Raw genomic sequence first — 142,313 nt, 5'->3', positions numbered from 1 at the left:
GCTGCATGAATGTTGAGTCATGAATAGACAGGGGCTGGATGCAGGAAGGAACAAATCAAAGCATGAAGGAATGAATGAATGAATTTCATGGTGACAACTCCGAGGAGAGTGATATGAGGATGTTAGGGAAAAGGAGTGGAGAGCATAAGGGATACTCCTTTTCCCTATCTGCCCATCCTCAAAAAGTTGGAAAGTTCTTTGTGCTGGTTCTTTCTGGTGCCGGGGAGACGGCAGCAGTGAGTGGGCAGAATGCTTGCCTGGCTGTGGGGCGCAGCAGCCTGGAGGGCTGCTCTGAGCAGGACCAAGATCTGCCCATGCACCTTGATTCAACCGGCTCTTTTTATCAACCAGGGTCACAGGGCATGGGAGTCTCCTTCCTCTGGACTACTAATTTTTTTGTTTTAAGAGACAAATAGAAATCCCTCTTTGTACATGATATCCTCTGTGCTTCTTATATAAACCATTACTGAGACACTATGTCACTTTTATGGTTGTGTCTCTGTCTTGTCACACATCTGGACATTCTCTGTCAGTGATCCTGATCTGCATAGACTGAGGCTTTTGTTGTGTGTAACAGACACTGTTTGAGCGTGGGGAAATTGCAGTCAGGTCTGTACTATCTTCTTCTCTGAATAAGCAGAAAACAAAGGAGAAGAAAACTCCAGAATTGGATGTGGCCTTTACTAGCACAAACCCCTACTTGTTTCGCTGAATTGTTCCCCCGATTATCTAGCTTTAAAGTCTCCCCCTTTAGGAGAGACCAGACAGCAGAGGGGTCAAGTACTGCTATCCCTGCTCTGCTAATCATTGGCTGTGTGGCCTTGGGCAAGTTACTGAATCTGTCTGAGCTTCAGCCTTCGAATCTGTCAGATGAGGTACTTTTAGTAGCTACACAAAGACAGTGCATAAAGCGCTTAGCAGAGTGCTTCACAGCGCTCAGAGCCAGAGCTGTTCTTACCTCGTTTCTGAACCACCCTTTCTGGTGCCTGCGTCTGAACATTTGGTCTCTGTTCCACAGCTGAGATGAGGCTATCCTGGGTGCTGCAGACTAATGACTGAAAAGAACTGTGCCTTACAAAATCTCGGTCACCTCAGAACGAAACTGCTTATGCGGAACACAATGAGATCTTTAAGCAGACCTGCAAAGCAGTTTCTCTTTTAGTATAATCAAACGTGAGTCATGGTGTTTGAGATTCTCTTGCAGTGACTCCAGCTTTCCTCCCTCCAGCTGAAGGCCCCTCTAAGGGCACGAAAGACCTCTCTGCTGGGGTGGTGCCTCCCAAATCCACATCTTCCCATGAGAGACATCTCGTTCACCCCAGTCCTCCTAAATCCCACAAACCTGATGTGGGGTTTCAGGCAGCACCATATGAAGAAGAGTGGCGCCCGGTCCCAGATGCACACACAGCACCCCCAGACACATACAGCACCCCAGACGCACACACAGCACCCCCAGACACACACAGCACCCCAGACACACACACACAGCACCCCCAGACGCACACACAGCACCCCCAGACGCACACACAGCACGCCACTGGCTCGGGTGCATCGAGAACACTTGAGGCCTGAGGACTCTCCGTAAATATTTATTGAATGCATTGCACTGCAGGCACAGTCCTTGACTATAGCCCTCTCTGGAAAAATAGTAACGATTTCCCCAAACACTAAGTCCAAACACTAAATCAGCTTGTGTTTATCCTCCGTATTATTTTTTTTGTAAACCAAGACATGCTATGGTTTCCCTTTATGGCAGCTAAGGCTCAGCAATCCCATTACTTTGGATTTATTCCATTTGGCATAATCTTTTAAATTGGATTTTTGCCTCTTTGCCTCCTGATAACTCAGCCAAGCGTCAATTTTATTGCTTCTGTTTGTAATACCTGAAGCCTTGAGCTTATTACTCAACTCATTCCTTTGCCTCCCTGTTTCTATGCACAGGAGGAACCTGGCGCAGGCTTTTCCAGGCCTGAGAGTTGAAAGCTCTGTCTTGCTTTCTTTACTACAACGTTCTCTCCTTTGACTGAGACTTTGCCCAAAGGATGCAATGCCAGGGCAATGCCACAGCATCTGCTTTCACAAAACAAATGTCATGGACTGGGCAAGGCTGGGTTTCTGTTCCAGGGCGTGACCTCCATGGGTATGGCTGCCTCCATCACGGAGAGGCAGCCTGTGCGTGAGGCTCAGCTCCCCGCTCACCAGCCTTGCGACCAGGGCAAGCAACCCGAGCTTCTCAGACTTCAGTTCCTCATAGCAAATTGAGGGTGACAAAGGGCACCTACCTTGCAAGGTGGTTTTACAAATTAGAGATAATTGCCAGGCACAGTGGCTCATGCCTATAATTCCAACACTTTGGGAGGCCAAGGCAGGATGATCACTTGAGGTCAGGAGTTTGAGACCAGCCTGGGCAACATAGAGAGACCCTGTATCTACAAAAACTATAAAAAATTAGCCCTACATGGTGGCTTTTGCCCCTAGTCCCAGCTACTTCGGAGGCTGAGGTGGGAGGATTGATTGAGCCCAGGAGGTGGGGGCTGAAATGAGTTCAATGAGTTGTGGTTATGCCACTGCACTCTAGCCTGGGAGAGACAGAGCAATACCCTGTCTCAAAAAAAAAAGAAAGAGAAGGAGGGAAGGAAGAAAAGAAGGAAGGAAGGAAGGAAGGAAGGAAGGAAGGAAGGAAGGAAGGAAGGAAGGAAAAGAAAGAGAGAGAGAAAGAAAGAAACAAAGAAATCAGATATTATTATGTTTGAACTGTGTTCCCAGGCCATGCCCCCACTGGACTTTATTTGAAGCTCCCCAGAACAATAACTCTCAGCATTTCCTTATTGGTCAATGTGGGCCTTCTTTCCTCATCAAATTCTTCTCCAGTCGCTGGTCATCCCCTGGCAGGGACCCTCACATCCTCATGAACAGCACCCCAGCTTTGGCCCAGGGTTTGCTATTTCCTCCCCTTCTGCCCAGCTTACTTTTGTGGGATGGGAAGACAAGGCCAGTAATACTTGCCCAAAGCCTCCGGGGTTCACAAAACTGAAGCCATGGGAGAAACCCAAAGATCCAGTGCTGTTGAGGACATGGGTGCCACCTCCCACACTGTGGAACCTGCTGACCCCCCAGGAGCTGTTCTTTCCATTCCCATTGGCCATATCATTGTGCCCTCCCCTGCTCAGGCTGGGTTCAGGATGGCAGTAGAGTGACAAAGGTGCCAGTGAGAGGTGAAGCCACCTGGACTTCCTGGGTCTAGTGGGTACTTGGAGAACTTTTCTGTCTAGTAGAGGATTGTAAATGCACCAATCAGTGCTCTGTGTCTAGCTAAAGGATTGTAAATGCACCAATCAGCACTCTGTAAAAACGCACCAATCAGCGCTCTGTGTCTAGCTAGAAGATTGTAAATGCACCAATCAGCACTCTGTAAAATGGACCAATCAGCACTCTGTAAAATGGACCAATCAGCAGGATGTGGGCGGGGACAAATAAGGGAATAAAAGCTGGCCACCGCAGCCAGCATTGCAAACTGCTCCAGTTCCGTTTCAGGCTGTGAAGTCTTTGTTCTTTTGCTCTTCACAATAAATCTTGCTGCTGCTTATTCTGGGTTTGTACCACCTTTAAGGGTTTAACACTCACCGCGAAGGGTTCATGGCTTCATTCTTGAAGTCACCGAGACCAAGAACCCACCAGAAGGAACAAACTCTAGATACACCAGCGGCTCTTAGAACGCTGCCTCTTCCGTCACCCAGCACATTCATCCGCTTGTCCAGCCCAGCAGCTCTTAGAATGCTGCCTCTTCTGTCACCCAGCCCATTCATCCACTTGTCCAGCCCATGCGTGTTCAGCACCCACTCTTTGAGGCTTTGTGCTTCATGCCAGGGGTACAGCAGTGAGCACAGTGAGGGACTTGAGCTCACAGGCTAGGAGGGGACGGTTACAACCCAACGTCTAAGTGCCCTGATAGGGAGCATGGAGTGCTCTGTCTTCAGTACCAGGCACCCCCTAGGTCAGCTTCGCAGAAGCTCTGAGCCCTGGCACCAAACTTCAACAGCTCTCTTTCCTTTAGGGAGCCCTTTCTCCAGTGTCTCCCACAAAGAGAGTCTATGCAGGGTGCTTCAGTACTCCTGCAGGCCAGCCTGGAAGCCCTCCGTGCTGTGGAGGCTCGAGCTGGCACTTAGACAAATGGAAGGTGCCCAGCCAGTGCCTGGCCAGGGAAGGCAGTGAAAGGGAACTACTTATGAGCTTTAAGCCAAAGAGGAGTGGATTGCAATTGTTTGCTAACTGGTCCTACGCTCAGATTAGGAGAAGTGCATGGAGACAGAGGGAGAAGGCCACACTCTGGGGACCTAGGAGACTGGGCTCTCACTGAGGCACAGGCACAGACACGCTTCCCTTGTGACACTGGGGTTCCCAAAAGGATTATGAATCTATCTTCACCCATTCCTCAAAATTTACATGTTGATTTTGGTGATTTCTTTCCATTTTATTTTTCTGATAGAATAGCAGTAACTTGCCTTTTCTATAGAAACATGATTTCATTCTTTTCCTCTTTTCGCTCTTGTTCCCCTGTTTATTTTTCCCATCCCCTAATAACTTCTCTTTTCTACTCACTCAGGAGGAGTAGAAAAGCAAATTAAACAGGAAGAAAATCCTCTCAGTAAAGAGGCATCTTGATCCGCCAGCTTTGAGCAAAGAGAAAATTGCATCTCTTCAATTCCTCCTAATTATTCATTTCCTTTTTCCCTTCTGCTTCTTGAAAATAATTACTGCAGTAGCTTTTCCCTAGATAAGAACTTCAAGCAGCTAGGAGCCAACACTGACTCAGCCTTATTTTTCAGAATTTTCAGTGCCGGTTACTTGTGACCAAGCAATCCAGCATTCCTGAGAAGCTATGTTGGCCAGGCTGGTCTTGAACTCCTGGGCTCAAGGGATCCTCCCACCTTGGCCTCCCAAAGTGTTGAGATTACAAGCGTGAGCTACCACACCTGGCCTGTTTGTAATTTTTGTTGTTGTTTAGAGATAGGGTCTTGTTCTGTCACCCAAGCTGGAGTGCGGTGGTACCATCACGGCTCACTACAACCTCCAACTCTTGGGTTCAAGTGATCCTCCCACCTCAGCCTCCCAAGTAGCTGGGACTATGGGTGCATGCTACCACATCTGGCGAATTGTTTTTTTGTTTTAGCTTTTTTTTTTTTTTTTTGGTAGGGACAGGTGTCTCCCTATCTCCCTATGTTGCCCAGGCTGGTCTTGAACTCCTAGTCTCAAGTGATCCTCCCACCTTGGCCTCCCAAAGTGTTGAGATTACAGGCATGAGCCATGGCACCTGGATGTAATTTTTAAAATTAATTTAATTTTGCATCTTATTTTATTTTGGATACAGGGTCTCAGTCACCCTGACTGGAGTGCAGTGGTACAATCTCGGCTCACTGCTACCTCCGCCACCCAGGCTCAAGCGATCCTCCCACCTCAGCCTCCAGAGTAGCTAGGACTCCAGGTTCACACCACCATGCTCGGCTAATTTTTTAATTAATTTTTTATACTTAATATGTATTACCCACTTCTAGTACATTTGGTGTTAGATAGAACTATATATGTCCAAAGTCAGTAACAATAGTCATCCCTTGTCTTTGCATTGCTTACAATTTGGCCTCACATACACTTTACAGGCTGTGAAGGTACGTGGCTCAATCAAGTGGCAAAGCCGAGATTAGAGCTCACTTCCCCAGAAGGTAGCCATCAAATGGAACTCACGGACTTGCCCTGCCTCACCCTCCATCCCCAAAACGAGCTCAACTGCCTGTTGCCATGGTAACATTGTGATCCACTTCATCCTTTCTAAAAACCAGAACCTTACTGCTAGTGACTCCCCATCACTGTACCTAACTCAGACCTGTCTCAAGTTGCAGGCTTGTAGGTATCATTGTTCCTGGGCATGTCCCCTAGTCACCTCACACACGATCTGTTTAAAGCTAAACTAGACTCTGCCCCACTAAAACCTGCTCGTCTGCCAGTCTCCCAAACTACATGCCTGAGTGTCATCCTCAGCTGCCACCTCCCCTCACCGCTCAGGGAATGAAGGAGCTCAACAGCAGTTCTTTCACAGGGCACTATCCATGCCCCATTGACCCCCACCCCAAACCACTGAAGGCTATGGTTAGAGGAACTTCAAAAGAATAAGCCAGCTGGGTGTGGTGACATGCACTTGTAGTCCCAGATACTTGGGAGGCTGAGGTGAGGTGGGAGGGTGGCTTGAGCCCAGGAGTTCAAGGCTACAGTGAGCTATGATCACACCACTGCACTCCAGCCTGGGCAACAGAGCGAGACCCTGACAGACATACATACACACACACACACACACACACACACGGAAAGAAAGAAAATGGTGAGTATTGAGGACTGTGCCGAAATGGAGCTGTGGGCGGCTGCCAATGGACAGCTGTAGTCTACATGGTCGGTATGGATCTCTTTCTCACTGACACTCAGGCAAATGATGCGGTGTGGCTCGCTGACTGGTGAAAAGTGGAAGAGGTAGCCGGGTGTGGCAACAGGTGCCTGTAACCCCAGCTACTCAGGAGGCTGAGGCAGGAGAATCACTTGAACCTGGGAGGCAGAGGTTGCAGTGAGCCAAGATTGTGCCACTGTACTCCAGCCTGGGCGACAGAGTGAGACTCTGTCTCAGGAAAAAAAAAAAAAGAAGAGGAAGAAAGAAGAAGAGGAAGAGAAAGAAGAAGGAAGAAGAAGAAAGAAGAAGAAAGAAGAAGAAAGCAGGTGCCTTGGTGATTTGTTGGCGGTGGCTTTCGTGCCCGCTCCCTGCCTGGTCCATTGGTCCCCTCTTGCCCCCACAACTCCCACGGTTTTGAGCGGTCTATTCCAGTGCCCCAGAAACGCCTCTGCAGCTGTGACCCATCCCCAACGCTGACTTTGATTCTGAGCCAAATGCCGCCCACCCTCCTTGGCTCTATCTTTGATTGCACTGTAACTGCTAGCCCACTGAGTCAGCATCATTCTCTAAAGAGATGTTTCAGCAACTGACCACAGTAATTGGTTTTCCTATTAGCTTTATGCTCCAAACAATATGTTTATAGAGGGGCACAGAATCGAAAGCTATGCGTGGAGATCCAGAGTGAAGCAGCCCCTCGAGTCTTAGCTGTAGCGTGGATGGTCTCAAAGCCAGCTGTCCTCTGATATGCAGCATTTTCACTACAAAAGAGAAGCCTTCTTTGGTTTGCTTGAGGGGAAGAGAGTGTGGGACGGGGGAGTGTCTGAATTCTTAGGAGGATTGCTGCTTCATTGTAGGAAGCCTGGGGAGGCAAGGTGGATGGGATGGGTCAGCCCTCAACACCCACTCCGCCTTCCTCCGAGTGTCCCTCCCAGGACAGCACAAGCTGGAACCAACAGACTGCAGTTCCTAGACCCAGCGCAGCCAGGGCTGTGAGAGTGATCTCGGTTTGGTAGTGGTTAGGTGGAGGCTGCCCTTCTGTACCTGCTCTGCCCGCAGGCCAGTTTGCCCCTGGGGGTCTTGAGCTTTTTCTGTGGCAGATGAGCAGAGGCTGCCTCATGCCCAGCATCTGGTCACTAGCCTCCTGAGTGTCCATGTGGACTGTAGCAGGTACAGTGTGATCCAGCAACCAGTTGAGGTTCGTGGCACCTTCTATTTATTTGTTTATTTATTTATTTATTTAAAGATAGGGTCTTGCTCTGCTGCCTAGGCTGGAGTGCAGTGGGGCAATCATAGCTCTCTGCAGCCTCAACCTCCCAGACTCAAGCAACCCTCCCACCTCAGCCTCCTGAGTAGCTAAAACTACAGGCATGTGCCATTACACCTGGGTAGCTTTCAAAATTTCTCATAGAGACAGGGTCTCGCTATGTTGCCGAGGCTGATCTCAAACTCCTGGCCTCAAGCAATCCTCCCACCTCGGCCTCCCAAAGAACTGGGATTATAGATGTGAGCCACCATGCCAGGCGGGGGCCTGGCAGCTTCTTGATTATAACCTAAATTTATGATTCTGAAGTTGGAGGCTGCCTGCTCTTAGAAGATTGGAAAACCAACTCTAAGGCATGACTTAGCTTATAATCAATTTCTTCAAATGGCATAGTGTTTTTATACGTACATTAATATCCTAAATCCCCTCGTAATGAAACCTATTTGAGAGGATTCTGTCCTCGGAAAGCCAGCACTGCCCATGTAGAATTTGAAGACCTCAGAGTTCATGCGTGTGTGGCACTGCAAAGAAGAAACTTTATTGGAAGATGAAATTGTGTGTGTGTGTGTGTGTGTGTGTATGGTTGTGTGTGTGTGCTTGGGAAATTACTTGTTACACCACAAATATATGAACATTCAAAAAGACATTTTGGCCAGGTGCCGTGGCTCACACTTGTAATTCCAACACTTTGGGAGACTGAGGCAGGAGGATTGCTTGAATCCAGGAGTTCCAGAGCAGCCTGGCCAACAAAACAAGACCTTGTCTCTACAAAAAGTAAAAAAATTGTCTGGGCATGGTGGTGCATACCTGTAGTCTCAGCTACTTGGGAGGCTGAGGCAGGAAGATCACTTGAACCTGGGAGATCAAGGCTGCAGAGAGCTATGATTGTCCCACTGCACTCCAGCCTGGACAATAGAGCGAGGCTGTCTCAAAGAAAAAAAAAAGACATTTTGTTTTAAAATAGTCATTATACAGTGGATAAGTCAGGCAACACAGTGTCTAGATGATGAAAATGACCACCATCGAGGGTCGCATGGATATCATGTGCCTCCGGACGTGGTGGCTTGAGGACACCAGCGTCACCTATGCAGTCTCCCATGGCGAATGCACAGCCTCAATCTAATCACGAGAAAACATCGAACAAACACAAAATAAGCAACATTCCATTAAACAGGAACTGGGGGATGGAACTCTTCAAAAACATTGATTTCCTGAAAGGCAAAAGGTGACACAAATGTTACAGATTAAAGGAAGCTCAGGAGACATGGTAACTAAATGCAGTATCTGATCCTAGACTGGATCCTATTCTGCAGTGGGAGAAATGCTATAAAGGACATTATTGGGCCAACTGGCAAAATTGGAACATTAACATGAATTTAACATTCAGCTAAAAGCATCGTGACCAGGCATGGTGGTACACGCCTATAGTCCCATCTACTCCAGAGGCTGAGGCCAGAGGATCACTTGAGCCCAGGAGTTCAGATCCAGCCTGGGCAGCACAGCAAGACCTCATCTCAAAAAGAAAGCATCATAGCAATGTACATTCATGAAGTTAATAACCTCAGTTATGGAAGAGAATATCCCTGTTGATATGGTTTGGCTCTGTGTTCCCACCCAAATATCATGTTGAATTGTAATGCCCAGTGTTGGGGAGGGTGCTGGTGGGAGGTGACTGGATCATGAGGGCCGATTTCCCCCATGCTGTTCTTGTGATAGTGAGTGAGTTCTCTTGAGATCTGATGGTTTCAAAGTGTTTGGCAGGTCCCCACTTGCTCTCTCTCTCTCCTGCTTGCTTCCACTTCACCTTGCTCCACGATTGTAAGTTTCCTGAGGCCTCCAGGCATGCTTCCTGTTAAACCTGCAGAACTGTGAGTCAAACCTCTTTTCTTCATAAATTACCCAGTCTCAGCAACCTCTGCCTCCTGAGTTCAAGTGATTCTCCTGCCTCAGCCTCCAGAGTAGCTGGGATTACAGGTGTGCGCCACCACGCCTGGCTAATTTTTGTATTTTTAGTAGAGACGGGGTTTCACCACGTTGGCCAGGCTGGCCTCAAACTCTTGACCTTAAGTGATCCTCCTGCCTCTGCCTCCCGAAGTGTTGGGATTATAAGCGTGAGCCACCATGCCCAACTCTGGTAGTTCTTTATAGGAATGTGAGAACAGACTAATACGCCAGTTCTTAGAAAATACCCATTGAAGTATTTAGGAGTAAACAGCCATGACACATGTAACTGACTTCCAAATAATGTTTAAAAAAATTATGAGAGAGGAGTGGGGAGCACATGATCAACCAGTAAAGCTGACGGGTTAAAATGTTAATAATCAGTGAATCTAGGTAAAGAGTTTATAAATGTTCCTTGTACATTTTTTTGTAAACTTGAAACTACATCCGAATGAAAAGCTAAAACAAAAGCCATTTCTTTATCGCCGTGTTTTGGGTTCTGCCATAATCAGAATGTCTGCCCCCTAAGCCAACTCCATTCCCACTGCGATGGGATGAAAACTGGGGACACCAAGAGGCAGAGCCCAGGGTTGCCCAGGCTTACTCTCCTTTTATTTCCCATCTGTGCTTTGCTGAGCAATGTCCAGGAATTTTTTGCATTGCTCTTGCCCTCTGTCTGAAGGTGGGATTCTTCAGGTGCCCAAAGTCTCCTGGACCCCAAAGCAGGTACTGCTCCCTCTGTGTCTGAAGAGGACACAGCAAAGCTGCCTCTCCCTTTTAGCACAATGGGTTTGGCATGTTTCCACCCATGTTTTTTAACTGTGGGCCTTTGGGACTCATCATCATCTCTGATTACCTTTTCCAGGAGACTGAGGGACATGCTTCATCTTAATTTTTAAAGAAACTTAAGACCCAAACAAACAGGTAGTAATATTTCTTAGGACTTGGTGAGGCTTCGTCCCCAGGATTCACTTCATCATCAGGACCACAGGAGAGACTCAGGAAAGGAACGCTTGGGGAAACAGATCCAAATACAGATGCTGAAAGTAGGCTCCAAGGCAGTAAAGCTGCACCTGCTTCGGCAGCACATATACTAAAATTGGAACGATACAGAGAAGATTAGCGTGGCCCCTTAAATAAATACATAGAAACAAAAGCAGTAAAGCTGTGATAAACACGCCAGTGCCGATGTCTGGTGGAACTACTCACAATAGCAAAGACATGGAACCAACCTAGGTGCACACCAATGGTGCATTGGATAAAGGTAATGTGGTGCATATACACTATGAAATTCTACACAGCTATTAAAAAGAATGAAATCGTGTCCTTTTGTTTGTTTGTTGAGACGAAGTCACCTAGGCGGGAGTCTAGTGGCATGATCTTGGCTCACTGCAACCTCCACCTCCTGGGTTCGAGCAATTCTCCTGCCTCAGCCTCCTGAGTAGCTGGGATTATAGGCACATGCCACCACACTCAGCTACTTTTTTTCATTGTTGTTGTATTTTTAGTAGAAATGGGGTTTCACCACATTGGCCAGGCTGGTCTCAAACTCCTGAGCTCAGGTGATCTGCCCACCTCAGCCTCCTAAAGTGCTGGGATTACAGGCGTGAGCCACCGTGCCCGGCCTTGAAATCATGTCCTTTGCAACGGCATGGATGCAGCTGGAGGCCATTTTCCTAAATAACACAGAAACAGAAAATCAAATACTACATGTTCTCACTTATAAATAGGAGCTAAACAAAGAGTATACAAGAACATAAAGATGGAAACAGTAGACACCAGGGACTCCAAAAGAGAGGAGGGAGGGAGGGGGCGAGGGTTGAAAATCTACCTTTCAGGTACTATTCTCACTATTTGGGTGGCGGGCTCAACAGAAGCTTGAACCCCAGCATTATGCAACATATCCACGTAACAAACTTGCACATGTACCCCTTGAATCTAAAAATCCTAGAAAAAGCAGTAAAGTATGAGTTTTATGGGGCACAGCAGTAGATGATGTAAGTCAGCTTCACCTGCTTCCTTGCTGGGCACCTGCAGTGCTCAGAACCACCTGGGCCCTCCTGGAAGAGAGCTGTCGGGGAACATCCCCTCTCTGTGATGGAAATGGCCTGAGAGGCAGATGGTGGGCCAGGTACCAGGATTGGAAAGAGAACACTGAAGTGGAGTAAGGAAAAGGGGAGAGCAGCCGAGCACGGGACTCAGTGGCCGGGGCTGCACTCAGGAAAGCCTCCTCCCCACTAAAGTTGAGTCCTGAGAAGGGTCCAGCTCTGAAGACTGGAGGGAGGTCTGCATGTGGGTGGGGAGGAAAGCGCACAAAGAGAGGAAGCATCCGGGGACCCGACCCCTGTGACCAGCTGTGTCCACAGCACATTGTTCCCAGGCCACACCTCTGCATTCTGAACGGCAAATCACAGGGCCATTCATTCATTCATTCACTGTTTAACTAGTATTTATTAAGTGCTTGACATATACTGAGTTCTGTGTTATAAAGACTATCCTGGGATAGAGTTGGGAGAAGAAACAGGCACATAAGACTTAACAGGATCAATACTTTAAGGTAAGTATGAACCAAGTGCCAGGGAAAGGTAGGTGGGGGCAAGAGGCCTCTGGAACCTGTAAATCAAGGGCAGCTTCATGGAAGGGAAATTTGAGCCCAGCTATGAAAGATGAGTTTGAAATAGTCCACAAAGTGTGGTACAGCAAAGAAGAACACAGACTCCAGCATCAAGATACCTGAGATTTTATCCTCAGTCTGTGACCGGGGTCTGGGGTAGGGTGAAGCAAGAAAAGTGTTTAGAGTTCAAGATTTGAAGTGACTCTCAGGGTTGTGCAAGGGCAGACTGAGCAGCTCCTCACATCACGCACCCGGGCGCCTCTGCCCTGGCTCTCTGTACAGCTCCATCAATCACCCCAGCCAGGCACTATCACCTCCCTGGTCTCTGTTTCCTCATATGCTGGGCACTGGGCCAGGGAGGTGATGGGAGGACACCTCTCTCCCCCGCATGTCTTTTCCACTAGCAGACACTAGGGAAGAGTCCCGGAGGTGTGCCCAAAGAGCAGAGGAGCCTCCCTGAAGCTGTGAACTACGCCCCAGGGCCTGGAATAAATATTAGGTTTGTTTTCATTCTCTCTGCCTTTCCTGTTTACTTGTGGCTTTTGATGCCTCTTTCCCCAACTTAGCAGGGGAAGCTGAAGTTATTGCATTGTCATTTTATAGTGGAGGAATTAGATTTCTAATAAGGTTTAAATGGGAAATGAGCTTCTTAAGTATCAGGCTGAGCAGTTCCACATTATAACCGGGGGAAAAGGAGCCTGAAAAAAATCATTAAACTCTGTGCTTCGGTAAAGAAAGATGGACCATGGGAGAAAGGCCATCCACTGACTCAGTCTGCAAAATTACCAGGGTGTGGGGGAGATTCTGGCCCCTCCAGTCAAGTAGAAGAGGAAGTAACTACAGTCATGATGGTGTTTTAGTCAACAGTGGGCCACATATAGGATGCTGGTCCCATAAGATTATCATGGAGCTGAAAAATTCCTGTTGCCTAGTGATTCGTGTTACAGTTCCCTACAGGATTCAGTACAGTAACCTGCCATACAGGATTGTAGCCTAGGAGCAATAGGCCAGACCACATCGCCCAGGTGTGCAGCAGGCTATGCCATCTAGGTTTGTGTACAAGCACTCTGTGATTTGCGCATAATGACTCAATCGCCTAACAATGCGCTTCTCAGAACATATTGCCATCGTTAAGCAATGGATGAGTATACTTGGAGCAATCTTTAGCTGGTGAGCTTTTTTTTTTTTTTTTTTTTTTTTTTGAGATGGAGTCTCGCTCTGTCGCCCAGGCTGGAGTGCAGTGGCGCGATCTCAGCTCACTGCGCTCCGCCTCCCGGGATCATGCCTTTGTCCTGCCTCAGCCTCCCGACTAGCTGGGAATACAGGCGCCCGCCACTACGCCTGGCTAATTTTTTGTATTTTTAGTAGAGACGGGGTTTCACCGCGTTAGCCAGGATGGTCTCAATCTCCCGACCTCGTGATCCGCCTGCCTCGGCCTCCCAAAGTCCTGGAATTACAGGCATGAGCCACCGCGCCCTGCCGCTGTTGAGCATTTTTTGAAGACAGCTGCTCCTGACTCTGCTGAGCTACAGTCCCCTTATTGACTGACTACCGGACACTCCACTTGGATGTTCCCAGAAGCACTCCAAATTCAACTCGCCCTAAACAAAAGGTATCATCCCTTTCAACCCATTCCCCTGCTGCCCCACCCACCACAGACTATGCAGTCTGCTAAAGGAAACCCAGGGGTCATTGGAGTTCTGGACAATTCCCTCGTATGTATTCAGTGCAACGGCAGGTGCCAAAGCACTTCGTTTCCACCACCTTGGGGTGTGAGGATGCCCTCCCCGCTTCTCCATTCTCTCTGCCAGTGCCCAAGTCCAGACCCTCACCACTTCTCACCTGGATCTGACAGGAGCCTCCTAACTCACCTCCTTTTCAGCCCAGCTCTTTTCCAGGCAACCCTCATATTGCTACTTTGGTTTTTCACTTATTAAAAATATTATGAAGTCTATCATCTCTGTATTAGAAAGTCAACACCAGAGTCACCACCACCCAGGATAACAAATAGAACATTGCTTTTTCCTTAGAGCAGTTCATGCAGGAAGGCAGGTGAGACTGGCAGGCAGAAAGCCAATGAGAGACGCCTGTAGGGAGTGAATGAACCTCCAGAGAAACCAGACTGCCCCAAGAAGGATACTTTTTTTTTCCTTTGGGACAGAGTCTCACTCTGTCACCCAGGCTGAAGTGCAGTGGTGAGATCTTGGCTCACTGCAACCTCTGCCTCCCAGGTTCAAGCAATTCTCGTACCTCAGCCTCTGAGTAGCTGGGATTACAGGTGCGCGCCACCATGCCTGGCTAATTTTTGTATTTTTACTAGAGACAGGGTTTCACCATGTTGCCCAGTCTGGTTTCGAACTCCTGGCCTCAAATGATCTGCCTGCCTCGGCCTCCCAAAGTGCTGGGATTACAGGCATGAGCTACTGTGCCCAGCGACTTTTTTTTTTTTCTAGCTGAAGATATCTCCACACTGGTAGAACACTCATGGAGAGGTGATGGGCCAAAAGCTATACATTCATCCTTTAGCCAGTGGGACACACCATCTCCCCAGGACCTGGAGAAGTTGGGGGCCCTGGCCCAAGGGAATGTTGAGAATGGGTGCAGCCCCTGCCACTGGGAGAGGCAGAGCCAGATGAAGACAACTCTATTGCTTGTCTCCTCATTACCATGCACTAAGCACCCACCATGCACCAAACAGAACAGTAGGGGCGCTATGCGGTTGGCCCTTACCTTCACAACAACCCTTTGAGACATATGGAATTCTTCCTATTTCAATCGCATGAGCCCGAGAGGCAGAGGTTACCGTGAGCTGAGATCGCACCACTGCACTCCAGCCTGGGCAACAGAGTGAGACTCTTTCTCAAAAAAAAAAAAAAAAAAAAAAAAAAAAAAAGCATTTAAAAAAATAATAGTCATTCCTATTTCACAGATGAGGAAATCAAGCTGCTTGTCAAAGGTTAACTGACTTGTAAATGGCAGAGCCAGGATAAAAATCCACGTTGTGTTATACTGTACCCTAATGTAATATTAAGTAAAAAATTAAAAAAATTCCAAAGAAAATAAAATTCAGTGTGTTTTAAACACATATGATTTTCTTAATGATTGATGTACTAGCAAACTATGTCTCCAAGCTGGACCCCTTTCTCTAGCCAGGACACCCACAGTGAAGGTGTTGTCTTGCTTATGGCCACTGAATGGCACAGACAGTGGGGAGAGACCCCTGGCGGTTGCTAGAAGTGAGGATTGCACGGGTTTTGGTTTTTTTTTTTTTTTTTTTTTTTTTTTTTTTAGTGACTGAGTCTCGCTTTATCACCCAGGCAGCGGCACAATTTCGGCTCACTGCAACCTCCGCCTCCCAAGTTCAAGCGATTCTCTGGCCTCAGCCTCCCAAGTAGCTGGGATTACAGGCGCCCGCCACCATGCCCAGCTAATTTTTGTATTTTTAGTAGAGACAGGGTTTCTCCGTGTTGGCCAGGCTGGCATTGCACGGGTTTTGGAAAGACCTTACAAAACTCTGCGAATGTAAAGGTGGTGTGGTGTGTGTGTGTGAGGTGTGAGCGTGCTATGTGTATGTGAGGTGTGGTGTGAGAGTATAGGGATGGGTGATGTGAGTTGTGCATAGTGTATGTGTGTATGATGTGTGGTATATGAGTGTGTGGGGTGTGGGGATGTGGAGGGCATGAGGAGTGTGCTGTGTGTGTGGTGTGGGTGTGAGTGTGCATGTGTTGCATGTGTGATATGTGGTATGTGTGTATGTGGTATGGGATGTGGAGGTGTGAGTATATGTGTGACTGTGTGTGTGTGGTGTGTGATGCATGTATGTAAGTGTGTGTGCATGTGGTGTGACGTATGGGGGCTGAGTGTGTGGTGTGTGTGAGTGCATGGTGTGTGTGCACATGTGTGGTTGTATTGTGGTGGGGGTACAGAGTGTAATGTTCTGTGGGGAGTAGATTAGTGGGACCAGAGTGAGTAGGGCATGGCCTTGACTGCTCTTGAGCCTGAGATATCTCCCAACCCAAGGCTCACCTCAAGAACTCCAGGACCAATCATGTGGGCTTAAAGACTTTGAACTGAGGGAGGGCATCTGAGCCGTAGGGAGAAATCAGAAGCCCCTAAAGCAATCCCCCTACTCACAGTTTATTTGAGACACCCAGGGCCTGTAACTACCCACAATATCAATTCTGAGCACCATCAGCATTCGGGGTGCAAGCTGAGGCTCCGTGGGCCCAAGAAGCTGAGCCCATGGGCCTCAGCCAAAAGGAGCCCCCTACGGGGAGCTCCATTCTCTAGGAGAGGGGCAGGGACAGGAGTTCCGCCGCTGCCAGCCACAGGCTGTTTCTCCTGCAGTCGCCACACTCCAGTCACCAAGAAAGACAAATTGGGTCATGGAATGCTTGAAGTGGGACCTTGTGTCAGGTTCCTGGGAAAAAGAGACTGGCCTCGATATAGCAGGATGATCTGTCATCGTTTTCTGAAGGCTAATTATAAGTCTGAAACCAGAGCTTTGCCAATTTTGGAAGCTCCTCAGAGGACAGCAAAAAGCTGACAAAGCCTAGCTTTCCGTTCACTTTGGACAAATGGCCCACCATGCCATGGCCTAGATTCCTGGGCTGTAAAATAAGACTGTCTAATTACTTGCTTAAAACTGGGTCACAATAATATTTTGAAAGGGGCTTGTGGAATGGTGGGATCTCAGACACCTGAAGAGGTCACCAAACTCTAGGTGAGCTCATCCGCATGCAGTCTGTGCAGGCAAAGGGGCTTCTCACCGTGCAGGGTCTGCCAGCGGATTTCAGCTTCTGTTAGGCTCCGTTAATATCCAACAGCTTGTCAGGAAATTCTTCCCACATTGTCTCAATTTCTGCAAGTGGTGTCCCTGGTGCTGTCGCTGGACTCTGTGCTGAGTTATGCTGGGCGCTGCCACTGCCCAGGTAGAGGCCACACCTCCAGGGCAGGAGGGCAGCCTCTCCTCCAGAAAAAAAAGAGGCAATCCCATGACCTCCGACAGGAAAGGAGGACTTGAAGGACGTTGTAGTCACACAGCGGAGGCAACTCTGGCTCAGGGCTGTAATCCTCGGGGCTAGACTTTGAGGGTCTAAACACGCTTCAGGGACTCTTAGGGGGTAGAAGTTACCAAGAGGCAGCCCAGGAGCTCGGCCAGGAGGGGTCCATGGCAGGGACCTCAACACAAACCCGAAGCTGGCTGTAGGAAACCGGGCCATGAATCGCACATCACTAAATGTGCCTTATTGTCCCGAGGGCTCCACTCCAGGCCCCCTAGTCTGAGCGTGCCTTCCGCCCTTCTCTTAGGAGAGCTATTTCGATGGGAACTTTGAGCAGCACTGTATCATAGCATTTCATTTGTGAGAGTATCTTCCACTCTCCCTGTTTATCTTGTTGACTCAAATGTTTCCTTGTCCCTCTCTGATTTCTTTGTCCATTTAGCCAGTATTAACTGAGCACCTGCCATGCGCTCAGTGCTGAGGACCTGTCAGCAGGACACACACGGGCCTGTCCTCATGGCATTGACATGCAGAGATGTGACTTGCAGCCCCGGAGACTGGGCCCTGTGCTCTCCCCACCAAGTGTTTTGCCCTCCTGTGGGGACAGCAGCCGGCTGAGCAGGATGAAACGCCCCTGCCTGGACTGCACCCTGCTGCCCACCACCAGAACTTTCTAAACATATGCATGCTCTCTCACTGTGAGTCCAAACACTGGGGAGCTCCAAGCAAAACAGTCCTGTGCTGGACCTGCCAGGCAATGTCGGGAAGGTACATGGCCCAGGGACCCCAGCATGGTCAGCAACTGTGGATGCTGGGCAGCTGCTGGGCTGGGGATTGGCCTGACTCAGAACAGTCAGAATTAATAAGGGATCGCTTGGCCTGACTCAGAACAGTCAGAATTGATAATTGATTGTCCACTAGGCTGTAGTTAAACTAGCTAGATGCCCTCTTATGCCTTAGCCCTCAACACTGAGTCACAGTTAATTCCCAGACTTGAGTGAAATAACAAATCCTGATGAAACCCTTGGTTCCATGAACAGTGGGTGGGAAGATAAGAGGCTTTAGTCATAATGCACCACCAACTCTTCACCAGGCAGTCTCAGGCCATTGACATGGGTGGGCCATCACCTTCATGCTGTCACTCCAACCCCTGTGCTGATTGTCACCCGGCAGAGGAGGGATGGGAGTTCAACAGACCACATGGGATAAAACAAGGCAATGTCTCAGAGGCAGATCATGGACAGCTTACCCACCCAGGTGCTTCACTTCTCCATTCCTCTCCTTCTTATCCACCTTTAGACCTCACCACCACTGTCTAGTGCATTTTCTAAAAGGGAGGAGGGAAAACATTTATTTTCTATGTCCTATGAAGTGCTCAGAAAAAGATGAAACTCAAAAGTTGCCTAAAATGAGGGCTTGGAATGTTCTCTTCCTGCTGATTACCGAAAGCATTTCCAGAGGAATGGACCTGCAGCCTTTGGCTGCAGCCATTTGCGAGCATACAACCCTGGGTGAACAGACCACTGCCTGGCAGAAGCCTCAGGAACCCCCAGCTCAGGCAACATCATCCGATGAGTGCTGGGCGCATGCCCAGACATATCCCCCAAATCTGTCACATTTGATGTGAGGTAATTATTTACAAGATAAGAAACGATACTTGGGAAGTCAAACTGCCTAAACAGCCATGCTGATTATTTTTCTTTACTCCTAGCTATTTCTTAAAAAAAAAAAAAATTCTCAGACAATTTTAAAATGAATCCACTGCTAAGCCCCAAATAGCTAAGGTTTCGTGGGAACAAGTACATACAGTGTCATAACACTAACAAATGATCGAATTAAACTCTGACCAGCAAGTCTCGGGGCGATAATCCAGGCTCAAGCATCAGAGAGCTTGCCTCTTGACCTGTTGAATCATAACATCTGCTGTGAGTATCTGCTGTTAACTCTGGGGTAAGTCAGCATCACATCAGGTTCTACACCAATCCCATCCATGCCAGGAGAGAAGCAGCTGCTATGGTGCGTAACAGGGCACCGGATGATTATTATTTCAGATGAAATAGACATCTAATATACTGCTTAAACAATTGCATTCCGGCCTGGAAAATCTACCTGCTGATTTCACTGCCAGGCAAGGCGTCCTCAGAGGCAGCTGCCGCTTTCCACAATAGCACTGGTGATTTCATGAAATTGCATCTCCTGATTTTATTCCCACTTAAACTTCACTTGCTCATGCCAGTGACGGTGGAGAGACAATTGTCGCCTCCTACCCCACCTTCAGCTTAGTCATCTCAAGTGATTTACTTGTATATGCGTAATCACCCTCTTCTCAAAATGAAATAAAATAGGAAATCTGGATTCTATTGTTGAAGTGTCTCCTTACTACCTCGCCCTTTCTGGTTTCTTTTCTTTTCAGATGAATGCATTGCTTCTTATTCTTTTCCTCCTACTCAAAAAAGTCCACGCTTGTGTTCCTTTCAGAGTTTCCACTAGAAACCATACTTGTTTTCCAGAGCAACACTTCTCCCATTTTTTTTTTTTTTTTTTGCCCAAATGCCTGAGCATTTGATTAAGCCAGAAGTGGTTCCAGGATTAAAAATGAAAGGTTTCTGGGTTTCAATCAGAGACTAAGTTGTTCACTTTTTTTTTTTTTTTTTTGAGACAGGGTCTCTCTGTCACCCAGGCACGTGCAGTGTCACGGTCATGGCTCACTGCAACCTCTGCCTTGTGGGCTCGGGTGATCCTCTTGCCTCAGCCTCCCCAGTAGCTGGGACCAAAGGTGCATGCCACTATGCCTGGTTAATATTTTTTTAAATTTTTTGTAGAGACAGTGTCTTGCCATGTTGGCCAGGCTAGTCTCGAACTCCTGGCCTCAAGGAATCCTCCCACCTTGGCCTCCCAAAGTGCTGAGATTACAGGTGTGAGCCATTTCACTCGGCCCCTAAATCTTAAGAAAATTCTGAGTTCTTGTTTTAGAGTTACTTGTTTAACTATTTGTGTTGTTTTGTTGCTGCTATAAAGAGTTTTTATAGCAGTTGAAACACAAGTAACTAGAAACAGCTAAGTTTACTAAGCTATTGGAGAGTGGCTTAGTAAAGCAGAGTATAAGTATACCAAAGAGCCAATGACACTAAATAGCCATTAAAAAGTGTGGATGTGAAAGTTGTTAAACATTTTTTTTTTTTTTTTGGACACAGAGTCTTGCTCTGTCGCCCAGGCTGGAGTGCAGTGGTGCAATCTTGGCTCACTGCAAGCTCCGCCTCCCGGGTTTACGCCATTCTCCTGCCTCAGCCTCCCAAGTAGCTGGGACTACAGGCACCCACCACCACGCCCGGCTAATTTTGTTTTTGTGTTTTTAGTAGAGACGGGGTTTCACCATGTTAGCCAGGATGATCTCCATCTCCTGACTTTGTGATATGCCTGCCTCCACCTCCCACTCCCAAAGTGCTGGGATTACAGGCGTGAGCCACCGCGCCCAGCCAACATTTTTAAAAGTCAGATTAGATAACCTGATCTCAGTTTTGTTGATATGTGACTAGATATATATATATGTATGTGTATATATATATATATATATATAAATGTGCTTAAAATGCATAGAAAGGGGACTGGAGAATTGCACATTGAGCAGTCTGTGGGAACAGAAACATTTGTATATCATTGGATCTATTACTAGAAGAATGTATTACTTATGTAATATATGTGTGTATATATGTATACATACATACATGCATATGCATGCAAGAGAGAACAGCAACTTCAAATTGTATAATTGTATTACAGTTCCACAATGCTTATAGGTTATACTTCCACTATTTATATAGTCGTATTATCACTCCTAGAGACTGATAATTGTTATTACCCTTTTTTTTTTCTTTTTTTTTTTTTTTGAGACAGAATCTCACTCTGATGCCCAGGCTGGAGTGCAGTGGCGCGACCTCCACCTCCTGGGTTTGAGCGATTCTCATGCCTCAGCCTCCCGTGTAGCTGGGATTTTAGGCACATGCCACCATACCCCAGTCATTTTTGTATTTTTAGTAGAGATGGGGTTTTACCATGTTGGTCAGCCTCGTCTCGAACTCCTGACTTAAGGTGATCCTCCTGCCTCAGCCTCCCAAAGTGCTGGGATTACAGGCATGAGCCACTGCATCCAGCCTTCTTCTTCTTCTTCTTCCTCTTCTTCTTCTTCTTCCTCTTCCTCCTCCTCTTCCTCTTCTTCTTCATCTTCGTCTTCGTCTTCATCTTCATCTTCTTCTTTTTTTAAACACAGATGGGGTCTCACTATGTCACCCAAGCTGATCTCAAACTTCTGGCATCAAGAGATCCTCCTGTCTCAGCCTCCCAAAGTGCTGGGATTACAGGCATGAGCCACCATGCCCAGCCATTACTACTCTTTAGCTTACAGACTTCTGGGGACTTTGTCTTTCCTTTACTGCAATTGTTCTCAACTTTGGATGCACATTAGAATCACCCAAGAAGTTTCAAATCTCAATGCCTCAGGCCACATCCTGGACCAATTTCATTCAGGATCTCAGTGGGTGAAACTGGCAGCAGCATTGTTTGAAACTCCCTGTGTGATTTCAATGGGTAATCAATGTTGAGAAACACTGCTTTATTCTGTAAACTCAAGAGCAGGATCTATGTCTGGTTGGTCTTTTTGGCTTCAAAGCTCCTAAGTTAGTGATGCATATTAATATATAATATAATGAAGAGATCTAGACTTTCCTATATTCCCAAAGAGACAACCAGGAATTGAGTAACATGTTAGAACTATCAAGAACACGGCACCCAACAGACAGCAGTCACACTCCTACACTCCTGCTGGTGTCTCCAGTGGGCCAATGGACCTCTTGGACATGCATATTTTTTGCAAACACACACACACACACACACACACACACACACACACACACACACACGCTGAGTTCTTCCTCTGTCCCTAAGAATTTGGTGTTGGCTTTCTTGGGTCAGGCGATAACCCAGTAAAGAAAAACAGAAGCCCTCAGCCAGCTGTTCCATTAATTGATGTCAACGAGAAGATCATAAAATTAATCTCTGAATCATCACTGAGCAGAAGGCCACCTGTCAGGAATCCCTCTTCCTCCTCATTCCTGTGTCCCACAGTTGATGACATGATTTTGGAGATAGTTTCAAACTGTAACTGGCCTTTCCTTGGGACTCGTTAAAAAGACCTCATGAAAAGAGAATGCTGAAAAATTGAAGTTCTTCAGATATATAGTCATCCCTCAGTATCCATGGAGGATGGGTTCTAGGACTTCCCTGGGCCACCAAAATCCAAGGATGCTCAAGTCCCTGATAGAAAACAGCATCATATTTGAATATGACTTACACACATCTCCCCAAATACTTTAAATCATCTCTAGATTACTTATATCTAATATAATGTAAATACTATGTAAACTGTTGCTGTACTGTATTTTTTAGGGAACAAATGACAAGAAAAAGAAGTCTATACATGTTCAGCACAGGTGCAATTTTTTTCAAATATTTTTGATCCAGAGCTGGTTGAATGCACAGATATGGAACCCATGGATACCCATGGCCAAGTGTATTCTGAGTTTTTTTGTAAGGATGATGCCAGAGGCTACTTCTTTCCACCTGCACAGCTAATGTTTCTGGCTTCAATGGTCTTATCTAAAACTTGATAGCTTTAAATATTATTGATCCCTGGCCCTACCAAGCTTGTTTTAAAAGGGTCAATGCTGAGGGCACAGGGTCTCTTTTTATCGGGCAGACACTTGGAATTGTCCATGCTTGACATGGCCCTCTGACCAACCCAAGTGGCTATATTAATTGTCTAGCTGTCAATCTCTGGATGACAAGATTTCAAGGGCAGAATGTCTGGCATATGAGTGGATTATAGTTCCATTCAAAATCTGTAATAGATTGATGCTGTAATTTCTAAAATAATCCATGCAACAGTGAATTTACCTCGTTCCTTCTTTAATTGTTATAAGATGCTTAGAATATTGTTCCATTTTCAAATATTCATAGGATGCTGTTGCTGTTGTTTTTCAATCCTGCAGGCCATAGCACCAAAAAAAGATTTTATAAAACTGTATCACTTACTAAACCTCTAAAATGAGTAATCCCATGTATTTTTAAAATCAAGATACTCCCTAATTATTTGGAATAGTATCTGCCTTTTATATCATTTAGGAGTACATGTATTTATGAGCTTACAATTCCAAACACAGAGAAATAATGGTATTAAATTCTAGTATTTTGGAGAAAAAATACATTAAATCAGTTATATTTTATAGATGTGATTTACATATGCAAGTCGATTCTTTCCTCTGTAACAGTATAAAAATTGCAAGCTTTTCATAGAGACAGAAACTGAAATTAAGAAAAAACTGGCCTGCCGCGGTGGCTTACGCCTGTAATCCCAGCACTTTGCAAGGCCAAGTGGGGGCAGATCATCTGAGGTCAGGAGTTCAAGACCAGCCTGACCAACATGGTGAAACCCCATCTCTACTAAAAATACAAAAATTAGCCAGGAGTCCTGGCGGGTGCCTGTAATCCCAGCTACTCAGGAGGCTGAGGCAGGAGAATCTCTTGAACCAGGGAGGCGGAGGTTGCAGTGAGCCAAGATCTTGCCACTGCACTCCAGCCTGGGCAACAGAGCAAGAGTCCGTCTCGAAAGAAAGAAAGAAGGAAAGAAAGAAAGAAAGACAGAAGGAAAGAAAGAAAGAAGGAAAGAAAAAAGAAGGAAAGAAGGAAAGAAAGAAAGACAGACAGAAGGAAAGAAAGAAAGAAGGAAAGAAAAAAGAAGGAAAGAAGGAAAGAAAGAAAGAAGGAAGGAAGGAAAGAAAGAAAGGAAAGAAAGAAAGAAAGAAAGAAAGAAAGAAAGAAAGAGAAAGAAAGAGAGAGAAAGAAAGAAAGGGAAGGAAGGAGGGAAGGAAGGAAAAGAAATTTGGTCCCTTTGGCATGTGTTCTCTTTGGATGGCATTTTCAGAGCCCATTATTACTGGACTGGCGTCTGCTCACCTGCAACACACGTGGCTTTGTTCATGTCAACTCTTGCACAGATTTCTTGCTTTGTTCATTCCTTTGACATTTCATTCATGGTTAGTGTGGTTTCTTTCATAGTAACTGTTTATCGAAGTCTGTGCTAAAACAAAGTTATCTCTCCCCTCTCTAGTTCTCCCAGAGGCTCTGCTTTTCCACTAGCCTCTGTCCGTTTGAGTCCATCCCACTCCTCCCTTCTGTCCATTCACTACTCATCCTTCCTGGCTTCAGAAATCTGGGGAGAGGCTGAATGGGAACCAGCATCAGTGTCCCAGGATAGGAGAAAGCCCTGTGCAGAATGATGGGTTAGGACCACCAACAGCAACACAAATGAGGGCTAGCCCCCTTCACTCTGCAGTCCACGGCATGCTACCTTCCATAGAGACACCACTCAGTAACCACCAGATAGATAAATGAAGGAACAATAAGCCAGTATGAATCGTGACTTGGTCTTCTTGGACATGATCATAGGTGTCTGAAGAGCCCCAATTCTTTACTGGTTTTGAAATTCAGCTCAGGCAGCTCCTCTTCCTGGGACCTTCACCTTCTTCAAGGGAAGCAGAAGGATCTAGGATGCTGAGCGCTAACTCATCCTGGGCTGAACATTGCACATAGGGCACCTGGATTCTTTCTCATCACGACTATCTTCAGAGGGAAGAACTAAGGCTCTGAGAAGTTAAATACTTTTCCGAAAATTATCCAGCAAGTAAGTGGCAGAGCTAGGCGGGATTCAACCCAGATCCATCTGATTCCAAAGTCCAAGGTCACTAAAGGCAGGAATTTATCCAGTGCGTGGCAGACTTTAGCACAAACATTAAATGAAGGTTTTACACAGTCAGCAGCCTGAGAAATAGTTACCAGTGCAGTTTATAAAACTTTGCATTTAACCCCTTTTAATGCTTTTCTTACATACCCAAAAATGAAATTAAATTAAATCAGAGAGTTTTTTATTTGTTCAATATATTACATTCAGTTAGTTTGTTTTTGTTCTTGTTTTGTTTTGTCTTGTTTTTCCCAGACGGAGTCTTGCTCTGTCGCCCAGGCTGGAATGCAGTGGTGCGATCTCGGCTCACTGCAACCTCTGCCTCCCAGGTTGAAGCAATTCTCCTGCCTCAGCCTCCCAAGTAGCTGGGATTACAGGCACCTGCCACCACGCCCGGCTAATTTTTGTATTTTTAGTAGAGACAGGGTTTCACCAGGTTGGCCAGGCTGGTCTTGAACTCCTGACCTTGTGATCCTCCCACCTCGGCTTCCCAAAGTCCTGGGATTACAGGCATGAACCACCGCACCCGGCCTACAGTTTGGTTTTTTAATGCTCAAATTGTTCCTAATTTTAAGTAAGGGGAAAGAAATCAGCATTTACCATCTTCTTAGGAGCTACGGATCCACCCCAGTACATGAAAGAAAGCTACTTTTTACTGAAGAATGTCAGCCAGTAAAGAAAGAAGGAATGATAGAATTAGCAAACCACTATTTTGCAGCCTCCTGTGAAATAACTGATTTAGGCATTAAAAACAATTAAGTTGCAGACATCATGGCACTTCTAAACATTTCAATAATTGTCTTCTAACAATAAGAATATTGTCTTACATAACATGTATTTAAGAAATTCCTCATTGTGACCTAGTATCCAGTTCATGTTTAAATCAATGAAAGTTACGATCACTGGGTGCATGGTTGTGAGGAGGCAGAATCTTTGCTCATTACCAAAGTAATGACTTAATCCTTTCAAGGTAACAATGTATTTCTAAAAAAAAAAAAAAAAAAAAGTCCTAGTGGTCAATAGCTCAAACAAGGGAGCAAACTGAACATCTTCATCAATGCACAGCCTGTTACTGTGTGCCTGCTGGTGTGAGGAAACAGGAAGTGTCTGGTATCACCCATGAAGTGTTTTGTCCATATACGTTTAACCTGCATTTAGCCAAGCCTTTAGACCTAACTTTCAGTGCACGGGAAACACAATAGCTAGAGTATCAAGTTAATGACACTACAAGGAAACAATTAGACATCTGGGATATTCTACAAGACAAACTGGCCAGTTGCTTCAGAAAATCAATATGATAATGGAAAGAAGATCAATGGTTGCCTGGGACAAAGAGCAGAGGGGGAATGATTGCAGAGGGGCATAAATGAGATTTTCAGGGTGATAGAAATCTATATCTTGATTGGTGGGACAGTTACATTAGTGTATACATTTGTCAAAACTTATGAAGAGTACACTTAAAATGACCATTTTATTCTGTTTAAATGATACCTTAACACGGTGGATTTTAAAAATAAAAACAAAATGTTAATGTCACCGACAAAAAAAGTAAGGCAACTGTTTTATTTATTTATTTATTTATTTATTTATTTATTTTTGAGATAGGGTCTTACTCTGTTGCCCAGGCTGCAGTGCAGTGGCACAATCACAGCTCACTGCAGCCTCAACCTCCTGGGCTCAAATAATCCTCCTGCCACAGCCTCTCGAGTAGCTGGAGGCATGCGCCACCATGCCTGCCTAAATTTTTTATATTTTGTCGAGATGGGGTCTCACCATGTTGCCCAGGCTAGTCTTGAATTCCTTGGCTCAAGTGATCCTCCTGCCTCAGCCTCCCAAACTGCTGGGATCACAGGCATGAGCCACCGTGCCGAGCCTCATTACACATTTTAAAAGACTAAAGAGCCATAGTAACCAGTTATAATGGGAGAAACTTGCTTAGATCTGGGCTCAAAAAAAAAAAAAAAAAAGAACAACTAAGAAAAACATTTGGGGGGTAACTGGGGGGATTTAAACATGAACTGGATACTAGGTCACAATGAGGAATTTCTTAAATGTATGTTATGTAGGACTATGTTCTTATTGTTAGAAGACAATTATTGAAATGTTTAGGAGAAAAGTGCCAAGATGTCTGCAACTTAATTTGTTTTTAATTTTCCCTTAAGTTCTGGGATACATGTGCAGGACATGCAGGTTTGTTACATTGGTAAACATGTGCCACGGAGGTTTGCTGCACCTATCAATCCATCATCTAGGTATTAAGCCCCACAGGCATTAGCTATTTATTCTGATGCTGTCCTTCCCCCAACCGCCCAACAGGCCCCAGTGTGTGTTGTTCCCCTCCCTGTGTCCATGTGTTCTCACTGTTCAGCTCCCACTTATAAGTAAGAACATGCAATGTTTGGTTCTCTGTTCCTGCGTAGGTTTGCTGAGGATAATGGCTTCCAGCTCCATCCATGTCCCTGCAGAGGACAGGATCTCACTCCTTTCTATGGCTCCATAGTATTCCATGGTGTATATGTACCACATTTTCTTTTCCAGTCTATCATTGATGGGCGTTTGTGTTGATTCCCTGTCTTTGCTATTGTGAATAGTGCTGCAATGAACATACACGTGCATGTGTCTTCATAATAAAATGATTTCTATTCCTTTGGGTGTATACACAGTAATGAGATTGCTGGGTCAAATGGCATTTCTGCTTCTAGATCTTTGAGGAATCACCATGTTGTCTTCCACATGCGACTTAATTTTTATACCAAAAGACATATAAATATGCAGAAAGATAAAGCAAATACAGTTATGGGATGCATAATGACATTTCATTCAACAATTAGCTGCATATATGACAGTGATCTCAGAAGATTATAATGAAGCAGAAAAAGTCCTACTGCCTAGTATTTTTATTATTTTTAAATTATTATTATTTATGCATTTATTATTATTTTTTATTATTAGAGTGTACTCCTATTTATTTTTTTTAACTGTAAAAACAGCCTCAGGCAGATCCTTTGGGAAGCGTTCCAGAAGGCACTGTTATCACAGGAGATGACAGCCCCACGTGTGTTATTGCCCTGAAGGTCTTCCAGTGGGACAAGACGCGGAGGAAGAAGATGGTGATATTGGTGGTCCTGACCCTGTGGAGACCTAGGCTAATGTGTATGTTTGAGTCTTAGTTTTTAACAAAGAACTTTAAAAGGTAAGGAAGAAATAAAAAATTAAAAAATAGAAAAAATATTACAGGATAAGAATATAAAGAAAGAAAATCTTTTTCAACAACTGTACACTACATTTGTGTTTTAAGCTGAGTGTTATTACAAAAGAGTCAAAGAGTTTTTTAAAAAAACCCGAAAAGTGTATAAAGTAAAAATGTTATGGTAACTTAAGGTTAATTTATTATCAAAGAAAGAAAAAACTTTAAAAAAAAAATTCAGCGTAGCTTAAGTCTACAGGGTTTATAAAGTCTACAGTAGTGTACAGTCATGTCTTAGGCCTTCACATTCACTCATAAATGCCATTGTGTTACAACTGCCTACAGTATCCAGTACAGTAACAAGCTGTGTAGGTGTGTAGTCTAGGAGCCTATCGCTCCTGCACACTTGAGTGCTTAAACTAAAAATAAAATCCTTGCCCTGGGTGTGACTATTGTGTAAATAAAAATAGTTAAAATAAAAATAAAATCCTAAGTGCCACCACCGACATAACAGACTCCCTGTGGCCAAGGGGACCCCAGAAAAATGTTAAAACTGAGTTCCTGGTCATGATGGGATGGGAAGTCAGACACACCTCGCTATACCACCCTCGCTTTTATGATTTAGACACAACAACTGACCAGGATTAGTGTTAAAATAGAGATCACAAGACTGACAGAACAGAATTTGTGGCAGTAAGATGAATTCTAAACAGGACCTAAGGCCATGCGAGGCAAGGGTAAAGTCACACACCCCTACACCTAAGGAATAAACTATGCTCCAGCTGCCCCAAGGTTTTTCTTTTTCTCTAAAAATAAACAAGCACTGGCCTCGAGAAAAGCAGTATTAAAACAATCTGCTCACCCCCAGAGTCTGACTAACTGACCCCCCTTCCACCAGCCATAACTACAGCTTTGACTGGACGAAAGACTAATTTCAGTAACTTTCTCCTGATAAGACCCCTGACCATGGTCTGGTTCTGGCCAGTTTATAGAGGCTGCACACTTGAGTGCTTTTGGGCCCTGAAAACACTTGTTGACATATAGGGTCTAATTTTAGTACATTGAAATGTTAAGGCCCAACCCCAGGGTGAACATGGGTCACATGTTGCATGCGTGTTTATTGAATGCGCATGCGTCAGGACCACCTTCATGATTATTCTTAGCTCCTTCTATAACCTGTAGAATATGTGTGTTTAGCCGAGCCATTCAGTATAAAGCTCCTGCCCCAACCCCTCCTCCTTCAAAGTGCCTGTCCCTGGCTTTTTCCATTTTTCCCAGCCTGCAGGATGGCCATCTTATAGGCTATATTCCTTATAAGGAATAAAGTCTCCTTTTCCAAATGTATAGATTGTGTGGGGTTTTTTTTAAGTTAACCAGCCTATAGCATATAGTCTAGGAGTGTAGTCGGCTTCACCATCTAGGTTTGTTTAAGTACAGTCTATTACATCCACACAGTAACAAAATCGCCTCATGCATTTCTCAGAACATATCCTCATCTTTAAGCGATGCATGGTGATAGAGCATAAAGTTAATAATTATTGAAGGAAGAGGGAGGGCAGGTATTCATTGTACTATTAGTCTTTCAACAGTTCTGTTCTTTTGAAGTTTTCTTTTAAGACTATTTTTAGAACAGTTTTTAAGTTCACAGCAAAATGAAGGTACAAAGATATCCCTTATACCCCCAGGCCCCAGGCATCACAGCCTCCCCGACTATCAACATCCTGAACCAGAGTGGTATATGTATTACAACTGACAAACCTACAATGGCACATCATTATCCCCCAAAGTCCATAGCTGACATCAGGGTTCACTCTTGGTATTGTACATTCTGTGGGTTTGGACAAATGTATACTGACATGTCTTCACATTATAGCATCTTGATTGCTTCAAAGTTTTGGCAATTATAAAGCTGCTATAAGCACACATGGATGGGTTTTTATGTGGACCTAAGTTTTCAACTCTCTTGAGTAAATACCAAGGAACATAATTGCTGGATCATACAGTAAGAGTATGTTTCATTTTGTGAGAAACTGCCAAACTGCCTTCCAAAGTGGCTGTGCCATTTTGCATTCCCACCAGCAAGTGAGAGTTCCTGTTGCTCCACATCCTCACCATCATTTGGTGTTGTCAGTGTTTGGATTTTGGCCATTCCAATAGGTGCATAGTGGGAGGTCATTGTTGTTCTAACATACATTTCCCTGATGACATATGATGTGGAGCATCTTTTCATATGCTTATTTGCCAGCCGTATATATCCTTTGGTGAGGTTTCTGGTGAGGTCTTTGGCTCGTTTTTAATCAAGTTTTTTGTTTTCTTACTGTTGAGTTTTAAGAGTCTCTGTATGTTTTGAATACCAGTCCTTTTATCAGATGTATGTTTTGTTTTGTATGTTTATTCCAAGTTTGTGGTTTGTCTTTTTATTCTCTTGCACTTTTGAAATGTTTAATAATGAAAATGTGGGGCCAGGTGCAGTGGCTCATGCCTGTAATCCCAGCACTTTGGGAGGCCAAGGTGGGCGGGTCACTTGAGGTCAGAGGTTTGAGACCAGCCTGCTCAACATGGTGAAACCCCGTCTCTACTAAAAATATAAAAATTAGCTGGGCGTGGTGGTGCATGCCTGTAATCCAAGCTAATCGGAAGGCTGAGGCAGGAGAATCACTTGAACCCGGGAGGCAGAGGTTGCAGTGAGCCGAGATCGTGCCATTGCACTCCAGCCCAGGTGGCAGAGACTCTGTCCCAGAAAAAAGAAAATGTGGAAACTTGGGAATGCCATTCTTGTGATGATGGCCCCTATGGTTTGGAGTTAGTCTTCAGGAACTCTAGCATCACTTTTGCAGGCGAAGGCACTCTAGCAGAGCCCAAGGGAGCCTTTTCCATAGTACTCTGTGACCTGGAGGACTTGGGGCTCCTCCCAAGATCCTTCACTCCTACTGGGCCACGATGGTGTTGAGAAAAATATGAGTAAATGGTTATGTTGCTCCTTGAGTAAATATCTCAATAAGACTAAAAGAAAAGACAAATTTACTCCTGGAATTTCTTCATTAGAATGGGGAAGACAGAAAAACATATACTAAGAAGGTTTTAGCACTTATTTGACAAAGCTGAATGAAAACATAGGTAATATGTATGTGAAGGTATAAGTTCTTGAAACATCAAAGAAACTGCTGTTATTACTAGGATTCTAAATATGGAAGGAAGGTGAGGGTTCTGTTTAACATGGTGATGGCTGTGATGTTACTTTTGCTAAGGGAGGTGATCCCCATTCAAATTCTTCTCTGTCAGAAGGTCCAGCTCAAATTGCTTCTCTGGCACAGAGTCATCCCAAATTAATTCAACCCATGGGGATCCTTCCATTCCCAGACTCCACTTGTTCTTGTCATCTGTCTCACCCTGTCTGGGTCTTAATCATTGATATGGTTTGGCTTTGTCCCCATCCAAATCTCATCTTGAATTGTAGCTCTCATAATCCCCACGTGTCATGGGAGGACCCAGTGGAAAGTAACTGAATCATGGAGGCAGGTTTTCCCCATGCTGTTCTCATGACAGTGAATAAGTCTCATGAGACCTGACGGTTTTATAAAGGGCAGCTCCCCTGCACACGCTCTCTTGCCTGCTGCTACGTAAGACATGACTTTGCTCCTCCTTTGCCTTCTGCGATGATTGTGAGGCCTCCCCAGCCATGTGGAACTGTGAGTCCATTAAACCTCTTTTTCTTTATAAATTACCCCGTATTGGGTATTTCTTCATAGCAGTACAAAAATGGACTAATACAATCACCTACTAGTTTATTTAAATTGCTTCCATTTTTCCTCTTTTTCCTCCAAAGCCAGGACAGAGTTTGGTTGGTATACCCCACCGAGCCCTGACTCCTGGCTCCCCTGCCTGCTTCTGCCTGCATCCTCCACACAGTAAGTGCTCAAGGCCAGAGGCCATGGCTAAGCACCTCTGTATCCCCAGTCCCCTGCACAGGGCCTAGCCTATAAAGGTTTGACAAGTGAATAATTGCTTTCTTCCTAGCCCTCCTGTGGTTCAGAGCATAAATCAAGACCCAGGGGAGGTTCTCCATTAAAATTTCCTTGTTGCAATGGATCAAGTGAGGTGGCATCAGGAGACTGGAGCGATAAAGTCTCCTGAATTGTCTGTCATGTCAGATAAGGCCCTTTATCTTCTGTGACCTGGTCTGCATGTACACAGTGCAACCTGTTTTCCACTTTCTCATCGGGTGAAGTCACTGAAAAAAAAAAATTAACTAGCAGATTCTCTTTTTTTTTTTACTTCAAAACCATGTTTGATAGATTAGAAATATTTTCCAATAGGCTGGCGCTCAGGGAGGAGAGAGAGCCCATCAAGACATTTCCTGGTAGCGTTTCTACTTACCCTGAAAACCCACATGTGGGTTAGAAATAGTAGGTGCTGCATTTTATCAGGCATAGAGGGTATCCTAGAAGGGAAACAGTTTGTTAGACTCTAGGCTGGCACAGTTCAGCTTCCCTGAAGCATGCTGATCACCACGAGTGCATTGGGGTTTGCAGGCTGGTTGCCATGGTGACCTGAGGGACCACATCCCCATCCCACAGCCCAGCCATGGGGCGCTGGCACCTGGTCCCCACTCCGCACATCAGGCAGGGTTCACAGATCTTGGCTCCCTTCTTTAGACTGTATTCCTCAGAAGAAACCTTGAATACAAAGGCTGCAGCTGCATGTGTGGGTCAGTTACTCACTCAGCAAAAAATGATCAACACAGAAGCACTGAAAATTACTTCTCAAGGACTGTGGAAAGGAAAACATGCTGCGTAGCATTACTTGATAGGCTTGGGAACTTTTTTTTTTTAAATGGAAAATTTATGGAACATGCAGAGCACCTTTTTCTCAGTGCCGTAAAATGTTAATTTTATTCATTCTTGCAAATCACAAAAATTATCTTAAGTCTCCACAAAATGTATTTAAAAGAGATTAAACTAGCTCCTCAATAAGATCTGCACTCGCATTTTCTCTTCTTCCTCACTCCTTCTCCTTCCCGGTCACCTGCCCATGCAAGGTTTACCCATTTACCATGCCAGGCTTGGCTCTCCCGACCCACTGCCTTACATGCTCTTCACTCTTACCACTGAATTCCTCCATCACGAGACTTCTCTTTCTCTTGTCAAGTCTAGCACACATATGCACCCCATCCACAGCCGCCCTCTCCCAGCCTCCTGCTCTCAGCCCTGCACTCCGCACTGAGCACCCTGGGTGCACTTCCACACCAGCATCCTTCCACTTGGCTCATCATTCCCTCCTCCTTGAAACAAGGTCTTCTCCTAGCTTTCTTTCTCCTGATTTTTCTCCTACTTCACTAACCTCTCCTGAGGCAGCTTGTATTGTCCAAAAATGACCACAGCCATATGTATGGTCATATGTATGGTCTCATATGCTCTTACGGAAGTTTACTGCTTCCTATCAAGGATGTAATGATTTCCTCTCCCCTTGAACCTGGTTGGGCTTGTGGCTGCTCTGACCAATAGAGCCTGGCAGAAATAATGCTATGGGTTTTGGAGGCTAGTCATAAAAAAGATATAGTTTCCACCTGGTTCACTCTTCTCTCCCTTTTCTTTCTCTTCTTCCTTCTCTTCCTCCTCCTTTCTCTTCCCCTTTTCCCTCTGCTTACCAGCTCTTAGAATCCAGCCACCATGTTGGGAGGAAGCCCAGGCCACATAGAGAGGCCACATGAAGAGGTTCCAGCAGATGACCCTGGCTAAAGAGTCAGCGAATAGCCAGCATCAACCGCCAGACATGTCAATGGGTCAGTGAGTTCAATGAGTCAATGAACCTTTAGATGATTTCAACTCCCAGCCCTTGAGTCTTCTAGCTGAGGCCCCAGACATCATGGAGCAGAGCAAGTCAGGACCACGAATCCCTATCTAAATTCCTGAACTACAGAATCTGCAGGCATAATTAAAGACTGTTTTATGGCACCACATTCTGGGGAAATTTGGTACACAGCCACACTCAGCATTTCCTTTGCTTCTCATCCTTCCCTACTTGTCATCTAAATATAGGAGTGTCTCAGTTAGGGTTACCAAATAAATTACAGGATGCCCAACTAAACCTGACTTTCACATAAACAACAAAAATTTTTTAGTATAAGCATGTCCCAAATATTGCATGGAACATACTCATTCTAAAAAAATTTATTGTTTATCTGAAGTTCAAATTCAACCGAGTGTCTTCTATTTTTATGTGGTAACGCAAGCAACTCTAACTTCCACTCTAGACTTTTTTATCTACACTCAATCCTTGGGTGAGCTTATCCAGTCTATATCTTGGGTGAGATCATCCAATCTATATCTTGATAACTCTCAAATTTGTATCTCCAACCTGGAAATCTGCACTAACCTCCACACGGAACATCTAACTACCTACTTGATAATTCTTTTATAGTTCACAGTCATCTCAAACCTAAACAGAGTTGTTGATTTGCAAACCACCTCCCACTGCCCACCTAATCTGCAGCTCCTCAGTCACTCCCACCTCAGTGAAGCACACTAATATCTACCTAGTTGCTTAAGCCCCTAAGGTAAGACTCAGTCTTGATTCTTCCCTTTTGTGGACTCTGTATCCAGTAAATCAACAAATCCTATTGACTCAACTACCAGGTCATATTTCCAACTGGGTCATGTCTCTGTATGTCTACTACAACTTCCCTAGGACAAGCCATACTCTTCTCTCACTAGAGTAACTGTACTGACCACCAAGTAGCTTTTCTACTTCCTTCTTGCTTCCCAATAACTCTCTATAATGCATTCTGCACACAGAAGCCAGAATGGTCTTTTTAAAGACAGATCTGGTGGCTCATGCCTGCAATCCTAGCACTTTGAGAGGCTGACGCAGGAGGGTCGCTTGAGCTCAGGAGTTCAAGACCAGCCTGGGCAACATAGCAAGACCTCATCTCTACAAAAAAATTTTTAAAAACCTAGCTGGGTGTGGTGGCGGCACACACCTATAGTCCCAGCTACTTGGGAGACTAAGGTGGGAAGGTTGCTTGAGCCTGGGAGAACAAAGCTGCAATGAGCTGTGATAGCACCACTGCACTCCAGCCTGGGTGGCAGAGCCAAACCTTATCTCAAAAATAAAAATAAAAATAAAGAAAGACAGATCATGTCTTTGACTTGCTTGCTAAGAACTCTCATTGCACTGAAAATAAAACGCAATATCCTTCTACGGCTTTCAAGACTCTTCATGATCAATTTCTTGTACCACTGTTTCAACAGTTCACTAACTGCCTGTGATCCCAGCATTTTGGAAGGCCAAGGCAGGCAGATCACTTGAGCCCAGGAGTTTGAGACCAGCCTGGGCAACATGGTGAAACCCCACCTCTAAAAAAAAAATACAGGAATTAGTTGAGTGTGGTAGCACACACCTGTAGTCCCAGCTACTCAGGAGGCTAAGGTGGGAGGATGGCTTGAGCTTGGGAGGCAGAGATTGTAGTGAGCTGAGATCATGCCACTGCACTCCAGCCTGGGCGACAGAGTGAGACTCTGCCTCAAAAAAAAAAAAAAAAAAGAAACTTCCATCAGTAGTTCTTCCAGTGAGGTTTTGTGAGGGGTGACCTCTCTTGGTGTCTACGTCTAAAGATGTTTTTATTACACCTTATACCTTGGGTAGAATTCACAGGTAAGGAATTCTGGTTTGTGGTTATTTTCTCTCAGCAGTTTGAAGATACCATTTAGGTCACTGAAGGCATCTATTATTGCAGGTAAGTCTGCTGTAAGTTGAAGTATTATTGGTTTTTGTTTGTTCGTTTGTTTTGTTTTGAGATGGAGTTTCGCTCTTGTTGCCCAAGCTGGAGTGCAATGCTGTGATCTCGGCTCACTGCAACCGCCACCTCCTGGGTTCAAGCGATTCTCCTGCCTCAGCCTCCAGGGTAGCTGGGATTACAGGCATGCACCACCACACCCAGCTGATTTTGTATTTTTAGCAGAATCGGGGTTTCACCATGTTGGTCAAGCTGGTCTCGAACTCCTGACCTCAGGTGATCCACCTGCCTTGGGCTCCCAAAGTGCTGGGATTATAGGCGTGAGCCACCGCACCCGGCCCAGTATTATTGGTTTTTAGATTACTATCTTTCTAGCGGTGTGGAAGATTTTCTCTATGCTTTTGATGTTCTGCTATTGTACTCCGCTGCGTCTGTGTGGATTTACTTATAACTCTTTGGCTTAAGACTTGGTGTGCCCTCTCAATTTAAATGCTCATCTATTCTTTGTTTTTCTTTTTATTACCATGGCCATGTCCTACATTCAAAAGACTGCATGAAGTGTATATATGTAGATTTAAGGGTAATAAAATAAGCACATGTGTATTCACCAACCAGCTTAAGAAACAGACCTTTACCAGCATCTTAGAAGCCCATGTGTGTTCTCCCCTGAGCACAGCCCTGTCCTCCTCCAAGAGGTACCTGCATACTGAACTTTATATCAATCATTTTTTGCGTTTTTTGAAGAGTATTTCACAATTGTATGCATTTCTACACAACATGTTGTTTAATTTTGCTTTTTTTTTCTACTGTATACTCCTAGAATCATACATTGCTCTATATTTTTGTGACTTACTTTTTTCATTCAACATTATGACTTTGAGATACATCCATGTTGATACAAGCAACTGTAGTTTATTTATTTTTATATATTTACTTTTTTTAGACAGTGTCTCACTCTGTTGCACAGGCTGGCATTCAGTGATGCAGTCATAGCTTACTGCAGCCTCAAACTCCTGGACTCAAGCAATCCTCCCACCCCAGGCTAAGTAGCTGGGACTATCGGCACACACCACCATGCTTGGCATTTTTTTTTTTTTTTAATTTTTAGTAGAGATGTGGTCTTGCTATGTTGCCCAGGCTGGTTTCAAACTTCTAAGCTCAAACAATCCTCCTGCCTTGGCCTCCTAAAGTGCTGAGATTACAGGCATCAGCCACTGTGCCCAGCCTGTACTTAATTTATTTTTTGCTGTTGTATAGTACTCCATTATATAAATATACCAGAAAATTAATATTTGTGGAGTGAATGGATAAGTGAACACATCCATCATCATACAAAGCCCCATTTCTGACAACAGAATTTTGCTCTGGACATAAACATTTGCTCTCTTCCAGTCGTTGCCCCTAACACATCTTCTCCATCACATCCCAACACTGTTCTTCAGCTGAGGGCTGGCCCTGCCCCTCTCCACTGTACTAAATCCTGGGGTTTATTTCATTCTAAATCTAAGTTACCCTTCTTCGGGACATCTTCTGCGGTTAATCAATCAACCAGTCAATTACTTTTGGAGGCAAAAAAGACTTTAAAGGGCATGTAACTGGATGCCGATCTACTATGATGTCCTCTGGCAAGTGGACAGCCAGGTGTGTGAGCACATCTAGTGTGGAGGAACCCACTGCTTCATGAGAACACCCATTCCACTGGCCATTGTAACTTTCAAAGTTCTTCTTTCTCTTGAGCTGAAACTCATTCCCTGTAACTCTCACCCATGGATCGTTGTTCTGCATTCTGGAGAGACAAACAAGAAACCTAGCTCCCTTTCCCCATCCTCCCCACCAGTGCCTGCAAAGCATTTGCTGGTTCCCTTTGCCCCACTTATCACCCACCCTCTACACCCTCACCACAGGTTCTTCTTTTTTCAAAGTTGACCATTCTCAATTCCTTGTATCATCTCTTGTTTAATATGATGTCTAGGTTCTTTTTGTAGACTGGCCACTATCCTCTGATGTCCCTTCTGTTTGTCAACATGATGTATGAAATAATCTCAGACAATGATTTCCTGCCCCAATGGTGTCTCACTACTTTCAGCATGAATATTCTGTATTGTTGTCTTGGTGCTTCTTGGTGTGGTAGAATGTGTTACATGTGAACACATGCAAGAAACATTAGACATCAAGTAACCACTCTACAACCACACTTTAAGCATCCTATCCTGGGCATATATATACATATATGAGGAAGGAACAGACATTTAAAAAATCACAAGGGTTCTATGCTGAGTAGCTATGACGAAGTTCAGGTTTCTTGTTCTAGGTAAATTTGCATAAAATAATTGATTCATTTATTGATTTCTGTTTATCAATGTGTCCATCTCATTTCCCCACCAGAATTGCAGGTTCATAATAGATTGGGGCTGTAATTAACCAAATATTCAATGTTTTTCTCCTTAGTACAGCCCCATATACCCTGTGAGTGAGAAAAGTGTCTATTAACATTGATAAAAAATATTTTAGTGTTTCAATGTGAGGGCAATCTGACTATGAAATCTGTCACCCCATTTACCACTAGTTGCTAATAACAGCAGCTAACCGTTATTTAAATCCCTACTGCATTAGTTTGATCATAATAAAATATAGTAGCTCTAAAAGCACACTTCATCTCCAGAGCTAGCCACGTGTGTCATTCGGACATAGATATCATTAAAGGGAAAGGAAATATTTTAGACTAGGAGCAGTGTTCTCAGATCTAACTAGGCACACTGAAAATTAATTAAACATTTGGGACCCTTGACAAGGTCAAATGATCAACTGAAGAACCACCTGACATTAAAGAGCAGCTCAATTAATTTATATTCTTGTTATAAACATATTCAGACAATCTTGAAGAAAAGGAACATTTTCAAATATAAAGATCTATTAAAAAGTTATAATAAGGAAGCCCTTTTTAGCCAAATGATGCTAAATCAACTGGGCATGGTGGCTCACGCCTGTAATCCTAGCACTTTGGGAGGCCGAAGTGGGTGGATCACCTGAGGTCAGGAGTTCAAGACCAGCCTGACCAACACAGTGAAACCCCGTCTCTACTAAAAATACAAAAAATTAGCTGGGCGTCCATGGTGGTGTGAGCCTATAATCCCAGCTACTCGGGAGGTTAAGGCAGGAGAATCACTTGAACCCGGGAGGTGAAGGTTGCAGTGAGCTGAGATCATGCCACTGCACTCCAGCCTGGGTGACAGAGTAAGACTCTGTCAAAAAAAAAAAAAAAAAAAAAAAAAAGATGCTAAGTCATATGGAAAAGGTGTCTTGTCTCCTTTTTCACACTAGATTTAAAAAATCCAACTGGATAACAGATCTAACTGTGAAAGGCAATACAATAAACCTCTTAGAGGGAAGCCTCTTCATGATCTTGAAAGAGGCAAAGATTTCTTAAACAGGGAACAAAAAAACACTAATAATAAAGAAAAATAATGAATTAGACTACACTGAAATAAATAATTCTGTTCACCAAAAGGCACTATTAACAGAGTAAAAAGAGAACCTATATATTGGAAGAAGATTTTGCAACATATGATCAACAAATATTTATGTTCTGAATATAAAAGGAACTCCAAATTGACAAGAAAAAGAATATTCAAAAGAATAACAAAAGACTTGAACAGAAACTTCACAAAAGAGGACATCCAAATGGCCAATAAACATATAAAAATTAGCGTGGGCATGATATCAAGACCCTATCTGTACAAAAAAATATGAACAAAAGTATCCCAGCATGGTGGCATGTGCCTGTATTCCCAGCTACTTGGAAGGCTGAGGTGGGAGCATTGCTTCAGCCCAGGAGGTCAAGGCTGCAGTGAGCCATGATCACACCACTGCACTGTAGCCTGGATGACAGAGTGAGACCATGTCTCAAAAACATAAACATAAACATAACAATTGCTCAACTTTGGCCAGATGTAGTGACTCACACCTGTAATCCCAACATTTTGGGAGGCCAAGGTGGGAGGATTGCTTGAGGCCAGGAGTTCAAGACCAGCCTGGGCAACATAGGGAGAATGATTCAGTTTCTACAAAAAAAAATTTTTTTAAATTAGCCAGGCGTGGTGGCATGCACCTGTGGTCCCAGGTACCTGGGAGGCTGAGGTGGGAGGATCCCTTGAGCCCAGGAGGTCAAGGCTGCAGTATGCCATGATACCACCACTACACTTTAACTTGGGTGACAGAGTGAGATTCAACTTTAAAATATATGCATATATGTATATACATATACACATACAGATATATATATACACATATACATAGATGTACACATATATATATACACATATACACATATATGATTAATTGCTCAACTTTATTAGTCACCAAGGAAATGCAAACTATAATGATCATATCATGCCAAAGCAGCCAAAAGGAAAAACACCAAATATTGTGAGGACGCAGAGCTACAAGAACACTCACAATGCTTCTGGCAGGGTGTACATTTGCAAAACCATTTTGAAAAACTGAATATAAACTGAATTGAAGCTGAACATATGCATACTCTGCAGTCCAGAAATTCCATCACTAGGTAAAGACTCAACAAAAATGCATACTTATTACACTCAGTGCAATAACAGTCAAAATTCCAGAGAGTTATTTTATAAATATCAACAAACTGATTCCAAAGTTTATATGGAGAGGCAAAAGCCCCAGAATAGCCAACATGATATTGAAGGAGAAAAACAAAGCCAGAGGTCTGACACTACTTGACTTCAAGATTTAATAAAGCTACAGTAATCAGGATAGTGTGGTATTGGGGGAAGAACAGGCATAGATCAATGGAACAGAATAGAGAGCCTAGAAATATGCTCACATAAATACAGCGAACTGATCTTTGACAAAGAAATAAAGGAAAGACAACACAGCAAAGATAGTCTTTTCAACAAACAGTGCTGGAACAACTGGACATCCACATGCAGAAAAATGAATCTAGACACAGACCTTATGCCACTCACAAAAATTAACTCAAAATAGATCATAGACCTAAAATGTAAAGCACAAAGCTATAAAACTTCTAGGATATAAATATCCTAGAAGATAATATAGAAGAAAATCTAGATGACCTTGGGTTTGGCGATGACTTTTTAGATGTAACACCAAAGGCAAAACCTATAAAGGAAATAATTGATAAGCCCAACTTCATTAAAATTAAAAACTTCTGCTCTGTGAAAGACAACATCAGAAGAATGAGAAGACAAGCCACAGACTGAGAGAAAATAACTACAAAACACATTTCTGATTAAGGATTGGCATCCAAAATATACTTTAAAACTCAACAAGAAGACAAACGGGGACAGGCGCAGTGGCTCATGCCTGTAATCTCAGCACTTTGGGAAAACCGAGGCAGGCGGATCACTTGAGTCCAGGAGTTTGAGACCAGCCTGGCCAACATGGCGAAACCCTGACTCTACTAAAAATACAAAATTTAAGGTCGGGCGCAGTGGTTCATTCCTGTAATCCTAGCAATTTGGGAGGCTGAGGCGGGCAGATTGCCTGAGCTCAGGAGTTCAAGACTAGCCAGGGCAACACGGTGAAACCCCGTCTCTACTAAAATACAAAAGAAATTAGCCAGGCGTGGCAGTGTGCACCTGTAGTCCCAGCTACTCGGGAGGCTGAAGCAGGAGAATTGCTTGAACCAGGAAGGCAGAGGCTGCAGTGAGCTGAGATTGCGCCACTGTACTCCAGCCTGGGCGACAGAGCGAGACTCTGTCTCTACAAAAAAAAAAAAAAAAAAATTAACTGGGCCTGATGATGCGTGCCTGTGATCCCAGCTACTTGGAAGGGAGGCTGAGGCATGAAAATCACTTGAACCTGGGAGGCAGAGGTTTCAGTGAGCCGAGATGGCACCACTGCACTCCAGCCTGGGCGATACAGCGAGACTCTGTCTCAAAACAAACAAACAAAACCAAAAAACTATGCACAGATATTTACAGCAGCAGCTTTATTTGTAATTTCCAAAACCTGGAAGCAACCAAAATGTCCTTCAGTCAGTGGATGAATAAACAAACTCTGGTATATTCAGACAATAAAATATTCAGCAATCAAAATAAATGAACTATCAAGCTACAAAAAGACATCAAGGAACCTTAAATGTATATTAGTAGAAGCCAGTCTGAAAAGGCTACATACTGTATGCTTCCAACTATATGATGTTCTGGAAAAGGGAAAACTATGGAAACAGTAAAAAGATTAGTAGTTGCCAGGAGTTATGGGAAGAGGAAGGGATGAATAGGCAGAACACAAAAGATTTTTAAGGCAATGAAACAATTCTGTATGATTCTATAATAGAAGATACACGTCACCACGTTTGTCAAAACCCATAGAATGTACAATGCCAAGACTGAATTATAATGTCAACTATGGACTTCGAGTGATAATCACATGCAAATGTAGGCTCGTCAATTGCAACACATACGCCACCCTGTGCAGGATGCTGCTAGTGGGGGAGGCTGTGCTAGCGTGAGGGCAGGGAGCACATGGGAACTCTGTATTTTCTGCTCAATTTTGCTGTAAACCTAAAACTGCTCTGAAAAAAATGTCTATTAAAAAAAAATTTTTGGCCAGATGTCTGTAATCCTAACACTTTGGGAGGCTGAGGCAGAAGGATAATTTGAGGCCAGGAGTTTGAGGTTACAGTGAGCTATGATTGTGCCACTGCATTTCAGCCTGGGTGACAGAGCAGACCCTGTCTCTAAAAAATAATAATAATAATAACAAATAAAAAAATTTTATAAAATAAAAAATAAAATAAAATAAAATAATTATTTAAAATAAAAAATTTTAAAAAGGTGTGAGTAGATGAGACTGTAAAGATTTATTTGTTTTATCACCAAGGATAGACAGTATCTTTATGGCAAGATTAACTTGGAGAGTCACCCTAACTTAGTGTTATTCTCATGTAAACCTCCAAAACTACACTATAAAATGCAGCTTTCTGTGGGTGATAAATGGGAAAAGACAGAACCTGTTGTCCAGCTTGTGTTAACAATTAACAATAAATGATAAAAACAACAACTGGGAGTGAAAAAGAGGGAGATAATTTTGTCAAGGAAAATCTTGGGTGCAATGGCTGATTTGACAACTAGAAGTATTGCTACGTGATCTTGCAATTCAGTTCTCATTCATTTCAACATTTCCTTCCATTTTGTGTTTTTTGTTTTCTTCTCTGCAGGATATTTAAAAGTGTTCCAATGGTGACAAAGAGTTCTTTACCTATTTGAAATGGAATGCCACTTGAGCCACTTTGAGACTTCATCCCATTGTCATTTCCATTTGTCTTCACTGCCTCAGGAAAGACAAGCATGGTTCAAGGACAAAGCCCAGGCTCAACGAGCTCCAAAGAGGAACCCACAGAAAACAGAGGCAGCCCAGAGTGTCTCAGCTTAGTGCTGCTGAAGCCTGGGCCCTTAAAAGCTTCTAGCAGATTCTGTTTATAGATAAATTGTGACAGAATCACGCATGTTGCATATTTACAATGGAGAGGAGATTTGGGGAATACAAAAGGCCTTTCAGAGAAGTTGATACGTGGTAAGAATGGGTTATCCTTCCTCCCTAGGCAAGGGCAGGAGATCCTACGCTGGGTAGAAGTGGGGAGGGGTGCCACAGGCCATGCCTGAGGGGAGATGGCTGGACCGTACTGGACTGGACTGGAGGAGAGGTGGGAGATGGCTCAGGCAGTTCTTCAGGAAGATGGCATTCCCCAGTCTGGCCAGAAGCTCAGAGGCCTGTCGGACCAGGCTGCCCACAATGACGGCCGTCTCAACAGTGATCGCCGTGGGCCCGTCATTGGTGACCAGAGGACCCCACCCCTCAACTTTTATCTCCCCTCACTTGGCAAAACAACACGGTGCCTGGCACGTGGTAGACATTCATTGAAAAAGTTTTTGAGTGAATGAAGAAAAGAAACATTGTGTAACATTGTGTGACTTTTTATAATGGACACTTTTCTACTAGAGAACCTTAAGCTTCTTTCTCTCATTTGGTACATAAACACAAAATATCTCCTAATAGGGCAGGGCACAGTGACTCACACCTGTAATCCCAGCTGACTCATGCCTATAATCTCTGCACTTTGGGAGGCCAAGGCAAGTGGGTCGCTTGAGCTCATGAATTCAAGACCAGCCTGGGCAACATGGCGAAACCCCGTCTCCACAAAAAAAATACAAAAATTAGCCAGGCATGGTGGCAAGCTCCTGCAGTCCCAGCTACTTGGGAGGCTGAGTTGGGAGGATGGCTTGAGCCCCGGAGATGGAGGTTGTGGTGAGCCAAGATCATGACACTGCATTCCAGCCTGCATGACAGAGTGAAACCTTGTCTAAATAAATAAATATATCCTAATAAATACAAAGTGGTCCACTTACTCGTTTTCAAATCTTGGACTTTCGCAGAAGTGATCTTCTAAGAGACTCTGACCCGTCCCCTGATAACTGATGTTATATATAAGCAGGCAGATACGGTTTTAAAACAAAGTGAAAAAAGTATTTTCTTCCCACTCAAAGAGAAAAATGTATTCGACCTTAATTCTCTGAGCTCTGGTTCATAAAGTCAAATGAGCTTCTAGTTATCTAGCCAGGAAAGGAAAGTGGGGCCGAGAAGCAGGCCGCTCATTTATAGGAAAGTTCAGCTTGAGCTACCCGCAAACAGCCCAAGCCTGCTCTCAGGGCCCTGCGGCTGATGCCTCAGAGGTCCTGCCAGCTCCAGGGCTGAGGAGCTGTTAGTAGGTGGTTATGGAAGGTTATAGTACCATTAACAAGTTGAAGGGGGAAAGAGGCACGTCATGAATTGGCTCTGACCCAGTGTCCCAGTGACTTCCATCCACTCTTCTTTCCTTGTCACAGCCTTGCCTGCTTCTCTGTCCTCCAGGGCTGTGTAGTCATCTAAAGCCATTAGTAGGGCACCTGCCACACCCAGATTGCTGCTGGTGTTGTCAGAAAGAAACCCCATCAGCTCTGCCCATGTGTTTGTTCCCTGTCTGCGCTTGGAGGGCTTGGGATTCATTCCCTTACACAAAGGTCCCAGTCTGGCTTAAGGAACTGGGGCTTGGTACTGATACAGGAGTGCTGGTAAGAGAAGAATGTGGCATGGAAGTAGGGAAAGGAAGTGCTGGGTAAAGGAGGGCGTGGTCCCTGGCTAGGGCTCCACACCCACGGACCTAGGTGAGGACAGGCATTTCCTGCCCAAATGTTGCATTTCCCAAGACCACCTTGGCCTGCCACGCCCGCATCCTGGGCCTATAAAAACCCTCAAGACCGTAACAGGCCGACATTGCAGGCTCAGCAAGTGGAGACGGGCGCATCACCGGAGGAACCGAGGCGGCTGGAACACGCAGGCGGCTGGATGTTGACGGGAATGGACCCACAGGTACTAGGAGACAGGACCGGCAGAAGCGGAAGGATGAGAAGTTTGGCTGGGGCAGTCAGAGGAGAAAGCCCAGGCCTTTGAGCGGCCTGACTCCATGGGAAGATCTCTCCACTCTACTCCCTTCTGACTTACCCCGAGTTACTTCCACTCGAAACCTTGCACTCGTTCTCCAAGCCCGGGTGTGATCCCATTTTTCAGTACACCAACGGTAGGACCTGGGCTACAGAAAGCGCTCTTTGTAACAACGTAGAGGATATAATTGAATTGGTTAGCACAAACTGCCTCTAGACAGCAAAACTAAAAGAGCACTGCGTAACACACGCCCGCTGGGGCTTCAGGAGCGGTAAACATTCACCCCAGACACCGCTGTGAGGTTGGAGCCCCCCCCCCACCCGCCAGCCTGCCCCTCTGTATGCTTTCCTTAGAGGTCTGAGTAGCGGGGCACTGGAGAAGGGACCACTCCCCTGTCACCCGGCTTGCGAGGGGGACAAGGGAACTTTTCCCATTTCTGTTGTAGATGTTTGTCGTGGAGTCATTATTAGTGTTCTTTGTTCTTAAGAGAACTCTGCTTCCCACTGGGCAGAAAACACGTGGGTTAGATCCTGTTGCCCCGGCTCCAAACACCACCTGGCACCTAGGCAAGTTCCTCTCCCTGTGCCTCACTTCAGACCATTCACATGGTGGATCTAGTCACAGCTTGTCTATCCCACGGTAGGAGAGAGATGGCAGCAGGCAGCCTAGCAAGCCTTCACTTGAGGGTGAAAAGTGTTGGCAGTGGTCCTAGTGGTCGTCTTCAGCGCTCTGCCCAGCCAAGCAGTCAACACACACCTCCCTAGCAGTCAGGAATTCCTTCTGGAAGGGCTCTGGGCTGTGGAAGACCAAGCAGGTTCACTGAGAAATTGCAGGGCTTCTTCAGAGGCAAATCCTAAGCTTTCAAGAATGGTAGCGCCTTTCTGGTTAGAGAAAGCTAGTTGTTGCCCAATGCCCGTTCTCCTATGTTTTGTTAGTGACAGACCCCAATATTTCAAGGGCGGCAATATGTCCAGAGAGAAAACTGCATTCCCCAGCTTCTCTTGCAGGTACATTTGGCCTTGTGCCTAATGAGATAGAAGTGCAAGTGTTGGGTAGGACTTCTGTAAAGGTTAATGAAAGATAGGTCATTGGGGCTACTCCTGCCTGCTTTCTGGAACTTCCTGGTACTCCAGCGGCCATCCTGGACCACGATGGTGGGGGCCACACAGTATAGCTAGCAGGGCAGGAAAAGAACACGTTCCTGGGTCTCAGGCAACAGCCGCTATTCCAGCCCTAGTAGCCTACCTGGATTTTTTTTTTTTTTTTTTTTTGAGACGGAGTCTCGCTCTGTCGCCCAGGCTGGAGTGCAGTGGCGCGATCTCGGCTCACTGCAAGCTCCGCCTCCCGGGTTCACGCCATTCTCCTGCCTCAGCCTCCCGCGTAGCTGGGACTACAGGCGCCCGCCACCACGCCCGGCTAATTTTTTTTGTGTTTTTTAGTAGAGACGGGGTTTCACTGTGTTAGCCAGGATGGTCTCGATCTCCTGACCTCGTGATCCGCCCGCCTCGGCCTCCCAAAGTGCTGGGATTACAGGCGTGAGCCACCGCGCCTGGCCGGATTTTTTTTTTTAATCAATAGACTTACTGTTTTTTTTAGCAGTTTTATGTTTACGAAATAAGGGAGCGAAAAGTACTGAGTGCTTTAATGCTGAGGACGCCTCCTTGCTAAGTCATGTTTGCCCGAAGCCTGCATTCCCAGTCTCAATGTGAGTGAGTCCCCAGCAGACTGGAACCAGCAAAAAGGCCCCCGGAGAGGTGGAAACGCTGCTGGTTCTCTCACTCTGACTGATGGAGTGCGCCTGCGGCAATGTTCCTCGAAGCCTGTTCTGGAGATGGTCTGCATCAAAACCTCCTGGAGTGGCTGCTTTAAAGCTCAGCTAGTGCTTTAGAATGTTGGGGTTGGAGCCCATGGATACAGACTGAGAATTTCTAGAAGCTGCCAGTGCTGAAAACGCCAAATAATTTTTTCTTCCAGACATTAATGAAAATGTAGAGGCAACCAGCTTCATGACTTGAGAGTCAAACCATCCAAATAATGCTTTGAGCATCGATGGCTCCCTAGCCCCCCAACTTCAGTGGTCCCTCTATCAGCTGAACACGTTTGGCCACACCTGGCTCATATGGCTAAAAAAGAACAACTATTTCCTGTCCCTTACAATTTCCGTTCCTCATCTTTTCATCCAGGGCAACTTCCTTCTCACTGACTTTTCTGAATATAACTCATATCTGCCCTACCTTCTGAGAGTCGCTTATCTAATAAGTTTGTTCTCGCTTTGTGAAGGACACCCCAATCCCTGCTAATACTGATGCCTAGAGTAAACCAAGAGGAGGGCATTTCAAAGGGCTTGTTTGTACATAATTATAGACTGGAGGCCGATGAAAGACTCAGTCAAATCCTTTTTAATCACTGTGATGACACAGAGAGAGAGATAGAAACAGAGAGAGGGGGAGGCTTTCATACAAACCAAAATGACACAGACAAAATATTCTTTCCCCCGATCTGCTCACAGGCCACCCTATATAGGGTTCAGTTCAATAACTGACAGGATGAGGAAGGGTGGAACGGGAATCTGTCAATATCAATGCAGTATATCGCATATATTGATATATTCATAGCCTTCTCCCAATATGGGTGGGAGGTGCCAGGAGATGAGGAAGGTAGGAGAGCCCACATGTGTACACACACACACACGTACACTCACTCAATTGTGCCTTTAGGGCTCCCACTTCTGTGGCATGCTGATGGCCTTAGTATTGGTGAGCTGTCTGTATTGCCCTTCAAGATGACTTTCAACTCTACAAGCAAAAATCTTTTCTCTTCTAAAATTCACAGGCTTCACTGCAGGCAGACGTGACTTAGCAAGGAGGAGTCCTCAGCACTAATTACAATCCATTTTTGTTTTCCGCTATGTTTATGGTACATTTTGTGTGCTTTTTCTTACCTGTTTTTTGCTATTTTTTTCCCAGTTATTACTAACACCATTGAAATTCTTCTTTTGTGAGACTAAATAGCCAAAAGAGGAAATTATACTTCACAAATAGAACTAAGGCATGTGATGTTCCTCTCAGGAAGAAAGACAGCTATATAAGAAATTTCCACCTAGTTTTCTTCTTAAAAAAAAAAACTGCTGCTATTTTTTCCCTCAGAGATTAATATTTGTAAAAGCTTTATATTGGAGGTTCTTTTAAAGAATGCATCATTCAGCTGGGCACGGTGGCTCACGCCTGTAATCCCAGCAATCTGGGAGGCCTAGGCGGGTGGATCACTTGAGGTCAGGAGTTCAAGACGAACCTGGCCAACCTGGTGAAACCCTGTCTCTTCTAAAAATACAAAACAAAACAAAACATTAGCTGGGCGTGGTGGCAGGCGCCTGTAATCCCAGCTACTCAGGAGGCTGAGGCAGGAGAATCCCTTGAACCAGGGAGGTGGAGGTTGCAATGAGTAGAGATTACACCACTGCACACTCCAGCCTGAGTGACACAGCGAGACTCCATCTCAAAAAAAAAAAAAAAAAAAAAAAAAAGATAAGCATAGTCTTAGGTCCATAATTATAAGTGTCTAGACTTTTGGAGAAAGCTTATGCAAACCAACCTCCTAAAGCTAAACCTTATCGACCACCCCTGCAGAAGTTTAGTGAATCAAAACCACTGTGATGATTATTCCCATATTCACTATGATTTGCCACCCTACGTTCTTTTAACATACATAGCGATAAATCCAATGGAAACTCCCAAATACTTCTATATTACAAAAGAAAGCCACACACAGCAGAACTTTTTTCTCAGTTTAAAACTTTTAAAAATTCAATTACATAGAGACAATTCATGAAAGAAAAAAACAGTTTATAATTTAAAAAATCAGTGTTAAGTGGCGTGAAAAATTAATATTGAATACAGAGTAACATCTGGACTAACACATGGAAGTTTCTCATTCAGAAAATGTTCCCCAAACAAGAAACAACCCAAGAGAAAGGTATAGCAAGTATCTCCACATGCCAGACACATCAATCATGTTGCTTCTGAAGAATTGCTCAGGTTTTATTCTCAATCTAATAATTCTTATTTTAAATACATCTTTTAAAAAGCCTTTAGGGGAAAAAAGGGGCTGTTTCTCAAGTCCATGTTTCATTTCAAACTGCTGATTAGAAGGATAAAGACAGGTTGAGTTAGCCATGCACCGACAGCAAGGCTGCTGGAATGCACTCCCCCTGGGCGCAGGCCTGTGGTCCACTTTTTGTGTCTGTCTGTAGTCAGATTGTCAGCCTCCTGTTTTACTGTTTCTGTGTTGTGATGATTAATTTTTTGTGTCAACTTGGCATTTGGTCAAATGCTAATCTAGAGGTGGCTGTGGAGGTATTTTTTTAGGTGTGATTAACATTTTAAGTCAGCAGACAGCCTGGCACAGTGGCTCATGCCTGTAATCCCAGCACTTTGGGAGACCAAGGCAGGAGGATCACTTGAGGTCAGGAGTTCGAGACCAGCTTAAACAACACGGCAAAACCCCATCTCTACAAAAAATACAAAAATTAGCTGGGTGTGGTGGGGCGCCCTGTAATAATCACTTGAGCTGGGAGGCGGAGGTTGCAGTGAGCTGAAATTCAGCCACTGCACTCCAACCTGGGTGACAGAGCAAGACTCTGTCTCAAAAACAACAGCAACAACATTTAAGTCAGCGGACTTTGAGTAAAGCAGATGACTTCAGTAATATGGGTGGGCCTCATCCAATCAGTTGAAGGCCTTAAGAGCAAAACTGAGGTTCCTGAAAGGAGAAGGAATTCTCTTCAAGACTGCAACATGGAAGGCTGGGTGGGGTGGCTCACACCTGTAATCACAGCACTTTGGGAGGCCGGGGAGGGAGGATTACTTGAGGTCAGTAGTTCAAGACCAGCCTGGCCAATGTGGTGAAACCTTATCTCTAATAAAAATACAAAAATTAGTTGGGTGTGGTGGTACATGCCTGTAATCCTAGCTACTCAGGAGGCTGAGGCAGGAGAATCTCTTAAACCTGGGAGGTGGAGGTAGCAGTGAGCAGAGATCATGCCACTGCACTCCAGCTTGGGTGACAGAGTGAGACTCCATCTCAAGAAAAAAAAGAAGAAAAAAAGACTGCAACATGGAAACATGTCTAAATTTTCAGCTTTCTATCTCAAGATTGCAGCATCATCAACTCTTACCTGAATCTCCATCTTTTTATCTCACTCTCAATATATCTATGGATTGAAAATAGATTGATAGATCTCTTATTGGTTCTGTCTCCTTGGAGAACCCTGACTGATATATATGTTTGCATCATATTTAAAAAGATCTTCACGGCCGGGCGCAGTGGCTCACACCTGTAATCCCAGCACTTTGGGAGGCCAAGGCAGGTGGATCATGAGGTCAAGAGATCGAGACCATCCTGGCCAACGTGGTGAAAGCCCGTCTCTACTAAAAATACAAAAAAATATTAGCTGGGCATGGTGGCGGGTGCCTGTAGTCCTAGCTACTTGGGAGGCTGAGGCAGGAGAATCACTTGAACCCCGGAGGCGGAGGTTGCAGTGAACCAAGATTGCGCCACTGCACTCCAGCCTGGAGACGGAGTGAGACTCCGTCTCAAAAAAAATAAAAATAAAAGTAAAAAAATAAAAAGATCTTCACCATTCTGAGATTAGTAAAACAATTTTCTCTCACAATTTCCTTTCACATTTTCATGTTTTCTTTTTTTATTGTTTAATGTTTTATCCATTTGTTTTTTATTTTGGCATAACATGTGATTAAGAATATAACTTTATTTTCTCCCAGATAGGGAAATGCCATTTTGATTTGTACATCTGGCATAACTATAAAGTAAAAAGACTGATTTTATTACACAGTTTGTAAGCTGGTTCAGAGAACAATTATGAAAGAAGAGTTTCAAAAACACTTTGAAGAGTACTATCAGCTTTGAGAAAAGTGGATTACTTCACAGGAAGTACTTTGAAGAACAAAACTCACTCAGATATAGAAGTCTTGAAGTGTTTGCATAAGAAAAGAAAACCAGTAACTTAAGAAGATCTTCATGTCAAACTATATTGCCGAAATTAAACTATTTAAGGAGCTCCTGCACAGGCATTAATCTGGGGCCGAGGAAGCTGTTTTGCCCACCAGCTCTTAATACATTGTGTCTTGTGATTTTCGTTTTGCACCAGAGCAGTGACACACTGACTCAAACCAGTGGGAAACTGCATACACACAATTTCATTCTGCCCTTTATTAAATCCAAACCACACACTGAAAGCCCTTTGGCAAAAGGCAAATGGTACTACTCCAATGGGAAGATGATCTATTGAATGAATGTTTTCAAGATGCTGATTCAAGAGGTATGACTTTTCCTTCCACAAATTTAGTTTGTTCACGATGCTGTTTGAACATTATGAACATTTTAACAGTTTGGAACTAGTTTCCTAACAGAGTAAAAAGAGGAACCCAATCCTGTATCCCCCCCAACAAAAAATACTACTTACAGAGTTTATAATAATGCCTTCGATTTGAATTCAAGGCACAATTCAAAGTCAAATTTTAGCCTCAACAGGTACATTTTTCTCACCAAACTATTTGACATTGTCAAATGAACACACATTCCCGAAAAAAGGGACTCAAATCAAGCACTGAATGTAATACATTTGACATAACCACCAGGCACACACACAGGAGTGAGCACATCCAGTTTCCAATTATTTACGCCATAGCGTGGTCATTGCAGCCTGTCTAACCCTTGGCAGTAGCTTTTTTTTTAATTAACATTTTACAAAAGTAATCAGTTTTTGGAAGAAAAGCCATAGAAATGCACATAAGCACAAGGAAGAAACACCATAATCTTCCCACCCAGGGATGCACACTGTGGGTGTGTTCAGGTGCGTCCTCTTTCTCTCCTGTTCTGCACATTGATTATTTAAACAGATACATGGCCTCCATACTGTTTCTAACCTGCTTTTTCTAGTTAACCACAGATCGGAAACATTTTCCTACATTACAAAATAGTCTTGTATACCAACATCTTAAAAGCTTCAGTACTACATTTTTTTGTATATGTGTAACAGCATGCCTAGCTCTATTAGGAAATAAAATTTTGTTACATAAAGGAAAAACACCAACCTGATTCAATGTTAAATCAGTCAAAACTACTGGATTGACCAGGCGTGGTGACTCATGCTTGTAATCCCAGCATTTTGGGAGGTGGAAGTGGGAGGACCGCTTGAGGCCAGATGTTTGAGACCAACCTGGGCAACATAGTGAGATCCCATCTCTAAAAAAAAAAAATTTTTTTTTTTGAGACAGAGTCTCACTCTGTCACCCAGGCTGGAATGCAGTGGCGCGATCTTGGCTCACTGCAACCTCTGCCTCCTGGGTTCAAGCAGTTCTCCTGCCTCAGCCTCCCGAGTAGCTGGGATTACAGGTGAGTGCCACCACACCCAGCTAATTTTTATATTTTTAGTAGAAACAAGGTTTTGCCATGTTGGCCAGGCTGGTCTCGAACTCCTAGCCTCAGGTGATCCACCCACCTCAGCCTCCCAAAGTGTTGGGATTACAGGAGTGAGCCACTGCACCCGGCCGTCTACAAAAAAAAATTTTTTTTATTAGCTAGGTGCCATGACTCATGTCTGTAGTCCCAGCTACTTAGGAGGCTGAGGCAAGAGGATTACTTGAGCCCAGAAGTTCCAGGTTACAGTGAGCTGTGATCTTGCCAGTACACTCCAGCCTAGGTGACAGAGTGAAACCCTGTCTCTTAAAAAAAACAATGTTTTTAATTAAAATAAAGCTATTGGGTTCCTCTTGCCCCTGTTGAAATGTGGGGTGTAAGAAACTGGTTCTAGGATCAATGCCTAGTCCTGAGCTTCCAGAAGCTGCTGGTGACTGTTGAGGCTTGCCTTTTCTGCTTGTACTCAGACAACTCCTTCTTTCTAGAGACCAGCTGTCTCCAGGCCGTGAGTCTGGAGCGCTGAGAAAGTGCTCTCAAGTCTGGGTCTCTGCTCTTGCTCCCACTGAAAGAGGTCTGGGTGCTATTTGGTCTGCGGGTTGTAGGGGCCAGCAGACTTTTTTTGTTCTTGTTTGTTTGTTTGTTTGTTTGTTTGAGATGGAGTCTCGCTCTATCACCCAGGCTGGAGTGTAGTGGTGCGATTTCTGCTCAATGCAACCTCTGCCTCCTGGGTTCAAGTGATTCTCCTGCCTCAGCGTCCCGTGTAACTGGGATTACAGGCACATGCCACCATGCCCAGCTAATTTTAGTATTTTTAGTAGAGATGGGGGTTTCAGCATGTTGGCCAGGCTGGTCTCCAACTCCTGACCTCAAGTGATCCGCCCGCCTCAGCCTCCCAAAGTACTGGGATTACAGGCGTGAGCCACTGCGTGTGGCTGGGCTGGCAAACTAAACAGCTTCATAACTCTACTGCATAATAGCTTCATGGCAGAGGAGGACAAACTCGCTCCTTAATCCTGCATTGCTTCATCAGTAATAGAGGATAATGATAGTGCCTCGTCAGGCTGCTGTGAACCTTAAGATAGCAAATGTGGAGTTCTCAGTTTAATATCTGCGGGAAAGCTGTCATTACTTGCTGGACAAGACCCTTGTGGTGAATGAATATGTATTGAGATTTTGCAAGGTGTCACAGGGAACACTAAGATAAGCCAGAGGCCTTGCTTTCAAGAAGATGATAACATCCTAGAGGGCAGGAGTCAGTACGGTTTGCAGGCCAAATCTGGCTGCTCCTTGTTTTTGTATAGACCACAAGCTGAGAAAGATTTTTACATTTTAAAATATATTTTTTTAAAGATCAAAAGAAGAATATTTTTGTAATGTAAAATTATATGGAATTCTAATTTCAATGTCCATAAATTTTATTTATTTTTATTTGTTTTTTGGAAACAAGGTCATGCTCTGTCACCCAGGCTGCAGTACAGTGGAGCCATTATAGCTCACTATAGCCTCAGACTCCTGGGTTTAAGGGATCCTCCTGCCTCAGCCTCCCAAGTAGCTGGGACCACAGGCACATGCCATCATGCCCAGCTAATTTTTTTTTTAATTTTGTTTACTTATTTGTTCATTTATTTTGTAGAAATGGGGTCTTGCTTTATTGTTCAGGCTGGTCTCAAACTCCTGGTCTCAAGCAATCCTCCCGCCTTGGTCTCCCAAAGTGCTAGGATTACAGATATGAGCCACCATGCCCAGATACAATGTCCATAAACTAATAACATTCTTTTCATTAGTAGACCTGAAACATTATACTCAGTTATTCTTGTATTTTGAATTTCATCAGTAACAATGTTGTGGAAATCTATTCTCTTTTGTCCTAAAGACATATATAATTGCCTCAATTTTGCCTCTTTTCCCCTAAGCCTAAATATTTACTATCTGACCCTTTACAGGAAAAGTTTGCTGACCCCTAACATACAGGCAAACAGCTCATTATAACATGGGGTACTCTCTCACACAGGTGCCAGCAAACTTAGGAAGTCAGAGAAAGGAGCAATGGGACCCAGTGGGAGGATTAGACACTGGTCTATGGAGAGCACAATGTTTGAGCTGGAAACTAATACAAGCGGTTACCTTTGGGTACATGGGGAGGAGCACAAATTGGGTGGATGAATACAGGAAGAGAAGTGAAGATTTTCACTTTATACCTTTTTACATTTTTAAAAATTTCTAACCATATGAAAACATACACATTTCAAAAAACAAAACTTGAAGTTTGAGCTACACCAGACATATTGGCTGTCGTCCCCCACGGAGAAAGTTCTGTGAAGGGCCCAGGTGAGGAAGGAAGAATGAGAGCCCAAAGCTCGTGGTGAGGACCTGGAAGGATGTCCTTGAGGTGGAAATGGCAGAGCCCGGTATCTACCTTGATGACAAAACCATGCCCTGCTCTCCTGGATGGCAATCCTGTCTGATAAAGCTTTGCTCAAATGTTGAAAGCTGCCATGGTGCAAAGGACACTTAACTGGGGAACGAATCCAAGTGAGTGATCTTTCTGAACACCAGGAAGCTGGCAGAGCTATTAACTAGATTGCTCACTGGTTTTCACGTGTGTCAAACTTCTCATTCTGCAAATGGGCTGTCCCTCTGGCCGGGAATAGGAAATTTGTGGCAATTCTCAGGAGGGAAGGGAACATTCTGTTTCAAACCACCAACCCTACTCTAAGTGGAAAATAATGTAAAACTTATTGTATTTGCAACATTACATTAAGAATGATGCAAAACTTACAAAAAACAGAATTTGGGGTATTTTTGTATAAATGGAACTTGAACACAATTCCATCTAGCAGTTGAACTGGTAAATAAGTTGACAATTTTACTTTCACAAACATTAACTGGAGAGACTACCACAGGAAGGATATACAAGGACCCGGCAAAAGTGAGTTGGCATTGAGGGAGTGAGTCCAGGTGACTGGAGTCAGAGCTTTCCCTTCCACTTTATTAAAAAGGAAAAGGAATTCAAAAGAAATAGGAGGAGGAATTCTGTGTATTAGAAAAAAACAAATGTCGCTGAAGAAGGCTAAACTATCGGGCTGCCACGTAATCCTGTTGACCACACCCCATAACTTGGCACTCACGCCTTCCCTGACTTCTAGGACAATGCTCTCTTCTGGTTCTTCCCTCACCTCTCTGATGTTCCTTCATAGCCCTGTCATAGGCTTTCTCTTCTTCACCCATCCATTAATTCCCACAGCCTTGCCACCCATCCTGGTTCTACCCTTGGTTCATCCCCCTTCTTGTCCTCCCACTACACACTTCATTTTGGACAAACTCATTCACTCCCAAAGGTTGATTCCCCAACTTTGCCCCAAGCTTCAAACAGGTGTACCCAAGTGCCCAGATACTTAATGCTTCTCAGTCTCAATATTCCCACTTCTGAATGCACCTAAAAGCCAAGGGAAGACCATTGGGTTGTGGGAGCAAAGGGAAAATTTTCCTTTGTTCTCTGAAGGTTTGCTGAAAAATCAACTGACAAAAGGTGATTAACAGGAAACAGGCATGTAAAATGTATTTACATGCATGTGTGCCCACAGGAGTCATACACAATATGAACTCAAAGAGGGCCGGATGGTTGAGGCCTAAGTACTCTCTTCATAGGGAAGAGACTTAAGGACCTGGGAGGTGGGAGGCAGGCATTAGGGAAGGTGAGGGATGGGGCTGCACAGGAACAAAAGGTGTCTTATGCAGACAAAATCTCCCAAGTCATCTCTTGGAGCTGGCCTCAAAGGAATAGATGAAAAATCTGTCTGGGTGTGTTGATAACACCCAGCCTCTTCTCTTTCAGTTTATTTTTCCTGGTTACTTGATGGGATCCCTAGGCAGGAGGTCTTAAAACAATTTCATATCCTTTGGAAAGAAGCTTTATTGGCCAGATAAGGAAATTTCAGAGAGCTCTTCTCTGCACTTGATGTAGGTAGGGGGAAGAGGACAAGGTAAGGTTACAGGGACCTTGATTCTTGGGCAGCTTCTAAGTCCTCTCCGCATATCAAAGTGCCAGACTTTGGGGTATTGCTTTCTGAACCCCAGTGGGGGCCTCACAGGGGTCGCTTTCTCCATGTGGGGCTTGGCAGGAAAAGGCTTAAATGGCTTGGGAGACAACAGAGCGTAGTTAGCCTCAGGTGGGGACCAAAATGTCGTGTTCACTACTGTACCTCCCCGTTGGCATAGCGTCAGACAGATGCTACAAATATTTGTTGAGTGGAAGGAAGAGAAAGAGGAAAGAAAGGAGAGAGAGATAGGGAGGATGGGAGGGAGGAAAGGAGAGAGAGAACAAGGAACAATCTTGATCAAATCCTAGCTGTTTACTAAATGTATGACCTTGAGCAAATAACTCAGCCTCCTTGTCCCTGGACCTCAATATCCTTATCCATAAAATGAGGCGCTCTCCCCAGGTCGTTGTGAGGATTGAATGAGACCATATATGTAAAATGCTTAGCAAAGGGCCTGATTCATAACAAGTGGCCCATAAGTGCTACTGTGATGACTATACTCTCCAGGGTCATACAGCCGGTGAGGAGCTGAGGCTACAAATATCCAAGGTCTTTCTCTCTGCTGTTGGAAGCTCCCCTGGCATACCCTGGGTTCTCACTGCCCTAAGAGCCCTTTCCCCTCTGGTGAGCACAAGTTCTGTACTGAAAACTGCCAGCCCCATTGTTTCCGTGAGCTTGAAAACCTCTTCGGAGCAGCAGGCTCTGATACATGCAAAGAAGGAGCAGACAGAACCATTAAGACACACTCAGCCTGAATCACTGTCCTCCTCAGCAGGGCTTTGCGGCAGCCTGAGGAGATACTGTTCTCAGCCACTGGACCAGATTGCTCAGGGAGCAGGAGGATGCAGGAAGCACAGGCCACCCGCTCCTGCTGTTACTGACCTAGTTTGGACCGCTTTGCTGGGAATGTGAAGCCAAACCAGATGGAGGGACACCAGGAACCGCTGATGCTAGCTGGAGGGATAGGAGCTCGGGCTCCAGGGAGCTCAGACTTCGGGGCATTCCAGGGCTTGATTTGGGGCACAGAGTGCTCACTTGGTGGGGGGGGATGGCAGTCGTCTTAGTCAGCCCGGCTGCTATAACAAAACACAACAGACCAGGCGGCTTACATAACAGTAGTTTCTTGCCATTCTGGTTACTGGGACATCCAAGCTCAAGGCTCTGGCAGATTCGATGTCTGGGGAGGGTCTTCCTCCTGTTTCCTGGATTATACCTCCTCACCGTGTCCTCACGGGGCAAAGAGAGGAAGCCAGCTCTCTGGTGTCCCTTCCTATAAGGACACCAATCCCGCTATGAGGGCCCCACCCTCAGGACCCCATCTAATTCTAATCACCTCTAAAGGCCCCACCTCCCAATACCATCACATTAGTGGGGAAGGTTTTGAATTATGAATTTTGGAAGGACACAATGGTTCTGTCCCTGTGGCAGGTAACAACCTTCCTGGCCTCCATGTGGTCTTGACCATCCTGACCACAGACAGAGGCCTCTCAGTGAGGGGCAGTTATGGCATAGTAGCAAAGAGAGCAGAGCCTGCAGCCAGACTGCCTGGGTGTGAAGGTTGAGTCTGCCTCTTGACAGCTGTGTAATCTTGGGCCAGCGATATAACTTCTCCACACCTCAGTCTCTGCATCTGTAAAGTGCAGGTGACAATAACAGGACTTAACGTCATAAGGGTGTTAGATGTGAATCCATGTACAGCATTTACATAGAAAGGTGCCTGGATCATCATCAGCACTGCATAAGTGGTTGCTGTCAAAATCTTACTATGTCACCAGATAAGCCAGTTTAATGCTGGTGACGGGACAACCAAGGGCACAGAGTTCTTAATGTTTGCCCAAGGCTTGGGAGAGCGTAGGAGTGGTGACTGAAAGAAGGCTCTCATCTCTGTGCTCCCTCATCCTTACTATGAGACCCTGCACGTGGCACCTCATCTTTCTGAGCCCCAGTTTCCTCCTGAAAATGAAAATAATAGCTTCACTCTGCCTAAATCGCAGGGTTCTTTGATGACTAAATGAGTTAGCATTCATGAAAAATGTTTGAACACTCCAGAATGCCAAGTGTGATGACCAGCCTGAGACTCCTTTTGCCTCTAGGGATGGCCGTGCCATCAGCGGGTGGATGAGCCCAGACCCCAACACTGGCAATTCATTCCTCACCTCTTCCCATGCCCTTGGAAGTGGCAAAGCGTGTGCACGTGAGCACCTATGTTGGAGTGATGAGACAAGCCAGCGGAGACAGTGGATCAGAGAACACTGAATCAGCTGGGAACGTGGGAGTTGAGTGGGTGGGCCTGGAGAGTCATGCATTTGTCATTTTCTATTGAACAAAGGTACAAGCAAATATAAAAATACCTAAGGAAGACACATGACTATTATTAAAAGTTTAATGGCAAAATTCTTCCAGCTCCTCTTTGTTTCAAAGTGGAAAGAGTCACTTCGAGATGGACATTTGCATCCCTTCCATAAGGAAAGAGAACAGCCCCAGGTCCTCCTTGGAGTGCAGATTATGATCTGGAGGCATGGGTTTGTGCACGATGCCTTCCAGCATTAGAGAGGGGATGAGCCATGTATGTATTTCTCCACAACAAACCTCATCAAAGGAGTATCAACTGGCTGGGGCTGCCATTACAAAGTACCATAGCCTGGGAGGCTTAAACAACAGACATTTATTTTCTCACAGCTCTGGGGGCTGGAAGTCCAAGATGAACATGCCGGCAGAGTTTCTTCTCCCAAGGCCTCTCTCTTTGGCTTGTAGATATCCCCCTTTTCCCTGTGTCTTCACACCATCTTCCCTCTGCATATCTCTGTGTCTAAACCTCCTCTTCTTATAAGGACACTAGTGGTATTGGATAAGGGTCTGCCTTAATGACCTCATTTTAATTCATGTACCTCTTTAAAGACCCAGTCTCCAAACACAGTCACATTCTGAGGTGCTGGGGGTTAGGACTCCAAAATGTGATTCTGGAGGGGGACACAATTCAGTCTATAACAGAAGGCAAGGGCTTTATTTCTGGCATCTATTCCACATCATGCTATAAGCCCAATATAATTATCCACAGCTACAGAAGCTTAGCACAATCATGGGCATGATCCGGCATAGCTTCTTGAGCACTGCAGAGCAGTGTGGTGACTGGGGACAGGGACTGAGGGTGAGAGGCAGGAGGAGGGTACAGCTTCCTGTGCCCCTGAGCGTGCAAGGTAGAGTCTAGCTGAGTCTGAGCAGCTTGATCTTGTCATCTGCCATGGGCATGTTATACCTGAACTCTCAACACTTCTCAGGAAGAACTTACACAAACAACCTCTACACTTAATGCTTCCATTTAAAGAAATATTTGCAAACATCAGACTTCTGTTTCCTGAACAAACTCAGCATCAGCAAGACCACATCCTTGTCTGCATAAAATAGAAGAGTCGGGGCCAAGGGGCCCTGCGAAGCATACATATCTCTGTCTCCAGTTTCCCAGCACAGACAGAATAGGAAGATGTAAAATTCAAATTAATTTAGTCCACCAACCTGTGACAGCCTTCAGCTGTCATACCCTGACTTACAAAATAACTCACCTCCTGTGGACTGGATGTCCCAGGACCACTTGTACTCTAATACTCTGTGACTTTAACAAGAGTTACATAAAGCAACAGAGGCAATGAAAGTTTCATTCTTCCTTCCTTCATTCACTCATTCAACAAGTAATACTCAAGCAACTCCTATGTGCTAGGTGTCCTGGGGGAGGAGCAAAGATTTCAGAGGAGGCTGCCTGTAGGAAGTGGCATTTGAGTTTGCTTTTGCACGCAGGCTAAGACTTTGGTGAGCAGATGAAATTCCAAGTGGAAGGATGAATAAAAGCCAGGAAATAGGAAAGACAAAACCTAGTTACAATCAATGAGTAGGTAAGTTCTGATATGTAGAGAAAGACCATTGCGTCAGGAAAGAGTGGGCCAACCATCCAGATGTGTAGGCAAGAAGCTGATGTGCCTAAGAGAGAAGACTCTCCACCTCGCCTTCTGTTCTTCACTTCCGACAGGCTTAAAGTCAACCTGCAGAGATCAAGGAGAGGCGGGGAAGAATGAGGAGGGAGGCAGATGGTTCTTCCTTCCGATGAAAGGATGGAGGGAGGAAGGAAGCAGTGACGATTACAAGCTGTTTGACTATAAACAGCACAAGTAGTCTTCTAGTTGGAATCTCGGTAGCTCTTGTTCTGGCCATTCTAAGTGGGCGTCTGCATTTGTGTGGGGGAAAGTGACATGACTGCCTATTTTTGAACATTTAAATCTGTCACTGGTTGAGTGATTTTGTTTCATGCCACTCACAGGATGAAGAGGATTGCTCATGCTGATACTGCCTTGCCAGCATCAATGGGTGGAAACCAAGGGAAATGTATGGTGTACTCCACTATGGCCTCTAACATGGGAATTAGTGCCTATGGAAAGACTCCCTAAAATAGAATCACAAGGGAATATCATTGACTGCCTAAAGTATGCTAGGGTGAGGGGCAATGAAGAGGGGACTGTGGCTGCCCAACTATACCCTGAGAGGACTGAACAGTTTTCCAGGGCAGCTGGATTTTTTTTTTTTTGCTCTGTCACCCAGGCTGGAGTGCAGTGGCACCATCACTGCTCACTGCAGCTTCAACCTCCCCAGCTCAAGCAATCCTCCCACCTCAGCCTCCTAAGTAACTGGGACCACAAGTGTACACCACCACTCCTGGCTAATTTTTTTCTTTCTTTTTTTTTTTTTTTGTAGAGATGGAGTCTCACTACATTGCCTAGGATGTCTTCAACCCCTGGGCTCAGGCAATCTTCCTGCCTTGGCCTTCCAAAGTGCTGCAATTGCAGGTGTGAGCCATTGTGCCCGGCCAGGGGCAGCTGGATTTTTGAAGAAAGAGGGGGCTTCTTGTTTAATCCTGTCGGTCAGGCACCTCCTTCTTGTTTGTTTGCAGGATTCGGCACTTTCAAGGCACTCAAGAACTGTAAAGGGAAGCTTGTAAAATGCTGTGTCCCTTCTGTAGTATGAAGAAAAACAAAAGGAGTGGTTTGTGCCAAGAAAATGAGTGAGGTGCTACCTCAGAAAGACCAAGGATACTGTTCGTGTAGGTTGTTTTGAGAATTCAAAATGCTACTTAAAGTATATTATTTTCTAAAAATGCCTTTGCCAATAAATGTTGGGCTTTGAGGAAAGGAATCTAAAAATATTAGAGCTAGATTAAAAATGACTAAAAAGACATGACAATTGAATACAGTATGTGACTGGATCTTTCACTACAGAGCAAAAAAGTGCTATAAAGAGCATTCTGGATACTAGACCCTTATCAAAACCACAATGAGACATCACTTCACACTCACTAGGATCGCTACAACCAAAGACAGATAATAACAAGTGTTGACAAGGATGTGGAGAAACTGGAGACTTCACACATTGCTGGTGGGAATATAAAATAGTGCAGCGGCGGCCGGGCATGGTGACTCACGCCTGTAATCCCAGCACTTTGGGAGGCCAAGGTGGGTGGATCACGAAGTCAGGAGATTGAGACCATCCTGGCTAACACGATGAAACCCCGTCTCTACTAAAAATACAAAAAATTAGCCGGGCGTGGTGGCGGGCGCCTGTAGTCCCAGTTACTCGGGAGGCTGAGGCAGGAGAATGGCATGAACCTGGGAGGCGGAGCTTGTAGTGAGCCGAGACTGTGCCACTGCACTCCAGCCTGAGCAACAGAGCTAGACTCCATCTCAAAAAATAATAATAATAATAAAATAAAAAAATAAAATAGTGCAGCGGCTTTGGAAAGCAGTCCAGCATTACAGTTTATTATAAAATAGAGTTATTATATAACCCAGCAATTACACTGCTAGGTAAGAACACATATGTCCAGACAAAAACTTGTACATATTTGTCTGCATTATTCATAATAGCCAACAAGTAGAAACAACCCAAATGTACATGAACTGACAAATGGATAAACTGTGGTACATCCAGACAATGGAATATTACTCAGCAATAAAAAGAAATGAGCTACTAAGCCATGAAAAGACACAGAGGAACCTTAAATGCATATTGCCAAATGAAAGAAGCCAATCTGAAAAGGCTACATACCCTATGATTCCAACTATATGACACTCCAGAAAAGGCAAAATCGTAACTGCTTCAGATCCACCTGGGTCAACTTTTTTTTTTTTTTTTTAATGGAGTTTCACTCTTTGTTGCCCAGGCTGGAGTGCAATGGCACAATCTCAGCTCACTACAACCTCCGTCTCCCGGGTTCAAGTGATTCTCCTGCCTCAGCCTCCCAAGTAGCTGGGATTACAGGCACACACCACCATGCCCAGTTAACTTTTTTGTATTTTTAGTAGAGACAGGGTTTCACTATATTGGCCAGGCTGGTCTTGAACTCCTGACCTCAGATGATCCACCCGCCTCGGCCTCCCAAACTGCTGGGATTACAGGCGTGAGCCACTGGGACTGGCCCCACCTGGGTCAACTTTTAAGTAATAAAGTTGTGAGTTGCTTTTCAGTTGCCATCGACCCTCATGTAACCTGAGCATGCCCAGATGAACCAAGTGTGTAACCACAAGGGGAACCTAAGTGCTTGGACCAAGGGGAGGGGACCAAATTAAGAAGCGGACAGCACCTGGCAGGATCCAGGATCCAATCAGATCAAGCTCTGGCATTACCCCATGGCAGGACCCAATTATATTATGCCTCCTGGCATCACCTCATTGCAAGATCCAATCAGGTCACACCTCATTATCCTATGATTACAAAATCTGACCCAGCCCCCCGGGGAGACAATGATTTGGGAACTATTCCTGGTATTCTCCTTACTTGTTACAAGAAATAAAATTCCCTGGCTAAATCCTCCTTGGTTATGGTCATTGGGTTGATAATCTGCCAAGTACTAAGCTGCCAAACTCACCCACTGTGGGTAACAAGACTATAGAGACAGTAAGAAGATCAGTGGTTTCCAAGGGTTCAAGGTGTAGGTAGAGCACAGAGGATTTTTAGGGCAGTGAAATCATTCTGTATGATACTGTAATTGTGGATTCAGGTCCTTACACATTTGTCAAAACAAAAGACAGAACCCTAAGGTCAACTGTCAACTTTGGTTAATAATGATGTCTCAGCGTAGGTTCCTCAATTGTAACAAATGTACCATCCTGCACAAATCTTGCTGGATGTTGCTAGTGGGGGAGTGTATGTATGTGTGGGGGCAGAGGATATATGGGAACTCTCTGTACTTGCTACTCAATTTTACTGTGAACCTGAAACTGTTCTTAAAAATAGAGTTTAGTAAGCCAGGTGAGGTGGCATGTGCCTTTAGTCCCACCTACTTGGGAAGCTGAGGCGAGAGGATCATTTGAGCCGGGGAATTTGAGGGCAGCCTGTGCAACACAGCAAGCTCTTCCTCACTACATAAGTAAAATAAATGCAGCTAAAAAAAAAAGAAAAAGAAAACAAAAGTGGAAGGAGGCCCCAGGCCAAGGAACACAAGCAGCCTCTAGAAGCTGGAGATGACAAGGAAACATTCTCCCCTAGAGCACCAGAGGGAACACAGCCATAGGGATATCTTTATTTATTTTTTATTTTTTATTTTTTTCTTGAGACAGAGTCTCACTCTGTCACCCAGGCTGGAGTGCAGTAGCGCCATCACGGCTCACTGTAGCCTCAACCTCCTGGGCTCAAGCAATCTTCCTGCCTCAGACTCCCAAGTAGCTGGGACCACAGGCACACACTACCACACCCAGCTAATTTTTGTATTTTTTGTAGAGACAGGGTTTTGCCATGTTGCCCAGGCTGGTCTTGAACTCCTGAGCTCAAGTGATCCACCTGCCTCAGCCTCCCAAATTGCTGGGATTACAGGTGTGAGCCACTGCACCTGGCCGACGTCTTGCTTTAAGCCCAGTGAGACCCATTTTGGACTTGTGACCTCCAGATGTGTGAGATAATACATCTGTGTTATTCAAAGCCACCATGTCTGTGGTAATTTGTTATAGCAGCCATAGAAAACAAACACAATAGCATTGTTTCACTAAATGCACCATGGTTATATAAGATAATAACAATAGAAGCTCAGTGAAGACCACACAAGAAGCCTCTGTGCTATCTTGGGAATGCTTCTGTAATCTAAACTTATTTTAAAATTAAAGTGTTCTTTTAAAGAGGCTAGGATTTGCCAAAAATAAGCAGGTAAGGCTGTTACTGAACTGAACTGGCCCCATTTGCCCACACACTTTGGAAAGCCAAACACTGAACCGAGTTTCTGTAGAAAGAGTAGTTTATTGCAAGGCTGCCAAACAGGGAGACAGGAGTCAGCCTCAAGTCTGTCTCCCCAGTCTGGGAGTTGGGGCAGGTCTGATAGTTAGAGGGTAATGAGGCATGATCTGACTGGATCCTGGATCCTGCTGTCTGGTTTCTGCTTCCTTTTTTTTTTTTTTTAGAGTGAGACAGAGTCTCACTGTGTCACCCATGCTGGAGTGCAGTGGCACAATCTCAGCTCATTGCAGTCTCTGCCTCCTGAGTTCAAGCGATTCTCATGCCTCAGCCTCCCAAGTAGCTGGGATTACAGGCACGTGCCACCAAGACCAGCTAATTTTTGTATTTTTAGTAGAGACAGGGTTTCACTATGTTCAAGCCAGGCTGGTCTTGAACTCCTGACCTCAGGCGATCCGCCTGCCTCAGCCTCTGAAAGTGCTGGGATTACAGGCGCATGCCACCACACCCAGCTAATTTTTGTATTTTTAGTAGAGACAGGGTTTCACTATGTTCAGGCCAGGCTGGTCTTGAACTCCTGACCTCAGGTGATCCACCTGCCTCAGCCTTCGAAAATGCTGGGATTACAGGCATGAGCCACCATACCTGGCCAGGTTTCTGCTTCTTAATTCATTCCCTGTTCCTTGGTCTGAGCAATTAGGTCCTGCCTGTGGTTGCGCACTTGGTTTATCTGGGCACGCTCAGGTTACATGACCTTCAACCTGGAAAAACAACTCACAACTTTGTTACATAAATGTGGAGTCAGATTGGTCGGATGCAATTACAAGACTCATGGCCTGGGTCCCAAGCAGCAGGCAATGGAGACTTTCCCCTCCCAATTCTATCCCACCTCCTTATGACAAGGAGCCCTGACACAGAAACCAGAAAGAAAACCAAGAGTTTCCTGAAGGGACTACCCAAAGGGAACCTAACCAACTGATGATGCGCCAGTTTTAAAGAAGAGGCAACTCCTTTGCAGCAGGGACTGCGTGCCCCTTGCAAGAGAGAAATTGAGTCATTATTCAAAGATTAGAGTTTGAGCAGTAATGAAGTAGAAAATGTGCTAAACATCTGGCACAAGATCAACAGATACTGGTTATGGACAATGATGATGCTCTGCCAGCCCTATGTAGTGTCATTTAGTAAGCATAGCAATGGTTTCTAGACATATATATGTATGTATATATATAATATATATACACATATATGATATATATACATATATCATATATATGATATATATACGTATATACATATATCATATATATGATATATATACGTATATACATATATCATATATGTGATATATATACGTATATACATATATCATATATGTGATATATATACGTATATACATATATCATATATGTGATATATATACGTATATACATATATCATATATGTGATATATATACGTATATACATATATCATATATGTGATATATATACGTATATACATATATCATATATGTGATATATATACGTATATACATATATCATATATGTGATATATATACGTATATACATATATCATATATGTGATATATATACGTATATACATATATCATATATGTGATATATATACGTATATACATATATCATATATGTGATATATATACGTATATACATATATCATATATGTGATATATATACATATATGTACATATATTGTGTGCGTGTGTGTGTGTATGTGTAACTATTCCTTGGATTGAGAAAAGTAGAGTCTTAACAAACTAGATTTTCCATTTTAAAAGTTATATTATTGCCGGGGACAGTGACTCGCGCCTATAATCCCAGCACTTTGGGAGGCCAAGGTGAGCAGATGGCTTGAGTCCAGGAGTCTGATACCAGCCTGAGCAACATGGCAAAACTTGTCTCTACAAAAAATACTAAAATTAGTTGGGCATGGTGGTGGGTTCCTGTAGTCCCAGCTACTTGGGAAGCTGAGGTGGGAGGATCACTTGAGTCCAGGAGTTTGAGGCTGCGGTAAGCCATGACTGTGCCACTGCACTCCAGCCTGGACAACGGAGTGAGATCCTGTCTCAAAACAACAACAACAACAACAAAAAGTCATATTATGATTATTAAGAAATTAAGCAATTTTACCAAGATTTATTAATCTTGGTAAATCTTACTAATCTTGCTTGGTACCAATGTTACCAAGCAACATTACCAAGATAAAAAAGCATTAACATTAAATTCTAAGCTATTTGCATCACCCAGCCTGCCCTTCAGCATGAGGAATATCACACACTCCATGATTACTTCTACCCCAGGGCTTTCAAAAGGACTCAGTCGGCATCGCGCCCCTCCCACCTCCCAAATCTCTCGCCCTGACTTATCTTCTGAGCTGAGGGCATCTTCGAATCTCTTCAATTCAACTTCCTCTTCCACCCAGCCCCTCTGCTGGGGTACCTTCCACTGGAACAGAATGTTTCTTTCCATCCAGTTCTGCACTCGGAAGTTTGGGTCATCTTCAAGACCTCTGTCTCCTTTGCTCCAACCTCTAGGTTATAGACACCTCTCTCCTGCGGACTCTCCTTTTAAACTGTCACTCCTGCATCTGCCTCATCCCGTCTGTTCTCTCTGCCACGGCCGTAGTCCAGGGGACTTTTTATTTTATTTATTTATTTATTTATTTATTTATTTTATTTTATTTTTTGAGACGGAGTCTTGCTCTGTCGCCCAGGCTGGAGTGCAGTGGCATGATCTCTGCTCTCTGCAAGCTCCGCCCCCCGGGTTCACGCCATTCTCCTGCCTCAGTCTCCCGAGTAGCTGGGACTACAGGAGCCCACTACCATGTCCGGCTAATTTTTTGTATTTTTAGTAGAGATGGGGTTTCACCGTGTTAGCCAGAATGGCCTCGATCTCCTGACCTCGTGATCCGCCTGCCTTGGCCTCCCAAAGTGCTGGGATTACAGGCGTGAGCCACCATGCCCAGCTATTTATTTATTTATTTTTGAGATGGATTCTCACAATGTCGCCCAGGCTGGAGTGCAGTGGCGGGATCTCAGCTCACTGCAACCTCCACCTCCTGGGTTCAAGTGATACTCCTGCCTCAGCCTCCCCAGTAGCTGGGATTACAGGCATCTGCCACCACGCCTGGCTAATTTTTGTATTTTTAGTAGAGACAGGTTTTTTGCCATGTTGGCCAGGCTTGTCTCAAATTCCTGACCTCAGGTGATCCACCCACCTCAGCCTCCCAAAGTGCTGGGATTACAGGCATGAGCCACTGTGCCCAGCCTTCAGGGTACTTTTGAGATGGCCACAGTTTCCTCTTCTCTCTAACACATTCTGCTGTATTGGCTGCCCCTGGGGCTTCCACTGCCTCTTTCCTGTCTTGGAAGGACATCAATGCTCTTCACAATCTGGACGCAGACTTGCCTTCCCTCCCACTGAGTCTCTCTTATATGTGTCCGCACCAAACCAAAGGACCTGCACCTTGGAGAATGCCCAGTCACATCAGTACCTGGTACTCTGAGCACAGGCCACTGTCTCTGGCTGGAAGCTCCCCGCCTACCCGACCCCTGACATGTTCCTCAATTTGGGAGCCACATTCAGTGCCTCCTTCTCTCAGATGCTCACTTTAACCCCTCCTGTCAGAAAGACTGGAGCCCCCTTGTGGACCACCCACTCTGCTCCCAGGGCACATTGCTCTTCCTTTCTTGGGCTTCTTTGTGGGTCAGCCTTGTATTCCGTGATTTGAGCATCAATCTTAGCTTCTTTACTAAAGTTCAAGCTCCCTTGGGGCAATGTTTATTTACAGATCCAGCAGAAAGGCTGGCTTGTGGTTTATGACAGCGTCTTGTTAAAGCAGTAGCAAAGAAGGCCAGGCACGGTGGCTTACGTCCGTAATCGCAGCACTTTGGGAGGCCGAGGCGAGTGGATCACCTGAGGTCAGGAGTTCGAGACCAGCCTGGCCAACATGGTGAAACCCCGTCTCTACTGAAAATACAAAAATTAGCCAGGTGTGGTGGCAGGTGCCTGTAATCCCAGCTATTCAGGAGGCTGAGGCAGGAGAATCACTTGAATCTGGGAGACAAAGGTTGCAGTGAGCCTGGGCAACAGAGCGAGACTCTGTAACAAAAAAAAAAAAAAAAAGCAGTACCAAAGAATGCAAGATTGGCAGGCAACGTCACAGGCCTTGGGTCTCAGCTCTGCGGCTCCCTAATTGTATGACCTGGGGAAAGTCTGTCAGCTGCCATGTGCCTCAATTTGCATATCTGTAACATCAGGATGATAAATACATACCTCACAGGTCTGTTGTAGGATAAAATGAGTTAATCCAGAAATAAAACTCTTCAGAACAGTGTCTGACACATGTCAAGTGCTCAGTAGGTTTTGGGTATTATTATTCTTGGGCCCCAGCTGGAATTGCTGTGTCAGGATCTCTCTCTTATTTTTTTTTTTTGAAACGGAGTTTCGCTCTCATCACCCAGGCTAGAGTGCAATGGTGCGATCTAGGCTCACTGCAACCTCTGCCTCCTGGGTTCAAGTGATTCTGCACCCTCAGCCTCCCGCGTAGCTGGGATTACAGGCATGTGCCACCACGCTCTGCTCTGCTAATTTTTGTATTTTTAGTAGAGATGGGTTTCCCCATGTTGGCCAGGCTGGTCTCGAACTCCTGACCTCAGGTTATCTGCCTGCCTCGGCCTCCCAAAGTGCTGGGATTACAGGCGTGAGCCACTGCACCCAGCCTGTGTCAGGATCTCTGACAGTGCATTTAGACAAGTGTGATTCTACTACATGCTAGATTCTGTGGAGCATTAATGTAACCTCAACCTTTCATTTTATAAATGAAGAATTTAAGGGCCAGGTAGGCGAAATAACTTACCCAAGTTCCAAAAGGACTTGCATAATCCACTATCTAGTCTACCTTTCACAGGTTTGAACAGCTCCAGCAGCACCAATCAAGTTTGATTTTCAGATGCCTTTCCCACCCCACCCAGGGGTGCTTTGATCTCAGGGCCAGGCTAGAGGGCACCAGAGCCCATGGAACTGGCACAGAAAGGAAGCCCAGCTTTGGCCACTACACCCAACTCCTTTTACATCTCCAGATAGAGAACCAGAGCCCATGAATTACCACTTCTCTCATTTCCTCCATCCCAAGCTCCCCACATTCATAAATGAGGATGACATTGACCATCAGATGTGTTCTCCAGTCTGACCACACCCAGCTGAGGCTGGGGACCTTGCTGTGATTGGTGTGGGTGACTCAGGAGATGCTGAGACAGGCGCCCTGGAGTCTCCAGGCTTCTCGGGCCCAGAAACAGAGAAGCCACTGAGAAGACACAGGACAATGCCATTGGGGAGCAAACATCCACTTCCTTTTCTAGCCAGACTTGAAAGAAAATCACCCCTTCTCTTTTTCGTCCCATACAAACCTGCAAAAACCCAAGAAACTCTATCTTACAATATTCTCAGCTCCTTAAATAAATTGTAATTTTCGGTCAGACAAGAGCCGCCATGCTAAGGAGTGCATTTCTCTGTCACATGGTGGAAGTGAATGAAGGGATATGGTTAAGTTCAGCGCCCTTGCCTTAAAGGAAGAAAGTCTGGCTCAGGCACGGTGGCTCACGCCTATAATCCCAGCACTTTGGGAGGCTGAGGCGGGTGGATCACCTGAGGTCAGGAGTTCGAGAGCAGCCTGGCAAACATGGTGAAACCCCATCTCTACTAAAAATACAAAAAATTAGCCGGGCGTTGTGGCAGCACCTGTAATCCCAGCTACTCGGGAGGCTGAGGCAGGAGAATCTCTTGAACCCGGGAGGCAGAAGTTGCAGTGAGCCAAGATTGCACCACTGCACTCCAGCCTGGGCAACAGAGCGAGACTCTGTCTCCAAAAAACAGGAAGGGAGCCTGCTCTTGCCCTGCCCTTTCCAGCCCCCTTTCTGCTACCAGGAATGTGGACGTGGCTGAGAGCCATCGTGAGGGTGGCACCTGGGAAAGGCAGAGAGACAGAGAGGGGGTGCCAGGGCCCCCAAGAATCCCCAGAGCGGAGCATCAGTGCCCAGCTTACCTGCATGTGTGGGAGAAAGACACTTGTCTCTTATGGGAGCCATTTGGATTTCATATCAGCTAAACCACACTCTAGTCTAGAATTCAGGAATCCAGTACAGAGTCCCATTTTCTTCTGCTCTGGGCTGCCCGAGCCTGGCAGCGAGGCATGGATTTGGATTCTGAAAGAGCACTGGCTTTAGATTCAGAGAGATTCAGGCGTTAATGTGGGCTCTGACATTTACTACCTGTACCAGTTTGCTAGTGTTGCAGTAATCAAGTACCACAAACTTGGGGGCTTAAACAACAGACATTGTCTCCTGGTTCCAGAGGCCGAAGTCCAGAATCAAGGATTGGTAGGGCTGTGCGCCTTCTGGAGGAGCTAGGAAAGGATCTGCTCCCGGCCTCACTCCTGCCTTCTGTGGTTTCCTTGGCTTGTGTACACATCACCCCTTCATCTCTGCCTTAATCTTCACGTGGCATTCTCCCCCAGTCTCCTCATGTAGGCTTCCCTCTGTCTCTGTGTCCAAATCTTCCTTTTTTATAAGGACACCAGCCACATTGGATTAGGACCCACCCTAATGACCTTGTTGTAATTTAACTATCTCTGTAAAGACCCTAACTCCAAATACGGCTGTACTCCGAGGTCTTGGGGGCTGTGCATATCTATTTTGGGATAACACAACTCAATCCACCATAATAACTCTCTGCACTAACAGACTTTGGTTGTTAACACCCCAGTTAAAAATCTCAGTTTCCCCAGTAGAAGCCCCCAGCACACACCTTGGAGCTGGTCACTGCAGTTGTCATGTTTACACTTGAAAGTAGGTGCCACCTCCCATCAGCCAATCACCACTAAATATGTGTGGTGGCCTTTGCTGTTTTTTCTGGCTACTCTCGGTCTCCAGACCCCCTTTGCCTTATGATCCTGGGTGACCGGCAGGGCCCCTCTACCACAAAGATGATACAAATGCCAGATATTTAGGATCTCAGCCTCCCTTAGAGCTGCACAGCCTCCACTGTGGTCCTCCAGCTATCTCAGTCAGTGACTCTGTGAGTTACTCAACAGCCTTTTAATATAACCCCTTTTCACTAAATCAGCCAGTCTGTTCTATTGCTTGCAAGTGACAGCCTTGACAGATACCATATAATATTCAACGTCCAAATAGTTGATTAGGAGAGTGGTAGCAGCTTCCAGATGATCCATGAGGATGCATACAGTAAGACAATTGGCTTGGAAGCCACACAGTATAGTGGCTTTCGAGTCAGGAAGACTCAGATTCAAATCTCAGCTGTGCCACTTACTAGCTGAGAAACCATGAGAAAGTGAACTAGCCTCTTTGAGCCTCATTTTCCTCCTCTGTGAAATGGTGATTATAGTAAACTACTTAATAGAATTGTTGGGGGAATTCAACGAGATAATGCAGCTAAAACCCATACTGCATATGATTATTCATTTTATGTGTCAACTTGACTGAGCCATGGAGTGCCCAGATATTTTGTCAAACATTATTCTGGGTGTGTCTGTGAGGGTGTTTTTGGGTGACATTAACACCTCAATTCAGCAGGCTGAGTAAAGCAGATGGCCCTCTCTCATGTGTGTAGGCTTCTTCCAATCATTTGAAGGCCTGAATAGAACAAAAAGGTTAACCTCCCCTAAGCAAGAGGGAATTCTGCCAGCAGATGGCCTTTGGACTTGAATTATACCATCAGCTCTGGTTCTCCAGCTTGCTGAATGCAGATCTTGGAACTTGTCAGCCTCCATAATTGCATGAGTCAATTTATTATGATAAATTTCTTTCTATATCTATGTCTTTACCTATACCTGTTACCAATATTGACGTCCATATAGGCATAGCTATAGATATAGACATAGACAGATAGATATGGATATAGATTAGATATAGATACAGATATAGATATCTCCTATTGTTTGTTTCTCTGAAGAAGGCTAACACACTGTGACACATGGAACAATAGTGTATACTTAGTAACTATGGCAGCTAATTGTGGTTGTTAATTTTATTATGATGCTACAATGTGGCCAGCATACAGGGCCCCAGCCACAGCCCCTCAAACACTGTGGCAGCATCCTCATATTTTCCCCAAGTGTGGGGAAAATCAATGGCCTTTCTTTTTAAACTCTGAACCTGTTACCTCTCTCTTGCCTCTCCCAGCACATAGACAGGTGCATGTGCACACATACGGCATGCAATTCCTGGAGACAGTGCTGGATAAGATCAATGGAGGGGGCAGGAGTGGGAGGGGGAATGCTTTGAGCTCTCAAAGGTGCATTGCAAATTTCTGCTCTGGCATAGTAACCATTCACTCCCACAGCCCTGGGACACGGGGATGACATTCGGTCACCTCCTCCTCTTCACAAGATGCTAACCTGCTGCCTCCTAGACAAAAGAAAGCACATGAACCACCAAGGGCTGCCGTAGAGGCTGCCTCTCAGGGCTCTGGTAAGAGAAGAGAGAATGTGGCCAGTGGGAGGGTGTCCCTGGGGCCCGTTGATGTAGATAATACCCACTACCCCCATCTCCAGCCCACTATGCCCATCCTAGAATGGCTTTCAAAGGGGTGACTCAAGGTCACCTGGCCATGGAGAAGGACTCAGCTCTGCCAAGTGGTACTGAGGCAGTCTGGACGCAGCTTGGCTGGATCAACTCACCCAGCACCCAGCCTCATGGCAGGACACCCAGCAATTCCTGTCTTCTTCCCATCAAGGCTTTTGCTGTCCAAGTCTGACTGCCCCTTGGATAAACAAGAAGCCTGGAACAAGTCCAGACCAGGGTCTTGCTCACAGGCTTCAAAGCTGGACGTCAGGTATCAATGCCAACCAGGAAGTTTGCTGAATTGCAAGTTCCCCACCAACCACAGCTCAAAAACATAGCAACAGAACCCCTGGGGCTAGACCCTGAAGCTGCATTTTTTACAAGTTCCCCACAAATATGTCAGCAGGCACAAAGACCTGGGCAGAGGAAACAGCCTGAGCTGCGGGGGATTATCTTCCCTTCCTGGAGCCAGAAATCCTGGTTTCTGGGCTCATATGACTTTAGGCCATTCATTGCTTGACTTCTCTGGGCCTCAGTTTCCTAATCTGAAATATGGGAGACACTTTTTTGGGGCATATGTGAAAAAACAAAATATGCTGAAACAGGGAAACTTCCCTTGTCCCCCTCACAGGGCATGTGACGGGGGAGTGGCTCACTTCTTCAGTGCCCCACTGCTCAAACCTCTAGGGGAGCATACAGACAGGCAGGCTGTGGGGCTCTGACCCCACGACAGTGTCTAGATGCGAACGTTTACAGCTAAAGGCCCAATGGGCGTGTGTTACAGGGTGCTTTTTTAGTTTGCCGTCTATAGGCGGCTTCTGTTAGCTCAATTAGACCCCTGCCTTATCGCAAGGACAGAGGGCTTTCTGTATGCCGGGGTTTCCTGCCTTGGTGTACTGGAAGAATCGGATCACAGGTGGGCTTGGAGAATGAGTGCAAGGTTTTATTGAGTGGAAGTAGCTCCCAGCAAATGGGGGAGCCAGAAGGGAGATGGCTTTTCCCTGCAGTCAAGCTGGCCCGGGCTCTCCTCCAACTACCCCAGCCAAACTCAGTGTTATTCTGCTGGCCTGCCGGAGAGCAGGTGCCTATGGGTGTGTTGCTCTGGACATCCAGCCACCTGCATGTTCCTTAACTGATGCGCTCCTCTGTATATCCAGCTATGTGTGTGTCTGCTTGCTGGGGTGTCAGGGTTTTTACAGGCACAGGATGGGGGCGTGGCAGGCCAGGGTGGTCTTGGGAAATGCAACTTTTGACAGAAAAGCAAAAATGCCTGTCCTCACCCAGGTCTGTGGGGGTGGAGCCCTACCAGGGACCACACCCTCCTCTACCCAGCATTTCCCTTCCCCTCTTCTGTATCATTTAAAGGGACCACACTCTTCCCATCCCAGCACTCTCATATCAATGGGAGCGATAATAGTTCTATCTCAATGGACTACTTAGAAAATTAACCCAGCATACATAAAAGATCAATAATTGTTAGGTGTTATTATTGAAGAAACAACTATTCCCTTGCAAACCTTCTTTTTCCCAGAAGTGAAATGGGAAAAATCATGTACTTCAAAGCAACTACTGTATCTTTTAGAGTATACAAGCAAGCCCAAGAAACACTCTTTTGCAAAAGCAGCTTCATAATGTACCAAGGTATTTTACTTTTATTTATTTATTTTTAAAGCTGGGGTCTCACTATGTCGCCCAGGCTGACCTTGAACTCCTGTGCACAAGAGATCCTCCCACCTTATTCTCTCAAGTAGCCAGGACTACAGGCCTAAAATATTTAAAAATAAATGAATAAACAACTACAACTTACTGACCAACTTATTTGTGTCAGATTCCACAAACAATTCTGTCTGATGGGTAGTATTATTTCCATTTTAAGATAAGGAAGCTTATATCACCAATGGCAAAGTTGGGATTTGAACACAGACCTCATTCTGGAACGTGTGCTATTCTGTCTCCACAAAGCTGGTTAGTAACAGCCTATTCATTGGCAGGAGCTTCTGAAGCATCCTTGTTTTCCCAGTTATAAATCCACATTAGTATTGCTCGGCGAAATTGGGTTATATAAGTAAGCCCTGCAGTTAATAGTGTTTTTCCAATATAAGCAAAGAATGCCAGTAAGAAATGGCAGTAAATATTTTACAATTTTAACTCATTAATCTTGAACTGAACTCATGCCTCTAAGGAAATGATGCTTTACAATTTGTAAAGTAAGAAACATCCTTTCTTAGTAAGGATACTTTCACACTCTTCGGAGTTTTTGCTTCCATCCGCCCTCAGCTCTGTGATCTGCATCCTCCATTGATTTTGTCAACACCCTCAGGTAGGGTCAGAGTTTAAATTTACATCTCTCGGAAAAAAGTCACACCTTCGGAGGTGTGACCCAGAACTCCCACTGAACTCAGTTCCTGGGAAAGGAGGCTGTCTTGGTCACAACAACATGTAGCACAGGGCTTTTTGCACAAAGTGGATTCTCAATGGATGTGATTTAAAATAATGCAAATCACTGTTGTCATGGTTTTTCTAAAGATATGAGGAAAACTGAAGGCATCTATTTTGTTCAAGTAGCCTTTCTCTGGAGAATGTTCTCTGAGTTAAAGAAGGGGAAAGGAGGCCAGGTACAGTGGCTCACACCTGTAATCCCAGCACTTTGGGAGACTGAGGCAGGGGGATCCCTTGAGCTCAGGAGTTCGGGACCATCCTGGGCAACATGGTTGTTGAAACCCTGTCTCTACCAAAAATATAAAAATTAGCTGGGTGTGGTGGTGCGTGCCTGTAATCTCAGCTACTTGGGAGACTGATATGGAAGGATTGCCTGAGCCTGGGTAGCAGAGGTTGCGGTGAGCCGAGATGGCACTATTGCACTCCAGCCTGGGTGACAGAGTGAGACCTTGTCTCAAAAAAAAAAAAAAAAAAAAAAAAAAGAGGCCAGGGAGATGGTTGGGAAAGGAGCTGTCTCTGACAGTTTGACGAAGAAAACTCAGGATATAGATATATACCCCTTGTTATGGTTAATACTGAGTGTCAACTTGATTGGATTGAAGGATACAAAATATTGATCCTGGGTGTGCCTGAGAGGGTGTTGCCAAAGGAGATTAACATTTGAGTTAGTGGGCTGGGAAAGGCAGACCCACCCTTAATCTGGGTGGGCACCGTCTAATCAGCTGCTATTGCGGTTAGAATATAAGCAGGCAGAAAAATGTGAAAAGAGAAACTGGCCTAGCCTCCCAGCCTACACCTTTCTCCCATGCTGGATGCTTCCTGCCCTAGAACATCAGACTCCAAGTTCTTCAGTTTCGGAATTCAGACTGGCTCTCCCTGCTCCTAAGCCTGCAGATGGCCTATTGTGGGACCTTGTGATTGTGAGAATTAATACTTAATAAACTCCCCATTACATACATATATCTGTTCTTTAGTTCTGTCCCTCTAGAGAACCCTGACTAATACACCTCTGTTCTCGTGAACAATAAAAAAATAACTTTAGGGACCCCAATATTTTTAACAGTTCAGCTTAGCCAATATTTTTGAGGATCCTGCTGTGTACTGGACACTTGAACAGGTGCTGTGGAGCTGAAGATAAATGAGGACTCAGTCAAATCCTAACAGAGCTGATTTTCTACTAGAGGAGAAGTACACAAGAAGATCCAGACATGGGAGGCTTCTGGACATTTCATCTAAGATAGGCACATTTCTACTCTGTTATGCTGAAAACTGCTTTGCCATTGCAACCAAATCATCACTTCCATAGATTAATTTTTTTCTAGGGCCCTAGCTCAATTAATGGTGTTTGGAAAATAATCTTTTTTTTTTTCCATATCACATCTTTCTTCCTAAGTGCCACAGTAGCTTGAAACTAATTTTAACAAAGTCTTTCAAAATATTCCACCTTTTGGAGAGAGAGTAAATGGTAATAATAGTTTATTAATCACAGAAAATATATTTGCATTGTAAATCTGAATTGGTAACTTTGCATAATGAGAAGTTGAAATCGCAACATATACAAGGAACAAAAAAGCAATTTGAGCCCCAATTTATGACTAAACAGTCATCTTGTCTTTTTTATTTGCTCTATTGTTTACCACTGCCTTCCTCAGTATTTATTTTAATCCATTTCTCTAAACAGATATTAATAAACTTTAGAACTTCCATTGTGCCCTTCGCCTAAACACAAGCAAAACAAATTTATTTTCTTCTATTATAATTGACTTATTTTTCCATTATTCGAGTTTGCTTCTCATGAGTTGCATGTGAAGTACGGAATGTTTGCAGGATGTACAATTTAGCCATTTTGGATTGCATCCATTTCTCCAGAACGACACTGATTGCAACATTAATTAAATCATTCTGCAGAGTTTTAAAGCAGAATCAGTGACTGAGCCTTGACCAGAAGGAGAACGAGTGCCAGCAGTGGAGGCCTGGGGGTTTCAGAGACAGATTTTCCCACTGAGACAGGGATGCTTCCCACAGAGGCAGGGATGGAGGAGGGAGGTGAAGTGGGTGGGGGAAGCCGCAGTCCCACCTCTCTCATGAGGATAGAGGTAAATTCTTGCACCGGCCGTGACACCTCAGAGGTAAGGCAAAACTATTGGATAAAATGCACAGATACTGTTCTCTCCACATCCACCAAGTTTTTTTTAATGTTCTACCCAATGTTCTGTCCAGTGTTTCAGGACTTCTGACCCCGCCTGCAAAATAATGACACCCATGGCTCTCTCAACTATGCCCTCCCCATTGGTGAGGGAAGGGGATGTTGGCTTAGAGCTCAGCTTCCCCTGTTAGGGCTTCCTTAGCACTCAGCCAAGCCCATATCCTCAGCTCTCTTCCCTACACAAATTCCCCATCTAACCGCTTTCCAAAAACTCCATGCTCACCTCTTCCATCTCCGGGGCTACCATCCCAGGAGCCTTCCAGATGCTCCCTAAGCACCATGCCATGATCCCCAAGAGACCCCACTGCTGATCAGCAGGAGGCCTGGGAAAGAGCGGTCACAGGCAACGAAGTTTCTCCATGACCAGCAAGCCAGCTCCTGTGCTGGGCCAGTTCCAGGGACCAGAGAATAAAGCTGGCCGTGAAGCCCTGGAGGCCAATTATTTATGATGCTGGGAGAGAAAGAAGACAGGGTAGGGTGATTTCTGCTTGGCCCATCAGCCTGCCTGAGCCCACAAGGCTGTGAGTCCCTTTGAAATGGCCTTGGGACTCATCTTTTGACCCTTCTGATCCACAGCCTGCTCCCCTAAAGAGCTCAAGATGACTTTCTGTTCTTACCATTCACTCATTTGAAACTTGATCATAGGTGGCCTGGGGACATCTCTTGTCTTATTCTTTAGCTTTTAGATTATGATTTAACTTTTTCCCATGGGATGTTTGATCTCAGTTCCTTGAAGGCAGAGAAGCCCCTGGTGACAGGTGGCAGTCTGGACATGTTGTAGGCATGGCAGGGACTAGGAGAATCAGTTGTTCTTGGGTCTACACCTACAATGTTAAGATGCACGGCAGGAAGCAGAACAGATGACAGAGCTTTTGTTTTGAGAGCACGCAAACAAGGAGAATGTGAGGCATTTTTTAAAAGATGGAATCCAAATTAATATTTTATTTGGACACTCTTTTAGACATGCATCATCTAATTTTCTTAACCCTTCATGCCATTTTGTATAGGTAGACTCCCTTCAACTACAGGGAAAAGTGGTGCTGACATCACAGGTCTGGACAGAGCTGTCCTTTTGGAAGGGTAATGGTCTGTGATTGCCAGAAGCTGCATATGTCAGTCCCTTTCCACCACAGCTATCTTTAATTACTCAGAACACCTGTCCTTGCCCTGCAGAAGTAACAATTTGTTTCATGGTAATCTCCCATCATTGACCCTTGGCACCATAAGTGGTGCATTCATTCATTTATTCATTATATGTTTACTTAAAACTTACCACTCTATGGGGAAGCACTGAACTAGAAGATTGGAAGACAGGATCATAAAATGCAGCTACTGCCCTCGAGGGGGACTCCTTCTAATGGAGTAACAAATAGCTACCTGACAGGGTTGGGTTATAACACAAATGCTCCAGGAATAGAGGAAGACCAGAGAAGGCATTTCAGAGCTGAATATAGCATGTGACTTGGGTTTTTAAAGATGAGTTAGCAAGCCATTATGTGTAGAATCAGAAAAAATATTTGAGGCAAAGGGATAGTTTGTGCCAAGGCAGGAAGACATGAAAGAGCCTGGAGCAGCTGAGAAAGACAATCTGTTGGAATGGACTGACTGCTGGTGTGTGTTTTGGAAGGAGGGGTTGATAAGCCTGGAGAGGTGGTAAAGAATCTTGATGCCATGTCTCATGTCTATCTTAACCAGTAGCTAAGGGGAAACCAGCTGGGTTTTTTATAGAAATAAAATGATTAGGGTTAGTTTTAGTAGCATTGTTCTGATGTGAAGAGACAATTAGGAGATGTCATTCTAGAAGGCAAGAAACATGAGTCTTGCCTAGATTCTTGCCTGCCAGTCAAAGGGAGGTCTAGATTAAGGGACAGTGAGGCTTTAGAGAAAAACAGGAGTGAGGATGGACATATCTGGTGCCCTATTGGAAGGGAAGGAGAATTTTGAGGCAACTTTTGGGTGGTAGGGTCCACTTACTGACATAAGGAATACTAGAAAAGGGGTTGTTTTTTAATATGGGTAGAGTATAAACTTGCATTTGCACCAATAAATGTTACTCATGGCTTGTAACGTTTTAGCATTGTACCCCTTCCCTTGAAAATCACACAGTGTCAATTTCATGACTGGTGGCAGTGTCCCATTTAAAGACCTCCTGCCGTTATTAAAATCCCTCTCCTCCTCCACATACTTTCCTTTCTCCCACAACAGACTCCCTCTACATGAACTCCTCCCCACTGCGAGACACCAATCAGAGTTCAGACTGAGGGCAAGCATGGAGCAGCACTGGGCGCTGGTGCAAGTACAATTTCTATAAAAAGACATTGAGAAAACAATGAGCAATGTTGCCATTTTGCCTTTAATGGAAAAGTGGCCAGCAGTTACAGTAAAAAAAAAAAAAAAAAAAAAAAAAAAAAAGTTCTTTTAATAAAACAAAACAAAATTTTATCCAGCTTCTAGGCAATCACTGTTTGAATTTTCAGAAATACACATGTACTTGAAAATCAATTTTTTTATAAAAATAAACTCTGAATGTGTGATTAAAAAGCGAGAAGCCCAGTCTTTTAGCTGCACAAATGCGTATTAAAAAGGAGAGGCATCTGTCTGAGATAGTTCACCCCAGTGCAGAGGGGGCTTTGACTTTGGGAGACAGAGCCTGCTTGAAGCGTCTCTTCAGGTCCTGCATGTTGGGAGAGCGGGGCCGAGGGATGATGGAGGCTCTTCTTCTTTCCCCACTGAGGCCGTGCATCTTGCTCACTTCTTTGCAGAGATGCTGAAACACATCACAGACATCTTCGTAGTTTTCGCTAGTGGAAATTTCAAGGAACAGGCTGCCCAGCTCATTGGCTAGCTGAATACCGTCCTGTGTCTGCACCTGCCGGGCATGCAAAAGGTCCCCCTTGTTGCCCACGATGATGACAGGGGCTTTAGAGTCAGGGTGGACCTTCCGGATGTGCTGATAAAGGGGTCGGATGGACAAGTAGCTGTCATAGTCTGTGATGGAATAGACCAGCAGAAAACCCTCGGCCCACTGCACGCATTTGGACAGGGAATCGACGACCTGGGGGAGGCTGTCTTGGATCTGAGAAAACATCAAAATGAGATCCAGTCAAGGAAACCCTCAGTGGGAGATAAACTCAAAACAACATCAAGGCAACCCTTGAAGAAACACTTGAAAAAGAAATCTCTAAATACAGTTTTCAGTTTCCACCCAGCTTCTGCAGAAGCAGGCTTTTGATATGGAAAGAACAGATTCCCAGGCAAACTCCCTGCCTGAGTTACTTTATTAGCTGTTATCCCTGCATTATTTTTAAACCCCTTGCTTGTCAGGCAGTCTCTGGTGAACCATGGCTGACTGAAGAATGACCTCAAACCAGAATGGCTCAAGTTTTAGGAAACACTAACTCATAATAAACAAAACTTTGAAAATAAGCCAAGATAAATATCTATTCCCAAACTCATAAAAACATTTTTAACATGCACTTCTTAAGAATGTTACAGAAAGAAATTCCTTTCTTAGGGTTCTTCCACAAGACCTTTCCTCTGGAGAACGGAGTAGCAATTAGTAACTGGTTAATAAACAAGTTACATTCTAGACCCTCTGCCAAGGGGTTATCTGATTGCAATTACTGACTTGAGGGAACAGCCATTAACAGCAGCAGTTCAGCAGTGCTTGGGCCGGGCGCTGTGGCTCATGCCTATAATCCCACCACTTTGGGAGGCCGAGGTGGGCGGATCACTTGAGGTCAGGAGTTCGAGACCAGCCTGGCCAACATAGTGAAACCCCATCTCTACTAATAAATAAATAAATAGATAAATAGCTGGGAGTTCCGGCGGGTGCCTGTAGTCCCAGCTACTCGGGAGACTGAAGCAGGAGAATCGAGGAGAATCGCTGGAACCTAGGAGGCGGAAGTTGCAGTGAGCTGAGATCCAGCCACTGCACTCCAGCCTGGGCAAGAGTGAAACTCCGTCTCAAAAAAAGCAGAGCTTGCCAGGGGAGAAGAGTCTCTCCCATCAGAATCCTACCTCTTTTTTTGTTTTGTTTTGTTTTGTTTTAAACGTTTTTTTCTTTGTTAATGGTTCCATGGCTACCTCCGGAAGAAATGGTGAGACCTGCTTAAGTAGTGATGGCCCACCAGGGTTGCAAAGTGAAGTTAAGTCAGGTGCTTAACAAGAGGAGGCTGCTTCTAACCATGCCTCCCCCTTAGAGAGTTTCTAACACCCCAACCACTGGCCCCACCTGTGGACAGCCCATTCCTCCCTCTAAACGCACAGGTCGGTTTAGATGCCTTGCTCAGACCCCTGCGCCCAGCATGGGCGCCCTACGTGCTGTGCCCACTGGGGTGGTCTCACGGGTGGGGGTGAGCTGTTTGCCCCTGGCGGTTCTTACCTGGACGCCCCCGGGAGTATCCTGGATCTGCAGGGAGAGCTGGTCCCCCTCGACATAGACCAGCCGTGAATACAGCTTGCCTGGAGAATGAAGTAGAGTTTGCTTTTTAATTCTCAAACTCCCATCCGTAAAAAGAAACACGCAAGCATAAAAGCAGGGAGCGTGAAAGTATTCTCACCTGTATTCGGTTCATAGTCTCCAATGAATCTCTTGGTCAGGAAGCGCACGATCATTGCTGAAAAGGAAATAGGAAAATCAACCGAAGGAGTAGAACAAGCCTGTCAAACCCAGGCACCTCGGACAAACTGGGGGGAGTGAAGGGTGCAGAACCGTGGGCACTGCTCGCTTCCAGAGGCTCCGCAAAGCCGTGGTGCCGCGGGCTTGGCCGCGAGTACGACTGGCGGGACACCTCTCCCGCACCCCATCCCCGAACAGGCGCCAATCCCGCCGAGATCCCAGGAGTAGATGCACCAGGAAACGCCAGGGAAGCAGGCCGGGACGGACCGGGACCCACCCAGCGCGAAAGCAGCCCGATTCTACCTGCACCCGCGCCCTCTGCTTCGGCCGAGGCGCCCTCTCTCCGCAGCGCCCCCAGTGGTCGCGGCCGGAGCCGGGGAGCGAAGCCGCCCGGGGGTCCCCGCCGCACTCACCGCTCTTGCCCACGCGGCCGGCGCCCAGCACCGCCAGTTTGATGTCCTTGGGCAGTAGGTAGTCCGAGGAGGACTCGGGGATGGGTGCGAGCAGAAAGTGCCCGGACATGCTGAGCGGCCGCATGGAGCGCGTCCCGGGGTCCGGCGCGCAATCCGAGAGGGCTGGGCCTCGCCGCACCCGGAGCCGGCTCGCCAGCTGGGAGTGCGGGACTAGAGGTCCGGGACCGCGGCGGCTGCCTGCAGAACTGTCAAGGCCCGCGGCTTTTAAAGGGCTTGGTGCGCCCGGGAGCGCGGCGGCCGTCCCAGCTCCTCCTCGTCTCCGCCCCTTCCCGGAGCGGCCGGGAGGGGCGGGAGCAGAGGCCGCGGAGCTGACTATCGCCGAGGCTGTGCGCTTCGCCGGGCTGCTAGCTGCTCGCGGCTCCAGGCGCTCTGCGGCAGGACTGCGGCTCCGGGGCTCAGACCCTGGAGATACGGCCACCGTCCAGAGCGCGCGAGTGGCCTCTAGTCAGGCATTCTGCGAGTCTCCTCGCCCCGCAGCAGCCAGCCGGAGTCACTAGACCTGTGGGTGAACTTGAGATAGGAGTTACGAGTTGACGAGAGAAGAAGAAAAAGTGCAATCAGTTGGATGTTTCTGCAACAATGGGACAGATTGCTGTAAAACGCTGCCCTTTTTATTTTTAAAAGGTGCTAAGGGGCTGGGCGCGGTGGCTTACGCCTGTAATCCCAGCACTTTGGGAGGCCCAGGTGGGCAAGATCATCTGCGGTCAGGAGTTCAAGACCAGCCTGGCCAACATGGCGAAACGCTGTCTCTACTAAAAATACAAAAATTAGCGGGGCGTGGTGGTGGGCGCCTGTAATCCCAACTACTCGGGAGGCTGAGGCAGCAGAATCGCTTGAACTAGGGAGGCGGAGGTTGCAGTGAGCCGAGATGGCACCACTGCACTCCAGCCTGGACCACAAGAGCGAAACTCCGTCTCAAAAAAAAAAAAAAAAGAAAGAAAAGAAAAGATGCTAAGGGGTAACATTAATATGGGAAAAGGGCGGGGGGCGGGGGGCAAGAGCTCTGAATTAGTATCAGTGGAGGCAACTGCAGTCACTGTGACCTTGCTAGGGATAGATGAAGTCCCCTTAGGGGCAGTGATGGTTAGCATCTCAGTATCCATGCCCAGCCCCTCCTCTGCAGGCAGGGGTTGCACTGGCTCATTCCTGAACACTCATGAGCACTCCACTGGCTGGGGGCCCTGGCCCTGCACTAAGTGTCCATCATTAATACTATCCTATGTGCTTGAGTCATGCATTTGCTTCAGTATCCAAATATTTACTTCTAGGTGCATGGTGGGGTCTAGGGTGGGGTGGGGGGCAGTGTGAGGAACAGGACACAGAGCTATAGACTGGTTCTTGGATTTCTGGAGCCCACCAGAAATAGCACAGCAGAAGCCTCAGGACTTTAACCTTGAACAGTTAGAAGACCTTCATGCCTCTGACCTCCTGTGTTCCAGCCTCACTTGCCTAATCGCCTATTAGACAGCCCCACCCTAATTCATACCTTTCTCTACCCTGGTTGTACCAGTTTTTGCTGCATGACAAGCCACACCAAACTAGATGGCTTAGAACAACAATCACTTACAGTTGTTGAGCCCTTTGATGCATCTGCAGGGAGCTTCCAGGTTCTGGAAGTGGGGGCTGGCTGCCCTTGGATAGCCTTACTCATGTCTGGCAGCTGTTGGCTGTGATGAGGGAGGGTAGTGACTGAGTTACATGTCTCTTCTCATTCAGCACGTTGGCCAGGGCCTGCCTTCATGGTAGCTGAGCAGAGTTCCAAGAGAGTGGGTGGAAATGGATAAGGCCTCTTGAGACCTAGGCCTTGAGAAGGAACCCATCCCTTCTGCTGCATTCTGTTGGCCAAAGCAAGTCATGGGGCCAGCCCATATTCAAGGAGTAGGGAAATACACTCCGCCCCTTTGTGGAAACAGCAGAAAAGTCACGTGTGAAAGGGCAAGGAAGCAGAGAGTGATGGAGAATGGGGTCCATTTTTGTAATTGACCATGCTAATGAATGTGTCTCCATCCACCCAGTGGCCCAAGCCTGGGAGACATCCTTGACTCTACCCACTCTCTCACTTCCACATTGATTAATCGCCAAGTTCCATCATTTCTCCTCCTATATTTCTTGGTGTCTCCCTCTGTATCCCTACTGCTCTCATTTCTTTTTTTTTTTTTTTTTTTGAGACGGAGTCTCGCTCTGTCGCCCAGGCTGGAGTGCAGTGGCGCAATCTCGGCTCACTGCAAGCTCCGCCTCCCGGGTTCACGCCATTCTCCTGCCTCAGCCTCCCAAGTAGCTGGGACTACAGGCGCCCGCCACTACGCCCGGCTAATTTTTTGTATTTTTAGTAGAGACGGGGTTTCACCGTTTTAGCCGGGATGGTCTCGATCTCCTGACCTCGTGATCCGCCCGCCTCGGCCTCCCAAAGTGCTGGGATTACAGGCGTGAGCCACCGCGCCCGGCCTCATTTCTTATCTGCAGAATTCTGAATAATCCTGAAGTAAACTAATCTAGACTAGATGGTGACTTCAGTTTACATGTTCCTCCCTTGGAGAAGCCGTCTCTGATCACTGCCACTGTCCCCACCCCTATCTTGCAGTTACTCACTCTCAGGGCACTGATCTCAACTATCATTACTTTCTGGTGGAATATTTGTTTCATGTCTGTCTCCAGGAGGACAGGGACTCTAGCTTGTGACTCTAGTACCCAGCACATAGTGGCACCTGGGACTGGCAAGGTCCTTAATAAATGTTTGTTCACTGGCTGACTTTCCAAATGAATGAATGAATGCTGTCTTCAGTGTATGAACTGGAAAATACAGAAGTCATGTTTCTGACCATTTTCCCATTGCCTTGGTTTTGAGAGCAGCTTGCTCTCAGGAAGACGTGTGCTGGGAGATGTCCTGAGATAAACTGCCATATTTAAGTTGTACTGACTTTTGACTGTTCATAAGGCAATTTTCTCTGTTAAACTGCAGTTTAATTGAAAAGACTTGAAGCAAGGCACCTTCCTCCCTGATGGGGGAAAAGGCACCATAAAGACAATGACTGTCTAGGGAACAACTGGAAGCTGTTAAGTTCCAGGGTCACGTGCAGCTCCGTGATGGGGGTCTGGGCTGTTGTCTCTGATTCCTTTTGACTTCTCCTTTATGGATGCAGGGTGGCTCCTGCAGCATCAAGTCCTTACCCAAACAGGAAGGGAAGGAAGTACTCTCTTAGTTGTTCTCTTTATGAAATAAAGCAGTTCTCACAAGAACTCAGCAGACTCTCTCTTACATCTCACTGGCCAGAACAGAGAAACTGGGAAAGAGATTACTCAAGTATCTAGCAAAGAAGACTGGGATGGCCATGACTAGTTTAGACAATCATGATTCCTCCCTCTAGCTGGACATACCACCACCCCCATCCAAAATCAAGAACTCACAGAGAGAATGACTGCCAAGGAGATCTGCCATAAACCCTATTCACCTTCCTGGAGTGAAAATCCAGCACTTTCAAGGGAAAAGAGTCCTTTCTTGGTGGAATGCTGAGTATCTCTGTCTCTCCTCACCTCCTTCTCTGTTTTACATTCCCAGTCTGGAATAAGACCATTGTAGCTTAAGGTCAGCCAATAAGGAAGATTCCTAAGACTGTTCTCTGCCCAGTGATAATTATGTTCCACTTTGCATTTACATTGCACCTTTGCTCAGAAGAGCTCAACATGTTATTTCATTCTCCTTGGAAAAGCTCTTTGCATTTATAAATATACAAAATAATCCATGACCTTCTAGTGAAGACAGTAAGTGACTGAACTGTAGAATTATAAATAGCCTTGCCTAAATTGTTGCTGCTTGTGTTCTGCCATTTCCTTTTAAATTTGTGTCCAGAGTTATGTAAAACTATGGTGCAACCAATATAACAGGCGTGCTGAAGTGGTTTTAAAAAGATAATAGAAATGCGTAGGCATGGATACAGATATACAAATCTGTGGGTGTTTAGAATGAGCATAAAGGCCAGAGTTTGGTAATATGCAAATAATAGCACACTTGGGAAGTTATTAACTCTTTCCCAGTCAAATAAAAGCTTGAATTCTAGTCATCAGGCAAAATTTTGCCAAGGGTCCTCCTCTTGTTCACAAACAACTCCCCCACCCCAGCCATAACCCAACATCAACTCCCTCTCCTGTATATCCTAAGTCCTTGACTATTGAGTTTACCGGAGCCTCAGAGCCCCTGCCTTTGAGGTGCTCTCCCTAAACAGGAATCATGGCTCTGCCCTCTACCAGCTCCCTATTTTACTTCAACTCAGCAGGCACAATTACTGAAAATTGACTCTGTGAGGCTCTGTGATAAGTGCTTGCGCAGAACATAAAGAGCAGCGAACATTTACTAAGACAGCAAAGTATAACACACTCCTGCCTGCCTTCACAGACATCCCTGTAGTGAAGAAATTTATCAAATTCACTATCATTTATAAATTACTGTTGAGTTTACCAAGAAAATTCTCAAATATTATCTTAATTTTTAATTAATCCTGTGAAACAGGTAAAGAATATCCTCTAAATTGTGGTTTAGACAAATTGAGTAACTTATCCAGTCACAGAGCCATATAGTGGTGCAGGCCTCAAGCCCTCTGAGTTTTAATCTTGGCACATTCCACGGGTATGGAGGGCAGGGTGCAGAGCCGGGCACTGTGGCTCCCACCTGTAATCCAGCACTTTGGGAGGCCAAGGCAGGAGGATTGCTTGAAGCCAGTGTTCAACCCTGTCTCTACAAAAAAAGAAAAAAGAAGGAAATAAAAGAAAAGAAGGAGGGAGGGAGGGGAGGGGAGGAAGGAAGGGAGGGAGGGAGGGAGGAAGGAAAGGGGAAGGGAGGGGAGGGGAGGGGAGCAGAGGGGAAAGAAAAATTCGCCAGGCATGGTGGTGCATGCCTGTTGTCCCAGGTACTCAAGATGATGTGGTGGGAAAATTGCTTGAGCCCAAATCAAGGATGCAGTGAGCTGTGATCATACCACTGCACTCCAGCGTGGGCCAGAACAAGACCCTGCCTCAAAAAATTCAAAATTCAAAAAAAAAATACAAAATAAAGAAAGCAGGTTGTAGAACACTGTGTTGGTAATGGAAGGCCAGAGCAGGTCAGGATGCAAACTCCAACAGAGCTGCCACAGGGAGAGTTAGGTCTGATCCAAGTATCAGGGAAAGCTTCAGCATGAGCTGGGCTGCAGGTGAGTCAGGTGTGATCGGTGGAAACCAGGGGAGGGCGAAGGCCTGTCAAATTGAGGGAACAGCATGCGCAAAATCATGGAGGTACATGACAAGTGTGAGGAATTCTGAGTAGTCTCAACAGTGAGAAGGGTGTGGTAAGTGACCCAAAAGGCTGGGGGCCAGACTGTGAATGGCATGCTAAAAAGTTTATCCAGAGGCTATGGAAAGCCATTAATCATTTCTTGAGGAGAAGAGCTCCTTCTACAGTTGTTTCTCGGGTTATCTGTAGGGCTTTAGTTCCAGGACACACTGAGAATACCAAAATCCAGGGATGCTTAAGTCCCTGATATAAAAAGAGTGTTGTATTTTCATATAACCTATGCACATCCTTCCTACTTTATTTTTTGAGATGGAGTCTCACTCTGTTGCTCAGACTGGACTGCAGTGGTGTGATCTCGGCTCACTGCAACCTCCACCTCCCGGGTTCGAGCAATTCTCCCGCCTCAGCCTCCTGGGTAGCTGGGATTATAGGCGTGTGCCACCATACCCGGCTAATTTTTGTATTTTTAGTAGAGACTGGGTCTCACCATGTTGGCCAGGCTGCTCTCGAACTCCTGACCTCAAATGATCCACCCACCTTGGCCTCCCAAAGTGCTGGGACGATGGGCGTGAGCCACTGCGCCCGGCCCTTCCTTCCTACTTTAAATCATCTCTAGATTACTTATAATACCTAATACAATGTAAATGCTATGTAAATAGTTATACTGTATTGCTTAGGGAATGACAAGCAAAAAGTTTGTACATGTTCAGAACAGATGCAATTTTTTGTCCCAATATTTTCCATCCCAGCTTGGTTGAGTTCATGGATGCAGAACTCACAGATACAGACACAAAGAGCAGACTGTACATACAACAGTATGAGTACTAGGAGCTTACAAATAATAGGATATGGGCCTGGTGTGGTGACTCATGCCTGTAATCCCAGCATTTTGGGAGACCGAGGTGAGAGGAACCCTTGAGCCCAGGAGTTCAAGGCTGCAGTGAACTGTGATTGTGCCACTGCACTCCAGCCTGGGTGACCCTGTCTCAAAAAATAAAAACAAAACAAAATGATATGGTCTCTGACCTCAAAGATCTTAAAACTGTTTACTTACTCATCTCCCATGAGCAATTAATTTAATCTGAACCTCTCTTCCTTCTTAGGTGGAACCAAAAAAATCCAATCATCTTCACTTGAGCTAAGCCATCATCTCATTTTACAGAGACAGTAAAGAGTACCCCATTTATTTTCCAACCCAAATGATTTCCATAAATCCAAGTCTTGCTGGAGAAGTGTGTACGACAGCATTTGTGTGCCTCTTCCATTAGTGGCTTTGTGTGGTGGCCTGTCAGCAGCTCCTCGCCACACACGGCTGTTTGAAAAGAATCACAGTGCAGAGCCTCGGCTGCTTATTCACTCCTCTGTGCACATTTTCCACCTCAGCAACAGCAGCTGCAGCTGCTGCCTCACTGTTATTATTCATAACCTAGCAACTGGTCGAACAGATTCTGTGGAGAAGGATTTTTGCTATCAATTTTTTTCTAAGTGGAGCTGGGGTGAAGAAACATGCTATAAACACTCATTCCAAATAAATCCAACCCAGTTTTAAATCCTTTGTCTTGTGCACAAAAAAAGAGTAAGATAAACCTACCTTGTTCATATTTTAGCAATTCTTTATATTTTAGCAAATTTTCCATCCTAGTACAGAGAAAATGCTACTACAGGAGTGGGAATATGGAAGAGACAAGAACCTGAGTGTGTGTTTCTGCCACAACATTCAGAAGAAAACTTCAAAAAACAGTGTGATATATTTTATCTAACCCTTTGGGACTGGTTTCAACTGAATAAAAATAGAAGGCCTTAGAAAATACCTGGCTAGATCAGAACAGACTTCAGTTCAAAGTTCAAGGAACCACACAGCCTCACTTACAATCATGGCTATTACTTAAAAATAGGGTGAAAAAATTTATAGTTAGGATATTTTTCTTCATTTTCACTGACAAGTGTAAGAAGGGAAATTGGACAGTAAGAGGTTAATTTATAAATTCACAATCTGTGGTGGTTGCTCAGGACCTGCATTTCAAGGCAGACATGTAATCAGCACACACACACATTACTCAAAGTTCGGAGGTTCCAATTTAATTATCTCCCCACTTATAAAACCTAATCTGCAGGACATCCAGATGGAGCTGCCCAAGAGGAAGATGGAACTACAGATATGGGGCTTCAGAGAATGTGAGCTCTGCAACTGAGCCTCAAGTATCAGAGAAGGCTAAAGACGTAGACCAGTGGTTCTCAAAATTGAGCATGCATCTTATTCACTCAGAGAGCTTGTTAAATAGAGTGCTGGGCCCCATCCCCAGTATTTCAGATTTGGAGGGTCTTGGGCAAGTCTGCATTTTTTTTTTTTTTTTTTTTTTGAGACGGAGTCTCGCTCTGTCGCCCAGGCTGGAGTGCAGTGGCACAATCTTGGCTCGCTGCAAGCTCCGCCTCCCGGGTTCACGCCATTCTCCTGCCTCAGCCTCCCGAGTAGCTGGGACTACAGGCGCCTGCCACCACACCCGGCTAATTTTTTGTATTTTTTAGTAGAGACGGGGTTTCACTGTGTTAGCCAGGATGGTCTCGATCTCCCGACCTCGTGATCCGCCCACCTCAGCCTCCCAAAGTGCTGGATTACAGGCGTAAGCCACCGCGCCCTGGCCAGGTCTGCATTTTTAACAAGATCTCAGATGATGCTGATGCTGCCAGCTGGGAGATCATACTTTAAGAACCTCTGGCTTAGATAACCCAGGAATAATTTATAAAGGAGAGAGAGACAAATGTGGAACATCTAGGAGGGGCCAGAATGAGGCTAGAAGGGGGTCAGATAGGGAGAAGAAACAGTAAAGTATGATGGCAGAACCCTCTGCAAGAGAAAGCATTTGTTGGCTGTGTCAATTATTATGTGGATAAAATTAAATTGGAAAAAAGTATCTACATTTGTTAATTAGCAAGCTTTTCGTAACCTTTAAGAGTACAGTTTCATCAGTGGTGGAGGCGGAAGCCAGATTTGCAGTGGGCGACCAGGAAATTTAGCTATGAAAGGGAGGAGGAAGGCACAACAGGAAGGGCTGCTTGGTTTATTTGCTGGTTTTTGCAAGCCTGCAGGCTGAAGTCAAAAAAGCAGCAAGTTGGGCTGGGCGTGGTGGCTCACGCCTGTAATTCCAAAACTCTGGGAGGCCGAGGCGAGCAGATCACCTGAGGTCAGGAGTTCGAGACCAGTCTGGCCAACATGGCAAAACCCCATCTCTACTAAAAATACAAAAAAATTAGCTGGGTGTGATGGAGGGCACCTGTAATCCCAGCTACTCGGGAGGCTGAGGCAGAATTTCTTGAACCCAGGAGGCGGAGGTTGCAGTGAGCCAAGATCACGCCACTGCATAGACCAGGATAATCAGTGAAACAAGAGGGCAGAGGCAAGAGCCCTGTCAATACCAACTCTTTCCTCTTTTACCCTCCTTGATACCTTGTTTTATGAAGGGATTTAGGTCTTACTGTTCCTCCTATACTGTCACCTCCTTAATAAGGCTTTATGATGTGTCTTTTTTCCCTTCATTCCACAGTAGAGTAGGTACCAGTAAACATCCCCTTACTGGCCAGGTGCGCTGGCTCACGCCTATAAATCCCAACACTTTGGAAGGCCGAGGTGGGCAGATCACTTGAGCCCAGGTGTTCAAGATTAAGTCTGGGCAATATGGCGAAACCCCATCTCCACTAAAACACAAAAATTAGCCGGGCGTGGTGGCATGCTCCTATAGTCCCAGCTACTCAGGAGGCTGAAGCAAGAGGATCACTCGAGCCCAGGTATTCGAGGCTGCAGTGAGCCTTGATCGTGTCACTGCACTCCAGCCTGGGTGACGAGGGAGACACTGTGAAAGAAAAAAAATTCCCCTTGATAAAGATCTATAGATACAAGTTGATAAAAACTCAGACGACTAAACAAAACATATATTGTGTAATGATAAGTACTATAACTTATAATATAGAAAATGAATAAAGTCTGTATAGGATATTGAGATCTTGATAAAATTCGAGCAGAGGCTGACTAAAGGGGACAAATCATGGGGAAGGATGAAGGAAATGCATTCCTTCATAGCATAACACGCTCCTTCAAAAGCATTCCTTCATATTTTGTACTTCAACTTACTTACAAAAGCCCTCAGGCACGAATGCACTTGGCATATTAAAGGCACAGCGAGAAGGCTCATGAAATTGGATCTGACTTTGGGGCAGGAAGTGGTACAAGACTAGGTCGCAAAGGTAGCTATAGTACAGATAATGTAGGGTTTTGTAGGCCATGATAATCATCAGAATATAAATGGTATTCAAAGCCATGAGGCTAAATCTCACCTGAAGTATAAAGGTACTTCAATATTTGGAGGTCAGAAAGACAGAACCAGCAAAGACTGCAGATCAGGTAAAAGGAAACCAGGAGAGGGTTCCAGAAGCTAACTGAAGCCAAACTCAATAATAAGTATTTTCTCTCACCAAAGTAGCAAAGATTAAATTAAAATAATCAATGCTGATGAGAATGCTGTGAGACAAGCATGTTCCCTGGAAGGTGGAGTGCAAACTGGTATAACCCTTTGGTAAATCAATTCATCAGTGAATCAATAATTTGAAAAACACATATTCTTCAACCCAGTATTGTGCGAGAAAATCTATTTTTGAAGATTAATCCAAAATACTAAAATTTTATGTATATTCATAGTATTGCCACTGATTGTTTTAAAAATTGCTATGCTGTACATCAAATAGGAAGAGTTCATTTTCTGAATATCTGTGCTAAGGATAGTAGTTCCCCTAAGTCAATTCGGCATGTCATCGTTTTCTCTCATGCCCAACTTCATCAGCCCCTCTGAATTGACACCTCATATCCTCATTTCCTTGTTGACAAGTCACAATTTACTTATTTCATCTGGTTGTGTTAAAATATGAAATCATAGACCTAAATGCACCAAGGGCCTATAGGAATCATTTTATCCAACCCCTTATACTCAGGTAGGTGATACCACTTTACTGATGAGGCAACAAAAAGTGAAGGTAACATGACTTGTTGGAGAATGAACAAAAGAATGTTTAAGGTCTCCTGATCTTTGCACGTTACATGGGAGGTTTAACAATCCTACATATTCATATGCAAAATGGTTACAAGTCCTCAAAATTCAGAAAACACTATAGTTTTGTAAAGATTGAACACAGACATATCTATCCTTTTTTTTTTTTAAAGAGCAGTCTTTTTCTCATTATCCTCTCGTTAATTTGAAGGGCATTTATTGAATGCTTACTATTTTCCAGGCATGAAGAGTGCAAAATTTAGTAAGAGACAGTCCCTAAACTCAGGTGTAGTGGGGAAGACAGAACCTTACAAGTTAAAAACACTGTAACAGAAGCAAACACATCTGTCATGGGAACAAAGATGTGGGGGATTTTATTACAACCAGAAGTATCTCTCTTCTCCGATTCCAAGAGCTTTCTTCATTCCTCTCCTTAAAATACTTCCATCAGGGAAGGTATCATCTATGAGATAATACAGGGTGAGTGCTAAAGGACAAGCAGGAACTCATCAAGTGACCAAAGGAAAGCCTAAATGTTTCAGGCAAAGGCAAGTGCATGTGCAAAGAACTTGAAAAAACCTATTTCCCTAATATCTAAAGCATAAAGTAGGAAGGCAGTAACAGGAAGTGAAAGGGAAAACAAGCAGAAACCAGATTACAAAGGGTCACATACATGACGGTATCACGTGTTTGCACACTCATCCAATTGTCTAAACTCATCAAACTGTACACACTGAAGGTGCAGTTCTTTGTTATCAATCATACCTCAACAAAGCTGTTACAAAAAATAATGTGGTCTTCCAGACACTATCTGGTACCCACCACCCACCCACCCACACACTAACTTATTGGAGTCTTCTGGGATCCACTTGGTAGTCAAACAGCACAGCAAACAGAGTAACTCTTTGGCATAAGAGGATCATGGGTTCAAGTCCCAACTCTGCCACTTTCTGGCAGTGTAACCACTGGTGAGTTATTCTCCCTTCTTGAGTCTTTTATCTTATTCATAAAACATGGTAGTCCCCACATCTCAAAGCAGCCAGGAAGATGAAACAGATCAAGTGGTCAACAAATGTTGTTAGGCATATAATACCAATTCATTAATAGAGCTCAATTTTATGGATGCTCTCTGAAGCAGATAAATGGTAAACAGGGAAACATACCACACCCCCTCCCCCAACAAAAGGAGGCCACATATACTCTTAAAACCTAAATATTAGTAAATTCTAGATTCACTGGAAGGCAATGACTTAATTTTGGACATCCAAAATACTCCTGGCACGCATTTGTAAAGAAACAACGCAAAATTCTCAATTAGCAACAGAATATGAAACAAAAGTTGGTCGTAACTGAATATTCACTGTAACATCATGATGTGCTTTGTAAGTATTCCCATCTAATTCTCAAAAATCACCCTTTTAGGGGCACTTTTATTATCTCCTTCCACGTAAGAAAACTTAGTCATATTGGTCAATTTGCTATGTATTAACAGAATGAGTAAGTGTGGACTCTGGAAGCTGCTTTAATGAAGGGAAGAAGGCAAGTGTGACTAAAGGGACAGGCTGTGAGGACTTCAACTAGATGCATTGTTGAGCCATGAACTATGATTGGAAAATACACAGGACTAATGTGATAATTATGTTTACATGCAACTCTCCACTACTAGAATGTGAATCCTTAGGGGCAGTTATTCAGAGATTCATATCCAGGTGTGAGGGATCCCAAAGCTGTACATACCACCCATCTCGCTTCATTAGAAAAAACTCAAGACCACCAACTAGACTTTTCTCCATTCACACTAAAAAATGGTTTTTTTTGAGACAGGGTCTTGCTCTGTCACCCAGGCTGTAGTGCGGTGACACAATCACAGCAGACTGTAGCCTTGACCTCCTGGACTCGTGATCCTCCCACCTCAGCCTCCCAAAGTGTTGGGATTACAGGTGTGAGCCACTGTGCCTGATCTTTCATAGCATTTAGTAAATATTACTAGGTCTTTGCCTTACACAGCAAATACACCCCAAGTAGGTAGCAACAAGACTGACTGTGTAGAATCTCAAAGGTTAGATAAAATCAATTAGGGGATGAAATGGACTTACAGTCAGTAAGATTAGTGAGGATACATTTCAAGGACCCATGTTTGCTAAGTAAAGGTTTCCAATTGAATGGTACTGTTTTAATATGTCCTCTCCAAAATTCATGATGAAACTTAATCCCCATTGTTGCAAAGAAATTGCCATCAGTCATGCACTGCTGGTAGAAACGTAAAATGGTAGAAAACTCTCTGGAAAACAGTTTAGCAGTTTCTCAGAAACCTAAACATGGAACTACCGTTAAGACCCAGCAACTGCACTCTTGGACATTTATCCCAGAGAAACGAAAACTTACATTCACACAAAAACCTGTACATGAATTCTCCTAACAGCCTTAAAAACAACAGCTAACAACTGGTAATAACCCAAATGTCTTTTAGCAGGTCAATGACTAAACAAACTGTGATACGTTCATACCGTGAATTGTACTGAGCAATAGAAATACACACAATACACGAAACAACTTGGATGCACCTTCAGAGAAAGATGCATCCGAAAAAGGCAAAAAAGTCAAAAAAGGCAAAGGGTCACATCTAACTTACATGATTCCTGGTCATTCCCATTCTTGAAATGACAAAGAAATGAAGGCTAGCTTGGTGCTTGCTAGGGATCAGTGGGGATGAGGGGAGATAGAGGTGGTCTGACTACGTAAGGCAACATGAGGTATCTTGTGGCGTTAGAACTGTTCTACATATTGACTTTATGCTTATCACTTTTTTCTTAAGATGGAGTCACTCTGTTCCCCAAGCTGGAGTGCAGTGGCATAATCTCGGCTCACTGCAATATCTGCCTCCCAGGTTCAAATGATTCTCTTGCCTCAGCCTCCAGAGCAGCTGGGATTACAGGTGCTCACGATGGCAGGCTCATTTTTGTATTTAAATACAGACGGGTTTCACCATGTTGGCCAGGCTGGTCTCAAACTCCTGACCTCAAGTGATCCACCCACCTCGGCCTCGCAAAGTGCTGGGATTACAGGCATGAGCCACCATGGCCGCCTATTATCAATATCTTGATTGTGAAACTGCACTACAGCTTTGTAAGATGTTATCATCGACAAACAGTATACAGTGTACAAGGGATCTCTATTATTTGTAACTCCATGTAAATCTGCAATTATCTCAAAATAAAACATTCAATTAAAAAAAAAAAGGAACTCCCATTGTGGCAGTTATCAAGAGGTAAGTTAAGGCCAAACCTTCACAAGACACCGAACCTGCCAGCACCTTTACCTTGGGACATCAGAGCCTCCAGAACCACCACATAAGCTTCTACTGCTTACCCAGGTCTGTGGTATATTGTTACAGCAAGACAACGGCCTAAGACAAATGCTATTACCACTATTATTTTGAGTCCTGTTCCATGCATGGTCAAAGCAATTCCAAGCTAGTATATAACACACAAAGAATGGATGCTTTAAACAATCTTTTTTTTTTTTTTAAGGATTCAAAAGCAAACTCTGGATCCTGAGCTTAACTGTTACGCAATAGATGACATCCCACTTATTTTTGTATGTTTTATTTGTCCTGGCACAGTAGCTCACACCTGTAATCCCAGCACTTTGGGAGGCCAAGGCAGGTGGATCACGAGGTCAGGAGTTTGAGACCAGACTTATAAACATGGTGAAACCCTGTCTCTACTAAAGATACAAAAATTAGCCAGGCGTGGTGGCACGCGCCTATAATCCCAGCTACTCAGCAGGCTGAGGCAGAATTGCTTGAACCCAGGAGGCAGATGTTGCAGTGAGCCGAGATCACACCATTGCACTCCAGCCAGGTTGACAGAGCAAGACTGTCTCAAAAAAAAAATATTTTATTTCTTCCTTGATGATTTAGAAGGACTATCTTCAAACCAGTACAAGTATTTCATATATAATACCTCGCCATTTTCTGAGTAATTTGTTGCACAATAAGCTACCTCATGTCCTTCAGCAAGAAATACATTAAATTTGAATAGCAAGGACATTACATAATGAATTAGGACACAACCAAAATTTGCTTTAAATATTTCTTTGGGGGAGAGGACACCACACTTCTACTCAATGAAGAGAAACATTTTTGTAGCCCAGAGGTCCTTTATTTTTTTTTTTAACACCTATTATGCCATGAATTCATAGGGAATAGGTTCCAGCAGCTCAGGCTCCTTCCCATTGGTTCTCACAAAGTGTGCTTCTCTGGGTGGAGCAGGCTATTAAAGGAAAAAAAAAGGGAATAAAATAATTATGTGATGTGTTAAATCTCAACCTTAAAGTGCTCTCAGAACCAATGAAATATACACCAAATTCTTACCTGGCGCTTTAGTTGAACCCAGGTACCTTTCTCTTTGGCTTCTTTCTTTTTCTGATCATTTTCCTTCACACGTTTCAGGAAGCTATCTCGGCTCTTAGAGTGCTTAATGTGCTCAATACGCACATTAATTCTCTTGGCAAGAATCTTGCCCCTGGACAGAGCAGAAATTCTTTTAAGTGCTTTAACAAAAATATAACAGAAATGTAGAAAACTGATTTTGCAGTTTCATTTATTAAATAAACCATAAACCTTTTACCCAGATATGACAAATCAACAAAGTATGCCTTGATTACTTAATTTACAATCAATTAATCATATCAGAAGAGGCCTTGCAGAGAACATCCCTACTTTTAACTCTCTTTGATGAGATGATGGTCTCTTAAACTCTAGTAATCTAAAACCAGACTGCTAATAAAATTTAAAAGTTTACTAAACTTCTCTTTTTATTCTATAAAAACTGCTGGGCCAGGCGCGGTGGCTCATGCCTGTAATCCCAGCACTTTGGGAGGCCGAGGCAGGCAGATCACGAGGTCAGGAGATTGAGACCATCCTGGCTGACACAGTGAAACCCTGTCTCTACTAAGAATACAAAAAATTTAGCTGGGCATGGTGGTGGGCGCCTGTAGTCCTAGCTACCCCAGAGGCTGAGGCAGGAGAATGGCGTGAACCCAGGAGGTGGAGCTTGCAGAGAGCAGAGATCCCACCACTGCACTCCAGCCAGGGCGACAGAGCAAGACTCCGTCTCGAAACAAAACAAACAAACCGCTTAGTAACTAACTGTGTAAGACTTTCCAGTAAATCTATTTCAATTTGTTTCCTCTGACAGGATACAGACAAACACCCAGTTTGCCTGAGTTTTAAAAGGATATTTCCTTTGCCCCACTTGAATGACCAATAAAGACATAAGTCCAACTGGCAAAGTGAAAAGGGGGTATATGAGGGAATACTGGTTAGCCACAAAGAACTACAACACTACTTACTTAACTTGTTTGTTTACAACAATGCCAACAGCATGCTGGGTAACATTGTAGACTCTTCCAGTTTTGCCATGGTAACACTTGTGGGGCATTCCTTTTTGAACAGTACCCATTCCCTATTAAAGAAACCAATGTTATATACCAGCATTTCCCCTTCCTTTAAAATTCTGACTTTAAGTAACTGCAAAGTATTCTAAGATTTCTTTCAAATGGCAACTCAAGAGCTTTCAGAGCCGGTGAAATGTGTTTTTCACATTGCTTCAAGCAATCAAAAAAAACAGTCATCATTAAGCTCGAGTGCCAAGATACATTTAAATCCAGGTCACAGAAGAACACAGCTTTCACTAGGAGGGTTTTTAATCATAGTAATAGTAATCTTCATCAATAATTAAACTTTGCACTAAGGCGTTCCTTTCCAACTTGATAAACTCATAATTTCCCACCCTACCACCCAATTTCCACTAGCTGTTAACTCCAAGCGGGTAATGAGGAAAATTTAAATTCTGCTAAGAATAGCACTTTAAAAAATCCATTCTAGGCCGGGCACGGTGGTTCACACCTGTAATAATCCCAGCACATTGGGAGGCTGAGTCCGGCGGATCACCCGAGGTGTTCAAGACCAGCCTGACCAACATGGAGAAACCCCTTCTCTACTAAAAATACAAAATTAGCCAGGAATCATGGTGCATGCCTGTAATCCCAGCACATTGGGAGGCTGAGTCCAGCAGATCACCCGAGGTGTTCAAGACCAGCCTGACCAACATGGAGAAACCACTTCTCTACTAAAAATACAAAATTAGCCAGGTATCATGGTGCACGCCTGTAATCCCAGCTATTTGGGAGGCTGAGGCAGGAGAACTGCTTGAATCCGGGAGGGAGGCGGAGGTTGAGGTGAGATCATGCCATTGCACTCCAGCCTGAGCAACAAGAGTGAAACTCCGTCTCCAAAAAAAAAAAAAAAAAAATCCATTCTATACTCTTACAGATGCAACATACACTAGTATTTGAATTCCTACACTAGATTAAATCCAACTTTTCTATCTTCTGTAGTGTTATTTTCCCAATTTTATGTTTACCTTGATGTCTACAATATCACCTTTCTTATAGATTCGCATATATGTGGCCAAAGGAACAACTCCTACAAAAATAAATTTGGTATAGTGAGTATTAAGGCTAAAAATCTAGAGTAAAAGAAATGCAATTTTACTAGCTTTTAACACATATATCATTTTTGATGGTTACATGCTTATTATCTTCCCAATGGACAATTTCTCCTGACAGCACAATCAGCCTACTAAATCACAACCTCTCTCCAAAGTTTAATCTTGCATCAATACTTAGTCACAAAATCACCATATAATTTTGGTAATTTATTTACCTTATCACGAAATAAGCTGGGTAGACGCTAGTTATTTAATTCTATTGATACACATTCTATGAACTACAACACATGTTGAACACAACAGAACACAAATGTGTGCCATGCTTCTCTCAAGGAAGGTAAACCTACTTACCATGTTTTCTAAAAGGCCTAGAGAACATATATCGGGTGCCTCTCCTCTTTCCCTTTGTGTTCGTCATTTTGGCGAATTACTGAAACCAGAAAGCAGAACAGTCAAATACGACTGAAAACTGGCATTTGCCCCAAACCCCTGTAATTTCAAATGTTCACATTTCAGTAGCGAAGTGAGAACTGCAAACTGAAAGCTGGATCACCAAGCAGTTAGTTCTGTTGAAAGGTTAAAAAATCATTATTTTAGCAAGTAAGGTCTTTTGGCAAAACTGCCCAAGTTCTATAACATCAAAACTCTTAAGGAGCAGAACTTGATACGAGAATCCAAACTAGTACCCTTTCTCTATGAGAATATAAAAACACAACAGGACTTCTACCACACTCTATCTGTAGAACCCAATTTAGAATGCCAAGGGCATGTAATTACTAACTAGAAGATAATTTAGTGGAGAACACAATAAAACAGCCTTACATTTTTATGTGAATTAAACCTTTCTTGTCAACCAAATTTTCCGTGATGGTGTATCTCAAACATCATCTATTTAACTATCAGAAATCTCAAGCCACTTCACATTTCTGATTATTTACTACGAACGTATATAGGGTAGAAGAGAGGGGAACCCAGGCTTTATAATCATTGACCTAAATTTGACATAGGCTCTGCCACTTACTAGCTGGGACACCCACATTTCATCTCTCATCTTCATTTGTAAAATAGGGGTGAACACTTTCGTAGCTGAGGTAATGTCTACAAAGAACTCAGCAATGCTTGGCCCGTGTAAAGTGCTCAGTAGTAACCGGCAGCTAATTTATCATTATCTAAGAATTCACCTACAGGCATTTAGAAATTAACCTTTCCTTTGTTTCCCAAAAAGGCCAAAACAATAGTTTTGATAGCTCTTTAGTCATTATAGGGCAGAAATGCCATTCCTGGCCATTACTCCTACCATAAGGTAAAATACAGCAGTCAGGCTTGACGTGTTGACAATATTCTAACACAATTTGGTTTCTAAGTTTACCAACAATCCTTTAAGAATGGCTCCCAAAGTACCATTTTTATAAAAATTGTATAGCAAGAAGACATGTTTCACCTAACTCACCAAAGTCAAACCATTGTTACAATGGATGAACCCTTTAAATGCCAGGTACTCTGTTCCAATCCCCAAAGCCTTTAGATGTGTATAAAGTTCCAAAAACTTGTGCTAAGTTAGTACACAAAGGGTGATACTGTGTAGATTCAAGTCACTTTGTGGAATCACCAAGTGGCATAATCAGTTAACTCATTCCTGATTCCAGAGCCCATAATCCTCCACTAGATCCATCTTTCTGAGTTTGGAATCCATTTTAAGCATGGACCCCATACACTTAAAACTGAAGGCACTTTTCAAAACGATGCTTTACAGTTTGTAAGAGTATTAAAATCATGGCAACTAGGATCCACCATAAAGAGCAACCTGCAGTTTGCTCGACTCTGTTGACGTCCACAAACTAGACAAAATGATGAACTATGGCTAAATGTTTCCCTTCACTCAAAGCATGCTGCCCTAGAATTCGCAAAACAGTATCTCCTCTTGGTGCAAATATTGGTGTTGCAACCTCAAAACACTTTCCCTTCGTCCGATCACCATGTGGGGTCAAAATTTTAAAAACAGTCGGAAATCGTCTTATGCATTAACTAAGGGCAGTGAGGGTTCATCACCCAGGACGACTCCGGGACCCACTCTCCGACCGAGAGCCCGGGTTTTCACACCTGTAGGCTTCACAGAAGATTAAAGCCGACGCCTGACTTTAAACCCATTCCTACTACCCCTTAAGTCCTCACCCAACATCATCGCAAGATTTGGAATAAAAAAGCCACACTGAAAGGAGTTAGAAAGGCATCAGGCCACGCGGCCCCCACACAGCCTATGTGAGAGGGGCCACCCACAGTACCGGAGATGCAGCCACGGGAACATAAAACGAAGTCTTTTAAAGATTAACTCGAGTCGCCTCACCCCAAGCGACTCAGTCTCGTCTTTCTCGCAAATGTCCCCCCGCAGGGCCGCAACATCGCAGTCCGGTTCTCAGCCCACGGCCCAGACCCGACCCGGCGCACGCTGCTCCCCGTCTGGCAGAACATGGTTTAACCCGCCCATGCCAATGGACCTCAAACAGGTTAGAGAGTCTCCCCACGGTCCCAATGAACGACCTCTGAGGCCACAAGGTCGCGGTTCAAGTCTGTCGAACACCTAGCGCCCGGGAGCCACGCGTAGGCCCTACCTGGAAGATGGCGGTTCCGGCCGAAAGGAAAGAGGCGGGGCCGCGGCGCGCGCCTTACAAGGGCCTGTGGGCTGCCCACGGCGCTGCCTGAGGGAAACGCCAACCGTAAGCGACTTCTTTCTAGGGAAGAAGATCGTCTCTGAGAACACAGAAAGTCTGTGAGGATATTTTCCCCTCTTGCGAAAGAAAGGCAACCGGCCAACACAAGCTGACACTTGCATCGTGTCAGACAGCCCGGAAAGGGGCCTTCAAGGGCGATCAAGAGGACGCCGTCGTCCCGAGCGTGCTTACGCCATCCTTTGCGTCACCGCCTTCGCCGGAAGCTGCCTTGTATCCGCGTCTCCGCAGGGAAAACTGCGGCTGGCGGTGCGGGAAGTGCTATTAGTAGTTGTTTATTTGTTTGTTTGCAGAAATAATTGCTTGGGTACGAAGGTCAAACGAGAATGAAGCAAGTATATTATCTAGTTTGTATGTCTTTAAATAGTTTCTCCTCCACACGTCTAAACATACGCACCTGCTAGTAGGTGCGCAAATGTTAAAACCTCTTTGGGAAAGCAATGTGGCAAAATCTAGTAAAAGTTTTCAATTACTAAACCCCAGCACTCTGCTCCTACCTATATGTCTTGTAGAAACTTTGGTAAGTGAACAAGGATGTACGTAACAGCGCTGTGGGTAGAAGCAAAAAATTAGAAACGTCCATCAATAACAGAATAAATACCTTATGGGATGTTAGGATGTAGTATTATACGCCAATAAAAGAAGACTGAACTCAGAAATGTGATGAGGCAAAAAGAGAAAGATGTAGAAAAATAAATAGTATGACAATTCATATACATTCAACTCTAAAACTTGTAAAACAATGCTATATATTGCTTAGTTATGCATACATATGTAGTTAAAGAAGTCAAGAAATACAAGAGAATGAAAATCAAGTTGAGAAAAGCAGTCATATCTGGTAAGGAGGGGACAATAAAGGGAGGCTTTAACTGTATTGACCATTATTAAACCGGGTGTTAAATATATGGGTGGCCATTGTTTTATTCACTACACCTTTAAAAATAGATATTATTTTCTTAATGTAGTTTATTTAAATTGAGATAATGCCATATACCCAGCATCCAGTTTCCCCTATTATTAACATCTCATGCTAATATGGTACATTTGTTGCAATTAATGAACCAATATTTTACACTGTTATTAACTAAGGTTCACATTTTATTCAGATTTCCTTCGGTTTTACCTAATACCCTTTTTCTGTTCCAGGATTCCATCCAGAATACCACATTACATTTAGTTATGATGTCTCCTTATATGCCTCTTGTGGCTGTGGCAGTTTCTCAAACTTTCCTTACTTTTGGTGACCTTGAGAGTTTTGAGGAGTACTGGTCATGTATTTTGTAGGATGTCCTAATCATGGAATTTGTCTCATGTTTTTCTCATGATTGTATGTATTTTTAGGATGCATTTTTAAAAAGTCAGCTAAGTTAACAAAATCCCTTATCAGACTGAATATAAATAATATCGTCCAGTCGCTTTTGAAATTTGCATGTCTTCGACTCACTCTCCTGATGCACCTGAAAGTTGTAATTTCTAAGAACTGCGTCAGCACCATTTTTTAAATGTGTACATTCTGTGACCATCGTCATCAGCACTTAACATCATTTGCTGAAGAACTTGAGGAGGAATAGGATTTGGTATTGATTCCTTCAATACGTTGACTCCTCCAGACTTTCACTGTAACCATTAGCCCTTGGCTTCTAGATTGTCTTTAACTTAATTTTCTGTAGTTCATTATTACAGTCACTCTGTTAGCACTCACTTCCTCAGGTCACTTTTCCTTTCCCATTACTTTCTTTCTTTCTTTGAGAGGGAATTTTGTTCTTGTTGCCCAGGCTGGAGTGCAGTGGCGCGACATCGACTCACCACAACCTCTGCCTCCCGGGTTCAAGCGATTCTCTTGCCTCAGGCTCACGAGGAGTAGCTGGGATTACAGGCGCCCGCCACCACACCTGGCTGATTTTTTTGTTTTTAGTAGCGACGAGGTTTCACCATGTTGGCCAGGCTGGTCTCCAACTCCTGACCTCAGGTGATCCACCCGCCTCCACCTCCCAAAGTGCTGGGATTATAGGCGTGAGCCACCGCGCCTGGCCCCCATCACTTTCTTAGCACATACCGAACCTTGGATAAATGCAACCGTGACAGTACCTCCACAGCTGAGCACCGTTGAAGAAAATCTTGTAATCTGGTGTGATGACAAATCAGAAACTAGTCATCCATGCACTATATTTTTTTGCACTTGGAAATATTTTTTTGAGCCCATAGAGTGTTTTAAAAATTAACATATCAAAAAAAAAAGATTTCTGGCTTCCCTTGAGAAATCAGGAGATCTGGCAGCATAGAGCTGATAGTCTTGATGGCCACTCCACTGGCTTCCCCTTTAGATGGGGCATTCATTCTTGAGTTCCTTCATCACTCAGCCTGCTTCAGTCATTTACCTGCCTGGCTCCTGTTGGCATTTGTGTTTTTAGCCTCTCCCATAAATTCACGACCAACCCTTAACAAATGGGTACTGTACTGTTTAGCATCCCCACTACAGTTCCCCAGTTAATTTGCTTACCTGCTGTCAAAAAAAAAATTAAGCTTTTACATAATTAAAGTTAGTTTTATTCAGAAGTCTCACTGAGGACTGTAGACCAAGGTTTATACCCTGAGGGCAGTTCTTTCACAGGGCTCCAAAGTGGTCCCTCAGCCCATTGCTTCTATGTAGGTTGTGGGGGTTCTGTATGTGTGAAATCTCATTAAAGTTTGGGTGTAAGAGTACATCAGTTTATAGATTACTAAAGTAATTTGGTTATAGATTGTAGAAGCATAATCACTAACCCTGTCAGACATCTTCATGTAGGAAAAGGCAAGGTCAAGTTCATTTACTGTTTCAGGAACGTTGTAACTCAGGCGAGTGACACGGGGGGCCGTGTGCTCTATCCTGTTTTAAGATTCTTCCTGAGGAGCTGCATTTCATCACAGTCAGGGGTTCAAGCAGAAATAAGCAAACCTGGCTTAACATTTTCTATTTTGTCTCACATTATTCTATTTAAAGATTATTTCATGTCATTTCTTTGATTATCAAACCTTCCTTTCTCCCACCTTTCTTTCAGCTGATGACTGCCTCTTTTTTTGAGACTCTCTTAGTCCCCAGGCTGGAGTGCAGTGGCATGATCTCGGCTCACTGCAACCTCCACCTCCTGGGTTCAAGCAATTCTCATGCCTCAGCCTCCCAAGTAGCTGGGATTATAGGCGTGTGCCACCACACCCGGCTAATTTTATTATTTTTGGTAGAAACAGGGTTTCGCCATGTTGGCCAGGCTGGTCTTGGACTCCTGACCTCAAGTGATCCACCTGTCTCAGCCTCTCAAAGTGCTGGGATTACAGGTGTGAGCCACCACGCCCAGCCAACTGCCTCATTTTTATCAGTGTACAAACATGCTCCCAGCCAACTCCATCATTTTTATCCATGTACAAACAGGCTCTGGTGTTCCCCACTAAAACCCGCAACTCTCTTCTTTCTGATTCTGCTTGATCTCATATTCCTTTATAACTACTGCCCCATATGTTCATTTTTCTTCTGTCAAATGTAAAAAAAAAGGAGTCATGAAATTTTTGGTTTTGTACATCAAAAATTGTGAAAGTTCAGCAGTGTCATACAGTTTAATACATAAACACTATTATCTCTTCCTCATCTTTCATTCAGCTTCAGTTTCATTTGACTTCTGTTCTAGTCATGTCATTAAAGCTGCTCTTGTCAGGGCATCAACTGCTTATATGTTGCCAAAGCCAAAAGACATTCCCTGTTCTTTCCTTTCTTGATCTCCGCAAAGCACTGGACTCTGTTGGCCAGCTCTTCCTCCATGAAACACTACCCTTCCTCACCACTCCACAGTCTGATTTGCTGATTTTCCCTCCTCTCCCTGTCCTATAAAGACTACATTTCCCTGGGTCTTGGAGCTAGGCCCCTGCTCTTCTCTTTCTGTACTGCCTTCCTGGTTAATTCCATTTACTCCTATAATTTTAAATTTCATCTCTGTGTTGCTTACTACCAGATTGATTTATGTGATTCCAGCCTTTCCTCAAGATTGCTATTCAACTTGATATCTATTCTTGGATACTCTTTAGCATCTCAACATGTCCAAATCTTTTATTTTTCTTTTCTTTTTTTTTAACTGCTCCTTGTGGAGCAGGGCTATCCCATAGGCAGCGTGCCTAGAGTAGCCAAAATTAATTGTATGTGGGTACTCTACTGTTTAACATCCCCACTACAGTTCCCCAGTTAATTTGCTTACCTTCTGTCAACTTAAAAAAAAAATCAAGCTTTTACATAATTAGTTTTATTTAGAAGTCTCACTGAGGACTATAGACCAACGTTTATACCCTTGGTATAACCTTATGGGATGTGTTGTAAGTTTTTATGGGATGTTTTTAAGTTTTAGATATACTTTTTTTTTTTTTCTTTTGGAGACAGGGTCTTGCTCTCTTGCCCAGGCTGGAGTGCAGGAACATGATCATGGCTCACTGCAGCCTCAACCTCCTGGGCTCAAGCCATCCTCCTGCCTCAGCCACTGATGTAGCTGGCATCACAGGCATGCACCACCACACCTGGCTAATTTGTAAAAATTCTTTTGTAGATATGGAGTCTCCTTTTGTTGCCCAGGCTGGCCTTGAACTCCTGAGCTCAGGCAATCCTCCCACATTGGCATCCCAAAGAGCTGGGATTGCAGGCGTGAACCCCTATGCCTAGCTCATAAAACTTTTTATTTTCTGCCAGATGCAGTGGCTCACACCTGTAATCCCAGCAGTTTGGGAGGCCGGGGCAGGCAGAGTGCTTGAGCACAGGAGTTCGAGACCAGTCTGGGCAAGATGGTGAAACCCTGTCTCTACAAAAATACAAAAATTAGCAGGGTGTGATGGTATGCGCCCATAGTCCCAGCTGCTTGCGGGGCTGAAGCAGGAGAATCACTTGGGCCCAGAGGTTGAGGCTACAGTGAGCTGTGTTCATGCCACTGCACTCCAGCTGGAGCGACAAAGTGAAACTTTGTCTCAAACAAGAAAACAACAACAAAAAAACTTGATTTTTACCCTGAAGCCTGTTTCTGCTCCAATATTTTCCATTCAGTACATAGCATAATCAAGAAACCTTGGTTTTGCCTTTAAGTTTCCCTTTATCCCTTCCGTATGGAATCCATTGGAAAGTTTTGTTCCAGTTCTGATTGTAAAATATTAATATATTAATGTATCTCCAGCTGACCTACCTCTTCCCATCTCTGTGGCCACGCCACTAATACGTCTTATTCTGAACTACAGCAATGGCATCTTTATGGTCACTTTTTTTTCCTCTCTTGCCCCTGTTCTATCCATTTCCTATATAGTGGCCAGGGTGATCTTTTAAAAATATAAACCTGATTATATCACACCCTTGCTTACAGCCCTCCACAGGCTTTCTGTTGCTCTTAGAATAAAATCTAAATTCCTTACCTTGTCTTACAAAGTCCTGTATAAACTAGATCGTGCTTATCTTTTCAGATTCCTGTCTCCCTCACTTTCTTGTGTCTCTCTCTGCCTTCTTCAATTCCGTAAATACTTCAAGTTTTTTCTAGTCTTGGGATCGTTATGCATGCTGTTCCCTTTGTTCTTCAGTAGCTTGATCTTTCTCATCTTCTTGATTCCCGAAAGAGGCTTCCTAAGAGAAGTGATGCCCAAGACATTAAAACATGAATGGGCGTTAGATGAAGACAAAAGAGCATTCCATCGTAGAAGACAATGTAGCATGTGACGGTGAGTACAAGCAGTGTGGTGTTGCCCATGCAAGACAAGAGTGATGGGAAATAAAGCCAAAAGGCAGATGGTGAAGGTTCTTACCAAGGTGCCAAAGAATGCTGAATCGAGCCTGTGAGGCTGGAAGCAAAATGGAGTCAGCTATGCTAGACTTCTCTCACTTTCTTTTTTTTTTTTTTTTTTTTTTTGAGATGGAGTCTCACTTTGTTGCCTAGGCTGGAGTGCAGTGGCACAATCTTGGCTCACTGCAGCCTCTGCCTCCTGGGTTCAAGCAGTTCTCCTGCCTCAGCTTCCCGAGTAGCTGGAACTACAGGCGTGCACCGTCACGTCCTTCTAATCTTTATGTATTTTTAGTAGAGACAGGGTTTCACCATGTTGGCCAGGATAGTCTTGACATCCTGACCTCATGATCCACCCGCCTCGGCCTCCCAAAGTGCTGGGACTACAAGCATGAGCCATCACCCCTGGCCTGACTTCTGTCACTTTCATAATCTTTGTAAAGGTGGTTTCAACCTCATGTCACATACCTTAGGGGTAAAATCAGTCTTGGACACTAAACCTCTCAAAGGTTTTGGTGAAGATGTGTGTTTTCACAAGTTTATCAAATATGGAGTTCTTAGCACTAGTATTCTGATTGAAGATCTCCCCAATTGGAATAACTTACACATTACTGGAGGACTCCAAAAACTGGTGAAAATTACAGCAATGAATGAGAATGTCACTCTCACAGATCAGCCCTCGATAGAATTCTGGAGTGCTGTGACCACTGTTTTCCTCATGCTCCCTGAAAGCTTTTCTGAAGGAAACCTCTCTACAGAGATTGCCGGACTGTCCTATTTAGATTAGTATGATTGGTGCCCAAATGTTCTGCAAGGAGGAGATTTGTTATTTGAAGACTCTGCAGATAGCCTGTCCTCACTCAGCACTGGAGTGGCAGCAGTCTTAGTTGTAAATTACATCACCTCATGCATGGTTCCTGTGTTAACTCTGTGATTTGCTTTCCTACCTCCCAGGTCTCCTTTCCACATGTCTACACTTATTGTACCAGGGTAATTTTGTTTTTAATATTTATCTTGAAACAATTTCAAACTTACAGAAAAGTTTCAAGAATATTACAGAAGACCCCTGTATGCCCTTTCTCTGCATTCACTGATTGTAACATTTCACCACATTTGTTTTCTCATTCTCTCTGTATCAGTGGTTTTCAAAGTTTAGCATGTATCTGAACGACCAGGAAGGCTAAGGTTAAAACACAGACTCCTGGCCCCCACCCCAGACAGGTGATTTAGTAGGTTTGAGTTGAGCCCAAGAATTCGTATTGCTAACAAGTTCCCAGGTGACACTGCTGCTCCTCCAGGGATCCCACTTTGAGAACCACTGTTTTCTCCATCTATGTAAACACACTGTATATGTTTTTTTCTAAATTGTTTGAGAGTGGGTCACACATATCTTTTCCTCTTTAGGCCATATACTGTACTGATTTGTGTCTCCTAAGAATGAGGACATTCTCTCATATAACCACAGTACATTTATCAAATTCAGGAAACAAAACTGATACAATGCTTATATCAATTTTTTTTTTTTTTTTTTTTTTTGGACAGAGTCTTGCTTTATGGCCCAGGCTGGAGTGCAGTGGCATGATCCTAGCTCACTACAGTCTCCACCTCCTAGGCTCAAGCCATCCTCCCACCTCAGCCTCCCAAGTAACTAGGACCACAGGTGCCACCACACCCAGCTAATTTTTTAATTTCTTATAGCGAGGGGGTTTCACCATGTGGCCCAGGCTGGTCTTGAACTTCTGAGCTCAAGTGATCTGTCTGCCACAGCCTCCTAAAGTGTTGGGATTGCAGGCTCCTGGCTGGTATCACATTTACAATCCACATTTCAAATGTCAGTTGTCCCAATAATGTCCTTTATGGCATTTTTTTTTTACATGATCCAGTCAGAAATCATATGTTGTATTTATTAATAGTCGCTGTGTCTCTCTTAGCTTTTAATCTGAAGCACTTCAGCCTTTTCTTGCCTTAGGTGACATTCATGTTTCTCTAGTCTGCAGGTCAGTAATATTTGCCCTGGTATAAGCAGCGTTTTCTCCCTTATGTGCCATCTGTTTGCACGAAGATCACGCAAATATCTTGCTTCTAAACAAACTTTCCCTCCTGGATTAAGTATTCATCGTGATTCTTGCAATTTTTACTGTGATGGTTACAAAGCGGTGATTTTCCAGCTCCACTTCTACTTCCACATTAAGGAAAGGGTTTCCTTTTTTCCCTATTCATTTATTTTATTCGTTCATTTACATGTCTAAATGTTAACCTCTTTTCCCTTTCCCTCTAAACCAATTGTGTTCCTCAGGGATGTCAGAGTCTCCTTTAAAGGACAAGGTGGAAAGTGAGAGGGTAGAGCCCAGGCCCCTCACCCTTGCTGCTCCCCGAGGAGTGCCACATTTATCTGCTTCCTATAGTAAGGTTCATTTACAAAACAAGCGGTCTGCTACTTTTTTAAAAGTTTGAAAACCACCATCTTAAATAAATATCCTCTGTGCCCATTACAAAAAAAGAAAAAAAGAATGCTTAATCTTTTTCTATAGACAGTTGAGAATCTGACTCGTTTTAACCAAAGGCATGACAGTGGTAGTGATAGCTGATATTTCCTGAGGGCTCATTCTATGTGCCAGTAAGCACTTACAAATATTATCTTACTTAATTCTTATGAAACTCCTAGGAGGTAATGGGTGGTACCTATTCCTATGCATTTAGAAGATTCTACAGTGTACAAAAAGTCGCTCTTCAGGTTTTTCCATTGCTGTTTTGGGATTGAGCTTTCTCAAGTCACCTACGTCAGCTGGCATTTGTCCATCTGTTTTTCAGCTTTCAAAATGTTGCTGTTATTTTTTATCTTCCCCATGCATATGGTTTAGGTCGTTAGACACACACACACACCCACACACACACACACACACGCACACACACCCAATGGGATTCTCGGAGGTAACAAAATTAGATGAGGGTATTTAATCCATCATTTTAATCTGGAGCCCCTAGGGATGAATTATTTAGATGCAGGATACCTAATAATTAGTTTAACTCATATTGTTTTAGCTGAATTGGATGTTGAAGGCATTCCAATACTAAATGAGGAGTTGGGTTACGGAGTGGACATTGGGACATTGTTTTTTAGCTACTCAAACTCATTCCTTCTTCCTACTAGACCTCCATTTACTTGGGGGCCTTAACTCCTGTCCCATGTGCATATTCTTAGGAAGGTACTCCCTACCCACATCAAAACTAAGGGGACCAGAATTGCACTCTCCCTGCTCCAATAAACATAGGGTAGACATCCCTTCCAGTCAACCCCCTCCCTGACTAAAAACAATATTCTGATTTCTGTTTGATTCATTGATTGAGATGGGATCTTGCTATGTTATATAGGCAGGTCTTGAACTCCTGGCCTCTAATGATCCTCCCACCTTGACCTCCCAAAGTGCTGGGGTTACAGGCATGAGCCAGCCTGCCTGGCCAATATTCTGATTTCTATAACCATAAGTTAGTTTTGCCTAATCTTGGATTTCCTATGAATGGTACCATACAGTTTGTACTTTTTTTTCCTGTGGCTCTTTTTGTTTAGCTGAATGTCGTTGAGAATCAATCATATTGCATGTACTAGTAGTTCAATTCTTTTTATTGTGAAAGTAGTATTCCACTGTAGAATATATCACAATTTATTTTTCTGTTCTCCTCTTGATGGCAGTTTGAGTTGTACATAATTTTTGTGGGTCTCGCTGTGTTGCTCATGCTGGAGTTCAGTGGTGTGATCATAGCTCACTACAGCCCCAAACTCCTGAGCACAAACAATCCCCCTATCTCAGCCTCCAGAGTAGCTGGGACAATGGATGTGCGCTACTGAGCCCAGCTTAGGAGTTACATTCCTTGATCGTAAGGTAGGTGTATTAGTCTGTTTTCACGCTGCTGATAAAGACATACCTGAGACTGGGTAATTTACAAAAGAAAGAGGTTTACTTTGACTTATAGTTCCATGTGGCTGGGGAGGCCCCACAATTATGGTGGGAGGTAAAGGCACGTCTTACATCACAGCAGGCAAGAGAGAATGAGAAAGATGCAAAAGTGGAAACTCCTGATAAAAACATCAGATCTCATGCGACTTATTCACTACCATGAGAACAGTATGGAGTAAACCACCTCCATGATTCAAATTATCTCCCACCGGGTCCCTCCCACAACATGTGGGAATTATGGGAGTACAGTTCAGGATGAGATTTGGGTGGGGAACGCGGAGGCAAACCATATCAGTAGGTGTATGTCTAACTTCATAAAATATTGCAAAATGGCTTCCCAAAGTAAATCCCAATTTTATTAGCATTTTTCTCTCAAGAGGATAAGGAATTTATTTTTACTATAGCCTTTTAAAATAGGTTTGTGTCATTAGCTCCAATGTACAGATCTGAAAAACAAAGTGGCTTCCTGATTCACTAATGGTCAATGTGTCTCTAGTTTGAGACCGTTAATATAAAGAGAATAAGAAAAGAATTGAAGCTTTAAAAGAAATATGAAGTAAATTACATGTAGAAAATAGGAAATATCAAAATTCATTCAATATTTATGAGCTTCTAGATTAAATCAGATACTGTACTAAGTGATGAGACCATGAAAATGAATAAAACATGATCCTTGCCGTCAAGGAACCCACAAAGAGTCTGGTAGAAGAAAAAAGCAAGTTCATTACAATATTCTAAGTGATTTAATAGAGGACACTGAAAATGAGTGACATGGGAGTTCTGTGGAGGAAGTTACTGCACCTAGATTGGAGGAAGGGGATGGGAAGAGAGTAGAACCCCTGAACGAAAAAGGGAGCTTCACAGAGGTTTGACTTGATAAGAGTAGCACTTTAATCAGAGAACGAATAGTAAGGGCATTTAAAGTAGAGGGAACAGCTTATGTAAAGGCATAGAGATGGATAACAACTTTAGGATGTTGGAGTAGTGAAAGTTGTCCAATAGTCTTAGAAAATAAGAGCAACAAATGAACAGGGATGTGGCTTATTAAAATAAGGGAAACTTATAATTTTCTGCTAGGCTTGAGTAAAACACTACACAAAACACAACTTTTGGTCATTAAGCTGAATTTACGTCTATGTATTTCTATTTTTGTGTTTTCCCTTGTGAAGGGATTTTAACAAAGTAGATATTTTATTTTGGTTTTCAGAAGACATTGGCTGATTAATTCCAGGAGGACAAATTTTCCAAGCTAGGAGAAAAAAAGTTCTGTCCTTTATGTGAGAGGCCCAGTTGGTCACCTCTTTTGAGTATCTCACCACTCACTTATTATTTGTCCTTTGTCCTGGTAGATTGACAGGAGAACAATTTCAAGTAAGAACTGATTAGGAGTTTCTAATGTAGAAAGTATATAATGAGAATTCTTGTCTCAAGAAAAATGTCACTGCAATGACAGCTAAAGTAATGAGGGTTAGAAATACTGTGAATAATTGAAAAACATATCATGAAGAATAATTGTGTAAAATAATCTTTTCCATCAAACTTTTTTTTTTTTTTTTTTTTTTTTTTGAGACAGAGTCTTGCTCCGTCACCCAGGCTAGGGTGCAATGGCGCCATCTCGGCTCACTGCAACCTCTGCCTGTTGGGTTCAAGCGATTCTCCTGCCTTGCCCTCCTGAGTAGCTGGTGGCACCCACCACCATGCCCAGTTAGTTTTTGTATTTTTAATAGAGACAGGGTTTTGCCATGTTGGCCAGGCTGGTCTCAAACCCCTAACCTCAAGTGATCCACCTGCCTCGGCCTCCCAAAGGGCTGGGATTACAGGCATGTGCCACCGTGCCCGGCCCCATCAAACTTTTTATTTGAGATCCTGAAAAACAGCAGAATGAACAAGACAAAAATCTATTTTTTATTTTATTTTTATTTTTTGCTACTTATCCTGAAGTTCTAAAAATCTGTTTTTTTAATTGAGCAAGGCAAAGATTGTGTTCTTCCTTCCAAAATCTGATTCTTATCTGAAAAGCATAAGGCATAAACAGGCTTGTAACCATGTAATTGGACATTCAAATTGAATCCTAACCCCCTAGTACACGTCCTCATTGTCCGCAGCCAGATTTTTCTGTCTCAATCCTGATTTTTGTTCCAGACTTCAAAAATGTCTTCAGCTGCTCTAGACTCTAAGGCCAGTACAACATGAGGCAGAACCGAATCAAATACTAGAAGTATTCAGATGGGAAATGTGTTGAAGTGGTGAAGCAGTTGGGGAAGTCATTGCAGTGGTTTATAGAGGCCCAGTTATATTTCAAGAATAAAGCACAATTTGGAATGTGGAAACTGCTTCACTGTCAATATTAGACTTTTGACGTAGATGGGAAGTATTTAGTAGACTGTTAGGACTTGTAATGAATTCAGAGAGACCAGCTGGTCAGTTGAAGTCAACAATGTTCACTCCTAATAATTATATTAGTTTTTCTAGCTAACGCCACCTGGAGCTATGCACATATTTTCCTGGCAAAGTTACTTTTTGTATTTGTAAAGAAGGAAGGAAGAGGTTCACCCTCTGATCCCACACAATTGCTTCTTAATGATTTTAGGTGAAGGCAGACAAACAAATTTCACTTCTGTTGTTAGCCTTGATTGATTGGTTGATTATGGCTACCTGGACCTCAGTTGAGAAGCTTCTAAGGTTAATTTCAGGCTCATTGAAAATTAAAGATTATGAATACCTGATGTGCTCCCTGGGAAGAAAAGCACCTGTATATTCTGTATTTTTGTCACCTCTGATTTAGATAACTAGTAGTAGAAATAATTTTACTCAAAGAGGCAAGGGCCTGCACAGGAATGGGAACAGTCCAGGAGATTGGATGGGGGACATGGCTTGTAAGGGGGTACTCTGGAAGAGAGGGGTCCCTATACCAAAGCTAGTAAGAAAGAAGATATCTTTTTCCATGGTGGGAAAAAAGCAAGAGTTTTGGAGCCAACAGACTAGTTTCCAGCTCTGTTCTACAGCTTTCTGTAAGCCTATTTCTTTGCCTTTAAAATGGAGGCACAAATAATTGTTTAGAAGGGGTTTGGATTTATACTACCACATGAGACAATGAATGTAGAACATCGTTTCTATTTTGTCCGGTACCTGGCAGCTGGTGGATACAAAGTGTATCCTGCTGTCCTTGGCCATTTCTCTCCTCCTAGCCCAGCCAAACTCAGAAGTCTGGTCTGTGCAGTCCTGAGTGTCACAGACTTGCAAGGGATCTGTGAGTCAAAACTGTTTTCATAATAATGCTAAGGCATGATATACTTTTACTTTTTTACCCTTGAGTCAAAATTTTTTTTTTTCTTTTTCCTTTTTAGAGCCAGGGTCTCGCTATGCCGACCAGGCTGACCTCAAACTCTTGGGCTCATGTGACCCTCCCGTCTCAGCCTCTCTAGTAGCTGGAACTACAGGCAAGAGTCATAGAGCCCAGCATCCATATCTTGTTAATGTATTTTATGTGACAAAGCAGGAAGTATGCATACAGCGCTGTAACATTGTGCTTTCCGATCAGTATGATGGTTGGCTGGAGGAAAAGTACTTGGCTATTGTTTGACTTGACAGCTGAACTTAGCCACCACTTTATTCCATTGAACAGTTTTTACGTGATAGATTGACAAACTATGGTGCTTCAGACTTGGATATTTGGCAGACATTTTTGAAAAATGAACTAAACCAGATTGCCACTTCAGTGAAAACAACTGATGATGTTTGTTGCCAATGAAAATTTGAGCTTTTAAGTGAAAATTCGTATTTTGGAAAACTTGTATCCACAACTGTGAGCTTTAGGGCTCCCCAAAACTTAGATACTTTTCTGATGAGATCAGTGATGATATTAACAAATATGTTTTGTTTTACTTTGTATAAAAAATGTGTCAGTATTTGGATGATCTGCATAACTGAGTGAACCCTATTTTCCAAATGACTGATACGTAATGTTACAAAATAATAAATGAGAAAACATCCATTTGAAGAGTAAAATAGATCAATAGGTTTTAATGTAACACAGTAGGAAAACTTCATTGCTAGGGTTTCAGATTTCACACTAATCTTTTTAAAAAATATGACACTTAAGGCCTGGTGCGGTGGCTCACGCCTGTAATCCCAGCACTTTGGGAAGCCGAGGCGGGCGGATCACCTGAGGTCGGGAGTTTGAGACCAGCCTGACCAACATGGAGAAACCCCGGCTCTACTAAAAATACAAAATTAGCTGGGTGTGGTGGCACATGCCTGTAATCCCAGCTACTCGGGAGGCTGAGGCAGGAGAATTGCTTGAAGCTGGGAGGTGGAGGTTGCAGTGAGCTGAGATGATGCTGCTGCACTCCAGCCTGGGCAACAAGAGTGAAACTCCATCTCCAAAAAAAAAAAAAAAAAAAAACCTGACACTTGAGCACTGGAATAGGATCAAATAAGGATAGATGCAGTTTTCTGGAAAGGTTATTCAAATACCTTTGGTTATTAAAAAAAAGATTGTAAAAAGGTTATTCTCCTTTTTATAACATCTGTGTGAGGCTGCATTTTCTTCATATTCCTGTACTTCAGCCAAACGGCATATGGCAATAGATTTGATGCAAAAGCAGACACGAATATCTCGTTATCTTTGATTAAGCTAGACATTAAGTAAAGACATTGGAAAACACTAAACATTAAAAACAACGCCACACTTCTTAACGTATTTTTTCTGGGAAGTATTGTTATAAAATGTTATTTATGTTAACATGTAGGGTTTTAAAAATTATTTTTATGTAAGTTAATGAGTATACAAATTCTTCATTTTAACTTCTGATATATGGTAAATATTGATAGATAAAAATCACACAAGCAAAAGTTGTCACTGATCCTCAGTAATTTTTTGACAGGTAAAGATTTCCCAAGACCAAAAAGCTTAGGAGCACTGCCCCATTCCACTGTTCTGCTGCTGGTTTTGCTTTGACTCTCCCAGAGGAAAACCGGGGTTGTCACTGGAAGTTCCTGAAGTAATCTCCTTTTTTAGCAAACTTTTCATTATTACACTATTTGGGTGAGTCCCAGACCAAAATATGCACGTTCTCATGGTGATCTTGCTTCTGCTAAGTTTTCCAGGAACACAGGCTCATGGGATTATTTTCATTTTGCTTTGTTTCTGGGCAGGTCATGGTACAACTTTGCTGAATTGCCTTGAACTGAAGTATTGGATTTTTACTTTAATTTATCCTGTGATTATGCTGATTTTGCTTCACTGATATTCTGTCATGTCCTTAGATTTCTAATGAAACTGCTCAGAAATCAACCAGGTAAAATTTTATGGGAAAGTTAGGTGGGGAACTAGCACTTGGTTATGTTTGTATAAAAAGAAACCCACAAAATTTTTTCTCAAAACAGTGTTTCTGGTTGTCAAATGAAATAGGGGAGCAATTAGACTTCTGTCTGGTGAGTAGATTAAAATATTTCTGCTGACTGCTATTGTGTCCTTTCTGTACCTCTGAGGTATCATTCAGATACTTGGCTGTCCTCTGATGGAATAAGAAGAATCTGTGGTTGAAATATTTTGACTATAGTACTTGCTGACAAAAGGCAAAAACCCTTTTAACAATTAGAAAAATTACTCTGGCTAAAGTTTCATATATGCCAGGAATATTTGAAATAGACCTTATTTTTTTGAAAACTGACAATATAACCACTATAATGAACCACAATGCCATAAAAATATTTCTGCATAATAGTTAATATGAAATGCCTTTAAAAGTTTTAGTACTGGGATTTGTAGCGGAAGCATAAAATGCAATGTGAAGAACATTTCTCAGACATTAGTTTAATGCTATTAATTTGTACTTAGATTTCAAAATCTATAGATGCAATTTTACTACCAATTATTTTCTTCAAACTATTTTTAAAATACCTATGATGCTTAAATTTTCACTTCTGTAGTACAGTCCTCTCTCTATATCTGGGGGAATTGCTTCCAGAACTACTCAGATACCAAAATTCATGAATGCTCAAGTCCCTGATACAAAATGGCATAGTATTTGCATATAACCTACACACATCCTCCTAACAGTTTAAATAATCTCTACATTATTTATTAATATGATACCTAATACAATGTAATGTTATATAAATAATTGTACCATATTATTTCTGGTTTTTTAATTATATTGCCTTTTAAAATTTTTCTCTTTTTTTTTTTTTTTTTTGAGATGGAGTCTTGCTCTGTCGCCCAGGCTGGAGTGCAATGGTGCAATGCAGTCTCAGCTTACTGCAACCTCTGCCTCCGGGGCTCAAGTGATTCTCTTACCTCAGCCTTCCAAGTAGCTGGGATTACAGGCACGCGCCACTGCGCCCAGCTAATTTTTGTATTTTTAGTAGAGATGGGGTTTCACCATGTTGCCCAGACTGGTCTCAAACTGCTGACCTCAGGTGATCCACCCACCTCGGCCTCCCAAAGTGCAGGGATTACAGGTGTGAGCCACCGTGCCAGGCCTAAGTTTTTTTTCCAAATATTTTCCATAAGAGTTTGTTTGAATCCACAGATGTGGAACCCATGGATATGGAGGGCTGACTGTGTTTGAAAGCTGACTTATGTGCATGAATTTGGCAAGGTTCAATGTAAATTGTTTGCTAGAATTCGATTTAATTTTGGTCTATCTGGGAGAAGATTATTGAAACTGGAAAGTAAACTGTATAAGGAATGTCTAGGGGCAGTGGTCTGATTAACTTTGGCATGGTGAGTTTCAGATAATTATACTTCAGAGTTCATAAGGGCATGGGCTTTGTCACTATAGGTTTACCACTTCGTATCCAGTGCTTGGCATACAGCAAATGCTCAATAAATATTTGGGAAAAGATGAAAATGGAAGGGAGCAGTGAGCTAGCTCAACCAAATCAGCATTACTACAGATAATTTTAATATCAGTGACAGAATTCTAAGAAAATGATCGTTCACAGTTGCAGAGTCTTACAGAAGGAATTAGTGTTTAGGGTTCATTTGAGATTAACCAATGAATCTGACTTAGTTTACTTCCCAGCTGACTGGTTTCCTCAAGCAGTGCTCAGGGCATTCATTTGTTCATGAAGCATGCATTTATTGGTCACCTCTGTGACAGGCACTGTGCTGAAGATACATGAGAATAAAACAGGCATCCCTATGCACTTGAAGTTTACATTCTAGTGAAAAAAGACAGTTAATAAAAAATTATTTACATGATTACAATATATACATTATGACAGATGGAGAAAAGTGTTATGGAGAAAAAAATGAAGAAAGACATTACAATTTAACATAGAGTGAGCAGAGAAGACCTCTCAGGACATTTGAACAAAGATCTGAAGAAAGTGAGGAAGGGTGCCATGCAGGTATCCGAGAGAAGAGCATTACAACAGAACAAACACAAAGATCCTGTGGACAAAGTGTTCGATACATTTAAGCAAGGGGCCTGGGGGGGTTAATGGCTGGGTAACAGGAGAGGGAGGGTAGTGCGGAATGCAGGGAGAGGTAAGCACATTTTATGAGACGTTTAGGTATTGCAGGTACTTTGGATTTTATTCTGAGTGAGATATGAAGGCAGTAGAGGGTTTTGAAGAGGAGTGACGCAATCCTTATTTTTGTAAAAGATGACTCTGGAGTAGCTGTTAAGAACGAAGAGAAGGTAGTTGAAGGGAGAAACAGAAAATTCAACAATAATAAATGAAGACTTCAATACTCTGCTTTCTCTCTCTCTCTCTTTTTTTTTTTTTTTTTTTTTTTGAGTCAGAGTCTCACTCTGTCACCCAGGCTGGAGTTCAGTGGCATGATCTCGGCTCCCTGCAACTTCTGCCTCCCAGGTTCAAGAGAGTCTACTGCCTCAACCTCCAGAGTAGCTGGGATTACAGGTGGGCACCACCATGCTCGGATAATTTTTGTATTTTGAATAGAGATGGTGCTTCACCATGTTGGCTAGGCTGATCTTGAACTCCTGACCTCAGGTGATCCACTTGCCCCGGCCTCCCAAAGTGCTAGGATTATAGGCGTGAGCCACCGTGTAGGCCATTCCACTCTCTATAATAGATAAAACCCAGACAAAAAATTAAGAATGTAGAACACTTGAACTGTATTATCAAATAACTGGCCCAACTAACGCCTATAGAACATTTTAACAATAGCAGACTAGACATCTTCTTAAGTGCATATGGTACATTCTCCAGGATAGACCATATACTTGGCCATAAAACAAGTCTCAAAAAATTTAAAAGACTTAAAACCATACAAAGTATTTTATCAGGCCACAAACAAACATAAGAAATATTTTGGAAAATACAAATATATGAGAATTAAATGATGCACTGTGTTACCAATTGATTAAAAAAGAAGAAATAATAGAAATTAGAAAATTATTTGAGATGAATGAAAATTAAATACAAGAGCCTGGTATGGTGACTCATACCTGTAATCCCAGCACTTTGGGAAGCTGAGACAGTAGGACCACTTGAGCCCAAGAGTTCAAGGCCAACCTAGAAACATAGACCCCATCTAAAAAAAAATTAGTCTAGCATGGTAGCACATGCCCATTGTCCTAGCTACTTGGGAGGCTGAGGTGGGCAGTTCACTTGAGCCTGAAAGGGCAAGATTGCAGTGAGCCATGGTCATGCCACTGCACTCCAGCCTGGGCAACAGAGTGATAACTGTCTCAAGAAAGAAAAGGGAAAAAAAGGTATCGAAATTTCTGGGATACAGTGGAAGCAATGTACAGGGAATAGCTGTAAGCTCCTATATTAGAAAAGAAGATCTCAAATCAATAATTTGACTTTGTACTTTTGGAAAGTAGAAAAAGAAGAACAAACCCAAAGCAATCATAAAGAAGGAAATAATGAATAGAAAGGAAATAAATAAAATAGAAATCAATAAAACCAAAAGTTAGTTTTTTGAAAAGATCAAGAAATTGACAGACATTAATGACACTGACCAAGAAAAAAGTGAAGACTTAAATTATTAAAATGAGGAATGAAAGCATGAACATCACTACCAATTTTACAGAAGTTACAAATATTGTAAAAGAATACTATGAATAACTGCATGCCAACAAATTAGTCATGTGAAATGAGCAAATTCCAAGAAAGATAAAATGAAACTGACACAAGAAGAAATAGAGGGTGAACACGGTGGCTTACATCTGTAATCTCAGCATTTTGGGAGGCTGAGGCAAGCAGATCACTTGAGCTCAGGAGTTCAAGAGCAGCCTGGGCAACACGGTGAAAACCTGTCTCTACAGAAAAAAGTACAAAAATTAGCCAGGTGTGGTGGCTAGCTAGTTGTCCCAGCTACTTGGAAGGCTGAGGTGGGAGGACTGCTTGAGCCCAGGAGGTCAAGGCTGCAGTGATCACACCACTGCATTCCAGTCTGAGAAATAGAGTGAGACCCTGTCTGAAAAGAAGAAATAGAAATCTAAGTAAATTTAAAGCAAGAGATTGAATCAACAATTTAAAATCTTCCCCAAAAGCAAAACCTAGGCCCAGAAAATTTCACTGGAGGATTCTACCCAACATTTAACAAAAATTGCTTACAAATCTTTCACAAACTCTTCCAGAATATAGAGGAAAGAAAGCTTCCCACTTGATTCTATGAGGCAGTATTACCTGATGCCAAAACTGGACAAAGACATTACAAAAAAACTACATACCAATATTCCCCATATGTTAAGATGCCAAGAAACCCTTAAGAAAATACTAGCAAACCAAATCCAGCAACGTATAAATACGATTATACAGTTTGACTAAATAAGACTTATCTTGAGAATGCAAGGCTGGTTTAATATCTGAAAATCAGTTACTATAATACATTTTATTAATGAAAGACAAACACATCCTCATTAGACATGCTCATTTTCAAAAAAGCATTTCAAAAATTCAATGCCTATTGATTTTTTAAAAACCTCAACAAACTAGGAATAGAAAAGAATTTCTTCAACATGATAAAGAGCATCTAGAAAAATTTTATAGCTAACATCCTACTTAATAGTGAAAGACTAAATGATTGTCTCTTAAAATCAGAAATAAGATGCTTACTCTTACCGCATCTATTCGACATTATCCTGGAGGTTCTATCCAGGTTGTTGAGGCAAGAAAACATAAAGGCATCTAGAAAAGTAGGAAGTAAAACCGAAATCCACCTTTGCAAAAATTGTAACTGAGAAAATTATTACAGTGAAAGAGATCTGACTTAACCGACTCCATCTTGCTTCTAACCTGCAAGAGCTGTCCTTGCTCATTCCTGTAGGCTGAACTAACTTTAGAAGGAACTTAGTTTATAGTTTAACTTTGAAATAAAGACAATAACAGCCCCTTCCCAAAACAAACCCCCTTCTTGCCTGGAGAGTAGACTGCCTTTGCAGGACTAACAAATTAGCCACAAGATTAGAAATTATGATTTAGGAGTCACTGTTGTAAAACCTGAGATCAGTGCTTGAGGTATTTTGCAGACCCTGCATTCCAGTGCATCACCCAGATTGGTAAATTAGTTTGCCTGGTCTTGTCCCCACCCAGGAACTGATTCAGCACAAGAAGACAGCTTTGACTCCCTGTGATTTCATCTTCGACCCAATCAGCACTTCCTACTTTCTGACCCCCTACCCACCAAATTATCCTTAAAAACCCCAATCTCCAAATTTTGGGGGAGATTGATTTGAGTAATAACTCATACCCACAAGGTATGGCTGGCCTTGTGTCAGTTAAACTCTTTCTTTACTGCACTGCTGTGGTCTTTATTGTGCAGCAGGCAGGAATAACCCATTGGGTGGAGGCAGTTACAAAATTCTTCATTTCCAGATGACGTGACTTTGTATGTAGAAAATTATGCACAGTTCGGCTGGGTGCAGTGGCTCACGCCTGTAATCCCAGCACTTTGGGAGGCTGAGGCGGGTGGATCACGAGGTCAGGAGATCAAGACAATCCTGGCTAACACCGTGAAACCCTGTCTCTACTAAAAATACAAAAAAAAGAAAAAAATTAGCCAGTCGTGGTGATGGGCGCCTGTAGTCCCAGCTACTCAGGAGGCTGAGGCAGGAGAATGGCATGAATCCAGGAGGCAGAGCTTGCAGTGAGCGGAGATTGTGCCACTGCACTCCAGCCTGGGCAACAGAGTGAGACTCCATCTCAGCAAAAAAGAAAAAGAAAAAAAAATTATGCACAGTTTACTATAAAACTACAAGAACTAATAAGTTCGTCCAAGTCACAGGATACAAAATCAATATACGAAAGTCAAATGTATTTCTGTATACCAGCATTTAATACTTTGAAACTTGGTCGGGCACAATTGCTCACACCTGTAATCTCAGCACTTTGGGAGGCCAAAGCAGGCAGATCATGAGGTCAGGAAGTCAGGTCCAGCCTGGCCAACTTGGTGAAACCCAATCTCTACTAAAAATACAAAAAAAAAATTAGCCAGGCGTGGTGGCATGCGCCTGTAATCCCAGCCGCTCAGAAGGCTGAGGCAGGAGAACTGCTTGAATCCGGGAGGTGGAGGTTGCAGTGAACCGAGATCACACTACTGCACTCCATCCTGGGCGGCAGAGCAAGTTTCCATCTAAAACAAAAAAAACAAAAACAAAAAAAACCCTAACAATAAGAAAAACATTCCATTCACAGTAGCATCAAAAAAGTATGCAATACTTAGGAACAAATTTAGCAAAAGCGCAATGCTTCTACTCTTAAGAAACATTGCTGAAAGAAATTAAAGAAGACCTAAATAAATGAAAGAACATAGTATATTTGTAGAGTGAAAGACTTAATATTGGTAAGATGGCAAAAATCCCCCAAATTGGTTTGCGTATTTAATGCAAATCCTATCAAAATCTCTGCTGACTTTTTTGGGGACTTTTTTTTTTTTTTTTTGAGACAGCACCTGGCTTTGTTACCCAGGCTGGAGTGCAGTGCCCCAGTCTTGGCTCACTGCAATCTCTGCCTCCAAGGCTTAAGTGATCCTCCTGCCTCAGTCCCCACAAGTAGCTGGGGCTATAGGCATGCGCCACCACACCTGGCTCATTTTTGTATTTTTTGTAGAGATGGGGTTTTGCCATGTTGGACAGGGTGGTGTCAAACTCCCAAGCTCAAGCGATCCACCTGCCTCAGCCTCCCAAAGTGCTGGGACTACAGAGCCACCACACCTGGCTGGGCATAAATTGATAAACTAAAATTCTTAGGAAATGAAAAGATCCCAGAATAGCCCAAAATAATCTTGAAAAATTGACTATAGTTTGAGAACTTAGACACACCCTCACTTCAAAATGTAATGCAAACCTATGGTAATCAATACAGTGTAGTATTGGCATAAGGATAAACTATAGACCAGTGAAATAAAATTGAGAACCCAGAAATAAACCCTTTCATTACAGTCGATTGATTTTTGACAAAGATGTCAAAATTCAATCGGAGAGAGTCTTTTCAAAAATGGTGCTGGGACAGTTAGACATCCATATGCAAAAAAAAAAAAAAACGTGAAATTGGCCTTCAGCCTCATACCATACACAAAAATCAACTCAAAATGCATCGCACACCTAAATTTAAGAGATACAACTGTAAACATTAGAATAAGACATGGCGTGTAAATCTGTGGTCTTAAGTTAGGCAATGATTTCTTATAAATGATAACAAAAGCACATTGGTAAAAAAAAATAATAAATTGGACTTTTGAATTTCAAAAACCACAAGAAAGTGAAAGATAACCCACAGAATGAGAGAAATATTTATAAATCATATATCCACTAAGAGACTTATATCCAGAATATATAAAGAACTCTTAACAACTTAATTGTTTTAATGGGCAGAGGACTTGAATAGATATTTCTAAAAAGAAGATACGTAAATCGCCAATAAGCACATGAAAAGATGACTAATGTTCTTAGTTGCCAAGGATATACAAATCAAAACCACAATGAGATACCACTTTATACTCACTGTAGTGGCTGTAATAAAAAAGATATAATAACAAGTGTCAGCAAGGATGTGGAGAAACTAGAACCCTCATGTTGCTGGTAAGAATGTAAAATGGTGCAGCCAGTTTGGAAAATAGTTTGAGAGTTTCTCAGAAGGTTAAACATAAGAGTTACCGTGTGACCCAGCTGTTCTACTCATAGGTATCCATCAAATATAAATGAAAACATTTTCACACAAAGATTTTTATGTGAATATGCAGAGCAGCAATATTCACAAAAGTAAAAAAGTGGAAACAACTCACATGTCCATCAGTTGGTGAATGGATAAACAAAATGTGATATATCTATACAATAGAATACTATTTGACAGTAAAAAGAAGTGAAATACTGAGACTTACTGCATGAATGAACCTCAAAAACATTATGCTTGGTGAAAGAAGCCAGACACAAAACAAAATGTACTGTATAATTCTATTTATATGACATATCTAGAATAGGTAACCATATAAGGACAGGAAGTATGGTTGCCTAAATGTGAGGTGAGGGGGGAGTAAGGACTGACAGCTACTGGGCACAAAGTTTATTGTGGGGATGATGGAAATGGTCTAAAATTAGATTGTTGTGATGGATACACAACTTTGTGAACATAGCAAAAACCATTGAAATGGGTTAATTTTATGGCATGTAAATTATGTCTCAATAAATCTATTTAAAACAGATAAACACTGGCTCTTGTCCTGGGAGGGCTGTGCTCTGAATGACAGCAGGACATAGCAGTGAGGTAACAATATGCCCACTGGGACCTTGGAAGCAGAGTGTTATGATAGTAGGGTAGTGGATTTCAGCATTGCCGTTTTTTATTTTCCCTCAAATGTTTTAATTCATTTTTGTGAAAAGCATGGAAGAGGTATTACAAATTTTTTAGCAGTACCTCTCATCCACATTTCAAAAAAAAGTCCTATTCTAGAATTTTGAATGGGTGGCATTTTATGTTAATGACCAAAGAATTTGTCTTTAACCTCTGTTGGCAGAATTTCAGGATTTTGTTACAAGGGGTCACAAGGTGTTGGGGAAAGGACTTTGGCTTACAGGTCTGGAGACTGTCATCAGCCAAGTGGCTGGCTGTGGGCAAATCTGCATTTCTCCACTATGCTCCAGCCTTTTTAGGGGAGCTTTGTGGATTTGGCTCACCAAGGTTCCTTTATCATCTACACTTATATGCAATAGGTAGCATTGTTTCTGTTCTCAACAGCTGAGGTAGCTATTAATTCTAGAAGGAGGTTAGAGCCAGTGTAAATTTCTGGTGGGAGTGGGGTCCTGCATGCAACCTTCCTCCGGGTGCTCTTCCTTCCTGGGTGCATCCACCCTCCTAGGGTGCATCTGGAAAAATGCTCCAACCTTTCAAGGTTTGGGGCTTTCCTCTGTGAAACTTAGCAATCTTCCTTTTAAAATTTTTAAAAATTTCTGTTGACTTTTTATTTTGAGATAATTATAGATTCACAGGAAGCTGCAAAAATAGAACAAAGAGGTATTTTGTGCCCTTCAACCAGTTTCCCCCTGTGGTTACTTTTTACCTACCTACAGCACAATATCAAAATCAGAAAACTGACTTTGGTACAACATATGTGGATAGTTCTATGCCATTGTATCACATGCGGAGGTTCCTGCACGAGTGCACACCACTACTTCATGACACAGAACTATTCCAACACCTGACAGCTCCCTTGTGTTACCCTTTTCAGTTACACCACCCCTTTCTTTCACCATACCTGGCAACTACTAATCTTTCATCTCTGTAATGTGTGATAGTGAGAATGTTAAATAAGTGGAACTGTAGAGTACATCAGCTTTTTTTTCCTTTTTTTTTTTTTTTTTTTTTTACTCATATGATGCCCTTGAGATCCACCTAAGTTGTGTTTATCAACAGTTTGGTTTCCTTTCATTGCTTGGTAGTATTCCATGGTTTGGATGTGCCAGTTTAACCATTTACACATTGAAAGACATTTTGATTGTTTACACTTTGGGGCTATTTTATCAGCATTACCCTTATGAAAGTAGGAAAGCTTTAACTAATGCTCTTGGAACCCAGGACACAAAAATGAGAAACTACTAACTACAAAAGGAGAGGTAAACCCTGTTCTAATTGAATGAGAAAGGAGCTATTCGGGTTGACAAGTTTCTGGGAGAAAATTAAGCTCTCAAGTTCAAGAACCTCAGGTTCCTTCATGCCTTCCTCAGTAGTATGCACCCTCTTCTCCGTCATCATTCACCATTCAAACAAGAAATAAGACAATTTTTTTAAAAATTGTGAGGTCCTGGTGAAGTGTGGTGGCTCATGCCTGTAATCCCAACACTTTCAGGCGGGCGGATCACCTAAGGTCAGGAGTTCGAGACCAGCCTGACCAACATGGTGAAACCACGTCTCTACTAAAAATACAAAAAGTAGCCACACATGGTGGCAGGCACCTGTAATTCCAGCTACTTGGGAAGCTGAGGCAGGAGAATTGCTTGAACCTGGGAGGTGGAGGTTGCAGTGAGCTGAGATCACACCACTGCACTCCAGCTTGGGCAACAGAGCGAGTCTCTGTCTCAAAAAAAAGAAAAAAGGGCCGAGCACATTGGCTTATGCCTATGATCCCAGCAGTTTGGGAGGCCAAGGTGGGTGGATTGCCTGAGGTCAGGAGTTTGAGACCAGCCTGGCCAACATGGTGAAACCCTGTCTCTACTAAAAATACAAAAATTAGCTGGGCGTGGTAGCGCATGCCTGTAATCCCAGCTGCTCAGGAGGCTGAGGCAGGAGAATCGCTTGAACCTGGGAGGCAGAGGTTGCAGTGAGCTGAGATCATGCCACTGCACTCCAGCCTGGGCCACAAGAGTGAAACTCCGTCTCAAAAAAAAAAAAAATTGTAAGGTCCTTTTCTTATATAAAAAAAGTTCTGTGTGTAACATATTCATTCATCCATTTCTTATTAAGTGATTCATTGTGTGCCTCTATGATACTGGGACCTGCTCTTAAGATGGGAACAAGTCCATGCCTTTGGGGAAATTATATAATCTCTAGGGAGACAGACGCTAAACTAAGAAGATTATTTTAAAAGAATTTCATATGTGGTATGAAGGACCAGCTGAGGCTACCAGAACATCAACAACATGATCTTTAATCTGAAAGATCAGGACAAATTATCCAGGGTAGGAGGCATAAAACCATAGGAGTGAGTGAGAGAACAGCACAGGGGCATAAGATTCAACACATTTTGAATCATTACCTGAATTATGACTACATACCCTTGGAAAGTACTCGTTTTATCAGAAGATACAAAATTGTGAACAAGTTATTTATACAGACCAATGATATATGGTGTAGGAAAAAGATGTACAAATTTCTATAATGCACTGGCAGATTTTTAAAAAGAATTTTTTTTTCTTGAGAGGGAGCCTCGCTCTGCCACCCAGGCTGAAGGGCAGTGGTGCGATCTCCGCTCACTGCAACCTCCACCTCCTGGGATCAAGCGATTCTCCTGCCTCAGCCTCCTAAGTGGCATTACAGGTGACCGCCACCATGCCTGGCTAATTTTTGTATTTTTAGTAGAGACGGGGTTTCACCCTGTTGCCCGGGCTGGTCAGAATTTTCTGTATAAACAATAAAAGTTGACTTTTCAGTTTTAGTAATAAAAATATTTTCTAATTTGTTAATCATTTTTTATCCTTATTTTTGGTATGTTTAACAAAATTTTAAGTGTGGGCCTATTCTTATTGTGTGTGTGTATGTTTATGTTTAGAGTGAAATACAGGACTGCAAATTAAAGGAAATGTATTTTCCTGTTCAACATAGAGCACACTATACTTCCTTAGGCACTTTCTACACAAAGTAGGTACCAACTAGAATTTTGTGTGATGGTTGAATAAATGTATATCTTACAAAAGTACTAATCTTGGAGTCCTACATAAGTTGGTGAATTCCCTGCCTTGTTTTTTCATTTTTAATTGAGGTAAAATTAACATAACTTAAAATTTAGTGTAGAAATCTAGCCAGGTATGGCGGCCCTTGCATGTAGTCTCAGCTACTTCAGAGCCCAGAGTTAAAAGTTACGGTGCACTGTGGGAGATTCGTCAGGGTGGTGGGAGAAATTATAGGAAAAGATGCAAGCCTTCTTGGAAGGCCAGGAGGTTTTGCAAAAGCTTCGAAAGAGGATTTGGCTGAAGGCAGGCAAATTATCTTATCCAGAGCCTGAGAGCAAAGGTTAGATAACAAGGGGATGTAAAGAAATTAATCTAGGTAAATTAGTTTGCTTCGGGACCTGGCCTTTAATCCGCAGGATTGCTTTTTGGGGCGGGGTGGGGGTGGGATGGGGTGGTGACCATATTAATTACCCACAAAGTGTGTTGACTCAAGGCCTTTGTTATTAAATCTGTACTGAATAAATGCCTGCAGCGCAGGCTTGTCAGGGCTGCGGCTGCTACAACCCTTTAGGACACCCTCCTCGGGGTCTGTGAGCGGCCTGGTCCCCTAGCCCGCTCTTTCACTGGATACCTACACCTGAGTACTCCTTTCATCCATCGCTGGGCCAGACCCAGCAGTGCACTCCAGTCTGGGCAACAGAGCAAGACCCTATCTCTAAAACAACCACAACAAAACCCATTTTAAGTGTACAATTCAGTGGGTTTTAGTCCATTTGCAATGTTGTGCAACCATCACTATCTAGTTCCAGAACATTTGCATCACCACAAAAGGAAATCTTTTACCCAATAAGCAGTCATTCTATATTGTTCCCATGACCCAGACCCTGGAAACCACTAATAGGGGATTTGCTTATTCCGGATGTTTCATATAAATGAAATTTATATAGCCTGTTGTGTCTGTCTTTCATGCAGCATAAATTTTAAAACTTCATCCATGTTATAGCATGTATCAGTACTTCAGGGTTTTGGGGTTGTTTTTAGTTAAAGAGCATATTTACCTTTGTAAATTTACCTTATTTCCAGACACATTCATTTTTAATAAGCTTACAAAAAGTCAAATATCTAAATAAGCATTTTATTCTTACAAGTTGTTGTTTTCTAAAGTTATACACTTATTCTAATAACATTGCCATTTCTTGAAATGTTTTTGAGGTTTTTTCCAAAAGAATTCTAATTTTTTGGGGGAAAATTTAAAAGATTTTTTTTAATTATGGCAAAATTTATATAACATAAAATTTACCATGTTAACCATTTTTTAGTGTACAGCTCAATGGCATTAAGTACATTCATATTGTTATGCAACCATCACCACCATGCATCTCCAGAACTTTTTCATTTTCCCAAACTGAAATTATAACTTTTAAGCAATTAACTTCCCCATTACTCCCCTCCTGCCAGCCCCTGGCAACCACCATTCTATTTCTCGTCTCTATGCATTTAACTACTCTAGGTACTTTATGTAAGTGGAACAACAGAATTTTTGTCCTTTTGTTTCAGGCTTATTTGACTTAGCATAATGTTTTCAGGGCTACCTGTGTCTCTCAGAATTTCAGTTCTTTGTTTTAACTTTAGGTTCAGGGGTATATGTGCAGGTTTGCTATATAGGTACACTGTGTTTCACAGGGGCTTGGTGTACAGATAATTTAATCACCCAGGTAATAAACATAGCTACCCGATAGGTATATCTTCTGATCCTTTCCCTCCTTTTACCCTTCACCCTCAAAAAGGCCCCAATGTCTGTTGTTCCCCTTCTAGTATCTGTGTGCTCGTTGTTTAGCTCCCACTTAGAAATGAGAACTTGCAGTATTTGGCTTTCTGTTCCTGTGTTACTTAGCTTAGGATAATGACCTCCAGCTGTATCCATGTTGCTGCAAAGGACATGATCTCATTCTTTTTTATTGCTGCATAGTATTCTATGGTGTATATGTACTACATTTTAAAAATCCAGTCTATCATTGATGGGCATGTAGGTTGATTCCATGTCTTTGCTATTGTGAATAGTGCTGCAGTGAAATGCACGTGCATGTATCTTTATGGGAGAGCAATGCATATTCCTTTGTGTATATACCTAATAATGGGATTGCTGCATCAAATGGTAATTCTGTTTTATATTTTTCAAGCAATCTACACTGCTTTCCACAATGTCTGAACTAATTTACACTCCCACCAGCAGTGTATAAGTGTTCCCTTTTCTCTGCAACCTTGCCAGCATCTGTTATTTTTAGACTTTCTTTTTCTTTTCTTTTCTTTTCCTTTTTCTTTTTTTTTTGAGACAGAGTCTGCCTCTGTTGCCCAGGCTGGAGTGCAATAGTGTGATCGCAGCTCACTGCAACCTCTGCCTCCTGGGTTCAAGCGATTCTCATGCCTCAGCCTGCTGAGTAGCTGATATTACAGGTGTGTGTCACTTTGCCTAGCTAATTTTTGTATTTTTAGCAGAGACAGGGTTTCACCATGTTGGTCAGGCTGTTCTCGAACTCCTGACCTCAAGCAATCCACCCACCTTGACCTCCCACAGTGCTGGGATTACAGGCATGAGCACTGCGTCTGGCTTTTTTTGCTTTTTAATGATAGCCATTCTGACTGGTGTGAGATGGTCTCTCATTGTGGTTTTGATTTGCATTTCTCTAATGATTAGTGACATGGAACATTTCTTTATATACTTGTTGGCCACATGTATGTCTTCCTTTAAAAAGTGTCTGTTCATGTCCTTTGCTGACTTTTTAGTGGGGTTGGTTTTTTTTTGCTTGTACATTTGTTTAAGTCCCTTATAGATTCTGTGTATTAGACCTTTGTTGGATGCATAGTTTGCAAATGTTTTTTTTCCATTCTATAGGTTGTCTGTCTACTCTTTTGATAGTTTCTTTTGTTGTGCAGAAGCTCTTTAGTTAGTTAGTTAGTTCGTTAGTTAGTTATTTAGTTAGTTAGTTTATTTTTGAGACAGAGTTTCGCTCTTGTTGCCCAGGCTGGAGTGCAATGGCATGATCTCGGCTCATCAAAACCTCCGCCTCCCGAGTTCAAGCAATTCTTCTGCCTCAGCCTCCCAAGTAGCTGGGATTACAAGCGCCCACCATGCCCAGCTAATTTGTTTTTTTTTTTAATTTTTAGTAGAGATGGGGTTTCACCACGTTGGCCAGGCTGATCTAGAATTCCTGACATCAGGTGATCCACCTGCCTCGGCCTCCCAAATTGCTGGGATTACAGGCATGAGCCACCGCACCTGGCCTAGTTTAATTATTAATAGGTCCCATTTGTCATTTTTTGTTTTTGTTGCAATTGCTTTTGGCATTTTTGTTGTGAAATCTTTGCCAAGTCCTATGTCCAGAATGGTACTTCCTAAATTATCTTCCAGGGTTTTTATAGTTTTAGGTTTTACATTTAAGACTTTAATTCCTCTTGAGTTGATTTTTTTATGTGGTGTAAGGTAGGGGTCCAGTTTCAATCCTCTGCGTATAACTAGGCGGTTATCCCAGCACCATTTATTGAATGAAAGTCTGTTCACTATTGTTTGTTTTGTCAGCTTTGTCAAAGGTCAATTGTTGTAGGTGTATGGCATTATTTCTGGGCTCTCTTCTGTTCCATTGGTTTATGTGTCTGTTTTTGTACTAGTACCATGCTGTTTTGGTTACTGTAGCCTTGTAGTATAGTCTGAAGTTGGGTAGTGTGATGCCTCTGGCTTTGTTCTTTTTGCTTAAGATTGTCTTGGCTACGTGGGCTCTTTTTTGGTTCCATATGAATTTTAAAATAGTTTTTTTTTCTAATTCTGTGAAGAATGTCATTAGTAGTTTGATAGGAATAGCATTGAATCTGTAAGTTGCTTTGGATAGTATAGCCATTTTCATGCTATACTATCCATGAGCATGGAATATTTTTCCATTTGTTCATGTCATTTCTGATTTTGTTGAGCAGTGTTTTGTAATTCTCATTGTAGAGATCTTTCACCTCCCTGGTTAGCTGTATTCCTAGGTATCTAGGTATTTTTGAATTTTAATCCTTTTCTTTTTTTTTTTTTTTTTTGAGACAGGATCTGGCTCTGTCACCCAGGCTGGAGTGCAGTGGTGCTGTGTCCGGAATTGGTGGGTTCTTGGTCTCACTGACTTCAAGAATGAAGCCACGGACCCTTGCCATGAGTGTTACTGTTCTTAAAGATGGTGTGTCTGGAGTTTGTTCCTTCAGATGTTCAGATGTGTCTGGAGTTTTTTCCTTCTGGTGGGTTCGTGGTCTTGCTGACTTCAGGAGTGAAGCTGCAGACCTTCGCGGTGAGTGTTACAGTTCATAAAGGTGGCGGTCCAGAGTTGTTCGTTCCTCCCATCCAGAGTTGTTCGTCCCCCCTGGTGGGTTTATGGTCTCACTGGCTTCAGGAGTGAAGCTGCAGACCTTCACAGTGAGTGTTACAGCTCATAAAGGTGGCATGGACCCAAAGAGTGAGCAGCAGCAAGATTTATTGCAAAGAGCGACAGAACAAAGCTTCCATAGCATGGAAGGGCACCCAAGCGGGTTGCCACTGCTGGCTCGGGTGGCCTGCTTTTATTCCCTTATCTGGCCCCACCCACATCCTACTGATTGGTTCATTTTACAGAGAGGTGATTGGCCCGTTTTACAGAGAGCTGATTGGTCCGTTATGACAGAGTGCTGATTGGTGCATTTACAAACCTTTAGCTAGACACAGAGCACTGATTGGTGCATTTACAATCCTTTAGCTAGACACAAAAGTTCTCCAAGTCCCCTACCCGATTAGCTAGACACAGTGCACTGAGTGGTGCATTTACAAACCTTTAGCTAGACACAGAATGCTGATTGGTGCATTTACAAACCTTTAGCTAGACAAAGAGTACTGATCAGTGTGTTTACAAACCTTTAGCTTGACAGAAAAATTCTCCAGGTCCCCACCCGACCCAGAAGCCCAGCCGGCTTCACCTCTCAATGGCACTTGCCACGGGACTTTGCAGCACCTAGCCCAGGCACTCCGGCAGCCCAGAGGGAGCTCATACCCCAATCAAGCCCAGCAAGTGCCGGCCGGCCGTGCAGAGTGCGGGGCCCTCCGAGCCTGCGCCCACCTGGAACCCATGCCACCTGCGAGTGCTGCATGCAGCCCCGGCTCTTGCCCGCACCTCTCCCTCCACACCTCCCCACAAGCAGAGAGAGCTGGCTCCGGCCTCAGCCAGCCCCAGAGAGGGGCCCCCACAGCACAGCGGCAGGTTGAAGGGTTCCTCAAGCGTGGCCAGAGCAGATGCTGAGGCCGAGGAGGCACCGAGAGCGAGCAAGGGCTGCTAGCACGTTGTCACCTCTCAATCCCCCCTCTAAACAGGACACCCCAACTGCTGTTGGGAATTTGGCTGATGACCACTGTAGCTACTTCCTGCTGGATAGGGGCGAAGAAGCGGCCCTGCAGTTGTAGTCTCCTCCAGAAGGGAACTCTTTAGGCTAGTGGAAGGGCCCAGCAGGTCAGTCCAGGGGTCCTTGGTAGAAGCTGTTAATTGAGCTCATTTGGGGTTCCATTTGTAAGACCATCTGTAGCTTGATGGCCTCGATTCTAGAGGAAACAAATTTGACAAGTAGGTTAAAAATACAGAGTCCAAAGGTGAGTAACAGCAAGATGGCTGCCACGGGACCTAGAAAGGGGAGAAGCCATGTTGCTCAACTCCAGAGGTTGTTATAAGAGTTTGAAAGGCATTGTCTGATTTCAGAAGCCTTTTTCTGTAAACACTGGATGGCATCTCATACTATCCCTGACTGGCTAGTGTAAAAACAACACTCTTCCCCTAAGAAGCTGCAGAGTTCTCCTTTCTCAGCAGTGAGGAGGTCTAGGCCTCAGTGGTTTTGGAGAGTCACTGCTGCTAAAGAGTCTATTTGGGATTGTAGAGTAAGGATAGATTTCGTCACTTCCTGCAAACTGTCTGAGAAATTCTTTGAGAGTGTGTGGCAGTAAGATAATGCATGTTACACTGTTAACTTTTAGCAAACTTTACTTTAGTTGAAAACCTTGTAAGTTTGGGATTTTAATTTTTCTTTGCTATTAATAAAACCTTGTTCAGTCCATATTAACTTAGAATTGGTATAGATGTCTCCCTCCTGATTCTGTAAGTACTTTAAGATTTGGCTGAGTGCAAACAACTCGCACATTTGAGCAGACCAATTATTAGGCAATTTTCCTAACTCTGCTTCTATAAGAATTTCCTTATCACTTACTGAATGCCCATTGTGTCTTTTTCCATAATCGCTCAGGAGGAACCATCTATCATCCTCTCCTGAAGGGAGTTCCTACTAGGTCTGGTCAGACCTTCAAATTTAGATCCCCTGTTAGGAAACCTGCTGGGTTAAGGATATTTGATAGGAAGGCTACGGGTTGTCAGTGGCCTCAGTGCTTTTTGGCTATGCCCTTGTTTGCGCTGACAACAAAGTGGTATTGGAGTGTTATAGGGTCATGGAGAAGACCTTCAATTATCAATTATAGGTTTTAAATTTATCCTGGCTTTTAAAGGAATAGGGTACACTGTTTTTTCTTTACTACTTCCATCTCTCTTTCTCTTTGACTCCTTTGTCTCTCTCTTTCTGACTCCCTCTTTGTCTGTCTCTTCCTCTCTTTCTCCTTCTTTGACTTTTGTCTCTCTGTTTCTGTCTCTCTGTCTCTTCCTCTCTGTCTCCTTCTTTTTGTCTGTTTCTTCCTCTCTTTCTTTTTCTCTGACTTCCTATCTCTTTCTCTCTTTCCTTTCTGCTGGTCTTTCCCTGTCTCTGCTAGCTGCTTATGCTACTGTTCTCCCCTCTCCTTCCCCTTTTTGATGGCTTCAGCAGTGTAAGACTGCCACCTCCTTGGGTTTTTGCACTGTGTGCAATAACTCCATAATTTCCTTGTGGTATTTAACAGGGGTTCCCCCAGAGGTTAGGAACTCCCTTTCTTTCCATATTGCAGCATGGGCATGTAGGATTAGATAAGCATACTTGCTATCTGTATACACATTTTTTCTTTTTCCCTTTCCCAGTTCTAAGGCTCGGGTAAGTGCCACTAGTTCTGCTAACTCGGTGCTGGTCCCTGGGGGAAGAGGCTTACTTTCAAGTACAGTTACATCACTAACTATGGCATAACCTTCCCTTCATATCCCATTCTCCACAAATGAACTTCCATCGGTATATAGGTTAAGGTCAGGATTAGCTAAGGGGATGTCTCAGAGATCATCTCGGGTGGCATAAGTCTCGACTGTAATTTGTTGGCAGTCATGCTCGATTGGTTCCCCATCCTCTGGGAGAAAAGTGGCAGGGTTGAGGGCCATGCATGTACATATTTGAAGCACCAGTCCCTCAAGGAGTAGCGCCTGATATCTAAGTAAGTGATGTCTGATAGCCATAAACTTCTTTTGGCACCTAGTGTGCCATTTACATCATGAGTAGTCCAGACAGTGAGATCCTTTCCTTGTATTATTTTGATAGCCTCGACACTAAGACCGCCACTGCCGCAACTGTCTGTAAACAGTGAGGCCAGCCTTTTGCTACTACATCAGTTTCCTTACTTAGGTATGCCATTGGTTGTGAGGTTGTCCCACGAGTCTGAGTAAGGACTCCAAGAGCTATCCCTGCTCTCTCTGTGATGTATAAAGAGAAGTTTTGTCCTGTGGGAAAGCTTAAACCTGGAGCATGTATTAGGGCCTGCTTTAAGGTTTTGAAGGCTGTTTCTGCCTCTGGTTCCCATTCTACTAGATGAGTATTTGCTCTCTGGGTCTCCTTGATTAGAGGATAGAGGGGCCTGGCTATCTTGCTGTATCTGGGGATCCATAGTCGGCAAAAGCCAGTGATTCCAAGGAACCCCCGCAACTGTTTTAATGTCTTAGGGTGAGGATAAGCCAGTATAGGCTGTATTCGTTCCTTGCTGAGGGCCCTGGTCCCTTTGGCAAAGATTAGGCCTAGATATTTGATCTGATGTAGGCAAAGCTTGGCCTTTGACCTAGACACCTTGTACCCTTGATCAGCTAAAAAGTTCAAGAGATCTACAGTAGCCTGCTGGCACAAGGCTTCCGAACTGGTAGCCAAAAGTAAGTCATCCACATACTGAAGGACCAGAGTGCCTGGACTTGAGAAGTGACCAAGATCTTGGGCCAGGGCCTGACCAAACAGGTGAGGGCTATCCCTAAACCGTTGGGGCAAGACCATCCACGTAAGTTGGACGTGTGGTCTGTGGGATCCTCAAAGGCAAAGAGAAACTGGGAGTCAGAGTGCAGGGGAATACAGAAGAAGGCATCCTTGAGGTCCAAAACAGTGAACCATTCTGCTTCCTCTGGTATTTGAGAGAGCAATGTATAGGGGTTGGGTACAACTGGATATAGAGGAATTACTGCCTCATTGATGAGTCTAAGATCTTGCATTAGTCTCCACTGACCGTTCAGTTTTTGTGCTCCTAGAATTGGGGTGTTGCAGGGACTGCTGCATTTCCTTACTAAGCCTTGAGCTTTTAAATGTTTAACAATATCCTGTAATCCTTTATGAACTTCAGGCCTTAAGGGATATTGCCTTTGATAAGGAAAGTGGTGGGGTCTTTTAGCCTGATTTGGACTGGGTGGGCATTTTTTGCCTTTCCAAATTGTCCTTCCAATGCCCAGACTTCAGGGTTGATTCCCTCCTCAAGTAGGGGACAACAAATGGGTAACTTCTTCCCCATATTCATGTAGATAATAGCTCCAGCCTTGGCTAATATATCCCTCCCTAATAAGGGTGTGGGACTTTCAGGCATAACAAGAAAGTCATGTGAAAAGAGCAAAGTCTCCCAATTACAACTGAGGAGGTGGAAGAAATACCTGGTTACAGGCTGTCCCAGGATTCCTTGGATGGTAATGGACCTTGAGGACAGTCGTCCAGGACAGGAGATTAACACTGAGAAGGTCGCACCAGTATCCGGGAGGAAGTCAATTTCCTGACCCTCAATGGTTAAACATACCCAGGGCTCAATGAGGTTGATGACATGAGCTGGCGCTTGCCCCAGGCACCCTCAGTCCTGTTGTTGGATCATTTGGTTGGGGGCTTCTGACTCAGAGAATCTTTGTCCTCTGGGGCAGTGCACCTTCCAGCGATTGCCTGGGCATAGTGGACATGGACGAGGGGGCAGCTTGTTTCTCATTGGACAATCTTTTTCAAAGTGTCCTTGCAAACCACACTGGTAACAGGCCCTACAGGGTGATTGGCCTGCTCCATTTTCTGTCCTCTCTGAACTACCAAGGTTTGTCTGTCTGAGGGCCATGACTAAGGCTGTGGCCTTTCCCTGATCTTGCTTTTCCTTTTGGGCCTGTTCCTCTTTGTCCCTATTATAGAACACTGAGGTTGCCAGGTTTAATAATGCCTCCAAATTTTGCTCAGGGCCCAGGGCTTGCTTTTGGAGCTTTCTCCTCATATCTGTGGCTGATTGGGTAATAAACTTATCTTTTAGAATCAATTGACCCTCGAGTGATTCAAGTGACAGGGAGTATATTTCCTTAAGGCCTCCCGTAGCTGCTCGAGGAAGGCAGAAGGATTTTCTTCCTTTCCCTGAGTTATGGTGGACATCATTGAATAATTCATGGGCCTTTTTCCTAATTCTCCTTAGTCCTTCTAGAACACAGGTCAACAGATGTTTATGACTCCAGTCCCCATGATCTGAGTCAAGGCCCCAGTGGGAATACATACGGGGGACGGCTTGCTGACCGGTAGGGAATTTATCCCTCTCTTTGGCTATCATTCTATCATTTACTTGACTAAGATACCAGGTATCTCCAAACTCTCGGGCTGCAGCTAAAGCCACATTCTTTTCATTAAAGGCCAGGGTTTGATCTAATAGTAGCATGACATCTCTCCAAGCAAGGTTGAAGGTTTGCCCTAGACCCTGTAGGACATCTATGTACCTATCAGGATCTTCTGAAAACTTCCCAAGGTCTGCCTTGATCTGCTTTAAATCATAGAGGGAGAAGGGGACATGTACCTAGGTTGGGCCAAATTCCCCTCCCCCTACAGCTTGAAGGGGACATAACCAATAGCCTAGGGGTTTTTGTGGTCCTTTGGAGATTTCTTTGCTTATTTCCTTCTTGGTAGGGGAGATTAGAGGAGGATTATCATTAATGGGAAGGGGAGCTATAGGGAGGCTAGGATATGGGGGTAAGCTGAGAGGTCCTCCTGTGGGATGTAAATTGCAGGCTTTGCATAGTTGTGTATTCTCCTTCAGTGAAAAGAAAGCTTGGACATAGGCATTTCACTCCATTTGCCTTCCCTTTTAGAGAAAAGGTCAAGCTGCAGGATAGTATTGTAATTTATACTTCCCTCAGGTGGCCATTTTTCCCCATCAGAGAGAGAATATTGGGGCCAGGCCATAGTGCAGAAAAAATTAGCCACCTCTTTTTCAGGGTTTGTGGGTCAAATTGGTCCCAATGATTTAGGATGCATTTCAAGGGTGAGCCTGTTGATACCTGAGTGTTTCTCATCTGAAAGACAAAACTGCCCATGGTTTTGTTTTGTTTTGTTTTGTTTTGTTCTGTTCTGTTCTGTTTCTCCCCCTGCCCAAGAACCCGCAATGGTCTTTGGACCCTGCTGACTGGAATAGTTGCGCTCACCAATGCAGCAGCAAAAACAACCCCTGCCCAAGAACCCACAACAGTCCCTGGACCCTGCTGATCAGAATAGTTGTGCTCACCAACGCAGCAGCAGAAACACTAGTTTTCCTCCCAGACCACAAGGAGGACTGAGAAAGGTCGGATTTAGTGGCCCTTACTGATGCATTCTCAAAAACCTGTACCCTTGCCTGTCCTCCTAGACCACAAGGAGGACTGAGAAAAATCGGATTTAATGGCCCTGACTGATGCATTCTTCAAAACTTTTTAGAGTCCTAAGCATTCTCATGTTAGTATTGGGACCTTACCCATGTCCTATAGAGATGTCATGCCCCAAAAATGAAGTGGAGGCCCATACCCTGAGGGAGGGAAGGGATCTCCAGAGTTGGAAGAGTGACACCTTTTGTCCTCACTTATATGAATAGGAAGGATACAATTTCTGAGGCTTCCCATATCCTAGCTTCAGGAATAGCTTTTGTTAGGCCTGCTAGTCTGAGGAGGGATCCTAAAATTCCAGGTAGTCCCCCCATGATGGGGCTTTGGGCAAAAATTATGTCTTTCTGATTGGTGACCCCAGGTGCTGAAAGAAGGTAACAGAGTCCTGGAGTTTATACTAGAAATCATTCTTATAAGAGAAACTAGAAAAGCACCAGAGACAGGGAGTGACTTTTAGAAGCGGGACTAGCTTCGGAGAAGAGAGGCAAGAGGAAGTTTGTCTAGCAGGCATTAGGACCCAGGAGGCAAGGGTCAGGGTAGATAGAATAGATGGGCGAGTCTCGCTTGGGTGACATGACTTGAGAGTTCCGCTCATGGCTACAGGGTCAACCAGCTTGCTGTTGGGACCCCAGAGCTGAATGGCTTTCCTCTCTGTCAACCCTCAGCTCAGCCCAGAAGTACAGGAAAAGTGGAAGCTGGTTCCAGGCAAACCAATGCTCCCAACTCCGAAGAGTCAGGGGTTGTTAGAGAGCCCTTTCCCAGAAAGCCTGACACCCGTGTCTTTAGTCCGGCAGCCGCGCTAGTCGCTATTAACTAGCCAACAGGTGCCCGTTATTTAGCCCCCAAATTCTAAGGAATAATAGGACAGAATAGCAAGTGAAAGGGGTTCAATAGTACTCACCGCTTGGCGATAGGCAGTGGTCTCACTGCTTGGTGATAGTCTTACTGCTTGGTGATAGGCGATAGTCCCTTCGTGGTCACCAAAATGTGTCCGGAATTACTGGGTTCTTGGTCTCGCTGACTTCAAGAATGAAGCCGTGGACCCTCGCAGTGAGTGTTACAGTTCTTAAAGATGGTGTGTCCAGAGTTTGTTCCTTCATATGTTCAGATGTGTCCAGAGTTTCTTCCTTCTGGTGGGTTCGTGGTCTCGCTGACTTCAGGAATTAAGCTGCAGACCTTTGCGGTGAGTGTTACAGCTCTTAAAGGCGGTGCGTTTGGGGTTGTTTGTTCCTTCCGGTGAGTTTGTGGTCTTGCTGGCCTCAGGAGTGAAGCTGCAGACCTTCGTGGTGAGTGTTATAGCTCATAAAGGTGGTGCAGAGCCAAAGAGTGAGCAGCAGCAAGATTTATTGTGAAGAGTGAAAGAACAAAGCTTCCACAACATGGAAGGGGACCCAAGCGGCTTGCCGCTGCTGGCTTGGGTAGCCTGCTTTTTATTCCCTTATCTGGTCCCACCCACATCCTACTGATTGGTTCATTTTACAGAGAGCTGACTGGTCCATTTTACAGAGAGCTGATTGGTCTGTTTTACAGAGAGCTGATTGGTCCGTTTTGACAGAAGGCTGATTGCTGCATTTACAAACCTTTAGCTAGACACAAAAGTTCTCCAAGTCCCCTACCCAATTAGCTAGACGCAGAGTGCTGAGTGGTGCATTTACAAACCTTTAGCTAGACACAGTGCTGATTGGTGTGTTTTTACAAACCTTTAGCTAGACAGAAAAGTTCTCCAGGTCCCCACCCAACCCAGAAGCCCAGCCGGGTTCACCTCTCAGTGGCACTTCCCATGGGACTTTGCGGCACCTAGCCCAGGCATTCCGGCAGCCCAGAGGGAGCTCGTCCCAGATGAAGCCCAGTAGGTGCCGGCCACTAGGAGTGCAGGGCCCGCCAAGCCCATGCCCACCCAGAACCTGCGCCTGCAGCCCTGGCTCCCACCCACGCCTCTCCCTGAAATCTCCCCAGGAGCAGAGGG

General features: G+C 43.9%; 2 protein-coding genes, 2 long non-coding RNA genes, 2 other non-coding genes and 1 pseudogene across 8 annotated transcripts, besides 12 other annotated features; 2 read left to right on the top strand and 5 right to left on the bottom strand.

The window, feature by feature from the left end:
- Positions 1,216-1,285: an enhancer, noted in NCBI's record as "active region_7502". NCBI's record gives its function as "activates an Ori minimal core promoter by ATAC-STARR-seq in GM12878 lymphoblastoid cells {active_cell/tissue: GM12878}" and the evidence as "EXISTENCE:reporter gene assay evidence [ECO:0000049][PMID:35858748]".
- On the top strand, positions 10,706-10,765 carry RNU6-70P (RNA, U6 small nuclear 70, pseudogene; annotated as a pseudogene).
- Positions 17,693-18,384: an enhancer, noted in NCBI's record as "H3K4me1 hESC enhancer chr13:27910205-27910896 (GRCh37/hg19 assembly coordinates)". NCBI's record gives its function as "activates a minimal SCP1, AML or CMV promoter by ChIP-STARR-seq in naive H9 embryonic stem cells {active_cell/tissue: H9 hESC(naive)}" and the evidence as "EXISTENCE:reporter gene assay evidence [ECO:0000049][PMID:30033119]".
- Positions 17,693-19,398: a biological region, named in NCBI's record as "BRD4-independent group 4 enhancer GRCh37_chr13:27909191-27910390".
- Positions 18,199-19,398: an enhancer, noted in NCBI's record as "BRD4-independent group 4 enhancer chr13:27909191-27910390 (GRCh37/hg19 assembly coordinates)". NCBI's record gives its function as "activates an origin of replication core promoter dependent on BRD2, P300/CBP, MED14 and CDK7 cofactors, and independent of BRD4, by STARR-seq in HCT116 cells {active_cell/tissue: HCT116}" and the evidence as "EXISTENCE:reporter gene assay evidence [ECO:0000049][PMID:35650434]".
- RASL11A (RAS like family 11 member A) lies at positions 79,260-83,622 on the bottom strand. Of its 3 annotated transcripts, none has more exons than NM_206827.2 (4): positions 83,384-83,622; positions 82,912-82,968; positions 82,734-82,813; positions 79,260-81,425 (listed from the first exon to the last, which is right to left on the bottom strand). In NM_206827.2, exons 1-4 carry the CDS (start codon positions 83,505-83,507, stop codon positions 80,958-80,960), a joined length of 729 nt encoding a protein of 242 aa, NP_996563.1. In that variant the 5' UTR covers positions 83,508-83,622; the 3' UTR covers positions 79,260-80,957. The 3 variants fall into 3 exon arrangements, with proteins under 3 accessions (NP_996563.1, XP_024305115.1, NP_001318055.1); XM_024449347.2 differs by lacking the exon at positions 83,384-83,622 and adding an exon at positions 83,274-83,292; NM_001331126.2 differs by lacking the exon at positions 83,384-83,622 and adding an exon at positions 83,248-83,275.
- Positions 83,222-83,451: a silencer, noted in NCBI's record as "silent region_5199". NCBI's record gives its function as "represses an Ori minimal core promoter by ATAC-STARR-seq in GM12878 lymphoblastoid cells {active_cell/tissue: GM12878}" and the evidence as "EXISTENCE:reporter gene assay evidence [ECO:0000049][PMID:35858748]".
- Positions 83,492-83,711: a silencer, noted in NCBI's record as "silent region_5198". NCBI's record gives its function as "represses an Ori minimal core promoter by ATAC-STARR-seq in GM12878 lymphoblastoid cells {active_cell/tissue: GM12878}" and the evidence as "EXISTENCE:reporter gene assay evidence [ECO:0000049][PMID:35858748]".
- Positions 83,492-84,160: a biological region, named in NCBI's record as "H3K4me1 hESC enhancer GRCh37_chr13:27844429-27844929".
- Positions 83,660-84,160: an enhancer, noted in NCBI's record as "H3K4me1 hESC enhancer chr13:27844429-27844929 (GRCh37/hg19 assembly coordinates)". NCBI's record gives its function as "activates a minimal SCP1, AML or CMV promoter by ChIP-STARR-seq in naive and primed H9 embryonic stem cells {active_cell/tissue: H9 hESC(naive and primed)}" and the evidence as "EXISTENCE:reporter gene assay evidence [ECO:0000049][PMID:30033119]".
- Positions 97,884-102,894, bottom strand: RPL21 (ribosomal protein L21). The gene is made up of 6 exons (NM_000982.4): positions 102,867-102,894; positions 100,609-100,687; positions 100,171-100,232; positions 99,098-99,210; positions 98,118-98,268; positions 97,884-98,016 (listed from the first exon to the last, which is right to left on the bottom strand). The coding sequence occupies exons 2-6, from the start codon at positions 100,673-100,675 to the stop codon at positions 97,927-97,929; spliced, it is 483 nt and encodes a 160-aa protein (NP_000973.2). The 5' UTR covers positions 100,676-100,687; positions 102,867-102,894; the 3' UTR covers positions 97,884-97,926.
- On the bottom strand, positions 98,926-99,051 carry SNORA27 (small nucleolar RNA, H/ACA box 27). The gene has a single exon (NR_002575.1). It is a non-coding gene; the product is annotated as a small nucleolar RNA, H/ACA box 27 (small nucleolar RNA).
- SNORD102 (small nucleolar RNA, C/D box 102) lies at positions 99,317-99,388 on the bottom strand. Its single transcript, NR_002574.1, has one exon. It is a non-coding gene; the product is annotated as a small nucleolar RNA, C/D box 102 (small nucleolar RNA).
- Positions 102,391-103,590: an enhancer, noted in NCBI's record as "BRD4-independent group 4 enhancer chr13:27824999-27826198 (GRCh37/hg19 assembly coordinates)". NCBI's record gives its function as "activates an origin of replication core promoter dependent on BRD2, P300/CBP, MED14 and CDK7 cofactors, and independent of BRD4, by STARR-seq in HCT116 cells {active_cell/tissue: HCT116}" and the evidence as "EXISTENCE:reporter gene assay evidence [ECO:0000049][PMID:35650434]".
- Positions 102,401-102,986: an enhancer, noted in NCBI's record as "OCT4-NANOG-H3K27ac-H3K4me1 hESC enhancer chr13:27825603-27826188 (GRCh37/hg19 assembly coordinates)". NCBI's record gives its function as "activates a minimal SCP1, AML or CMV promoter by ChIP-STARR-seq in naive and primed H9 embryonic stem cells {active_cell/tissue: H9 hESC(naive and primed)}" and the evidence as "EXISTENCE:reporter gene assay evidence [ECO:0000049][PMID:30033119]".
- Positions 102,640-103,179: an enhancer, noted in NCBI's record as "active region_7501". NCBI's record gives its function as "activates an Ori minimal core promoter by ATAC-STARR-seq in GM12878 lymphoblastoid cells {active_cell/tissue: GM12878}" and the evidence as "EXISTENCE:reporter gene assay evidence [ECO:0000049][PMID:35858748]".
- Positions 102,987-103,572: an enhancer, noted in NCBI's record as "OCT4-NANOG-H3K27ac-H3K4me1 hESC enhancer chr13:27825017-27825602 (GRCh37/hg19 assembly coordinates)". NCBI's record gives its function as "activates a minimal SCP1, AML or CMV promoter by ChIP-STARR-seq in naive H9 embryonic stem cells {active_cell/tissue: H9 hESC(naive)}" and the evidence as "EXISTENCE:reporter gene assay evidence [ECO:0000049][PMID:30033119]".
- On the top strand, positions 117,195-118,170 carry LINC00412 (long intergenic non-protein coding RNA 412). The gene is made up of 2 exons (NR_120429.1): positions 117,195-117,754; positions 117,865-118,170. It is a non-coding gene; the product is annotated as a long intergenic non-protein coding RNA 412 (long non-coding RNA).
- Positions 118,171-133,997: 15,827 nt separating this feature from the next.
- LOC124903137 (uncharacterized) lies at positions 133,998-141,752 on the bottom strand. Its single transcript, XR_007063732.1, has 2 exons — positions 141,249-141,752; positions 133,998-135,105 (listed from the first exon to the last, which is right to left on the bottom strand). It is a non-coding gene; the product is annotated as an uncharacterized LOC124903137 (long non-coding RNA).
- Positions 141,753-142,313: the final 561 nt, after the last annotated feature.

This window comes from Homo sapiens, chromosome 13, assembly GCF_000001405.40.
Source record: "Homo sapiens chromosome 13, GRCh38.p14 Primary Assembly".
NCBI lineage: Eukaryota > Metazoa > Chordata > Mammalia > Primates > Hominidae > Homo > Homo sapiens.
Note: the sequence above shows the minus strand (reverse complement) of the source record. Positions and strands in the feature narration are given on the sequence as shown.

Bases quoted from the DNA above. Each gene is read 5' to 3' on its own strand.
- RASL11A (NM_206827.2), bottom strand. From the start codon at position 83,507: ATGCGGCCGCTCAGCATGTCCGGGCACTTTCTGCTCGCACCCATCCCC. The intron at 82,969-83,383 runs GTGAGTGCGGCG...TTTCCTTTTCAG, and splicing joins CGGCCGCGTGGGCAAGAGCG to CAATGATCGTGCGCTTCCTG. The intron at 81,426-82,733 runs GTAAGAACCGCC...ATGTTTTCTCAG, and splicing joins ATACTCCCGGGGGCGTCCAG to ATCCAAGACAGCCTCCCCCA.
- RPL21 (NM_000982.4), bottom strand. From the start codon at position 100,675: ATGACGAACACAAAGGGAAAGAGGAGAGGCACCCGATATATGTTCTCT. The intron at 100,233-100,608 runs GTAAGTAGGTTT...TTATTTTTGTAG, and splicing joins TAGGCCTTTTAGAAAACATG to GAGTTGTTCCTTTGGCCACA. The intron at 98,269-99,097 runs GTAAGTAGTGTT...TGCTCTGTCCAG, and splicing joins GTTGTAAACAAACAAGTTAA to GGGCAAGATTCTTGCCAAGA.